General features: G+C 43.6%; 1 protein-coding gene, 1 long non-coding RNA gene and 1 pseudogene across 7 annotated transcripts; 1 reads left to right on the top strand and 2 right to left on the bottom strand.

Annotated features, from left to right (window-relative positions):
- Window positions 1–48,115: 48,115 nt before the first annotated feature.
- PDGFRA (platelet derived growth factor receptor alpha) lies at window positions 48,116–109,773 on the bottom strand. 6 transcript variants are annotated; one of them, XM_012441147.3, is made up of 23 exons: window positions 109,524–109,773; window positions 87,093–87,153; window positions 84,407–84,724; window positions 81,861–82,121; window positions 80,728–80,858; window positions 78,334–78,505; window positions 78,053–78,242; window positions 75,044–75,159; window positions 73,129–73,255; window positions 71,922–72,115; window positions 70,663–70,757; window positions 70,312–70,444; window positions 67,593–67,697; window positions 67,084–67,194; window positions 66,283–66,436; window positions 64,317–64,483; window positions 59,400–59,515; window positions 58,934–59,056; window positions 57,049–57,160; window positions 55,677–55,776; window positions 55,459–55,564; window positions 53,675–53,916; window positions 48,116–51,247 (listed from the first exon to the last, which is right to left on the bottom strand). In XM_012441147.3, exons 2-23 carry the CDS (start codon window positions 87,139–87,141, stop codon window positions 51,100–51,102), a joined length of 3,270 nt encoding a protein of 1,089 aa, XP_012296570.2. In that variant the 5' UTR covers window positions 87,142–87,153; window positions 109,524–109,773; the 3' UTR covers window positions 48,116–51,099. The 6 variants fall into 6 exon arrangements, with proteins under 6 accessions (XP_012296570.2, XP_012296572.2, XP_012296571.2 ...); XM_012441149.2 differs by lacking the exon at window positions 109,524–109,773 and adding an exon at window positions 108,340–108,405; XM_012441148.2 differs by lacking the exon at window positions 109,524–109,773 and adding an exon at window positions 106,779–106,835.
- Window positions 59,027–62,548, top strand: LOC135270833 (uncharacterized). Its single transcript, XR_010338989.1, has 2 exons — window positions 59,027–59,275; window positions 62,005–62,548. It is a non-coding gene; the product is annotated as an uncharacterized LOC135270833 (long non-coding RNA).
- Window positions 109,774–111,091: 1,318 nt separating the features above from the next.
- LOC135269481 (ribosomal protein eL22-like) lies at window positions 111,092–119,146 on the bottom strand (annotated as a pseudogene).
- Window positions 119,147–144,179: the final 25,033 nt, after the last annotated feature.

Here is a 144,179-nt window from a genome sequence, read left to right as displayed (position 1 = left end):
GACTCCATATCTCGATCCCCTTCCATGACCCTGTGAAAGCTGGTTTTCTCTCTATCCATTTCTTTCTCCTTTTTTTTTCTCTCTCTGCCTAAATAAATCACTTTCTGCAAAACTCTTTGGGTCTGTTATCCACTTATAAGTGCACCGTGCCCAGCGGGGTCCTCTTTCCCATTCTTGGGTGAGTGAGGGACCAAGAACCTGGAAGTACACAGCCCACTGGGAAGTGAGCTGAGCCTCCCCCGGTCCTGGAACCTGGTCTCAATAGTATAGTTTGAAATCAGGTAGTGTGATACCCCCAGATTTGTTCTTTTTGCTTAGTTCTTGCTTTGGCTATGCACACTCTTTTTTGGTTCCATATAAGCTTTAGAATTTTTTTTTTCTAATTCTGTGATGAATGATGGAGTTATTCTGATGGGGATTGCATTGAATTTGTAGATTGCTTTCGGCACTATGGTCATTTTCACAATATTAATTATGCCCATCCATGAGCATGGGATGTGTTACACATTTGCTTGTGTCATCTATCATTTATTTCAGCAACATTTTGTAGTTTTCCTTATAGAGGTCTTTCTCCTCCTTGGTTAGGTATATTCTTAAGTGTTTGTTTGTTTGTTTGTTTGTTTGCAGCTATTTTAAAATCTCGATTTGATTCTCTGCTTGGTAGCTGTGGGTGTATAGAAGAGCTACTGATTTGTGTACATTAATCTTGAATCTGGAAACTTTGCTGGATTTTTTTTATCAGTTCTAAGAGCTTTCTGGAGGAGTCCTTAGGGTTTTTAAGCTAGACAATCATATCATCATCAAACAGTGACAGTTTGACTTCTTCTTTACCAATTTTGATGCCCTTTATTTCTTTCTCTTGTCTGATTGCTCTGGCTAGGACTTCCTGTACTATGTTGAAGAGGAGGGGTGAGAGTGGGCATCCTTGTCTTGTTCCAGTTCTCAGAGGGAATGCTTTCAACTTTTCCCCATTCAGAATTATGTTGACTGTGGGTTTGTCACAGATGGCTTTTATTACATTAAGATATGTACCTTTTATGCCAATTTTGCCAAGAGTTTTAACCATAAAGCAATGCTGGATTTTGTAGAATGCCTTTTCTGCATCTATTGAGATGATCATATGATTTTTGTTTTTAACTCTGCTTATGTGGTGTATCACACTTATTGACTTGCATATGTTAGATCATCCCTGCATCCCTGGTATGAAACCTACTTGATTATAGTGGATTATCTTTTTCATATGTTGCTGAATTCAGTTAGCTAGTATTTTGTTAGGGATTTTAGCATCTATGTTCATCAAGGATTTCAGTCCGTAGTTTCCTTTCTTGGACACATCCTTTCCTGGTTTTGGTATTACAGTGATGCTGGCTTCATAGAATGAATTAGAGAGGGTTCCTTCTTTCTTTGTCTTGTGGAATAGTGTCAAGAGGACTGAAACCAATTTTTCTTTGAATGTCTAGTAGAATTCTGCTGTTGAATCCATCTGGTCCTGGACTTTTTTTTGTTGGTAATTTCTTAATTACCAATCCAATCTCACTGCTTGTTATTTGTCTGTTCAGGGTATCCAATACTTCCTGATTTAAGCTGGGAGGGTTGTATTTTTACAAGAAGTTATCTATCTCTTCTAGGTTTTCTCATTTATATATGTAAAGGTGTTCATAATAACCTTGAATTATCTTTTGTATTTCAGTGGTGTCAGTTGCAATCTCCTGTTTCATTTCTTAGTGAGGTTATTTGGATTTTCTCTCTTCTTGGTTAATCTTGCTAATGGTCTATCAATTTTATTTATGTTTTCAAAGAACCACCTTTTTGTTTCATTATCATTTGTATTTTTATTGTTGTTGTTCGTTTCAATTTCACTTAGTTGTGCTCTGATCTTGGTTATTTCCTTTCTTGTGCTGGGTTTAGTTTGGTTTGTTCTTGTTTCTCTAGTTTCTTGAGGTGTGACCTTAGATTGTCTGTTTAGACTCTCAGATTTTTTGATGTAGGCATTTAGGGGTTTGAACTTTCCTCTTAGTACTGCCTTTGCTGTATCCCAGAGATTTTGATAGTTTGTGTCACTATTATCATTCAGTTTGAAGAATTTCTTAATTTCCACCTTGATTTTGTTTTTGACCCAATGCTCATTCAGGAGCAGATTATTTAATTTCCATGTATTTGCATGGTTTTGAAGGCTCCTTTTGGAATTGATTGCCAGTTTTATTCCACTGTGGTCTGAGAAAATGTTTGATATAATTTCAATTCTCTTCAATTTATTGAGGCTCATTTTATGGTCTATCATGGAGAAAGTTCCATATGCTATTTAATAGAATGTGTATTTTGCAGTTGTTAGATGAAATGTTCTTTATGTATCTGTTAGGTCCATTTGTTCCAAGGTATAGTTTAAATTCATTGTTTCTTTGTTGACTTTCTGTCTTGATGACCTGCATAGTGCTGTCAGTGGGGTACTGAAGTCTCCCACTATTATTGTGTTGCTGTCTATCTCATTGATTAGGTCTATTAGTAATTGTTTTATAAATTTGAGATGTCTAGTGTTAGGTGCATATATGTTTAGGATTGTGATATTTTCCTGTTGGACAAGGCCTTTTGCCATTATATAATGTTCCTCTTTGTCTCTTTTTACCATTGTTGCTTTAAAATTTGTTTTTTCTGATATAAGAATAGCTGCCCCACTTGCTTTTTGTGTCCATTTGCCTAAAATGCCTTTTCCCACCCCTTTACTTTAAGTTTACATGAGTCCTTATGTATTAGGTGAGTCTCCTGAAGGCAGCAGATAGTTGGTTGGTGAGTTATTATCTATTCTGTGGTTTTGTATCTTTTAAGTGGAGAATTTAGACCATTTACGTTCAATGTTAGTATTGAAATGTGATGTACTGTTGCATTCATTGTGCTCTTTGTTTCCTGTGTAGTTTGGGTTTTTTTGTGTTTTGCTTTTGCTTTATAACTTGTATTTTTGTTTTATAGGTCCTGTGTGATTTGTGCTTTAAAGATGCTCAGTTTTGATGTGTTTCCAGGAATTGTTTCAAGATTTAGGACTCCTTTCAGCAGTTCTTGTAGTGGTGGTTTGGTAAGGGCAAATTCTCTCAGCATTTGTTTGTCTGAAAACAACTATATCTTTCCTTCATATATGGTGCTTAGTTTCACTGTATACAAAATTCTTGACTGAGAATTGTTTTGTTTGAGGAGGCTGAAAATATGGCCCCAATCCCTTCCAGCTTGTAAGTTTACTGCTGAGAAATCTGCTGTTTATCTGATAGGTTTTCCTTTATAGGTTACCTGTTCCTTCTGTCTCACAGCTCTTAAGATCCTTTCCTTCATTGTAAATTTGGATAACCTTATGACAATGTGCTTAGGTGAGGATCATTTTGCAGTGAATTTCCCAGGTGTTCTTTTTGCTTCTTGTATTTGGCTGTCTAGGTCTCTTGCGAGGTCAGGGAAATTTTCCTCCATTATTTCCCCAAATATGTTTCCAGGCTTTTAGGATTCTCTTCTTTTTCAGGAGCATCAGTTATTCTTAGGTTTGATTGTTTAACATAATACCAGACTTCTTGGAGGCTTTGTTCATATTTTCTTGTTCTTTTTTCTTTGTCTTTCTTGGATTGGGTAAATCTGAGGACCTTGTCTTAGAGCTCTGAATTTCTTTCTTCTACTTGTTCAATTCTATTGCTGAGACTTTCCAGAGCATTTCACATTTCTAAAAATGTGTTCAAAGATTCCTGAATTTCTGATTGTTTTTTCTTTAAGCTATCTATTTCCTTGAATATATCTCCCTTCACTTCTTGTATCATTCTTGGATTTCCTTGCAATGTGTTTTGCCTTTCTCTGGTCCCTCCCTAATTAGCTTAATAACTAATGTCCTGAATTATTTTTCAGGTAAATCAGGGATTTTTCTTGGTTTGGATCTATTGCTGGTGAACTAGTGTCACTTTTGCGGGGGTGTTGGAGAGCCTTGTTTTGTCATATTACCAGGGTTGGTTTTCTGTTTCTTCTCATTTGGGTAGGCTCTGCCAGAAGGAAGGCCTAGGGCTGAAGGCTATTGTTCAGATTCTTTGTCCCACAGTGTGTTTCCTTGATGTAGTACTCTCCCAGTTTTCCGATGAATATGGCTTCCTGTGAGCCGAACCTCAGTGACTGTTGTCTCTCTTCTGAGTCTAGCCACCCAGTGAGTCTACCTGGCTCTGGGCTGGCACTGGGGATTGTCTGCACAGAGTCCAGTGATGTGAACCATTTATGGGTCTCTCAGCTATGGACACCAGCACCTGTTCTGGTGGAGGTGGTGGAGTCTGCAGTGGACTCCGTGAGGGTCCTTAGCTTTGATGGTTTAACACTCTATTTTTGGGCTGGTTAGCCACCTGCCAGGAGGTGGCGCTTTCCAGAAAGCATCAGCTATAGTAGTGTGTAGAGGGACCAGCGGTGAGCTGGGCCTTAGATTCCCAAGATTACATGCTCTGTGTCTTACACTACCAGGGTGGATACGGAAGAACCAGCAGGTTGGGGTGGGGCTAAGTGTGTCTGAGCTCAGACTCTCCTTGGGTGGGTCTTGCTGTGTCTGCTGTCAGGAATGGAGGTGAGATTCCCAGGTCACTGGAGTTGTGTACCTAGGAGAATTATGGCTGCCTCTGCTGAGTCATGCAGGTTGTCAGGGAAATGGGGGAAAGCCAGTAGTCACAGGCCTCATCCAGCTCCCATGCAAACCAAAGGGACCGTCTCACTTCCACCGTGTCCCTGCACCAACATCTTTGAGTCTATTTCCAGGTAGAGCGTGAGTCAGGCTTGAAAACTTGCCTGAGGCCATCCTCCTCCTAGCTGTGGAAAAAAAGGGGAGTGGGGGGTTAGTTCTTCCCCTGCCTGTTAAGTTTGCACTTCAGATTTGCACTCTCTCCCGAGTTCTGACCAGGAAGCTTCCCCGCCCGATCCAATTATTACAAAGTTCAGCTAGAGAATTTCTTCCCCTGTGGAGTTTTACCTCCTGCTTCTCTGGCCGCCCTCCTGATGGATCCCTGTGGTGCCAGGCAGGAATGGGCTGCCTGGGGATCCAGTGAGCTCCCAGGGCCTTTCTGCTGCTTCCTCTATTTCTGTATTTTGCTCAACTCTCTAACTTGACTCAGCTCCAGGTAAAGTTGGAAACTTCTCTCACAAACAGAACTTCAGCTTCTCCAGTGGGGGGCGTGTGTTCAAGAGAGGAGGGTCTACCTTTCCCTCTTCTGCAACTGGGGCACTCACAGTATTTGGGGTGTCTTCCCTGTCCTACAGGAGCAGTCCACGTCCTTCAGAGGGTCTGTGGGTCCTCTCAGGATTGCTGGTTTGTTCTTGCAGTTGATCTGGAGCTAAAATTTTCAGTGCAAGCCTCCACATGCTGCTCTCTCTCGATGCAGTCTAGCCCTGCCTCCCATCCGCCATGATCCTCTAGTTCCAATTTCTATTTAGGTTTATTTTAGAGTCCAGACCTCCTGCTGTTCAATATGTATCCACAGCCCCACAAGGTTACCGAGCACTTGAAATGTGGCCAGTCCAAATTAAGATATGTTATAAATGTAAGATGCACATCAGATTTTCAAGACTTGATGCCAAAAAAAGGAATATAAACTATCTCATTAATAATTTATTATGTCTATTGTATGATAAAGTGATATGTTAACATCTTGGGTTAAATAACATGTTATTAATTACATATAGTACAAAATTAGTTTCACCTGCTTTTTTTTACTTTTTAATTATGCCTACTAAAACAATTTAAATTGTATATGTGCTTTTATTATATTTCTATTGGACTAGTGCTAGTCTAGACTCTTAAGCGAGGACACAGAATTTCCATTAATTATTTGCTACTTTGAGCTAACAAGCCCTTCTTTTAGAAATCAACACAATTCACAGCTCTAGCCTTTCAGATTATAGTCTTAATTTGTTTGATTTGATGCTTCCTTTCAGTTACCTGGAGGAAATAAGATTTTTATATTGGTATATATTAAAAGTGGTTTTCATATTTCATGTGGCTATTCTGATGCTGTTTGATTTCTTTGCATCTCCAATCTACAGTCCTGTGGTCCTTTCCAGACAAGCTGGGTGTTCCCTATATTGATCATTCAGAAAGAGGTAGATAGATGGACAGGAGGATGAAACCTGGAATATGGGCCTTGTGGGCAGATGGGGAGACTTGGCTATTTCTCACTCCCAAAGATACTCTCCTATCAGAGGCTTAACTATGCCCTCTGCCCCTGACCAAGGTCAGAGAAAGAGGCATCTTTTTATGGAGTCACAGCTGAATATGAATAACCTGCAATTCACAGGCCAGTCTGTCTAGTTCTTATTATTCTCTGTGTTTGTCTTTTTCCTTTTCCCTAAACCTATAATATGATCCAGTCAGATGCTAGAGCTGTATCTTAGCTCTACTGCGGGGTAGCAAGGGAAGGGTAAACTAACCAAACCTGAGTAAGATACCGGTTCTTTGTACTTTAAAAATACATCTTCTGCATTTCCCTGTTATTATATATTTTTTCCAAAGAGTGAGTTGTAATGACTGCATAATATTCCATTGTATAAAATACTAGTTTTTTAAATCCCCTACTGGGTTTCCTGCCTTCCTTTTTTCTTTTTTCTTTTCTTTTCTTTTTTTTTAATCTGTAGATAAAACTACAATGGCCATCCTTATCCGGAGTTCAACAACCTTGAACTGGGCTCAAACAATACATTCACTTCACCCTCCCGAGTAGCTGGGACTATAGACACAGACCACTGCACCTGGCTCATTTTTATTTTTTATTTTATTTATTTATTTATTTGTTTTGAGACAGAGTCTCGCTCTGTCGCCAGGTGCCAGGCTGGAGTGCAGTGGTACAATCTCGGCTCACTGCAACCTCTGCCTCCCGGGTTCAAGCAATTCTCCTGCTTCAGCCTCCCGAGTAGCTGGGACTACAGGCACACACCACCACGCCCAGTTAACTTTTGTATTTTTAGTAGAGACAGGGTTTCACCATGTTGGCCAGGATGGTCTCTATCTCTTGACCTCGTGATCCGCCCGCCTCAGCCTCCCAAAGTGCTGGGATTACAGGCGTGAGCCACTGCACCTGGCCTCATGCATGATTTTGATTATCTATTTTCCTTAAGAATTGTAGAATTCTAGGATAAAAAGATTTCTGAGTCTCTTATTACATTCTGGAAAATTGACATTCTGAAATATACCAATTTATTCTGCCACTGGTATCCCTAGTTTCTTATAATTTTAGGATTTGGAAGAACTGGGCCCATATCAAACCCATATCAGCAAATGGAGGAAGTATATGTGGTCCCTATTGGGCCACTGTTTGCTCAGTGCTTAGTGTACCCAAGAGCCCCCAGTGACAGCTTGTTGACATCTCTTGCCTTGACCCTGCATTTTTGCTGCAGTAGGAATTACGTGGGCTTGGGAGTCACTGAGAACTGAAGACGGAATCCTAACACATCCATGTGTGAACTGTGTCACCGTGGGCACGGTATCGAACCACCTGCACCCTTGATCTCGTCTTTTGCATGAGGATGATCCTACATACCTCACAGGACTGTGGTAAGGCTGAGAAGAAATCACACATGTAAAGCATCTGGGAAGAAACTTGTCCTTAACCAGTATTAATATTCCACCCAGCACCCCACCTAATGCCCCTTCTCCATTCCCCCAGTTCCTCCATCTCATCCCTGCCCCCACCTCATAAACAACAGCAGTGGCTTCTCTAACATCGTAGGATTCTGAGTTTGAATAAATTACTAATATTTTTATTTGACTTGATGTTCAAAGCCTTTGACTGAAAGTGAACAATTTAATTATTTTATTTCATTTTATTTTACTTGAGGCAATGTCTCCCTCTGTTGCCCAAGCTGAGCACAGTGGCTCACTGTGAGCACAATTATGGCTCACTGCAGCCTCGACTTCCAGGCTCAAGCAATCCTCCCACCTCAATCTCCCAATTAGCGGGACTACAAGCACCACTGTGCTTGGCTAATTTTTTAAAAAATTGTTTAGAGATAGGGTCTCACTATTTTGCACTATGTGGTCTCACTAAGCTGGTCTTGAACTCCTAGACTCTTAACGATCCTCCCACCTCAGCCTTCCAAAGTGCAGGGATTATAGACACGAGCCACCACACTCAGCCTGAAGGTGAACAGTTTACAAATCAAGGAGAGAAACTGTCCTTTCTGTGATATTGCCAGACTGCCCCTGGCTGGAGGTTACTACATCAGCCCTATGAGTGATAACCAGGCAGTTTGGGCCAGCAGCCTCTCAAATGAAACTTCTCTCTGGTTTGGAAAGAGCCCTTTGGGAGAAATGCCCCCATGAATATGTGGTTTTCTGTACTGAACATGTATCAACAGCAGTGAAATCAAATCAAGAAATTTTTAGCCATTTATAAAGTCGTAACTGAAATTTGCATTACCATGCCTCTCTATTTGCAGTCATTTAACGCATGAGCTCGTGATGAAGTTATGACCAAATACTACTTGAATTAATGATTTGTTTGGACTGGAGAGGGCAGATTTTGCTCAACATTTATTACAGTTTTCATTCAGTGAGATTTTATTTAGCACTTGCTACATGCCAGGTACTGCAGATTAGGGCTGAATAAGGAAGACATGGCTTTAGATTCAGAAGCTTCCAGTCTACAGTAAAAACAGACAAGAAACAAGAGATGGTAAATAAAAATGCCACATCAATTACTGTTTAGTATGAAATTATGATAAGAACCACAAATGAAAAGAGGAATGCCTTGACTGTATTTGTGTTTGGGGTGCCTAATCTAGGGAAATGGGTGAAATTTAAGCCAGACTCTCAGAAACGACTAGTTAAAAAAAGAGTAGCAGATTGTATTTTCCAAAAATAGTCACCACCATATGTCTGCCCCACATGCCCTTCTGGAACCTGCCCCTCCTCCATCAAGTGCCAGAGTCCATGTTCCCTCCTTCTGTCCCTGGACAGGTCTTTGTGACTGCTCTAACCAAAAAAGCATATTTGAAATGATGTCATATAGCTTTGGAGGTAGGTCATAAAAGGTGATGCTGCTTCCGATCAACCTTCTCTTTTAGAAGCTCACCCTTGGAACCCAGCCACATGGAGAGGCCCCTGTGGAGATGAACTGAGACCCCAGTCCTCGGCCGTGGCTGAGTTGACAGCGGGCAGATTTTCAGGCACAAAAAGGCACTGCCTTAAGGGGATGCTGTGATCCTTAGTCAATCCACCCCAGGTGATGCCGCATGGAGCAGACTAGCCTTTCCTCCAATCCCTGCAAATTGCAGCTGCGTGAACAAAATAAATGATTACAGTTGTTTTCCCACACTAAATTTGGGGTGGTCATTTACCCAGCAATAGATAACCAGAAGACAGAGTATACAATGAGAGTGGCAGACTGGAGGCAGGAAGAGCTTCGCCTGTCCAAGGACATGAAAAGAAGCCAGTGTGACTGGAGCACAGTGAGGAAGGAAGGGTGTGGAGTAAAAGGAGACAGAAGGGGCTGGAGGATGCAGGCCAAGACATCCTTGAAGGCAGGGCTACCAGTCAGCTGATATACACTGGGCTGGATGTACACAGTGCAAAAATATCAGTTCCTGTCACTCCCACAGCACAGGGCAGCCCCTCCAGCCTTGGGCTGCTTTTGTCACATCCATCACCAGCCCCACTACGTCCCTACTGAGGTGCCAGCACGAGCAGGCTGGAGTCCCTCCTCTGAGCTGCTACTTTCTGGCCCCATCTCTTCCCTTTTAATTGCTTCAATCCTAGGAATGGTAGCTGCTTCCTGGAGTTACTCATATCCAGGCATCTGTGTAACAAATTTCCTGATTAAATCCACTGTGTTTGAAATACCTAGAGTGATTTTTGTTTCTAAACTGAATGCTGACAACGAATAGGATGACTCTTCCCCATGCCCTGCTGCTGAGACCCTTCTCAGAAGCTCCCTGGATTCCCTGGGATTAAAGAGGTGACACCGCACCACGGCCACCCCCCTCCAAATCTTGTTCAGCACTGAAACTAACCCCAGTTCTAATTGGTTGGTGCTTTTGCTGTCTAGGTGAGTAAATATTTTGAATATCATTCCTCTGTAGAATATGGAAATAATTTTAGACTTGATTCTAAATTCAATGAGAGGCCACTAGAAGATTGTAGACAGTGGCCTGATATAATCAAATGTACATTTTAAAGGATTACCTTAACTACTGTATGCTGAAAATATTGGAAAGAGGGAAAAAATGAATGCTAAGAGGCTAGTGAGGAGGTTATTATACTTGAGAGAAATAATAGTGGCCTAGACTAGGCTGATGATGTGGGCATAAGAATACAGGTTCTGGGCCAGGCACGGTGGCTCACACCTGGCTGAGGCGGGCGGATCACAAGGTCAAGAGATTGAGACTATCTTGGTCAACATGGTGAAACTCCATCTCTACTAAAAATACAAAAATTAGCTAGGCATGGTGGCACACATCTGTAATCCCAGCTACTTAGGAGGCTGAGAAAGGAAAATCGCTTGAACCTGGAAGGCAGAGGTTGCAGTGAATCGAGATTGCGCCACTGCTCTCCAACCTGGGCGACAGAGAAAGACTCTCTCAAAAACAAAAAAAAGAATACAGGTTCTGCTAATCCCATTTAGGTCATCAATAACCTTGCTTTTTCTCTCTGTCTCTCTCCCCTACATGAAATATAAGGATTGATCTACAAAGGCTATAAACTGGTAAAGCGTAAGAAAAAAATATTTAAAGAGAGAGATTGGGTGACTGTCACCTCAAAGGGCCAAGGCCAATTGAAATGGAAACAGGTCTCACAGTTTCCCTAATTTTTATCAACTATTGGCTGGCTTCGCACACCAGAAGCTATTCCAAGGAAGGAGGAGGTACTTCCTTCCCCACTCTTCCCCCTGGGAACCTTGTCCAGCATGTCAGTCACCAGGTCTTGCTCTGCAAGGTGACAACCATCGCTGCCCGGGCCAATGTTAGTAATTCTCCATATTCGCAGTATCTTCGGAGCTCAATTCTCTCCTCCTTCCATGGAATAACTGTTGTTAGAATTACCTAGATGATTCTGTGAGCTCAATGTTCACCTACCTCCTGTCCCATCCTTTTGGAGTTCCTGCACAGCTCTGGCATTTACTTCTGATCCAGAAGTTTCCAAGAACTTACATGTGAACGACTAGGACCTTCTTGAGAACTTGGGACCCTGAGTTCTTTATGGAGGACCTTCAAGGGTAGAGATCAACATGTGTTGAAAAGCACAAGAGGCTTGACTGAATAGCTGTGTGACACTGGGAGACTAACAGACCTCTCTGAGCCTCTGTTTTCTCACCTGAAAATAGAGAAAACCATGCCTACCTGCCTGGGCTTTTAGGCAATTCAGATACCATTAGCAAAGCTGTACCTAGCTCACATTACTTGCCAAACAAATAAGTCATCTCATTAAAAAAAAAAAAGAATGCAGGTTCTGGACAGATTTCTGAGGTAAAGCAGACAGTATCTGGGGACTCACTGAATGTAGAGATGAGAAGGAGGCCGCCATCAAGAAGAACCCTAAGGTTTCCAGTGTGAGAAACTTGGGGAATGGAGTTCATTTGCTGAGAGGAAACTCAAAGAAGCAGGTGGAGGAAAGGGTCATAAATTTCATGTGGGCCATATTTGGGTAAATGACTATGAGTCGTCCAAGGGCAAACGTTGAGTAGATGCTTTGATATATAGATTAGAAGTTTGGAAGACAGAGATCTTTGCAAGAAATAAAAATGTCGCACTTTGGGAGGCTGAGGCGGGTGGATCACGAGGTCAAGAGATTGAGACCATCCTGGTCAACATGGTGAAAACCCGTCTCTACTAATACAAAAAATTAGCTGGGCATGGTGGCGCGTGCCTGTAATCCCAGCTACTCAGGAGGCTGAGGCAGGAGAATTGCCTGAACCCAGGAGGCGGAGGTTGCGGTGAGCCGAGATCATGCCATTGCACTCCAGCCTGGGTAACAAGAGCGAAACTCCGTCCCAAAAAAAAAAAAAAAAAAAAGAAGAAGAAATAAAAATGTCCAAGTTATCAGACTGTAGAGATGGTATGTAGAGCCTTGGAAATGGGTGAAATAATCTAGGAAGAGATTGTGGAGAAGGAGAGAAGAGTCCAGGATTATGCCATGAGGAAGATCCAGGAGCGGGGGAGGAAAGGAGGGAGGGAGGGATGAAGGAAGGAAGGACAGGAAGTGTGGTGTGGAAGAAAGGTATAATTTTTTTTTCCCTTTTTTCTTTATTCTTTTTTTTTTTTTTTAAAGATGGGGTTTTACCATGTTGGCCAGGCTGGTCTCGAACTCCTGACCTCAAGTGATCCACCCACCTCGGCCTCCCAAAGTCCTGGGATTACAGGCGTGAGCCACCACGCCCAGCCTCTTTATTCTTTTTTGTACAGACAGGGTCTCTCTATGTTGCCTAGGCTGGTATTGAACTCCTGGGCTCAACAGAGCCTCCTGCCTCTGTCTTTCAAACTATTGAGACAACAGGCATGGACCACAGTGCCTGGAGAATAGGATTTTCATTGGAAATTTCAGGCAGGCATTGAGATTGCTGCACTATCCTTGGCCCACATTTTCAGTCTCACTCCTGCCTTAGTCTATAATATTCTAAAGGTTGAAATGGAAGAGAAGATGGTGACATGGAAAGAACACTTTTGTTCAGACAGCCCTGACCTGGGAACAAGGCTCAGCTGCTCTCCCGCCGTGTGACCAAGGCAAGCCTTCTGTTTTCCCACTTTCCACCTCTGTTTCCTTTTTTCTCTCTCTTCTTTAAAAAAATAAAAAATTGTTATAGAGATGGGAGTCTCACCATTTTGCCCAGGCTGGTCTCAAACTCCTGGCTTTAGGTAATTCTCCTGCCCGCGCCTCCCAAAGTGCTGGGATTGCAGACATGAGCCACTGTGCCCAATCTATTTTCTTTTCTCTTTATCAACATTAAAAGAGTGTTGTAAAAATATAATAACTTGATGTGTATAGATATATTGATATACATTCAGATATATATCTGAAATATATATAGCTATGTATCTGATATACATAAAACATATATAAATTGCTATGTATAGGTATATCTACATCCACAATTATCTATATACATCTATATATATATATACGTATTTATAGATAGGTGACAATTATATACAAGATATGCATAAAGTCCTCAGCACATGGCAGATACACTACAAATGTTGGCCCATCACACACACACATGCACACACACTCCTGACCACCCTCCTTCTTTCACACTTAAGAAAGTTAAGAACCAGCTGATTAAACAGATAATCCTCCACCAGCGCTCATGCCTGAAGAATTGGTACTTTCAGAGCCTGGGAAGCCTTCTCAGCCGGCCAGAAGACAGAACCCGCAGTGTGCGGCTCCCCAGCGCATGGCTTGCATCATGCAGATGACCACAAACCCTTCATTCAGAGAGAGCTGGGGCCGGGGCTGGGCAGCCACGCAGGCGGGAAAGAGCCAGGTCTTGCATGCACTGAGACCCTAGAGAGAACTTCTGTAGGTGGTGGTGGTGCTGTTTTGTCCTCTGGGAAGCCTGCTTTTGACTTTCTGGCAATAAATAGAGAAATACAGATAGATGATTGATAGACAGATGATAGGTAGGTAGGTAGGTAGGTAGGTAGGTAGGTAGGTAGATAGATAGATAGATAGATAGATAGATAGATAGATAGATAGATAGATTTAGAGCATATATGGTCCCCAGGTTTCCCCAGTGGCTATCCTTATTGGCCTCTTTGCATCTGTAAATTAGAAATGCTGTTACTCGTGAGGCACTGGGCACAGCAGCTAGGAGGCCACATATCTCCACTCCAAATACTCTGGGTCCTGGCAGCCCCGCTATTTCAAACATCCTGTAAGGCTGTGTATCAGGCTCTGTGTCCTGGTTTGGTGCTTTGAAAATATGGTCACCATTTAGAGACACAGGCAAAAGTAAGACATTCTTTTTTCCCTCCAACTTACAAGGAAAGTATTTATTACCAAAACACATCATAACAAGCAACATGACCAGACATTTTATGGAAAGAAAAATTTACCCTTGAACCCTGATATACCAAGAATTTGAAATGTTTTCTTTTTTGGTCGCACCCTTCACCATTCCTAATTCGTGAAATATTTATGATTGAAACATTAAACAAAAACAAAAAAACCAGGCGGTGCCAAAGCTGTGTGAGCTCCCAGGCCTGCACTCTCCCACCGTCTTTTCTGACTCCTCTACACAGATACATAGAAGCAAACCGTGGGAGTCCTTCTCCTGCTACCCAGCCCACCTGCAGATGGCCCAAATGAAACCCCCCAAACCCTCAATCAATCACATTTTCCAAACATTACCTACTGTGTGTTCAGCTCTCTTCCAGACACAGGCAGGGTAGGGAGGAGGGATGTAGGAAAGAAATAGAAGACCTGGTCCTTACTCGCCGGGGCATTGCTATGGCAACGGGAAGGGGGGCACAGAAGGGGTGGAAAAAGGGCACAATTACCAAGAGAGGCCAGGGCCTAACTGGGGTTCTTGCCCCATTTCATGTGTGCAGGATGCAGCTGCCTTCTTTGTTCTTTGTGAATGAAGCCACTGATTGTAGTTTCTGGGGCAGTTTCCCAAAAGTGTGTCATGAGAAAGAGGCAAGACGTTAATGTGCTAAGCAGGAAAGAACAATTCTACTGCCAGATGAGTTGGGGATGTGAGGGTTAAAGAAAAACAAATAGGTTTCTTTCTCCAGATCTCAAAGCATTTACTCTACTCACAGGCAGTGTGAATCTCAATGAGGGCACGGAAGCCGGCTGCATTTCCCAAGCTTGCGTGGACAGAGGGAGGAACACCTTGAGGATCCAGCATCTAAGAAACACACTTTAGAAAATGCAGCTCCAGAATATTCTCTTTTGTGTCTGCTCAAGGACCATATAGCAGATTCTCCCAGATACTTCTAGGCCATAGGAAGCCATTCCCTCCTCTTCCTTCTCAAGCCTGGAAAATGGCAGAATTGAAGGGAAAACCATGGTTACGCTGGAGGGCTCCCTGTACAGAGGCTGGGGTAGGGGTGGGGTTTGGTGCAGGGAAGGGAGAGAAGGCAAAGGATCCAGTGAGAGACACCAGTTATGGAGCACTTTTGCTGCTTCCAGTACTGGGTTCAAGAGGGAGTTTTGAGTAACAGCTGCTGTTGGAACCTAGACAGAGGTCAGCTCCTAAACAGTAGGCTCCACGACTCAGTTTCATGGTCGCCTTCCTGACATGCAGTAGAAATCCCAGGCTTTTCCTATCTCCTTTTCCTTGTGAATCCCTTCTCCACAGTTACTGTGGGAGTCGGGCAGTTGAAGTCACGAAGGCTCTGTGGTTCAGCTGTCTAGGATTACTTAGGCTGTTCCAGGTCCCTCCACTTGCTCCCCAAGCTTCCTCCTCTAATTTCCTTAGGCCACTCCATTCTTCCACCCTCTAGTGCAATGGCTCCCAACCTTGGCTGCACATTAGAATCATCTGGAGGTTTTCTGTGTATGGTTGTTTTAATCCCAATGACCAAACCTGATCTCAAATGAATGAAATCAGAAGTGAGTGAGGAGTGAGACTCAGGCATCAGCATTTTTATGGCTTCCCAGGTGATTCCAATTTGTGACATTAAAAACCACTGACAGTCCAAGGGTAGAATTCTCTCATTTAGCAACATTGCTCTCCCAGGAAGCAGGTTTCTTTTCATCCGAAACACAACTCTTCCTTTATTTAAACCAAAACTCTTCCCTCTAGGGTACCCAAAATCTAATTTACTGGTGTCTCTCATTTATGACCAGATAATTTTCTGGAATCATCATGTTCTGGGCTCTAGGGGATCTAGCTTCACTTCAATTTCTCTGAGTATCTCCACAGTCCAATGGATACATTACTGAGTGTAGTTTATAGGCAGAACACAGTGCCTACTTCCAACAGGCTAACTGCTAATGAGCATTGGCTCTCAATCATTCTTGCCAATCCCCGGGTTCTTTTACTACCCCCAACTTCACCATCTTTGTGCCATTAACCCACATTTCTGCTAGGAGTGACTCTCCCTGCCCACTCCAGACACTCATCTCCTATCATTTCTCTTCTCAGAGAAACCTGAGTCTGAAACATTACTCTCCTGCAAGGCTTCAGTCAGTGCTTAGAAGGCTGCAGCGGGCTTCTCTCCGGAATCCTGGGAGATAAACAAGAAATGTCACCTCGGCTAAAATTGAAACTAGCGGAATCAATATAAAACAGATGAGGTAGCCCTTCTGCTCTCTTCTAAATAGCCTACCTTAAAAGATGGGCTTCTAAGGCTGGTACAAATGAAAGTAAATCCAACCAAAAGAGCTTATGGTTAAAATGTAACTGTAGACCTGAGATGGGCTTAATGCAAGAACAACAACAAAATCCAAAAGAGGGATCCTTAAATGGGGAGGACAAGACAATTCATTTATTTATTTACTTATTTATTTATTTATATAATTCATCTTGAGTTGACTTTTGAAAAAAATATTTATAGAAATAAACTTTCATCTAATATATAAATTAATATACAAATTAATTTTAGTGCATATATATAATTTATAAATAAATATATATGGGATTAACATTCCCTAAAATGTTTTTGGATATTACTGTTCTAAATAATGGTGTCATAAATTTTCAGCATATATAAAAGGCTAGTGCTCAAGTTAGAATGAGAAGGAGATGGTGAAAATGGCAAGAGCTGCTTAGTGTTTATCCAGTACTATTGAGAAGCAGCGTCATGACCAGATGAAAGCTTATCAGGCACATATGGAAGCATGTCCAACTGTTATGGCTTAAATGTCAATTCTTTAAAGTTATCCAGTCCCCTATGCCTTACTGCAAGGCAATCATCTGATGGTAACTGACTTCTCCTGTACTCTTTCCTACAGGAAGGTCATATGTAAATCAGCCAACTCTGGCCTCCAGGTCTATTTGGAAACATTGTAAAATCATAAATTAGCTTCCTGGTTTACAAGGTGGTTTGGCTTTAGGTTGGGGTTTCAGGTGAGTTTGGTGAGTCAGACCTCCTGAGCCTGATCACCTCTGAGGGAATGTTAGACTCTGGACCTCTCAGGTTCTGCCTGGATCACCATTGTTATAAACCACTACGAGGTACTCACCAAGCTTCTCTCTTTGGCATCATCTCAGGTATCACTCAACACATATATAATTTGATTTGTTTGAATTCTAAAGGGAACAGGGCTTCTTAGTCCACCTATGTTTTCAGAAAAGGGAAGTAGGTCTTTATTGTTAGACATTTAGTAGTAAAATCTTCGACACTAGGGAGCACACAAAATGTAGTACAGGAGGAAACAATCCAAATGTTTATATTTGATAAATGGATAAACAAAATGTGGCATATTCATACAATGGAATATTATTTATTCATAAAAAGAAATAAAGTTCTGATGGATGCTACAACATGGATGGATATTGAAATATTACGCTAAGTGAAAGAGGCCAATCACAAAAGGCCATGTACTATAGGATTCCTAAATATAAAATGTCTATAGAGACAGAAAGTAAGCCCAGGCACAATGGCTCATGCCTATAATCCCAGTGCTTTGGGATGCCAAGGTGAAAGGATTGCTTGAGCCAAGGAGCCTGAGGCTAACCTGGGCAATATAGCAAGACCCCATCTCTACAATATTTTTTAAAATAAGCTGGGCATGGTGGCATGGGCTGGAGCTCTAGCTGCTCAGGAGGCCGAGGCAGGAGGATCACTTGAGTTCAGGAATTTGAAGGTACAGTGAGCTATGATTGCACCACTGCACTCCAGCCTGGGCAACAGAGCAAGACTCTGTTTCTAAATTTAAAAGTTAATTAAATAAATTTAATTTAATTTAAGTAAATGAAGTAGATTAGTAGTTGCCTAGGGTTGGGGGAAGTGGGTCAGTGAGAAGAGAAAAATTATAGCTACAGCATCATGGGGCTCCCTCTGGGTGTTATGAAAATGTTCTGAAGTTGACTATTGTGATGGCTGCACATCTATGAATATACTAAAAACCACTGAATTGTACCCTTTGGGTGAATTGAATAGTATGTGAATTATACTGCAATAAAACCCTTTTAAAAAATGAAATGTAAGATGAGGCAATAATCAGCAGTTCATATGGGTCTCCCCTTTGGGATTGTCTTTCCTTTCACCAAGAAGGAAACCCAAAGGCACTCATGCTGTCAGAGTTCTCACAGTAGTTCACAGAGTTTATCTGCAGAAGCTGACAACCCACCCTCAGCCCACAATAGAAAAAGGGGTTGTGAGCTGAGGAATGCTGATCCCTACCTCACACCTCTCTGCAGTGCTTATAACTCCAATGTGGCAAACACTTCACAATCAGAAGAAACTCAAAAATTTTTCAATAAAACCAGTAATCCAGATTTCCAAAATATGCATCCAATCTGCATAGGAAGATTTATCATCATAGAATTCCAGGGCTGAAAGATCACACAAAATTTTAAATGTTAATTTAATTCTCCTACTGCATAGGCACAGGGTGTTTGATGAGCTCCCTCCCCACTGAGTTTCAATCAGGATATGGTGCAGAAATTTCCTCTGTCTTCTCACCCCCAAACCTGCCTAGGGAGTGTCTACTGCCCACCTTCTCCCAGGGTCATTTGCCTTTTCTTGCTCTCTCCTCTCCTTTCCCCACAAACTCCTCTTCTCACTTCAGAAAGTTTAAAATTGCCTTTCTGTGTGGCAGGAAATTGAATTTATCATATCCTACATTCTTTTAGCTTTTTGGTTTATAGTAATAAATTTATGCTTGGTCCTCCAAGCTCTGTTACTAAATATTTAAAGAAAAGCTTTGGGAATTTGGAAAATATGTTATTTTTCTCTCAAGTGTCTGGCTCTTGCAATTCAATGTGTGGCTTTCCCAACTACTATTCCTGAAATGGGCATTGAGAATGAATTCTGGTTGTCAAAATCTTAACATTGACTCCTTAATTCTCATTGTATCCCAAGTATAAAAATCTCAATCCTCCTCGAGGTACTTCACCACTGGTTGAATATCTGGAAATAATGTACAAATAAAAACATAGTACCGTTTACACATCTAAAAATTGACCAACTAAAACTTTCTACTTCAAATGTGCCATGATTCTATTACTTTAATCCAACCAGCCTTGGGTCTTCGGTGTGCCTACCAGGGGAGTAGGCCCCTACCACCACCAGTATTTTCCATTCTTCTCAGAAACCGTGATACCTCTTCCTCCTTTCTCCCTTCATTATCCATTTTCTCCAAGTGGTATAGCACTGGTCTTCCACTCTCCCAATGGATTGCCAATGATAGAAGAGAATGGTCACATGTCCCCTGAGTCCTGTGGCACAGGCTAAATCAAGCCTATAAATTCTCTGAAAACACTTGCTTTTGTCTCAAAAATTCATGTGTGGTTCCATTCACCTCCACAGCTGGTCACTGTTCCTTTTAAATATTACAAATAAGCTTTAAATTACAAATCAGGCCAGGAGTGGTGGCTCACAACTGTAATCCCAGCACTTTAGGAGGCAGAGGTAGAGAATCGCTTGAGCCCAGGAATGCAAGACCAGCCTGAGCGACATGGGAGACCCTGTTTCTACAAAAAATTCTAAAAAAATTAGCCAGGTGTGGTGGTGCACCTGTGATCCCAGCTATTCAAGAGGCTGATGTGAGATGATTGCTTGAGCCTGGGAGGTCGAGGCTGCAGTGAGCTGTGATTATGCCACTGTACTGTAGCCTGGGGAACACAGTGAGATCCCATCTCAAAAAATAAAAATAAAATAAATTACAAATCAAATGTACTTAGCTTTTTCTAACAATCTTCAAATAAAACTGACTCTCCAGTATAAAGTGTTACTTTGATTCTGTGACTTCTAACTGGCCCTAACACATAGCCTAGTAGCCCCTAGTAATGGACACACATTTCACATATAAGTAGATGATTTGCCAATACTAAGTCTATGTTGACAACAAGTAACAGAAAGTTGAGACAATATTTGTGAAATAAATTGATTTGGAATAGTAGGTTTGAACACCCACTCAGAAAATGTCAAGGAGTAAAATGTTTTTTCTCCTTGTTCAGATCACCGGCTTTGCAGCATTTGCTGTAATCATATATAACATTTGCATCTTCATAACGTGTAAGAGGGATAGTATTTGGGGTATGGAAAACCACCATATTAATTTTCAGTTGTCTTCAATTCCAAATCACGTTAGAGTATTCAGAACACAGTTATTTCATGCCTGGAGGTCTCAAATCATGTATGTACATCCTTGGAATTGTTGAGAAACGACTCCTTCCCACATGGCAGTAAGGCCACAGGTTTGGCCGTACTGGGCAAGGAAAAGTCTGCCTGTCCAATTGGAAGGATTGTAGGGAAGAGAAGGGAGAAAGGAGTTGGGGAGAAAGGAAAATGTAAAGGTGCTTCCCCTTCCCATCTACCCAAAGGAGGGGCAATGTATTTGTTTTCTATATCATGTAACAAATTATCATAAACTTAGTGGCTTAACACAATGCATGTTTATCTCTCACAGTTTCCATGGGTCAGGAGACTGCATATTTTAGTTGAGTCCTCAGCCAAGGGAAGAGGACAGAAGAAGGTGACAACTGGCTATATTTCTATCTGGTAGACCAATGAGGGAAATGTTCACTTGCAAGTACATTCCAACTGTTAGCAGAATTCCGAAATTCCTTTCCTGGCAGTCGTGGGACCGATGTCTTGCTAGCTTTTGCACACAGATGGTTCTCGACTGCTAGAGGCTGCCCTCAGCTCCTTGCCATGTGGCCTCTCCCTCTGGCTGTTTCACACTTCCAATCTCTCTGACTTATCTATTCCTGACCTCTAAACATGTATTTAAAGGGCGCATGTGACTGGGTCTGTCGTACCTGGGTAATCTCCCTCTTTTAGGATCAACTGAGTTGGGATTTTAATCATATCTGCAAAAGCCCTTCACCACACACAGCACCTAGCTGAGCACTGGAATACCGGGAGAAGTTGTGTGCAACAAGGGCCTGGAATCCTGGGGGTCATATTTAAATTCTTCCCAGCACAAGCCATCACTGGTACCCAGTGATGTGTGAGGAAGGCTGGAGACATCTTGATAGTGCTCGCGACCCAGGGCATTCTGGGAGGTCGCAAGCCTGCGGGAAAAGCCTTGTCTGTTGCAGCAGCCTGTAACCGGACAAGAGCAGTGATGGGTGTTGCTGTGGAGGTGGATAATCAGATGAGCCAAAGGCAGCACTTCCAGCTGCCCAAGGCCTTCCCATGGTGAGCAGATGACTCAGAAGTGCACAAGCAGAGGCAGTGGCCCTGGTGGGCATAAGGGCTGCTGGCCTGGTCAGAGGGCAGAGTTAAGGGGATGGAGTCGGTAGAGACTCTGAGATCAAAGACTCCCCAGTCTTCCACACAGACTCCCCAGTGTGGAAGCCCATGAAGTCCGCAAAGCTAACCAGTCCTGCCACCCTCAAGAGAGGCAGGAAGGGTTCAGAGTATTGCACAGGTACCCAAAAGTTTGGGTTCTTCTTTCCTGCTGAGAATCCAGGGAGCCACGCCCTTCCACCATTACACCCATACCTTTTTGGAGAAGAAATGAAGTTGGGGAGGAGAACAGACAGCCTGAGGAGACTTGAGTTGAGTCTTGCTTTTCCTGGGACTAAGGGAGATTCCAGGGCCCAGGACTTTGTGTTCGAAAACTAGAAAAGTCCTAGCAAACAGGAAGGTTGGCACCCTAGCCTGAAAAGGCTGTTTCAATGATTTAGTTGAGCTAAGATTTAAACTAAGTTATGCCAGGCTGAGTCAAACACACACACACACATACGCACCCCACCTCAGGAAGGTCATGACCACCTACAGGAATGATCAGCTGCATTTTCTTTGCTCGCCTGAGTTGTAGTGCTTGTACATTTGCAATCCCACATCACCAGTTTCACATTCTCTTGCTTCATCCTCACAGCAGCACTGTGATAAAGACACAAAGGGGAGCACTACTGTGTGCCCGATAAGGTCAAAAATGGCCTGAAAATACCATCAGTGACTGCATCGCAGGGTCCATGTTGGAACCAGATTGTCCTATTCCCAGTTTTCAGCATATGATGAATCTTCAGATCTAAGAATTTTGCCACCTACACTTATCTTTTCCAGTGCACTGCTTAATTTCATTAATACATCCTGAATATTCATAACATGTCAATTACTATTCGTCAAGTGTTCATTGGCTTCATGGCCACCTTCAAGACCCCAGGTGGGCATGGTCTCAGCTGAACCACAGCCCTCTGCAGTGAGTCCTCCTCACCTGCCTTCCCCGCCCAGATAACAACAGGAAAGCCAGAGCAAAGACCAGGTCGGCCGGAGCATTATCTTTGTGTGATGCTTCCCCCTTGTGGCCAACTTGTCGCTTTGGACAGGAAGTAAAGAATTCTCCAAAAGTCTTCCCTGTTCAGGGATTACCACCCAGACAGGTAAGATACCTGGGCCCGCGGTCTGGGCCTGGGTGGATTCTCCCATGCCCCAGGCTCAGAGATTTCAAGTGAAGAATCGGCTTCTTCATCCAGTCTCCACTCCTTTATGGGCAAGGCAGGTGGAGGACAGATTGGCCCACAAGAAATCAGGGTGTTCAAAGATTAGGGCCCCCAAAATAGGCTCTGACATCCAAATTCCAGTGAAGAAATTTATCATTGTTCACAGGCTGCTGCTCTAAGAAACATCAGTGCTTGACTGTCAACGACGTTCAGTGTGTCTTGACGGGGTTTAATAGACTGAAAACAATGACCAATTGTTCAGGATGACTGGGGAAGAGAGGGGTGGTGATTATCCATCCCATAATCTTCACCAAAGCTGTCCTCAAGCCTTCCTTGGTGTTCCTATTCTTTCCTTATGTATGTATAAATACAATTTATAAATTTCATATATATATATTTCAGCATATATATATACTGGAATATATAAATGAGTATTTCAGTATATACACACTGGAGTATATAGATATATATACATATATATGTAGATATACTGAATAGTAATATATTTTTACATTCTGAAACTACATTGACCCAGTTTGAGAGCCTAAGCGGTGATGAAGCAGGGCAGATTTAGCTTGGCACATGGAGTCCTGTTCTACACTGGCTCCAAGACAAGCAGAGCCAGCCTGCGATGGCAGAGGGTGCCTGAGAGTGGAAAAATCATCAGAAAAATGGTGGCAGGCAGGGTAGAGGAATTAGTGGCAGAAAGTTCCTGGATTATTTTTCCGAAGTCAGAAGCTCCAAGGAGGTAGCACTAATGGCAATTAATTGGGTAAAAAATATATTTCAACGGGAACTTGTCTCACACTGAGTTTATGTGACTTGGTCTAGTGTAAAGTTCAGGTGAGAATGGAGATGAGGATTAGAGTTGAGATGGCAAAAAAATCTTCCTATTCATGTTCTTGATAGAAAAACCACCTTCCGTTCTCGTGCCTCCTAGGTCCTGTTTACATTGTTCAGAATGCCTTCTCTTTCTACTTGCAGCCCTGATTTTAACTCTAACAAAGAAGCTATTTGGGTAATTATTTTACTAAGTCTTTCTTCACTACTGAATCAGAAATGGGGACAGAGATGACAACAAATGTCTTTGAGTGAATGAGTGAATGAATGAAGGGCTGTGTCACTGAATGGATAGGTGTTCAGTGCTCTGTCAGGCACAGGGGATCCAGAGAAAAATAGAGGAGGCCTGGTCTCAAGGATCTTACAGTGGAGCAAGCAATCTGAAGGCTGAGGAACGCTGCAAAGCACAAGGGCAGTGAGTTATGAGAGTCTCCAGCAACCTGGCATGGTTTGGGAGTACATGGATTTAATGCCTCAAAAAATGCTTTGTTTAATGCACTAAACAAAGAGGCGGGGATCTGAGGAAAATGCGTGCCAGGCAGACAGAACGGTGCATGCTAGGACCCGAGGCAGGGGAGAGCTTAGCTCATTAGCAAGAGGGAAAGAAAATCGCTGTGGCTGGGTCAGAGTGAAGGGGAGAAGGGCACAAAGTGAGGGGGCCAGGGGCCAGATCGCACAGGGCCTTTAGTCCTTACTGAGCTGGGCTTTTCACTAAGGGTAGTAAGAAGCCATTGATGAGTAGTAAGCCACGCAGTGACATAATTAGGTCTGTTCTTTTTTAAAAAAATAATAATAATAATTTTTCTGGCTGCTGTGTGGAGAATGGATTGGCAAGAGGGAAGAAAAAGAAGGCGAGACCCATCAAGAGGCTGCGGCGGCAGTCCAGGTGAGAGGTTATACGGGCTTGATCCTGGTGGCAGTCCTGGAAATGAGGAGGATGGAGAGGATCCGGGAGTAATTTAGGAAGAACTTGCAGAGTGGACTTGGAGTCAGAAGGAGTCAGGGATAACACCAGCTTTGCGATTTGGGCAGCTGATATGCGGACACTCAGAAAAGGGGCCAGTCCCTGGGCTCATTTGGGAGCATCTTGGATTTGAGGGTCCTGTGAAGAGCCATATGGCCAGTAATTGCTATGCGAGTCTGGAGCCTGAGAGACGGCAGTGCTGGAAATAGAGCGCTTGTGAATGGTAAATAAACGGGGCAGGTCCAGGTGGGAGGAGCCTGAGGGAGTCTAGGCCGCCATGATTATCCAGGGCAACCCAGCAACTCTGTGTGGTAACTCCTCCTGTGGTTTTTTTTTTTCTAGTCTGCATTTTCATGGGCATCAGATAATTCAATTCTCATATGTGGTAGAGGCTATGGTTGTTTACCTCATGCCTATTCTCTCCTCTCCGCCTTAACAGACCCCACTATTGTCAAAGGCCTGTGTGCCCAGCTAGAAAACTATGCCTCCCAGAATACTTTGCAGATAGGTATGGCTAATGGGGTATAAATGGAAATTGTTGAACAAGACTTTTAAAAACATCCGAAGGGGGCAGACTCAGCTAGGAGGCATATAACCTTTTTGTCTTCTATTTTTCTTTATTTCCTCCCTGGAACTTGGGCCTGATAGCTGGGGCTCCATTGGCCCTCTTGGGATCACGAGGTAAACTTGAAGATAGAAGCTGCATACCAAGGGTGGGGGAATGGGCAGAAAGATAGTTTCTGGGTCTCTGATGACTGTGAAGATACCATACCAGTCTGGATGACTTCCAGGTTTCATTGATATGAAATTAAAAATAAGCTTCTGCATTGTATAAGCCACTGATATTTGGATTTTGTGATTTATGCAGTCAAACTTAATCTAACTGATAGAACATTCTTAAGATAATCAAACATGACAGTTAATTCAAGAGACTACATAGGAATGCACAAGAAGGGATGAAGCAGGTTAGGTTGGTGCAAGAAGAAAGAAAATGTTCTGTATTATATCATCAGGGAAATTTTCCACATTTCTTTCAATGTCTTGAACTGGGAATGCAACAAGCAAAGCAGAACATCCCAAGTACCTCCCTTGGGAGTCTCTTAGCAACTGAACATCTTTGAAATCACAAGCATGTCAATTCCATATACTGAAAGCAAATATGAAAATTGTGCTCAATGTGATTAAGACCTAACAACTATAATTGAATTATTGCAAAGTTTATTTCAGACAATTTAGAAAGTGTGGGTATCTTGGCAAGCACGGTGGCTCACACCTGTAATCCCAGCACTTCAGGAGGCCAAGGTGGGCAGATCACCGAGATCGGGAGTTCGAGACCAGCCTGACCAACATGGAGAAACCCCATCTCTACTAAAAATACAAAATTAGCCTGGCATGGTGGCTCATGTCTGCAATCCCAGCTACTTGGGAGGCTGAGGCAGGAGAATCACTTGAACCCGGGAGGCAGAGGTTGTGGTGAGCCAAGATCACACCATTGCACTCCAGCCTGGGCAATAAGAGTGAAACTCTGTCTAAAAAAAAGAAAGAAAGAAAAGAAAATTTATTGTATCTCAACTGCTTGGGATGCATACTCATTCTGTACAAAGTTTGCTTGCAAAATTTCCAGAAAATAATTTATATATATATAATGTTATTCTCAGTTCCTGTTAGTCCACTGATTCTTCTAGAAGTTGGTCTCCAGGTTGCTTCATGAAGAAAGTTAGTGAAGACCAAAATCCAACCTGGTCTTTCTACTGAAAGACTACCCAGAGTTCGGGCCAGTTTGGCCTGGAGGCAGCAGCACTTTTTACAACTTGTCCCAAAAGGCATCCTTCAGCAGTTGACACTGAGATGCTACTGTGCTAGCCAGTCCCCTGGTAGATTCATGGACTCATGATGCTCCTTTAAATGGCATTCAAGAAGCTGAGGCATGGGAAGGCATATCAGGAGTCCCTCCAAATAGCAGAGAAAGCAAATGAACACTTTGAGGGATTGGTATACAGAAATTTATTTAACAGGCAGACAAGTATGGGTAAACTGTGACAGAGCTGTAGCCACTAATGTAACTCCAAAAGGAGGAAAGCATTTTGCTTCCTACCAAAACTAAAGAAATGAGGATGTGGCCAAAAGGGGAAATTTTAAAGAAATTTCTTTGAAGCTTCTCTTGCTCTCTAGCAGCCCCTTGTGATGCTTGAAACAATCTGCAGCCCAGTGCCTCTTCCAGAGCCCGCTCTTAGCTGCAAGAGGTTTGAACTCTAAGAAACTGATACCTCAAATGCATTACAGTCCTTCTTGTAGGAACAAGAATCTCATAGACCTTTCAAGAAAAAGTTCACAGTAGCCAAAAGGAAACCATCATTGCATCCATTTTCTGCACACCAGTGAAGCTCATTCTTTAAGAGAACCAATTAGGTTAAGAATCTCTCTCTCTCTGTCTTCCCCATTCTCCAAACATTTAATAAAATTCATGCTCAGGTAAATCAATGGACACAATATCACGGTTTTGTAGGATAGACAGCCAGGAGGTAGGCAAGGGTTGACTCATGAAGGACGCTTTGTGTTCTGCTGAGAAATTTTAAGGCAATAAGGAAGCATTTGGATGTAAATAAGGAGGTGACACGATCAAACCTATCATTTACCAAAGATCATCGTGGAAACAGGGTGCAGCTTGGTTGGGCTGGGGAAGAATGATGGATTAGGACACTGTGACATCAAGACAGTCTGACCCAAGGTAAAGGTGGAGGCATAAAGAAAGAAAAGAAGAGCTTGAAGAGACATGTGTGGGTAGAACTGAAGGGCTTAGCAAATGGTCAGATTTCCAAATAAAGCAAGTCAGTGGCTGGGAGTGTCAAGAACTGATACTGAAAACAGGAGGTGTGGAGTAAGGTAAGGTGTAGGGAGATGGGAAGAGGAGAACTGGAAGAGTTTAGATGGTTTCATGGAAAGAGCTTGGCCTCTGGAATCAGGCACCTGCCCTGATGCTGCTACCTTGTTCTGTTTTCTATTTGGCATCCATGTCTATTTGGCATCCATTAATCAGAAGGCCAAACCAATGGCCAAAGTTGCTAACATCTCCCCAGAAGTCTGGCTTTCACAGGTGCATGAAAATCATATACAAACCTTCCAACCAGTCCTCAGTCCATACCCCCAATCACCTTCCCTATCAAACTCACAACCAAGGGCCAGGCACCACATAACTAGGGATGGTCCCAATGCCCCAGAGCCTGCTAGAAGGACTCCTACGCCATTTACCCTGCCTGACTTGCCTTTCCTGCAGAAATCCCAGTCCAGGCTGTGGCCTATGCTCTCCCCTTCTGCCTCTTGACCTCTAATGCTTCCCCATGTGACCCTGTATGACATGACATGCCTTCTCCTCTTGGGAAATGTAATAAAGATCTTTCAGTGGCATTAACTTCTGTGTGATGTCACTCGATTTTTTAAATTTATCTTGTTTTTGTAGGCAAGGTCTCACCAATTGGGTTAAGCCTGTCACCCATGCTGAAATGCAGTGATGCTATCACAGTTCACTGCAGCCTCAACCTCCCGGGCTCAAGCGCTCCCCTTGCCTCAACCTCCTAAGTAGCTGTGACTACAGGCATGCACCACCAACACCAAGCCCAGCTTATTTTTTTTTTTTTTTTAGAGTCAGGGGTCTCACCAGCTCAGGGTGGTCTGGAACTCCTGACCTCAAGTGATCCTCCTACCTCAGCTTCCCAAAGCATTAGGATTACAGGCTTGAGCAATCATGCCTGGCCTCAATTCACTTTAAAAATTAAGACCTGAGGCGGGTGGATCACGAGGTCGAGAGATCGAGACCATCCTGGTCAACATTGTGAAACCCCGTCTCTATTAATACAAAAAAATTAGCTGGGCACGGTGGCGCGTGCCTGTAATCCCAGCTACTCAGGAGGCTGAGGCAGGAGAATTGCCTGAACCCAGGAGGCGGAGGTTGCGGTGAGCCGAGATCGCGCCATTGCACTCCAGCCTGGGTAACAAGAGCGAGACTCCGTCTCAAAAAAAAAAAAAAAATTAAGACCTGAGCACAAATCACACCTTTTCCTTTGTAATTCTAATTCTCTTTTGTTCACCTAAAATATAGGAATAATAAAAAGAATTACTTTATGTGATTGTCATGAGGCTTATTTAAAATATATGATAACAGGATGAGTGTGGTGGTTCATGCCTGTAATCTCAGCACTTTGGTAGGCTGAAATGAAAGGATCACTTAAGATCAGGAGTTTGAGACCAGTCTGCTCAACATAGAGAGAACCCCATCTCTTGAAAAGAAGTGATAACAGCCTTTGCACATTTTAAGCATGTTCATTATTATCACTAGCTCTCAAGGATGTGATCTGCGAGTGCCTTTTTCCCAGCAAACTCAGCTTCTTACAGGCACAATATAGTCAATGAATCCATGTCCATGAAGCACCAACCCTGTCCAGGTGCAGGGTCTCCTATAACCCTGGTAAATTCACTATGATCTGACCAAAGCAACAGATATAGACGTATGAGCAACTGGATTGGTTTGTCTTACCTAATGCATACAAAACTCTGCACTCGAAGAAGAAAAATTAGTCAAAAGGACTCCCCTAGTGTATTTTTTAAAAGGTTATATTTATGATCATTCTAGTTAGAACTTTTCAGGAGTCAACTATTCAGAACTTGACTATTGAGCCTTTGTTTAAACCCAATTGTTAGTTTACCAAAACTTCCCACTAGACTCTCAATTATTGTTGTTCTAAACACAATGATTTGAAAACAAAAAATGAAACAAAAGATGGTTCTAGAAAGAAAAGAAAGGCAGAACATGGGGAAAAAAGCAAACGGAAGGAAAATGGCCTTTTCTAGCAGCAAATTGCTGTTACTGTTATTCCAAAACATAACAGTAATTCCACAGAGAGCCTCTCACAGTTTCAAGACTAACAAAGAAAGGCTTGTCCAAGACCAGTCAGAGAGTATCAGAACCAAGATGGTGACTCTCTTTAAAGGACCTCAGCATGAGGAAATTTCTAGATTTCCCGTAGCATTTAATGCTAACTCCATGTGGTTCCAAGTGAGAAGAGATTACAGCAGGATCACAACCAGGGTGAGGCATATGAGACGCCCGGGGTGCAAAATTTAAGAAGGCACATGGACTCCCAATTCTGTTGAGTGTCCCTGGTCCCCACCCTATGGTACAGCTACAAGGATAAAGAATTTCCATTCTAATGCCATTAACATAGAGGAGCTCTATCAAGTGGCCAGGCCTCAGCTGTAGCATAATCTAAATGCAGACTATTGTGCACGGTACTCCATGCTGAAGCGGGCTTCTATGGATGGACTGGGTCCTTTGCCAAGTAGCTTTCATAGAAATCTAACAAGAGTCCTGAATTTGAAGAGGAACTGAAACTGAACAACGTTTGCTTATTCAGACCAGAAGTGGAACCAATTCTCAGTCTCAGGAAGGTACAAGTCAGTGTTTCTGAGAAATTCACAAGTTCTACAAATACACATCTACAAAAGTAGCCACCACCCAGGTACTTACTTCCAGTAGTGCTTGGGATCAAAAACTTCCCTAAATCTAGTTCTTCTTCCTTTAGCCTCACTCACTCTAGGCTTGGACAGGTTGCCAGTAAAACTCTGGGTTTTGTTTAAAATCTGGAGTATAATTATTTGTCTAATCACAAATGAGTGCATTCTATGGAGAGTTTGATTTTTCTAGATTCAAGAGAAGCTCTATTTAACTGCAAGGGGTGCTTTTCAGCTGTGTCCCTGCTACAAGTTTCCCATACAGTCACTCTCATGACTGTTGTTCTTTCTTCGCTAGAGGCGATCACAATCATTATGTCGCCAGCATTTGATGCGCATGGGAAGGGACTTAGAGGTCAACATTTCATTTGGCTTTAGGAGTTGACAGAGTTGAGTGTTGGTTTCTCAGTTCGTCTGCTGCCCTGAAGCTCCCCCATAAATTATTCTGTGAATGGGTAATCTACTCAATCCTGCAACAAATATTTACTGAGCACTTACTCTGAACCAGCACTGTTCCAGCACCAGGGACCTATCAGTGAACAAAACGTGAACATTGTGTCATCACATAGCTTACATTCTAGCAGAGGAGACAGAAAGTAGCCAACAGCATGTCAAGAAACTCTGCAGTAAGTTAGAAGATTATAACTTGTGGGAGAAGAAAGTTGATCAGGGTTGGGGGATGGGATGTGCTGGGGACAGGGCAGCATAGAGGTGGACGTGGTGACATGGTGCCAATGGCAAGGTCAAATAGGGCAGTCAAAGTCGGCCTCTTGGAAAAGATTAAATTAAGGAGACATTTTAAGGAAGCGAGAGAATTATCCAAAGACAGCTAGGGAGAGAGCATTCCATACAAAGGGAACAGCCAGTTCAAAGGCTGTAACAGGGACATATTCTCGTGCTCTAGAAACTGCAATGAGGCCAGTGAGGTTGGAAGGAAGTGAACAAAGAGAACAGAGTAGAATTGAAGAGGTGATGGAGGCCAGATCGTGACAGGCCTTAACAACTAATTTAAAGACTTTAATCTTACACTGGGTAAAATGGAAAGTCTTTGCAGGGTTTTGAGCAGAAGAGTGACCAGGACTTCATTTTAAAAGGATTCCTCTAGCTGCTTCTTTGAAAATAGTCCATTGTGGGAGGGAAAAGCGCAAAGTGAGGATACTTTGGAGGAGGCTACTGTAGTCACGCAGGTGAAAGGTGATGGTGGCACAGCCCAGGGTGGCAGCAATAGAGAGAGTGAGAAGCAGTCAGATTCTGAATACGTTTCAGGTATGCTTTTAAGGTAGAACCAGAATCTTGACAGATTAGTTACAGAATGTGAGAAAGAGAATTGCCAAGGATGACTCCAAGATTTGGGGCATGAGCAATTGGAAGATTAGAGTTGCCATCAACTGACGGCCAGCATGAGGTGACGGACACTGACAGCGGATCCAGCTTGAGGGAAGGAGGAAGTTTATTTTGTTGTTGTTTTTGAGATGGCTGTCACCCAGGCTGGACAGGCTGGAGTGCAATGGCCCGATCTCAGCTCACTGCAACCTCCGCCTCCCAGGTTCAAGTGATTCTCCTGCCTCAGCCTCCTGAGTAGCTGGGATTACAGGTGCATGCCACCACACCAGGCTAATTTCTGTATTTTTAGTAGAGACAGGGTTTCCCCATGTTGGTCAGGCTGGTCTCAAACTCCTGACCTCGTGATCAGCCCTCCTTAGTCTCCCAAAGTGCTGGGATTACAGGCGTGAGCCACCATGCCCAGCCTGGAAGTTAAGTTTTTTGTTTGTTTTGATTTGTCTTGAGACAGAGTCTTACTCTAGTTGCCCAGACTGGAGTGCAGTGATGCAATCACAGCTCACTGCATCCTCCACTTCCTGGGCTCAGGTGATTCTCCCACCTCAGCCCTCCTAGTAGGTGGGACTACAGGCATGGGCTACTATGCCTGGCTAATTTTTTGCATTTTTAGTAGAGACAGGGTTCTGCCACATTGCCTAGGCTGGTTTCAAACTCCTGGGTTCAAGTGATGGAAATTGTTTTGAAGATAAGAGGTCAACTATTTTGTATCCCGGCATGTCTGCAGTCCCAGCTACTGGGAAAGCTGAGGTAGGACAATCTCTTGAGCACAGGATCTCTTTGAGTCCAGCCTGAGCAATGTAATGAGAGCCCATCTCTAAGATAGATAGATAGATAGATAGATAGATAGATAGATAGATAGATAGATCAACTATTTGACATCCAAATGAAGATGTTGAGGCAGTTGAACACAAAACTGTCTCTCTCTCTCTCTCTCTCTCTCTCTCTCTCTCTCTCACTGTTACTCTGAACCAGCACTGTTACAGTCACCAGGGACATAATCAATCATCGTATAGCTTACATTCTAGCAGAGGAGACAGAAAATAACCAAAAGCATGTCAATAAACTATACAGTAAGTTAGAAGATTGTAAGTCATAGGGGAAGAAAGAGAAAGTTATCAGGGTAGTGGGGATGGGATGTGCTGTGGACAGGGGCAGCATAGAGGTAGACGTGGTGTGATGATGCCAATGGCAAAGTTAAATAGGGCAGTCAAAGTCGGCCTCTTGGAGGGTGGGGGAGAAAGAGAGAGAGAGAGGTCTGGGTTACAAATATACGTTTAGGATCTGCCAGCATATAGATAGTCTTTGAAGCCCTGAAGTTAGATGGGACCAAACAAACAAAGAGTCTCAAAGACTGTCAGAGAGTCTGGGGCACCTAACCTAGAGACCTGGGCACTCTAACCTGAATAGAGGCCAGGAGAAAAAGGGTCAGCAAAGCAACTGAGAAAAAAACAACCCGTAATACCAAGAGAGTTTGATGTCTCGGAAGCCCCGTGAAGAAAGCATACATTAAAGATTAAAATGACAGACATCCCCAAACAACTTTTTAGTTTGTTGCAAAAAGGTTGTATCGCTTACGCTTATGAATATATTTGTTACAAAGAATGAAAAACTGAAAATAGTCACCTAAAGATGTACTTTTCTTATGCAGAAAAGAATCTGGAGGTAGATAGGTCAGAGCTAATGCACCTATGCAAGAATGTCATTAAAAAGCCTGTCTTCTGTCTCCTGGACTTCACTTTTAGAGTGTAATTTTTAACTTCATGGTCAAAAGATGACTGCTGCAACTCCAGACAGTGAGTCTAAGTTCCAGGCAGAAAGAAATGGGAAGAGCAAAATGAGAAAGACAGAAACTTTTCCTCAAGCCTTTACTTTTTCAATGCATTAAGGAAGTCCTCCCAAGAAATTGCACCTACATCTTACTGGCCAGAATAAAACTCCATCTGCAAGGGAATTTGAGTATGTTGCTTTCCAACACTTGCATTAGAAAAAAGTAATAAAAATAATACTTAGAAAAGATGTTCAGTGAGCCAATCTACTCAATCACATATACAGGATCTGCAGCAGAGGGTAAGAAATGATACAATGAGAATCTTATCACTGTAGAAATAAATAGAAAGCTGGAATGTCCAAGGTAATATCTCTCTTAAAAAAAAAAAGTATCTAAATGACGTTGTACCTGTACCTGAGGGTTATAACTAGACCACTACCCTGCTTCCATTTGAACCTCATTTTGTTTTTATCCTGATCAATACCCAAGAATTTCAGATGTGACAGTTTTTGTTTTAACTCTATATTGGACCAATACAATTCTCATGTAAAATGAGATCGGCTCAAGAGGATGACTTCAAGGGCCAAACAACCTTTCAGCTCCATTCACTTTTGGTTTATGGGAATGATGGACTCTATGCCTGCCTTTCAAAGAGATATTCTATCTGCAGATTATAGTTATTAAGTATTCATGAGCCCACTTTATAAGAGAAATATCAATTAATGAATTACAGCTTATTGTTCTTTTGGCTTAAAATACTCTTACCTTCTTCTCTGACTGGAAAAAAAAATCCTTTAAAACTCAACTCAAATGCTTCTCTTCAACTTCTGCTAGCCTGACTAAAAGCTCTTTTCTTGGTACTCTGATAATACTTTGAATTATCTATCATACTGCATTTAATCAAAATGCGTAGGAGGCAGCTAAAATAATTCTTAGAGGGAAACATAGCATTAAATCCTTATATTAGAAAGAATTTGCCAGGTGTGGTGCCTCCCTCTTGTAATCCCCGCACTTTGGGAGGCTGAGGCGGGCAGATCACCTGAGGTCAAGAGTTTGAGACCAGCTTGGCTAACATGGTGAAACCGGGTCTCTACTAGAAATACAAAATTTAGCCAGGTGTGGTAGCACACATCTGTAATCCCAGCTACTCAAGAGACTGAGCCAGGAGAATCACTTGAACTTGGCTGGAGGTTGCAGTGAGCTGAGATCACTCACTGCACTCCAACCTGGGTGACAGTGTGAAACTCTGTCTCAAAAAAAAAAAAAAAGGAAAAATTATGGTTTCAAATAAATTACATAAGCTGCAACCATAGGAAAGTAAGGGAAAAAATAACAAACCTAAGTAGGCAGAAGGAAAGAAGTAATAACTAGTAGAGATCAATGAAATAAAATGGGACAAATAATAGGGAATAGGCAAACAATGACACCAAAAGCTGATTCCTTAAAATTACTGCTAAAATTAATAAACCTCTGGGCAAAATCATCGAAAGAAAAAGAGAGACCACACAAATTATCAGTATCATGAATGAATGAAGGGACACTTCAGACCCCACAGTATTAAAGAGTAATAAAATAATGTTATCAACAACTTCATGCTAATAAATTCAATAACATGAAATCAACAAATTCCTTGAAAATCACAAACTATCCAATCCTTACTCACGAGTAAGTAAATATCCTGGCTGGGCATGATGGCTTATGCCTGTAATCTCAGCACTTTGGGAGGCCAAGGTGGGAGGATTGCTTGAGGCCAGGAGTTTGAGACCAGCCCTGGCAACATAGCGGACCCTATCTCTCCAAAAAATTAAAAACTTGCTGACCATGGTGACACATGCCTGTAGTCCCAGGTACTGAGGAAAGGCTAAGGCAGGAGGATCGCTTGAACCCAGGAGGTGGAGGCAGCAGGGAGCTATGATCCTGCCGCTGCACTCCAACCTGGGTGAGAGAGGGAGATCCCCCATCTCTAAAAATAAATAAATTAATTAATTAATTATCCTGAGTAGCCTTATGTCTATTAAGGAAATTGAATTAGTAATTTATAAACTTTCAGCGAAAAAATTACCAGGTCCAGGTGGATCCAATGGTAAATTATATCAAATATTTAAGGAAGAAATATCAATTCTACAATAACTGTTCCAGAAAATAGAAAAGGAGGAAACGTCCCAACTCATTCTATGATGGCATTATTACTTAGATACCAATGAGGGCAAAAACGTGACAAGAATAAAAAACTACAGGTCAATATCAATCATGAACATAGAGTTAAAACTCTTTAACAAAACATTAGCAAGTTGAATCTAGCAATATGTAAACATATCATAACTAAGAGAGTGTGAACTGGAGAATGTAAAATTGCTTTAACGTTTGGAAACCAGTCAATACAATTTACCACATGGTCATCCTTCAGTATCTGTGAAGGATTGGTTCTAGGACCTCTCTGCAGGTATCAAAATCTGAGGATGTTCAAGTCCCTTATATAAAATGGTGTGGTGTTGCATAAAACCTGTGTATACCCTCCTACATACCTTAAAAATCTCTACATTATTTATACTACCTAATACAATGTAAATGCCATGCAAATAATTGTTATACTAGTTTTTTATTTATATTATTTGTATTGCTGTATTATTATTTTTTATTGGTTTCTTAAAAATATTTTTCATACACAGTTTGTTGAATCCAGAGATGTGAAACCTGCAGATTTAAAGGCTGACTGTATTAACAAATGAAAAAAAGAAAACTATGTGATAACCTTAATAGATGCAGAAAACGCTTCCCACAGATCCCAACATCCGTTCCAGATAAAAAGCTCTCACCAAACTAGGAAGAGAAAGAAACGTCTTTAAACTGATGAACAATGTCCATAAAAAGCCGATAGCTAACATCATATTTAATGGTGAAAAACCGAATACTTTTCCCCTAATATCAGGAATCAAGCAAGGATGTGGCTTTTGCCATTTCCATTCCCCTTTGTGCTGGAGTTCCTAGCCTCCATGCAATACGGTAAGCAGAAGAAATAAAAGACATCCATGTTGGGAAGGAAGAAGCAAAATTGTCTTTACTTGCAGGTAACATCATTGTCTACATCTAAAATTCTAAGGAATATACAAGGTTGCAGAAGATAAGGTCAATTGCCTTTCTATAAACTAGCAAGAAATAGAAATTTTAAAAATACCATTTACAATAGCATCAGCTAAAAACTTACTGATAAATAAGTTAATTATATATATATAAGTGCACTAAAAACTACAAAATTCAGGAAACCCCAATCTTTTATAATAAGCTACAAGCAAACCTGACAAACCTTTGTCCTAGAGGGAGACATTGCCTTTATTATATGGCACATCAAGCAAATCTGCCCTCTGCTCGCTCCATAGAGGGACTCTCTCTTTCTTCCATGATTGAGAGGAATCTTGTCTGTTGTATTAATTACCAAACCTCAGGACCTAAAACAGTGCCAAACTCAATAACACTGAAGAATAGTTGGGGAGGAAGGATGTAAAGGTGGCCATGAAAATGCCTGGGATTAAAGCAAAGACGGGAACTGTGGAAGTAAGGCTACCGGGTCTGGTTACCCCAGCCTTACTTAGTTCCCTGTTCTCAAATGCTGCAACCACACTTTGTGTTCTCTGGTTGCAGGAAAGCTTCAGTTTTATCAGAAGGCTCCAGTAAGCTTTATTCTTTATCCTACTCCATCGGCTTTCTTTTTTTCACTCCAAGGAAGGACTGTGGCCTCCACCTACCACAATTTTCTTCTCTATGATGTAATGTTTCCTTGAGGTAATTAGGTGGTTGAAATCAACTGTGCCAGCTGCCTCATTTAGGCATTTTGGAGATCAACTAAACAAAGAAGAGGCTGTTCTCTAATAAATATTTGTTAAAGGAATTAATAAAAACTGACTTTCTGTGGCTGGATTATTACAGCATGTTCTCGTGCATTTTCTCCTTTTAAGAAACCAAACCCTAGTCTTTCTAGGAAGAAAGAAAGGATGACTAATAATCTCAGGCTAATGAAAGATGCATCTACTCTGGAATTGCCTTCACATATACCTGATATTACATGCCACCCTGTGGCAGAGCAAGCTGAGCAAAATGAGAAGTCTGACGGAAGACTCAGAACAGAGACAAAAAAAGGTTTTCTCTATTTCAAAGTTACTTAATTCTTAATCAAGTCTAAAACTTTGACCAACCACACAATCTGCAGCTCAAACACCACACAGAAAATACTGGATCTGATTCTGTTCAAGCAGTCAGCATGAAATGTAATGAAATTCAAAATAGACAGGATACACATGCTTCAGAGGGAAGTCATTAATACCCATGAATAATGATAAAGCAAAATACCATCTGCCAGCATAATGTGGCAAATCTTTTTAAAATTCCAATTAGCCTATAAACCAGAAACAGGGAGCAAATATGCTCCCTCTGCCATGTGAGACAATGTGTCCTTGATGTCTCCATCACTTTATATGTAAACGAAAGTGTGGGTGATGGAAACATGACCCACAGATGAATATATTGTGGAGAATACATTCATTATTCTTTAGGACACAGGTGCTATGTATCTAACTGTGTGGAACCAAATGTTATAATCTGCTAATTAAGGCCACATATGTATTTTCACATACATCTTAATGGGAGGGGGTGAAAAATTGTGCCTGTTATAAACACAGTATATTAATTTTGCTATAACAATGTAGTTGGATTTAATCCTTACATGTATTTAGAATGAGAGATAGTGAAGCATTTGTATCGGTGTTATCCTAGGGAAAATTGCCTAGTTTATGATGGATTCAGATATTCTCAGCCATTTTCCTGAACTGCATTTTATGAAGCACATAGCTATTAAAATCATAATACCCATTATTAGAACTGGTGTATTATACCCTGAAAAGAAATTGTTCTGATTATAAACATGTAGAATAGTTCCACAGGCTGACTAGCTCATCACTTGTCTTTTGCAATATCTCAAGAAGCAAGCAACCTACTTCTGAGCACAGATATTTTTCAGTTCCTCTTACTTTTCCCACAGTTTGTTGTGGTGTAAATGACACTGCCATCGGTATATTTGCAGTTTCTAATCCTAGTGCTGTCATTATTCAGTTACACGATTTTTAAAAAGTCATTTGTCTCCTGCTATCTTGGTTTCTTCATTTATAAAATGTCTTCCCTTCTTTTGTAAAAATCAAAAAAAAGGCTATTGTAAAAATCAGAGAAGTAAATGTGAAGGAATCTTTGAACAAGTTTTAAAATATTCTAAGAGTAGAAGTCATTTTTATTTTATCATGACTAGAGAAAGTATAAGGTAGGTGGAGTTGTCTGCATTGTCTTAAGAGCTAGAATTGTACATTTTAAAAGGAGAAAATGATCCAAGCAAGCTTGGAGTATCCATTGTTTCTGCTGTATTAGGCGGCTATTGTTTAATCAGCAGGGTTCTTGTTCCCACTGATCTGTGTCCTTCCTGGGGCTGGAACTGAGGTACAGCCGATATCCCACCTACAGCCAGCTCTTTGGAGGCTTTTATTTTACTTTATTTTAATTTTTAATTTAATTTAATTTTTATTTTATTTTTCCATAAGTTATTGGGGTAAGGTGGTATTTAGTTACCTGAGTAAATTCTTTAGTAGTGATTTGTGAGATTTGGGTGAACCCATCACCCCAGCAGTATACACTGGACCATATATGTAGTCTTTTATCCCTCACCCCACTTCCACGCTTCCCCTCAAGTCCCCAAAGTCCATAGTGTCATTCTTATGTCTTGGAGTCCTTATAGCTTAGCTCCCACATTTCAGAGAGAACATACGGTGTTTGGTTTTCCATTCTTGAGTTACATCACTTAGAATAATAGTCTACAATCTCATCCCAGTCACTGCAAATGCTGTTAATTCATTCCTATTTATGGCTGCGTAGTATTCCATCAACTGTGTGTGTGTGTGTGTGTGTGTGTGTAAGATATATATATATATATAAATATATATATATATATATATATATATATATATATATATATAAAGAGAGAGAGAGAGAGAGATCCCAGTTTATCCACTCATTGATTGATGGGCATTTGGGTTGGTTCCACGATTTTGCAATTGTGAATTGTACTTGTAAACAAGTAACTTTTTCAAACAATGACTTCTTTTCCGCTGGGTAGATATCCAGTAGTGGGATTGCAGGATCAAATGGTATTTCTACTTTTAGTTTTTTAAAGAATCTTAGCTGAGCACAATGGCTCATGCCTGTAATCCCAGCACTTTGGGAGGCAGAGGCAGGTGGATCACTTGCGGTCAAAAGTTTGAGACCAGCCTGGTCAACGTGGTGAAACCCATCTCTACTAAAAATGAAAAAATTAGCCAAGCATGATGGCAAAAATTAGCTGTGATCTCAGCTACTCAGGAGGCTGAGGCAGGAGAATCTCTTGAACCCAGGAGGCAGAGGTTGCAGTAAGCCGTGATCGCACCACCACACTCCAGCCTGGGTGACAGAGCAAGACTTCATCTCAAAAAGACAAAAAAAAAAAAAAAAAAGAATCTCCACACTGTTTTCCATGGTGGCTGTACTAGTTTGCATTCCCGCCAGCAGTGCTGAAGTGTTCCCTGTTCACTGCATTCATGCCAACGTCTACTATATTTTTGTTTTTTTATTATGGCCGTTCTTGCAGGAGTAAGGTGGTATCACATTGTTGTTTTGATTCGCATTTCCCTGACCATTAGTGATGTTGAGCTTTTTTTCATATGTTTGTTGGCCATTTGTGTATCTTCTTTTGAGAACTGTTTATTCATATCCTTAGACCACTAGTTGATGGGATTGTTTGTTTTTTCTTACTGATTTGTTTGAGTTTGTTGTAGATTCTGGATATTAGTCCTTTGTCAGATGAATAAATTGTGAAGATTTTCTCCCAGTCTGTGGGTTGTCTGTTTACTCTGTTGACTGTTCCTTTTGCTGTGCAAAAGCTCTTTAGTTTAATTAAGTCCCAGCTATTTACCTTTGTTTTCATTGCATTTGCTCTTGGGTTCTTGGTCATGAAATCCTTGCCTAAGACAATGTCTAGAAGGGATTTTCCAATGTTATTGTCTAGAAGGGATTTTCCAGTGTTATCTTCTAGAATTTTTATAGTTTCAGGTCTTAGGTTTAAGTCCTTAGTCCATGTTGAGTTGATTTTTGTATAAGGTGAGAGATGAGGATCCAGTTTCATTCTCCCATATGTGGCTAGCCAATTATCCCAGCACCATTTGTTGAAAAGGGTGTCCTTTTCCCACTTAATATTTTTGTTTGCTTTGTCAAAGATCAGTTAACTGTAAGTATTTGGGTTTATCTCTGGGTTCTCTATTCTGTTCCATTGGTCTATGTGCTTATTTTTATACCAGTACCACACTGTTTTGGTGACTATGACCTTATAGTATAGTTTGAAATCAGGTAGTGTGATGCCTCCAGATTTGTTCTTTTTGCTTAGTCTTGCTTTGGCTATGTGGGCTCTTTTTAGGTTCCATATGAATTTTAGAATTGTTTTTTTCTAATTCTGTCAAGAATGATGGTAGTATTCTGATGGGGATTGTGTTGAATTTGTAGATTAGTTTTGGTGATATGGTCATTTCACAATATTGATTCTGCCCATCCATTAGCATGGGATGTGTTTCCGTTTGTTTGTGTTGTCTGATTTCTTTCAGTTGTGTTTTGTAGTTTTCCTTGTAGAGGACTTTCAACTCCTTTGTTAGGTATATTCCTAAGTTCTTTTTTTTTTTTTTTTTTTTTTTGGCAGCTATTGTAAAAGGGCTTGAGTTCTTGATGTGATTCTCCACTTGGTAGCTGTTTGTGTATAGAAGAGCTACTGACGGCGGCGCAAAGGAGAAAAAATATAAAATAAATAAAAGAAAAAAGAAAAATAAAAGCTACTGATTTGTGTACATTAATCTTGTATCTGGAAACTTCTTTGCTGCATTCTTTTATCAGTTTTAGGAGCTTTTTGAAGGAGTCCTTAGGGTTTTCAAGGTAAATGATTGTATCATCAGCAAAGTGACTGTCTGACTTCCTCCTTACTGATTTGGATGCCCTTTTTTTCCTCTCTCGTCTGATTGCTCTGGCTAACACGTCCAGTACTGTGTTGAAGAGGAGTGGTGAGAGTGAGCATCCTTCTTTTTCCAGTACTCAGCAGGAGTCCTTTCAACTTTTCCCCATTCAGTATTATGTTGGCTGTGGGTTTGTCATAGATGGCTTTTATTACATTAAGGAATGTCCCTTGTATGCCGGTTTTGCTGAGAGTTTTAATCATAAAGCGATGCTGGACTTTGTCAAATGCTTTTTCTGCATCTATTGAGATGATCATGTGATTTTTGTTTTTAATTCTGTTTATGTGCTGTATCACATTTATTGACTTGCGTATGTTAAGCCATCCCTGCATCCCTGGTATGAAACCCACTTGATCATGGTGGATTATCTTTTTGATAATGTTACTGGATTCAGTTAACTAGTATTTTGTTAAGGACTTTAGCATCTATGTTCATCAAGCATTTCAGTCTGTAGTTTTCTTTTTTGGTTGCATCCTTTGGTATTAGGGTGATCTTGGCTTCAAAGAATGAATTAGGGAGGATTCCTTCTTTCTCTATCTTGTGGAATAGTGTCAAAAGGATTGGTGCCAATTCTTCTTTGAATGTCTGGTAAAATTCTTCTGTGAATCCATCTGGTCCTGGATTTTTTGGTCGGTAATTTCTTAATTACCATTTCAATATCTCTACTTGTTACTGGTCTGTTCAGGGTATCTAATTCTTCCTGATTTAAGCTAGGAGGCTTGTATTTTTCCAGGAATTTATCCATCTTTCCTAGGTTTTCTAGTTTATGTGTGTAAAGGTGCTCATAGTAGCACTGACTGATCTTTTGTATTTCAGTAGTGTCAATTGTGATACCTGCTGCTTCGTTTCTTAGTGAGGGTATTTGGATTTTCTCTCTTATTTTCTTTGTTAATCTCACTAAGGGTCTATTTTATTTATCTTTTCAAAGAATCAGCTTTTTTTTCCCTTTCCCTTTTGCCTTTTTTTCTTATAATTTCATTTAATTCTGCTCTGATCTTGGTTATCTGCTTTCTTGCTCTGGGTTTAGGTTTGGTTTGTTCTTGTTTCTCTAGTTCCTTGTGGTGCAACTTTAGATGTTCTGTTCGTGCTCTTTCAGACTTTTTGATGTAGGTGTTTAGGGCTATGAACTTTTCTCTTAGCACCTCCTTTGCTGTATCCCAGAGATTTTGATAGATTGTGTGATTATTATCATTGGGTTTGAATAATTTTTTAATTTCCATCTTGATTTTTTTCCCAATGCTCATTCAGAAGCAGGTTATTTAATTTCCACGTATTTGCATGGTTTTGAAGGTTCCCTCTGGAGTTGATTTCTAGTTTTATTCCACTGTGGTCTGAGAGAGTACTTGATATAATTTCAATTTTATTAAATTTATTGAGGCTTATTTTATGGTCTATTGTATGGTCTATCTTGGAGAAGGTTTCATGCACTATTGAATAGCATGTGTGCTCTGCAGTTGTCAGATGAAATGTTCTTTATACATCTGTTAGGTCTATTTGTTCCAAGGCATAGTTTAAATCCATTGTTTCTTTGTTGACTTTCTGTCTTGACCTGTCTAGTGCTGTCAGTGGAATACTGAAGTCCCTCACTATTATTGTGTTGCTGTCTACCTCATTTCTTAGGCCTATTAGTAATTGTTTTATACATTTGGGATCTCCAGTGTTAGGTCTATATATGTTTAGGATTGTGATATTTTCCTGTTGCACAAGGCTTTTTACCATTATATTATATCCCTCTTTGTCTCTTTTAACTGCTGTTGCTTTAAAGTTTGTCTCTTAGGATATAAGAATAGCTACCTTGCTCACTTTTGGTGTCCTTTTGCATAAAATGCCTTTTCCCACCCCTTTACTTTAAGTTTATGTGATTCCTTATGTGTTAGGTGAGTCTCCTGATGGCAGCCAATGGTTGGTGAGTTGTTATCCATTCTGTGGTTCTGTATCTTTTAAGTGGCACATTTAGGTCACTTACATTTAATGTTAGTATTGAAGTGTGCGGTACATTTACTTTCATTGTTCTCTTTGTTGCCTTTGTGCTTTGGCTTTTTGTTTTTGCTTTTTAGGTCCTGTGTGATTTATGCTTTAAAGAGGTTCTGTTTTGATGTGTTTCCAGGATTTGTTTCAAGATTTAGGGCTCATTTTAGCAGGTCTTGTAGTGGTAATTTGGTAACAGCAAATTCTCTCTGCATTTGTTTGTCTGAAAACAACTATAGCTTTCCTTCATATATGATGCTTAGCTTCACTGGATACAAAATTCTTAGCTGATAAAATGTTTTGTTTGAAGAGGCTGAAGATAGACCCCCAATCCCTTCTAGCTTGTAGGGTTTCTGCTGAGAAATCTGCTGTTAATCTGATAGGTTTTCCTTTACAGGTTACCTGGTGCTTCTGTCTCACAGCTCTTAAGATTCTTTCCTTGGTCTTAACTTTGGATAAACTGATGACAATGTGCCTAGGGGAAGATCTTTTTGTGGTGAATTTCCCAGCTGTTCTTTGTGCTTCTTGTATTTGGCTGTCTAGTATCTCACAAGCCTGGGGATGTTTTCTTCAATTATTCCCCCAAATATGTTTTCCAAGCTTTTAGAATTGTCTTCATCCTCAGGAACATCAATTTTTCTTAGGTTTGATTGTTTAAAATAATCCCATATTTCTTGGAGGTTTTGTTCTTATTTTCTTATTTGTTTTTCTTTGTCTTCGTTGGATTGGGTAAATCTGAAGACCTTGTCTTTGAGCTCTGAAGTTCTTTCTTCTATTTGTTTGAGTCTATTGCTGAGATTCTCCAGAGCATTTCACATTTCTAAAAGTGTGTCCAAAGTTTCCTCAAATTTTTATTGTTTTTTCTTTAAGCTGTCTATTTCCATGCTCTCTTCACTTCTTACATCATTTTTTTATTTTCTTGCATTGGGTTTCAACTTCTTCTGGTCCCTTCCTGATAAGCTTAATAACTAACTTGCTGAATTATTTTCCAAGTAAATCAGGGATTTCTTCTTAGTTTGGATCCATTGCTGGTGAACTAGTGTGATTTTTGGAGGGGTGTTGAAGAGCCTTGTTTTGTCATATTAACCAGGGTTGGTTTTCTGGTTCCTTCTCATTTGAGTAGTCTGTGTCAGAGGGAAGATCTAGGGCTGAAGTCTGTTGTTCAGATTCTTTTGTCCCACAGGGTGTTTCTTTGATGTAGTACTCTCCCCCTTTTCTTATAGATGTGGTCTTTGATGTAGTACTCTCCCCCTTTTCCTATAGATGTGGCTTCCTACGAGCTGAACTATAGTGATTGTTTTCTCCCTCCTGGGTCTAACCACTGAGCTAGTCTACCCAGCTCCAGGCTGGCACTGGGGGGTGTCTGCACAGAGTTCTGTGATGTGAACTGTCTATAGGTCTCTCAGCCATGGATACCAGTGCTTGTTCCAGTGGAGGTGGTGGACAGTGCAATGGACTCCATGAAGTTCCTTAGTTTTGGTGGTTTAATGCTTTATTTTTGTGCTAGTTGGCCTCCTGCCAGGTGGTGGCATCTTCCAGAAAGCATCAGCAGTAGTAGTGTATGGAGGAACCAGTGGCAGGTAGGGCCCTAGAACTCCCAAGATTATATGTCCTTTGTCTTATGCTACCAAGGTGGATAGGGAAGGCCCATCAGGTGGGGATGGGACTAGGCATATCTGAGCTCAGACTCTCCTTGGGCAGATCTTGCTGAGGCTGTTGTGGGGGATGGGGGCGAGCTTCCCAGGTCACTGGAGTTGTATACCTAAAAGGATTATGGCTGTCTCTGCTGAGTCATGCAGGTTGTCAGGGAAGTGGGGGAAAACCAGAAGTCACAAGCCTCACCCAGCTCCCATGCAAACTGAAGGACCTGTCTCACTCCCACCATGTCCCTCCCCCAATAGCCCTGAGTCTGTTTCCAGGCGGAGGGCAAGATGGGCTTGAAAACTTGCCGGAGGCTATCCTCCTCCCAGCGGCAAGAGAAAAGGGCTTTAGTTCTTCCCCTGTCTGTTGTTAGATATAATGAACCCCAAATTTCTCTTCAAAGAATCAGTATGTCAATATGTTCAGCTCTCTTATTCTTTAATTCTCCATTTTAAAGTTTAACTTCCTTGGAGTTTTAGTAAACAACATTTTCCACCAGTTCTAATCAGTAGTTCACATCTGTTCCCCCAGTCCTCTGCCCCATCCTGACTCATCCTGGTCACCTGCTCTGGTCACCTACTTTGATCCCTGGTTACCTGCTCTGACCTGCCCATAATGGTCCTTCCTGCCAAACTACCCACCCCGCCACTGCCATTCCAGCTCATACCCCTACTCCCTTTAAAATAGCCAATTGGAATTAGACTAGACTGTGCAGTCTAACCCTAGCCAATAGGGGGAAAACACAGCAGTAGGGGCCATCAGGCATAAATACCCCTTCCCCTCCCTTGTCCAGGTGTGTACTCACCATTGTTCCATCTGTGAGCTGCACCCTTCTATAGAAGTAAATTGCCTTGCTGAGGAAATTTGTATTCAAGTGCTACTTCTTTTGCAGTACTGAAAATTTATATATAATACCATGAAGTCTGCATGCCCAATTTGCGCCCTCCCCTGAGTTCTGGCCAGGAGGCTTCTCACTCCATTCAAATTGTTATACAAAGGTCAGCTAGAGAATTCCTTCCTCCTGTGGAGTTTTATCCCCTGCTTCTCTGGCCACCCTCCCGATGGATCCCTGTGGTGCCAGGCAGGAATGGGCTGTTTGGGGATTCAGCGAGCTCCCAGGGCCTTTCTGCTGCCTCCTCTGCCCCTGTATTTTGCTCGGCTCTCTAACTTGACTCAGCTCCAGGTAGAATCAGAAACTTCTTCTGCAAACACACCTTCGGCTTCTCCAGTGGGGCTGTGCATTCAGGATAGGAAGGTCTCCCTTTCCCACTTCCACAGTTGGGTCACTCACTATATTTGGGGTGCCTTCCCTGTCCTGCAGGAGCAGTCTGCTTCCTTCAGAGGGTCTGTGGGTCTTCTCAGGGCTGCTGGTTTGTTCTTGAAGTTGATCTGGAGCTAAAATTGACAATGCAAACCTCTGCGTGCTGCTCTGTTTCACACTGCAATCTAGTCCTGCCCGTTATATGCCATGATCCTCTGAATCCCTCCTTAGAGGTTTAACTCCAAAGAAGTATTCTTCCAGCTGCAGGCTATTTGAATTTGGATTAAGGAGTTATGTTGGAATAGGGTACTATATTCTGATTATTAACAACATAATCAATTTTCATTATCCGTGAGTTCAAAATAAGGTGAGTTGGACCATTTTTTAAAATTCCTAAAGTCACTTGCTTCAGCATGCTTCAGAACACAAAACCCACATTCTGTCACACTTACTACACTGTATTTCTTCAATCCTATTTTGAAGACCATGATTCTTGGGCAATGTGAGGTAAAGGAAACTGGAAAACTGCATGTAATCTGTAAAGCCAGTGATTCACATTCAAATGCTCAAGAACTTACGTAGCAATCTTATCTGATGACTTGAGCTCAACATCAATTTATTTTTGCACACCCTTTGGCATATCAATTTCATCTGTAGAAATCCATTCTACAAAATGCTACTTATGTGTGCAAATATGTATGTTGCAAAGATGTTCATGAAGTCATTTTAATAGCAAAGAACTGGAAACTATTAATCCATTGTACAGGAACATGAATGCATAAATTATGGTACATTTACATAATGGGATCCTATGAAGCTAATAAAAAATGAGAGCAGACTGAGCACAGTGGCTTACATCTGTAATCCCAGCACTTTGGGAGGCCAAGGCAGGCAGATCACAAGGTCAGAAGTTTGAGACCAGCCTGCCCAACATGGCAAAACTCTGTCTCTACTAAAAATACAAAAAATTAGCCAGGTGTGGTGGCAGGCACCTATAATCCCAGCTACTCAGGAGGCTGAGGCAGGAGAATCGCTTGAACCCAGGATGGGGAGGTTGCAGTGAGCCGGGATTGTGCCACTGCACTCTAGCCTGAGCGACAGAGAGAGATTCTGTCTCAAAAAAAAAAAAAAAAAAAAAGAGGGCAGTCTGTCTCTATATGCTTTTCACAGAGATCTCTAAAACATAGCATTAAAAGAACTGTGTTCTGTGCTATGGGTGATGATGCAGCCTGTGGACTGTGCAATGGGTGATGATGTGGCAATGTAGGTTCATCAGGTGTAGCAAATGTGGAGAATGTTAGTGATGGGGAGGCTATGTGGGTGTGGGGGCAGGGGACACATGGGAAATCTCAGTACCTTCTATTCAATTTTGCTGCAAACCTGCTTTTATAAAACTGCTTTAGTAGTCTATTTTAAAAAGAAAAAAGGCACATTACAAAGGATTATTTTAGATCCCATTTAGGTAAGCTATGAAGCAAAAGTAGAGGTGTGTATATGGGAGTATATATATGCAGATGCATAGAAAGGGAACTGGAAGGTTGAAAGAATACACACCAAGTGATGCAGCTGTGCCTCTTGGAAAGAGGACAGGAACAGAGAAGAAGACAGGGTGAAAAAAAGACTTTAACATTTTACTTCCTACACATTTATGACAGTTGAATGCTGTATGGAGTAAATGCAGCCCTGTATTCCTTATGCAGGGGAAGAAAACACCACAGAATAATGATGAACAATCAAAAAAATGATGAGACCAAAGATGAGCCAAGTGCCAATCATCCTTAAGTTAAATACTGTGTCATAGAACCATCTAGCCCAAACAATGTCTTAGATATTCTATTCTTATTCTATTGGTTCATCAAAAGCCTACTATAGGCCAGATGTGGTGGCTCACGCCTGTAATCCCAGCACTTTGGGAGGCTGAGGCAGGCAGACCACCCGAGGTCAGGAGTTTGAGACCAGCCTGGCCAACATGATGAAACCCCATCTCTACTTAAAATTAAAAAAATTAGCCAGGCATGGTGGCAGGCGCCTGTAATCCCAGCTACTCGGGAGGCTGAGGCAGGAGAATTGCTTGAACCTGGGAGGTGGAAGTTGCAGTCAGCTGAGATTGCACCATTACACTCCAGCCTGGGTGACAAGAGCAAAATTCTGTCTCAAAAAAAAATTTTTAAAGCCTAATATAGAGTCCTACAAATGTTGCTAAGAAAGTAAATTGAACAGGATTGCTTTAATTCTTATGATTAAACTCAAAACAAAAATGCTGGAACCTTAGTATAACTTTAAATTATATATCATTTATTGAAATATAAAGATCTTCATTTACACGTTTTAAAACAAAAACATGAACAGGGGCATTTGTAATACATTTTGTATTGGTAGACCCTATCAAGTTAGTTCTTCTCACACATTCACCACATTGCTGTTTTGGGAACATTTTAAGTATTTTTCTCTTTATTATTTCTAAAATATAAATTTTGGACATTCAAAAGTGCAACAGTTAATGTGCCTGTGGGGATTATCACAGTTAAAAAAATATAAACAAAGGCAGTGATACAGCTTGTCATAAATGTTTTGGCAGTATTCTCCAAGTCTATATAGAAATACATATATACACATTGATGTATAACATCATTTTATCGTACGTCCCTCTTCACAAAAATAGGACCATTTTGTACAGATTGGCAGACCACATTTTAAGGACATCATTGATCATTTAAAAAGTCACAAATTGTGTTTCTCAGGCCAGCTTTGATTGTCATCATAAAATTAGAAAGTAGGAAAGTTTGGCAAATTTTCTTCTGGAGACTTTGCAGGAGGCCAAAAAGGAAACAAATCTGTAATTTGCTGAAAACACACACGCACACACAAAATGCAGTCATATACAAATTCAGGTGGGAGCATTTGTTAGGACTGGAAACTGCTGGTCTGAGAAGTTTCATCCCGCCTCATGATGTCATGCAAGCTCATGGCCATATCAAAATGCAAAGCACCAACAAAATAAGGCTACGCAAGGGAGAGTGAGCGATAAACAGAATGCTTGAGCTGTGATTCTAGAAACACAAATGTATTTCAAGTCTAATTGGCTCTACAGAACCTAGTCAGGTTTTCCTTTTTAATTGGCCAATCTGGCTCAGTCTTCGCACTTACTATGAAAAAGGTGGATAAGAAAGTTGGGGCTTGCATTGAGATTACACCAGTAGGTAGTCAAGTGCTTTGTTATTGCTTCTGCATCTTCCAAAGCATCACCTGCTGATAGCACATACAGTGATTGCAGTAATCACAGCCCATGTTTCATTCATATGGTATCAGCAATTAAGCAGTATTGCAAAGAATGCCAATGAAGCCACACCAACCTGTTTGACAGTGTGGGTAAGACGTGACAATTCCTCCTCCCATCTAAACCCAAATTATCAGTAAAACTTATTTTCTTTTTTTCACCAAAACACTGAGCTGGTTACACAGAGACTTGGAACACTGAATTGCATAATTTTTGTACATGCCTTTCCTTGGCGGGGAACGGAGGAGGAGGTGGGAGATGGGAGATGGGGCAAGTTCAGCTCCCCCATACAGTGGGAAGTAGCGTCTTTACTTTTGGAAAACCTGCCAAAACCAAACTTTAGCTTTCTCAGCCTCAGCTAAGACTGGAAAGTTAAATTAAGGGTCGCAATTGCTAGCTAGATGGCATTAAATGTCACTGACCTGAAGCCAAGTATTTAAAAAGTAGGCTTCCTGTGTGGTTGAATTCCAACCCTGTTCTAAAGTTCAAATTATTTGTTTCCCATGGCAACTTCCTGAAACTTAAGTCAGTGTTTCTGAAAACTGGCTGATCAGAACAGCCAGGGAGTTTAGAAACAGAGAGATTCCGGTTTTGCCCAGACTTCATACTTCAGAATCTCAGGGATGGAAACCCAGCATCTAGAGATTCTGGCTGCCACTCACATTTGAGAACTGAGGATCTGGGCTAATGTACATGCAGCCTCTGCTAAACAATACCTTTATGGTCCCAAGTTTCAAACTCTTTCTTTTTTGGATAAAGGGTGGAAGAAGGAGGCTGATGTCTGGGCATCCTTCTGACCCTTTTCAGGTTCACAGATTCAAAAAATATACAGACTGGGATTCGCTGAAGCTTTCACGAGGCATGAAGAAGAAGAAGAAAAAAACCTCTGCAAATCCAGTCTTTTTGCTGATCATTATATTTTCCATTGGGTAATATACATGAGAAGTCATGTTCAGCACAGGTTTATGGCTCTACATGGAGAACTTTTAGGACTTAAGAGTTCTGTTTGTTTCTAATCCCATTATTTCAGAGGGCAGTTAATTGTTTTTAATACGATGGATTGGGGAACCTATTCAGTACAGTTAAAAACTCTGACTTCCTGGACAACACTACTTTTACTTTGTTCTCTATGCTCAACTAAATTTAATTCACTAAAGCTATTACCATACTTTATAGAGAAACGTGTTATTTAATATAAATGTCAAAAACTGTCAAACTTGTCACCTACTTAGTAAGGATTTTTTAAAATTGTGCTTTCTCTGGAGGGAAATCATGTTACATATTACACATTTAGCATTACTGATAACAGTAGTATTATTATAAATGTAGATTACAATACGAAAATGAGTTGTCAGCCTTCTAAATGACCCAAATCTATTAAACAAGGTTGGTTAATTATTATTCTTGATCTCTTTAACACTAAAAAGAAAAAAATAGTAAAATGTATAGTACCAGTACCTTTTAGGGTTCAAAAGTGGTTTTTCATGCACTTCACAAAAAAGTTCAACAGCAGCTGATATCAGGTTTCAAGAGGGAAGTACATGGATGGATTGAGTGGTCTCTTCAGAAGTCCAAAGAAGATAGTTAATACACTCTACTAACACAGCGTTGGTTAGAGTTATTTACATAATTACAATGCTGAAGTTTTGTCGCAGTATAAATTGTGTCCATTGGATTCTCACCAATGCCCTTGAAACACAAAGTTCACCTTCTGTGGCCTATTATTCCTTTGTTCATCTATCTCCAAATTTCACACACCGCTGAGATGCTACTGAGGCATTACAAGAGGCAACGCTGAAAAAGTTCATTGCAAAATATCCCATTTATTTATATGTAGAAGGCTCCCTGAGGCCCTTGGCTGGGAACTTCTCTTTAAACATCAACCAAGTCCTCCTCTCAACCTCTGCATTGCAATAAAGTGGTTTTCTGAATGGGATCCAGAGGTGGCCCCAGAAGTGAAAGGAACCCCTCGAACCATCAGTTACAGGAAGCTGTCTTCCACCAGGTCTGAAGAGTCTATGCCGATGTCGTCCATCATGTCGATGTCTTCAATGGTCTCGTCCTCTCTCTTGATGAAGGTGGAACTGCTGGAACCCGTCTCAATGGCACTCTCTTCAGAGGTCTGCGAGCTGGAGGAGGGAGAGAAGAGCAAAGGTTACGAAGCTTCTCCTGCACGGAACTAGAATTAGAGTGTGGCCCCCCAGAGACAAAGGAAAGCCTTCGACATTCAAAATCGGGCTGCAGAGTATGGCAAGATTCTGCCCTGGCCTGACAGGCTGTGCTAGGCCACATGGAAAACCAAGGTCCACCTGTCATTTTTACACTTCAGCTTTCCTGCTTCTCTGCCTGGTCTTTCATCAAAGTTGCTGACCAGCTGCAACAATGTCTATTTTCCCTACTCAGTCCTAGTGGAAGAGAAAATAAGCAATGCCTGATCCAAAGGCCTGGGAAGGCAGAGCAAAGGGGTGAAGTCAGCTGCAAGCTGCAGCCAGGCCTGTCAGGTGCTCTCCCGGAAGCCTCCTGAGATCCAAACTGTGTTCTTAGGATCTCCTGCCACTCGCCTGGAATGGCCTCTTCCCCTCTCTCTTGACAGCCAATGCCCCCCACATCTTGAAGGCCTCCTTATGTACCACAGCAGTGGTTGAAAGGGGAGTTCTGGAGTCAAAAAATCTTAGGTCAGGAATGGTCCCATCACTTACTGGCTATGTGATGTCACTTACTTAATTTCAACTTCAACTGAGAAAGTTCAATTCCTGATGTATCAAATTCTGCAGCTCAGCCTGCTGTCACCCTAGGAAACTTCTGGGCACCTGTCTCATGTTATTTATTTCAATGTGACTTTCTAACTTTACTTAGAAGCAGAACCCTTTTACAACTGAAATAGTGCTGCAGTGAACATACACATGCATGTATCTTTATAATAGAATGATTTATATTCCTTTGGATATATACCCGGTAATGGGATTGAAGGGTCAAACAGCATTTCTGCCTCTAGGTCTTTGTGGAATTGCCACACTGTCTTCCACAATAGTTGAACTAATTTATACTCCAACCAACACTGTAAAAGCGTTTCTTTTTCTCCACAACCTTACCAGCATCTGCTATTTTTTGACTTTTAAATAACAGCCATTCTGACAGGTGGGAGATGGTATCTCAGATCTTGTCCTTCTTTATTGATGCATAGCATTCCATGGTGTATATGTATCACATTTTCTTTATCCAGTCTACTGTTAGTGGGCGTTTAGGTTGATGCCATGTCTTTGTTATTGTGAATAGTGCTGCACTGAGCATATGTATGCATGTTTTTATGGTAGAACAATTTGTATTCCTTTGGTTATACAGTCAATAATGGGATTGCTGGGTGGAATGGTAATTCTGCTTTAAGTTCTTTGAGAAATCACCACACTGCTTTCCACAGTAGCTGAACTAACTTGCACTCCAATGAGCAGTGCATAACCGTTCCCTTTTCTCCACAACCTCATCAGCACCTGTTATTTTTTGACTTTTTAATAATAACCATTCTGACTGGTGTGAGATGGTATCTCATCATGGTTCTGATTTGATCTAATGATCAATGGTGTTGACCATTTTTTCATACGTTTGTTGGCTGCACGTATGTCTTCTCTTGAAAAGTGTCTGCTCATGTCCTCTGCCCACTTTTTAATGGAGTATGATAATTGTGAGATAATTTGAATTTTAACTGGCTATCTGATGCCTTAACAATTTATTGTCCCTGTTTTGGGTGAGATAATGGCATTGTAGTTATTTTTAATAACTTTTTAATAACTTGTTATTCTTTAAAATGGAGCCCTCATCTTTAAGAGACACACACTGGAATACTTATGGGCAAAATGATACGGTGCCTAGGATTTGCCTCCAAACAATCCAGAGGAGGCTGAGGAGAGACAGACTGGCCATGCATGCATCCAGGCTGGCAGACTGCATAGTTATTGAATCTGGGTGACGGATACCAAACAGCTCACTATACTATGTGAATTGTGCATGTTAGAAACTTTCCATAATACAAAATTTAAAAGAAAGAAGAAACAAATCAGCCAGGGAGCAGTTGGCCACCACCCCCAGAGATTCCAATTTGTTGTTTTGCATGACGCTTGTATATCAGCAGTTTTTAAATCTCTGCAGGTGATTCCAATTCACAGGTAGGGCACAGCATCAAAGGACCCAGTCCTGCCTCTCTCCACTTTTTCTCTAGTTCAATGACTATTTAAGACAGGAGAGGCTCATAGGATCTCAATAATCACAGCTCTGTATCAATTTGATCGATTACCTAAGAACTTAGCTCAAAGATTTTCCACCAGGGAAGCATGTCCCCCTCCCCACAACTCACACACCCCTCCCCCAGCCCCAGAGGAACATATCAGAATTATCTGGGAAGCATTTTCAAAACCACGCAGATGTCCTGGGGATTCTGCAACTTGCTCCTGAGTACAGATTCACCACCGAGGAGTGCATCATTATCTGGTGCAATGGGTCCTCTCCTTTAGGGCCTGTGGGGGAGGGGAAAGGTGAGACACCGAGGCTGCCCCCACTGCTACCTGTGTCTGTTCCTCTTGCCCAGGTCCTCCTCCTCGGGGACAGGGTCGATGTCAGGCAGAGGAATGATGTAGCCACTGTCAGCACTCAGCCTCTGCTCATCCAGGCCACCCTCCCAGTCCTTCAGCTTGTCTTCCTCGTTTTTGTAGGTGACACCAACGTACGCATTGTCTGAGTCCACACGCATGCGTGCCACAGCAGGATGGTCACTCTTCAGGAAGTCCAGGTGAATTTTTTCATAACTCTATAAGCAGTCATTGAACATATTGAATCAAGTGTTAATGACCAAACCTCAAAAATGAATAGAGACACTCAGAACTTACTATTACTTAACGCTGCATGTTTCCAAACTACCTGGAAGATGTGGGACTTAGTTGAAGGAGAGTCATGTCAGAGAAATAGGACATGAAGAAGGGGCGACCAATGGTAAAGAGCTTCTGCCAGTAGGTCCTAGGACACCAACAGCCCCATTGGCTGGGCGCGGTGGCTCACACCTGCAATCCCAGCACTTTGGGAGGCCGAGGCGGGTGGATCATGAGGTCAGGAGTTCAACACCAGCCTGACCAACATGATGAAACCTGCCTCTACTAAAAAAAAAAAAAATACAAAAAAATTAGCCAGGCGTGGTGGTGCATGCCTGTAATCCCAGCTACTCAGGAGGCTGAGGCAGAGAATTGCTTGAACCCAGGAGGTGGAGGTTGCAGTGAGCCAAGATCCCATCACTGCACTTCAGCCTGGGGGACAGAGTGAGACTCTGTCTCAAAAAGAAAAAAAAAAGATACCAACAGCCCCTTTTCCAAATCAGTAGCTACAAACCATGTCCCCTCCCCATTCCCACCCAGGACCAGCAAGAACCCTTCTGGTCTCCATCACATCACCTCTACAGAGCTTGGATGCGTCCCAGAGAGGCAGTGAGGACTTCCATTGGGTCAATAATACCCAAAGCCTTCATGATCCGTAAACATTGAAGAGATCTAACATTGGATGTGAAAAGACCCTATTTTCAACAATAGTTTCGATCTCTTCCCACCAACACATTTCCACCAATCAGAGCATCTTTGACCAACCAATGGTTAATTTCCTCACTGCCTCACCTGTGAAAGTTGCAGTGAGTGGGCAGTGAGATAATTAATAGACAGAAGTATTTAACTTCCAATTCAGCACACAATCTCCTAATGCTGTTCCTCCTTGAGAAGAAGGAAGAGACATGATAAGTATAAAACGTCTACACAGGGACTAATCTGAGTCTCAGAAACTGAGGTTATGTCTGAGTTTTCCTCTCAATGCCTCAGCAGAAAGTTGTTCCGTTCATTTACATATCCTGCTTGGTTCCATGAAATTACATTTGTTCCTTTGAACAATGCTTCCTATTCCACAGAAAACCAGCTGTAGCCACAGATAACAGTTGAGGTTGTTGCTTCCAGTCAGCTGGTAAAAGCTAATTTCGCATGGATTTTAGCGTATTCAAATTAGCGATTTAATGGCCTTGGATGCCCTGAGACTCCTAACTGCACACTAGCTTCTGATACTCAAACATCTGGAGAATACAGTGCTTACAGGTGCTGCACATTTAAGATGCAAGGAGAGCCCAGGGTAAGGGGAGGGTTTCATTCATCATTGCTACTAGGGTCCTGTGGAGCACCGCCACGAAGCCCAGCCACGGGATCACACAATCTTTTGCCTCTTTTGAAAATATTCCTCTAGAACCGACAAACAGCACTGCCTACTGGCATAACTTCCAGCTTTATCCAGACCTTTCAACCCACCGTAATAGATCCAGACACACCTTTTTATATTGTCCAGGCAGCAGATTCTCTACAATCTCACTCAGGTGGTAAAAGGAAGGTCTCTTCTCTGGCTCGCTGTTCCAGCATTTCACCATGATCTCGTAGCTGGAGGAGCACAGAACTCAAGAGTGGGCACAGGGGGATGTCCCAGGGCACCTCCCTCCCCCTAGCCCCACAGAGGGTAAACACAGGCCCCTGGGATGGGAAGAGAGCTCACACTTCACTGGTAGCATGGTCAGGCTTGGCCATCCGGTACCCACTCTTGATCTTATTGTAGAAAGTAGAATCCACCATCATGCCGGGGTAAGGGGTGCCACCTAAAAGCCAGACAATAAAACACCAGGACTAATAAATGCTCAGTGCATTTATTTATTTATCACTTGGCATGATAGAGCACTGTTAGAAAACCTTTCACATCCTAAAGCCTTGAAGCACTGATTTTTTCAAGAAAATTCAGTGTCATCATTTCCTTGACTTCACAGACAGCTCAAATCTTAAATTTAACTAGGACTCCATGTTGGTCAAGTCCAAGCACAATCACAAAAATTCCACATCTTTAGAAACAAGCATTCAAGGGTTTTTCAATGTGTTTGACTATTGGATCAACACAGACAAAATAAACTAGAAAAGCAAGGAGAAATTCTGAATCATTAAAACCCAGAGAGACTTTTTCATCAGGTATGCTCAAATAGCTAAAGCAAAAGTCAAAGCGAGGGCCTGAAACATCTATATAATTCTCTGATTTTAAGGGAACACGAGACTCCATTAAGCCACTCTGGGGTGGTGCATTGTGATCATGCACAGAGGGAGAACTAGGATGAAAAAGGAGACGGGGCAGGAAGACACTCTTTACCGTCACATCCTGATCACAGATAAATTCATGAAACATTTCACACTTTCAAAGCCAAGGCCAGGTCAAGTTCGGTTCCCTCTCTGAAGCCTTCCCACACTATTCCGGGACTCCTTTCTCTTTACTCAAGACTCGAATTACAATTTTAAATCAGCACCACACTGTTTATCCCTAAGTGCATAAGTCTTATCTCCCCAGATGAACCATTCAGGTCAGGGTTGCGGCTCATCCTTCTCTTAGGGGCCTCGCCTGGGCAGCCCAGGGCACCTGGATTGTTCAGCACCTGGGGACTGACCAATGACTGGCCAATGACAACCAAGAATGGGAGCCCTGTCCTCCACATACTCCTTTTCACCTGAGCATCAATCACCAGCAGGTGAGGGAGGGCCCACTCTCCACAGGTGAACCCATGTGACCCAAAGCCCAAAATGAGAAAGCAGCTGGGACATGAATGTCACTGGGTCCACTTCCAGTGGGAGGAAGTCACTCTGGCATAGCCCGGGGGAGAGGAGGCAGAGGCCAGGAGTCAGACACAACCCCCATCAAAGACCCCATCTCCATCTGCATGGGCCCATCTCAGACACAATAAGGCACAACGTGTGGTGTGAGATGGCTGTAGCGTCCTGGGCTCACATCTGGTTATCTTAACACCGTCTATATCCTGAAGCTTGAAAGAACACACTTCCCTTCCAGGGGTGTTTCAGAACAGTCCAAACAAACAGAGATGTCAGGCCCATACCAAGGGAAAAGATCTCCCAGAGCAGAATGCCGTAAGACCAGACGTCACTCAGTGTGGTGTAGAGGTTGTCAAAGATGCTCTCAGGAGCCATCCACTTCACGGGCAGAAAGGTCTGCAAAGAGGGAGGAAGAGAGTTAAACCCACATCTACTCACTGATGATCTACAGCAGTGGAAAATGGAAAAGAGCTCCCCCTGGACTCTTAGTAACTTGTGCTAATTATCCTGTCCCGTGGGAGTGTCTCTTATATGTGTTTTGTTCATTGCTGAACTCTCGGTGCCTGGCACGTAGTAGGTGCTCAACGAATATTGGATAAATTATGAATGGTCAATATTGCCTTTTATGCCTTCCAAAGGAATAATATCCAAAAACATTAATCCTGAATTTTCACTCAAAAGGTGTAAGCCCTGAATGGACCTGTTTCCTATTTTTAGGTATTCCTGCGAACAAAATTAAGAACAGATCCAGTGATGTATGAGCTGGTTACAGCTTTTGAGCTCTAATAAAGAAATAGTAATTTTCCACCACCACAGAGAGCCGGACGTTCAGTTGACATTTGTAGGCTTTTTTGTGAAGCTGGTCCAACCTTCAGTGTAAATACTTCACAAAAGAAGTATTTACAAAAGAGCCTTCACAAAAGCTTCACAAAAGAGCCTACAAATGGCTACTTTATAAACTGAAACAGATATATATAGTAGCCACATACTGTCCTTCAATCCTCTATGATTTCTGGGGAAATAAGAAATTCATACAAGTGGGAAATTAGCTCCACCAAAGTCTAGTGATTTGTTCCAAGTGTTTAAAGTTGTGTAGGAAGAGCCCCCAGCTACGAGTCACAGCCACATGAGTGCATGAATCACAGCCAGCATGGACACAGGCCCATGTCTTTCCGTGGGTGGAAGCAGCAGTTGCGGTGAGCTATCTCACATCCAGTGCAGTGAGGTGATTCGGAATTGTACCTACAGGCAGCAGATGTATCCCAAGCTGTGTCATCTGCTGAGAAGCGGAAGGCACGGGGAGAATGGCTCAAGTAAACAACAAAATGACTATCTTTAAGGAAACTCTGCCTCCAAGATATATAAACCCAAAGGGTTTTAACATTTTAGGGATCACAGATGCCTTTTGAAAATGTGATAAAAGCTTAAAATCTAGAGATACCGTCCTTGGGAATGCATGCTCGTCCATGCATACATGCAATTGACATATTAATAGCTAACACTTGCCAGGCACAGTGGCTCACACCTATTATCCCAGTATTTTGGGAGGCTGAGGTGAGTGGGTCACTTGAGGCCAGGAGTTCGAGACCAGCCTGAGCAACATGGCAAAACCCTGTCTCTACTAAAAATACAAAAATTAGCTGAGTATGGTGGTGCATGCCTGTAATCCCAGCTACTCGGGAGGCTGAGGCAGGAAAATCGCTTCAACCTGGGAGGTGGAAGTTTGCAGTGAGCCAAGATTGCACCACTGCACTCCAGCCTGGGTGAGAGTGAGGCTGTCTCTAAAACAACAGAAAATAAATAAATAAATAAAATATCTAACAGTTATTGAGTGCTGTTTCTATATGCCAGGCACTGTCGTAAGCACTTCACATGAATTCACTGATGTAATCCCCACAGCAACTCAACAAATAGCTACTATTATCACTTCCTACTACAGTCAAGGAGACCGAGGGGCAGAACAGTCGAGAATCTAGCTCCGAATCCAAATCAAGTGGGGATGGAGCTGGCACTCACACCCGGGCAATCTGCTGCCACGGCTGTGTACTGACCCCTTGTAGTCTACTGATGTTTTAAAAAACAGGCACTGAATGTCTAGAAGCAACACCTGACTTCAGAGATTACAGTGAAGGAGGGTGCGCGTGCCCAGTGAGGGAAGAGAGGACGTACACTGCCTTTTGACACGTAGTTCGAGTCATGCATGATGTCTCTGGCCAGGCCAAAGTCACAGATCTTCACGATTTTTCCTTGTGCCAGAAGGACGTTGCGAGCAGCCAGATCCCGGTGGACACACTGCATGGAAAAGGAGGAAATGACTCAGGGTCAAGCCATCTGTGTCTGGACAGCATCACCCCTGCATGGTGGCAGTTGGAGCTGCCTGCCTGGACATAAAGGACTGGCCTTCCCCCACGTTCTCACTCCACCTACTGCCAACAGAGAGAAAGCTCTAGAGAAGAGTAGATGCCTGATGATGTTGGACTCTCTGCCCTGCGTAGGGGATGAAGGAGACAGGTAAGTGAGAGGCCCCTGTATTTAATGGCCTTTCCGAGATCTATCTTCTAGCATCTCCTTCCACACTCCGCTCACTCTGAACTCTGTGGCTGGGTCTAAAAATGTCTCTGTTCCTTGAACTTACATTTTTTGAAGCCAAAAACTCCATTCCTCGGGCAACTTGATAGGTGAAGCTCAACAAATCCAACAAAGTAAGGCCTTCTGAGTTATCATCTGAAAGGAGGTTTTTGACTTCTGAGTCTGCAAAAAGGAAATTAAATGTATTGGTACTGGCAGGCAGCAAGAAATCACCAGGTTGCAGAGGCTTGCCCTAAGAACACATCCAAAAGTATTTTCTTAATTTTCTTGTAGAACGTTTAGACCTCACAGGTATCACTATGCAAAAGTTCTATCTTAGAAAAGAGATATATAGGCCAGGCATGGTGGCTCATCCCTGTAATCCCAGCACTTTGGGAGGCCGAGGCAGGCAGGTTGCCTGAGGTCAGGAGTTCAAGACCAGTCTGGCCAACATGGTGAAACCTTGTCTCTACTAAAAATACAAAAAAGTTAGATGAGCGTGGTGGCTTGCACCTGTAATCCCAGCTACTTCAGAAGCTGAGGCAGGGGAATTGCTTGAACCAGGGAGGTGGAGGTTGCAGTAAGCCGAGATCACATCATGGCACTACAACCTGGGTGACAGAGCAAGACTCCGTCTCAAAAAGAAAAGAAAAGAAAGAGATATATCTGGTTAAAAAATTATATGCACAAACACACACACACACACACACACACATGATATAGTTTGGATACATGTCTCCACCCAAATATTATGTTGAATTGTAATCCCCAGTTTTGGAGGTGGGGCCTGGTGGGAGGTGACTGGATCATGGGGTTGAATTTCTCCTGAATGATTTAGCACCATCTACTTGGTGCTATCCTTGCAAAATCTGTCTGTTTAAAACTGTGTGGCACCTGTCGCTCTCTCTCTCACTTGCTCCTGCTCTGGCCATATGATGTGCCTGCTCCCCTTTTATCTTCCACCATGATTGGAAGCTTCTTGAGGCCTCCCCAGAAGCAGATGCCTGCAGGGCCTGATAGCTTGCAGAACTGTGAACCAATGAACATTCTTTTCTTTAAAAATTACCCAGTCTCAGGTATTTATAGCAATGCAAAAACAGCCTAATAGAGAAAATTTGCATCAAGAAATGGGACATTGCTATAAAGATAATTGGGTAACAGGCAGAGCTCAGAAGAGTTTGGAGGGCTCAGAAGAAGATAGAAAGATGAAGGAAAGTTTGGAACTTCTTAGAGACTGGATAAATGGTTGTGACCAAAATGCTGATAGTTATATGGACAATGAAATCCAGGCTGCCAAGGTCTCAGATGAAAATGAAGAACTTACTGGGAACTGGAGTAAGGGTCACCCTTGTTAAGCCTCAGCAAAGAACCTGGCTGCACTATGTCCATGTCCTAGGAATATGTGGAAGTTTGAACTTGAGAGTGATGACATAGGGTATCTGGTGGAAGAAATTTCTAAGCAGCTAAGCGTTCAAGATATGGCCTGGCTGCTTCCAATAGCCTACACTCAGATGCAGAAGCAAAGAAATGACTTGAAGTTGAAATTTATATTTAAAAGAGAAGCAGAGGCTGGGTGCAGTGGCTCACACATGTAATCCCAGCACTTTGGGAAGCTGAGGTGGGAGGACTGCTTGAGTCAGGAGTTTGAACTAGCCTGGACAACATAGCGAGACCCCATCTCTTAAAAAAATAGTAAAAGGAAACAGAGGATAAAAGTTGGAAAATTTGCAGCTTGGCCATGTGACAGAGAAAGAAAAAGCTTTCGGGGGAGAGAATTAAAGAGGACTGCTGAGCAACCACTTGCTAGAGAAATCTGTATAATTAAAAAGGAAGCAAAGGTTGATTGCCAAGACAATGGGGAAAAGGCCTTGAAGCCATTTCGGAGACCTTCATGGCAGCCCCTCCCATCACAGGTCCAGAGGCCTTGGAGGGAAGAATGGTTTCATGGGCCAGGCCGAGGGCCCACTGCCCTGTGCAGCCTCAAGACACTGCTCCCTGCATCCCTGTGACTCCAGCTCTAGCCGTGGTTCAAAGGAGCCCAGGTGCAGCTTGGGCTGCTGCTTCAGTCAGCGACAGCCTTGGCAGCTTCCACATGGTGTTGAGCCTGTGGGTGCACAGAATGGAAGAGTTGAGGCTTGAGAGCCTCTGCCTAGATTTCAGATGATGTATATAAAAACCAGGGTGTCCAGGCAGAAGCATGCTGCAGGAGTGGAGCCCTCACAGAGAACCTCTAGTAAGGCAGTGCAGAGGGGAAATGTGGGGTTAGAGGTCCCACACAAAGTCTCCACTGGGGCACTGCCTAGTGGAGCTATGAGGGAAGGGCCACCATCCTCCATGAATGATAGATCCACCATCAGCTTGCCCTCTGCACCCGGAAAAACCATAGGCACTCAACACCAGCCCCTGAGAGCAGCTGCAGGGGCTAAACCCTGCAAAGCCACAGGGAATTCCACCCCTCCCAAGAGTTCCACCCCTTGCACTGGATATGGGATATGGAGTCAATGGAGATTATTCAGAGCTTTAAGCCCTGCTGGGTTCTGGGTTCTGAACTTGTGTGGGGCTTGTAGCCCCTTTCTTTTGGCCAATTTATCCCTTTGGGTATAGGAGTGTTGACCCAATGCCTATAACCCCATTGTATCTTGGAAGTAAATAACTTGTTTTTTATTTTACAGGCTCACAGGTGGAAGGGACTTGCCTAGTGTCAGATAAGACTTCAGACTTTGAGTTCATGCCGGAATGAGTTAAGATTTGAGGGTACTGTTGTGGAGGGATGATTGTATTTTGAAATGTGAGAAGAGTATGAGCTGTGGGAGGGTCCAGGGTCAATGTAATATAGTTTGAATATGTGTCTTTGCCCAAATCTCATGTTGAATTGTAATCTCCAGTATTGGAGGTGGGGACTGGTGGGAGGTGACTGGATCGTGGGGACAGATTTCTTATGAATGATTTAGCACCATCCTTTTGGTGCTGTCCTCGCAATAGTAAGTGACTTCTTGAAAGATCTGGCTGTTTAAAAGTGTGTGACACCTCTCTCTTTTTCTCTCTCTCTCGCTTGCTCTTACTCTGGTCATGTGATGTGCTCGTACCCCTTTGCCTTCTGCCATGATTGGAAGCTTCATGAAGCCTCCCCAGAAGCTGAGCAGATCTACCAGCACCATGGTTCCTGTAAAGCCTGCAGAACCATGAGCTAATTAAACCTCTTTCCTTTATAAATTACTCAGTCTCAAGTGTTTCTTTATAACAATGCAAGAACAGCCTAAACTACACACACACATACACACACACATAAAACACACACACAGATAGCCACAAAGACCAATCTCGCACATAATTTTTTTGTTTGCCTCCTAAATTTTTTTTTCAACCATAGTTAGCAAATCTTCTCAGCCACCTTTAAAATACACGTACACATACATACACACATTAAAATCTTCCATGATGAACATATATGGAGCACACATACAAGCTACATGAAAAAGTATTTTCTGGGAATTGCTTTATTTTCCTTTAAAAGCCACCTTCTTAGTACTTTGCTTATAGTCTGTTAATAAAATCAACTGCCAATCACATGTGATAGCGTCTTAGAGATCAGTGCCAATGACTTTGCTTTGAGTTTCTTTGTTGGTAACTTGTCCACTTTCCCCAGTTAATCCCATCTGGAAGGGTCCCAGCGTTTTCGAGGAAGAAGGCAATTTAATCCAGAAGTTCTCAATTCTTTTTGAAAAATGTTCAGGCAAGTCAAGAGTAGCTCCAGCCATTCACATGTTTTTCAGCTAGCCACAGAAAGCCAGAAAGCAGTGGTCTGCCTGCCAACAGGGCTTGGGCCTGAGGATGACTCAGGGTTCCTCTGACATCTCATGCCAAGTCCACCAGCCCAGACTGGGAAGCAATGTAAACTATTTTTAACAATATGGGAGGGGAGAGGAAGCACTGGTTCCGATAACTCTCACTGGCTAATCTTTTAAAAGCGCTTGGAAGTTCACCCATTTGGCAATGAAAGGTGAATGGAACTTGGAACTGCAGAAATGGAAAATATTATTGTGTACTAAGCTTTGCAAAACAAGCACATTCTGTTTTAAATGGATTGTACCTTTCACTTAAGAACCCTGAAAACATTCAGAGCACAACAATAATTTCCAAAACTACGTCCACCGCAGCTCAACACTTTTTTGCATTGACTAATGGGAGAGCTCACACCCAAAAAGACAAGCTCACAGGACAAGCCAATGTCAGACTTCCAACTCCAAGTCTGTGACAAGTCCAGGGCTCTGGAGGGGCCACCCTGAGCAGCTGTGAAGTGGTCCATCTGGTCTAGGCATCAGCTAGACTCCCTGGAGTTTATAAATCAATTTCACCCTGCCACATACTCATGTGCTTAAAAAACAGTTAGACCTACCTTCAGAGAACATTCAACAGAAACACTTGTCCAGAAAATACAACTGCAAATTATCTACTCTCCATTTCCATCACAAATTGAATGTTAGGAAAAGAAAAAGCAAGGGTTACTGAACTCATAGACAGAGACTTCTAAAACTTTTAAGGGAAAAAACCAGCATGAGGAACCAACATAAAATTGCCAACTTGTAATTCTGCCAAGTAAGGGCACTGAAAAAACAAATCAAGCACCATATTTTTGTTAAAAAAGAAAAAGACATGTTAGCAACAAAAAAGGAAATTCATTATATCAGAATAAATAATTCTTTTTTAAAAAATGTTTACAGCAGGAAGATACCAGGAAAATTCTTTAAACCTATTACACTTTAAGTTTACAAAATTTATTACATTATCCGCTTTTATTCTTTTCAATTTACAGGCCACAAACCTGGAAACGTGTCACAGAACTGGTTGTGCAGACCTGCATTTAGAGACCACGTGGGCTGCCAGGTTCACTTATCATCCCTCTACACTTCCCCCTGAATACTTTAAGCATCACATTAAACCACTGGACAGTACCAACACCCAGAGGGAGTATAGACACTTTTACCTAACATAGATTTCTTCTTATATGAGGCTGGACGATCATAGAGTGATCTCTGGATGTCGGAATATTTAGAAACTTCTTTCCTTTCCAGCATGGGGACATACTGTGTAGTATCAGCTTGCTTCATGTCCATGTAGTCACCATTGTTTTCAAAAGACAAAATAACATAGCTGTAAACACAGAAAGAGAAATCTTACCCAGGGTGCCCTTCTGAAGTGATCATTCCACTTGCAGTAGATAATGATTTGGGGGGACCTACAATGTGCCGGGTACTGAGGTAGGTGGGGGAGCTAACTGGGTAAAAGCGAAACCAATTCACACCCTTCACATGAGGTGATCTAGTCAAGGAGATGACCATTAATCAAATAATCACACAAATATATAGATCACAGCAATCCCACTACTGGGTATCTACCCAGAGGAAAGGAAGTCATTATATGAAAGATACTTGCACACATGTGTTGGTAGCAGCACAATTCACAATTGCAAAAATATGGAACCAATCCCAAATGCCCATCAATCAAGGAATGGACAAAGAAACAATGGGGTATATAATATATATATGATGGAATACTACTCAGTCAAAAAAAGTTATGAATTAATAGCATTCACAGCAACCTGGATGGGATTGGAGACTATTATTCTAAGTGAAGTAACTCAGGAATGGAAAACCAAACATCGTATATTTTCACTCCTAAGTGGGAGCTAAGCTACGAGGATGCAAAGGCATAAGAATGACACAATGGACTTGGGGACTCAGGGGGAAAAGGTCGAGGGGGTAGGGAGAAAAGACTACAAATAGGGTGAAATGTATACTACTCAAGTGATGGGTGCACCAAAGTCTCACAAATCACCACTAAAGAATTTACTCATGTGATCAAATACCACCTATTCCCCAAAAACCTATGGATATAAAAAAATTTTTTAAATAGAGAAAAAAAAGAAATGTAAAAAAACAAAACCAAACAAATACACAGATCAACTCAAACTCAGATATGCTGTGAAGGAAGAAAGGTTTCAATAGTCTGTAAGGAAAATGACGCGATCTGGGGATCAAGGAAGCACTTTTCAGAAGATGTAGAATGAATCCCATTGACAAAGATGGGAAAGACGAGGGGAATATTTGTCATGGCACCTGGCACATACAAAGGACTCCACAAATGTCAGCTGCCATGATAAGTATCACTCACTTGTTTTCAGAGCCAGTTCCCTGCGCATCTTCAGCAGGAGCACGCACATCCTGAAGAGCTACACCTAAGACAGTGGGGCTGCACTCCCATGGACCTGTAAGTCCATTACACTTCTAGTTTGAAGAATTCACTACATTGAGTCTGTCATTATTCTTTCTCAGTTTTTCAACTCACAAGGCTTGGAACCTGGGCCATGTGGCCACGTGGCTTGGGCATACAATTCCTTCTACTCAATCAATTTAGCATCCATTTGGTGTCCCTCAAGTTATTTATTATGAAGTGAGTTCACTGTACTTTCTGATCTTGTAGAACTTCCTATCCACAGAGCTCTTTACAGCCACTTTTAAGTTTCTACATTGGGGATCACTGTCATTGGCGTAATTTATAGGTTCAGGTTCAGCAAGGACCTCGAGCTTGGAGATCCACAGAGTTCTCACAAGGTTCCAGATCTCAAGCGTCCCTGGCCAGAGCTCATTTTATAGGTCCTAAGCAGATCACATGTAAAGAGCAGAAGAGCTCCCAGAGTGATTCCATCCAACTCTCACTCCCATTCAAATCTATTAACAAGGCCTTCCCATGTGATATTCCAGTCCCAAACACCTGTCGACATCATGTATCTCTCTGCATGATCATGGAATGACTGGGTAGGGTAGTCTGACTCTAAATCTTGCTACCTTGTGCACTGAACCTGCAGACATGGAATCTATCAGGATATGGGTCTTTCCATTTTTGATGCCTGTAAGGTAATGATAGACAACAGCATCTCTGTTTGCACCCACCTCCGTGTGCTTTCATCAGCAGGGTTCAATCCAAAGATATCTAGCTCTTTCTTTGGCTTCTCAGGGTGGTGGCTCAGGAAGCTATCCCGATTCTTATGCAAATAGTTTACCAAATCTCCGTAGAAGCAGTACTCTGTGATGATGTAGATGGGGCCTATGGGGACCAAAACCGTTAGGAGACGGGTATGAAAATGAAGAACAGAAAAGCCAGGAATCATCCTGCAGATAATATGGGGCAGAAAAAAACAAGACACCAAAAAAGTTTTTTTTTTTTAAAGCCATGGGCCGGGCACGGTAGCTTACACCTGTAATCCCAGCACTTTGGGAGGCCAAGGCGGGCAGATCACGAGGTCAGGAGATCAAGAGCATCCTGGCTAACACAGTGAAGCTCCTTCTCTAGTCTCTACTAAAAATACAAAAAATTAGCCAGGCGCCTGTAGTGGCATGCGCCTGTAGTCCCAGCTACTTGGGAGGCCGAGGCAGAAGAATCGCTGGAATCGGGAGGTGGAGGTTGCAGTGAGCCGAGATCGTGGCACTACACTCCAGCCTGGGTGACAGAGTGAGATTCTGACTCAAAAAAAAAAAAAAAAAAGCCATGAATGGCTATGACTAGACTGGCAACAGATGTTGATCAAAAACAATGAGCTTCTATCAATTCAAGGGAACTAGTCAGCTCCATTCAAGGGACTTCTATTTCCTGGCATGTGCGGGGATGGAGAGTGGAGGATTTAAGCCTGATTGAACAGTTTTCGAAACCACACGTGTCCAGTGAAAGCCCCCACTCCAGGTCAGCGAGCCCACCTGACTTGGTGCAGGCTCCCAGCAAGTTTACAATGTTCAAATGTGGCCCCAGGTGAGTCATTATCTTCAGTTCGGACATAAGAGCTTGTTTTTCACTGGATCTGGCCGTGGCTGTTGAAGGAATAAATCACATATCAGTCCAGCTGGGCTACCAATTTCCCGTTCTCAGACTAAAAAAAAAGAACATGACTAATCCTGCGATTAGATATCTTTCTATTAATCAAAAGTCTAAAAGAAGCAGATAGCTACTTGGCCTCAATGCTAATAACTAATTCCTAGTCTTTCTGGTAAAAAGAAGTCACTGGAAACAACAACTCTTAATTTTCCAACATATGGGCAACAAGAGCAATCTAAATAAATCTAATTGACAACATGGTCTAAATACACATAAAACCTAGAGTCAGAAGAACCGGGACCTAGTCCTAAATGTCTTATTTACTAGCTGTATGATTTTGAGCAATTCCCTTAATATCACCGTGCTCATAAAATCCCGAGGAAGGAGCACTTACGCTTTAACATCTTCACGGCAACCTTCATGACAGGCTGGGATCGGCTTAATCCATAGGCTGTTCCTTCAACCACCTTCCCAAACGCTCCAGACCCCAACACCCGACCTGTGGGCAGGCAGAATCATTAATGCCCAAGAACTCGAGAAGCCTCTTCAGTGTTCTGCACGGAAGCCAGCTCTGCGGGTGGACAGCTGGGCGGGCATCTTTCCAGTTTGGAGTAAGCATAATGACTCCTCTAAGTCACGGTGTCAAAAACAGAATTGAGCCCACAGGGAAGGAAATTAGCATAATTGCTTTTGTCAAATAACATTTGCAAAGGAAAGAAAACACCCCGGTGTGAGCGCGCTGTCTACCAGCTCCCCTGCGTGCAGGGCCAGCCCCTGGGATCCTCCGCCTTCAGGGGCTCTCACCCAGACTCCCTGGTTCTCTCTCCTTCTGTTTTCCACATGCAAACAGGGGCATCTTTTGTCTTAGTAAATTCTTAGTCACTGGAAATACTTCAGTATTCAAAATATAACTGATTACAAGGAGTGACTAAGTAAAAACTTCAGGCTGGGCTCAAGTTTCCCGGTTTGTTAGGAAGGCTACTCCACCAGGAGCTAAATGGCCTGAGAGCACAATGAAGCTGCTGTCCCCATCCTGAAAGGGCCCGCAGTCTGCGAGAACTGTTTCCCAAGGTGTCAGTCTCACCATGGATAGCCAAGCCAGGGAAAGACTCGGCTCATCAAAGACACCAACAGCCAACACTGCCTCTTACTGCATGCCTGTGTTACTGGAAATTGTACCTGGAAAGGTATTGCTTCGCCAGCAATGTCTCTTGGTATAATGGGAATAGTGTCCTTCTCTCCACATTTTACTACCTTTTTTTTTTTTTTGAGAAGGAGTTTTGCTCTTGTTGCCCAGGCTGGAGTGCAATGGTACAATCTCGGCTCACTGCAACCTCCGCCTCCCAGGTTCAAGCTATTCTCCTGCTGCAGCCTCCGGAGTAGCTGGGGTTAGAGGCATGCGCCACCATGCCAGTCTAATTTTGTATGTTTTAGTAGAGACGGGGTTTCTCCATGTTGGTTAGGCTGGTCTCAAACTCCCAACCTCAGGCGATCCTCCCACTTTGGCCTCCCAAAGTGCTGGGATTACAGGCAGGAGTCACCGTGCCTGGCCTATTTTACTACTTTTTAACTCCCTAAGCTCCTAATCCCTTTTTGAGAAGTAGGCAAGAAAATAAAAAATGCTTAAATATAAGTATTTGAAATTGGGAGCAGTTCTTATAACCACGCATGGGTTCTCCTTGCCCACTGCCTAGACAGAGCAGATTTATCAAGAGAGGAGAACTGCAATAGAAAAAGAGTTCAATTCACACAAAGCCAGCTGTACAGGAGACAGGAATTTTATTATTACTCAAATCAGTGTCTCTGAAAACTGAGGGAATGGGGTTTTTAAGGATGATTTGGTGGGTAGGGAGTGAAATGGGAGTGCTGATTGGTTGGGTCAAAGATGAAATCATAGGTAGCTGACCCTGGCCTCTTGCACTGAGTCAGTTCCTAGGTAGAGGCCACAAGATCAGATGAGACCTGGGTGATGTCAGCTGGTGCATCGAAATACAGGGTCTCTAAAATATCTCAAGCACTGACCTCAGGTTTTACAACAGTGATTCCTAAACCGTCCTTTCTAATCTTGTAGTTAATTTGTTAGTCTCGCAAAGGCAGTCTAGTTCCCAGGCAAGAAGAGGGTTTGTTTGGGCAAAGGGCTGTTCTTGTCTTCTTATTAAAGTCAAACTATAAACTAAGTTCCTATCAAAATCAGTTCGGCCTATGCCCAGGAAGGAACGAGGACAGCTTGGAAGCTAAAGCAAGATGGAGTTGGTTGGATCATATCTCATTCACTGTCATAATTTCCTCAGTTACAATTTTTGCAAAGGTGATTTCACTCTGGTGTCTTGCTTGATTTCAGCTTAAGTAACTCTCTAAGAAGACTTAAACTCTTCTGTATTTTGGAATGAGAGGTGGATAATTAAAACCTGCATTTGGCATTTGTTAACATATATACTGTTAGATCATTCATCTAACACAACCTCTACCTCTACTTTCATTTGCCTGTGTCTTGTTTTCATTCATTCGGAATGTGATTTAAAAAAGAAATATTCCCTTGGACTAAAGCTTCACATACTTGGTCTCAGCCCAGGACTGAAATATTTGAAATGCTTGTGATAAGTTGGCTTGCTTATTTTTACACATTTTGCCTTAAAATGTACCTATATTTTTATATTCCATATTCCAAATATATAAAAAGGAATATCTAATGCATCTTCAGAATGTACAGAATCAAAATACATTTTTGCGGTTGTCCTCATTCATTTCTCAACTACTCATTTTTAGTCAGAGAAATTCATCTCATTTTCCGTTTGTGTCATTTCTAAAGCAAAGCAATTTTGGTGGGTATCTTTGCCAGCCCTCTTCATATTCTCTTCTCCCTTTGTAAAATTTTCTTTAACCGTAATTTGTTATGGAATGAGATTTTTAAAAAATCATTGCAATGATCCAATTAACTCATAGTCAAGACAGAAATCTATTTTCTGAAATCAAATCTATTTCCGAAATCAAATTTCTATTGCTTAGTTCTTACTAAGCACAAGCTCAGATCTCTATTCTGCCAAGGCCTCTAAATTGTAAAGCTGTGTGCAAGGGAAAAGGGAGTGTTGGGAGGTCACCCCCATGGAACTTACCAAGCACTAGTCCATCTCTTGGAAACTCCCATCTTGAGTCATAAGGCAGCTGCATCGGGTCCACATAAATATATTCATGTCCATCAGGGCTGATTGATTCAATGACCCTCCAGCGAATTTCATACCTCGGTTTCTATAAATGACCAGGACAGGTAACTGGTGAGTTACCAAAGTTCCAGTGCACCAGAGCTTCACTGAAACAGCACAGTGACTGGACAAAGTAGAGTCCAACAACGATCACTCCACATATAAATACTGAGCTCCTTCTCTGTGCCAAGCACTGAACTAGGTTGCTATTCTTCTTGTTACCATTGGCTTCAAAGATATTTAGTTTTATGAGAAAATATCTACCTGTTTCCAAATGACGACCAGAACAATGAGTGAGATGATCACAATCACCAACAGCACCAGGACCGCAGCAGCCACTGTGAGTTCAGAACGCAGGGCTAGGTGACAAGAGAGAGAGGCACAATGGAGAGTTTCCTCGAGGACACGCAGGGCGGCAGCAAGGTAGTGTGTCTGTCTGAGCCAGGAATCTCTCATGCTGGTGGGGAAGTGTGAGGGCTGCCTGGTTCATTTTAGGGATATGCAGTACCATCTCTCAAACATCTACACCCAGGAAACTACATCAGCTCTTTCCTTTATACAAGAAGGGGACAAAATTCAATGAGGAAAACTCAGTATTTTTTCTCCAAAGTTGCTCCAACAGTAACCTTGTGGACAGAATTAGAATAGGAATCATATCCATCCATAAAGATGGATAAATGCAGGCTGGGCACAGTGGCCCACACCTGTAATCTCAGCACTTTGGGAGGCTGAGGTGGGTGGATCACAGGTCAGGAGTTAGAGGCCAGCCTGGCCAAAATAGTGAAATCCTGTCTCTACTAAAAATGCAAAAAAAAAAAATTAGCCAGGTGGGGTGTTATGCACCTGTAATCCCAGCTACTCGGAAGGCTGAGGCAGGAGAATCACTTGAACCTGGGAGGCGAAGGTTGCAGTGAGCCAAGCCCATGCCATTGCACTCCAGCCTGGGTGACAGAGTGAAACTCCATAAAAAAAATAAATAAATAAAATGACGGATAAATGCAACTGACAGCTACTATATGGGCAGAAAATTCTACTTCATATGCTTTATTATAAAGCTTATTTTTAAGTTGAATTTTGCTTATATTGCTTTTGTCTTCATCCACAATGAGACAGAAGATCCTTCTTTCCCACACTCCATCCACATACACAGACATTCAAAGTAGAGACTGCAAATTATTAGACAAGCAAAATTATTAGACAAATTTATTAGATAAAATTATTAGACAAGCAAAATGTTGAGGGGCCTTTGCAAGATATGGTTTTGGATCTGAATCTAAAACAAAGTCCCAGGTAGAGGTTGCAGTAAGCCAAGATCAAGCCACTGCACTCCAGCCTGGGCGACAGAGCAAGACTCTGTCTCAAAAAATAAAACAAAGTCCCAGATGCCTTTAATGGCATTCATAACTGAATTTCTGCCTTGGGATCTTCATTCCTACATGACCCTATCTGAGATTCAAGGTTCCATGGGATGGTGGGGAGACGGGGCTCAGCTGATGACTCGTCCTGACTGTTGAGCAACTCACTGGGAGCTACGAGCTTCAGCTCTCGGTTCTCAGCACCAAGGAGATTCTTAGCCAGGCATCGCACCGCAATGGTCTCCTCCACTTTGGCAAAAGTCACACGGCCCTCCACGGTACTCCTGTCTCGGGGATGGACCTCCGTGATGATGTTTGAGACATTGTTGGCCAAAATTGTCCAGGAAGTTTCGTTATTACATCTAGAGAGAAAAAGAGCCTAAGTATAGGGCCAATTCCTGAGAGTCATGGCAATAAGTGGAGCCATGGGAACCCGCTAAGATGGCAAGAGGTTGGGTGGGACCTGGTCTATATTTCGGGGCACTACACGCTGACTTATTTCACGTGCAAATGAACATTAAAACTTGTTTGCATATGCTCGAGAGGGAATAACTCACACATGAACAACTGAAAGCTAACTGTTTACAGAGCAGGTAGGGATAAACAAGTTTAATAAAATATGATGACCATTCCCCATTCTTGAACCTATGAGCAAACTGAACAGTTCAATTTCAACCATATTTAATGATCTCAATCTCTCACCCCTTCAAAATGGCCTGGAGCCCTCCCTTCTCACCACTCACACTGAAAAGAGCCCCTAAGGTATCACTACAGTTGTGGCAATCCTCAGATTGAGTTATAAGACTTAGATTCCCACTCCATGCTGGAATCTTCTAGAAAATCCAGTCAACATCCAAGTCCATCCTTAGCCCTAGGTTAAGACGAGGAGTCTCCGTCTAGAGGAAGAAGCAACTGAGGCTTCTGAACACATCCAGTTACCATGGATGAAGTGTAAACACAGCACTTATGTGCCCATTTAAGAAGGCTGAGGACTGGGGGAGGGAGGAAGGACTGGCGAATTAACCCACCAAACAGAAGGTGGGCAGATGAGGGACTAAGCAGTCACATTTATGTTTACATGCAGTCCAGCCACCAAAAAAAGGTCATCAAATGAGAAATGTGAGCCAGGGTAGTAGAAATCTCCTTAGGACAGTGGTTCTTAAAATTTATCTTTTTTTCAAATTGGAGACACTTTCAAGGTCTAATGAAAGCCATGGACCTTCTCTTTACAGCTATTCGTGACAAAACATACACACTCTAAAGCTATCGCACCCAAAACCCTATCTTACAGTCAATAAGTAAAATGTATTTGACATCATTCGCATCAAGGGAGAAAGATTCTGACCACAAAAGAAGACACATCTGTTTTCCATACTTCTTAATATCCTTGCAAATCATCCACTCAATATCAGGAAGCGGCGTGCCTTCAGCCATGCACCTCACTGTCTGTCCTCCAGTTGAGCCATGGTGATCATCAACCAAGTCCAGAATGGATGAAGGAACTGCAAGAGGCAGAAAGAAGTCAGAATGGAAGAGTTCGTGTCCCAGTACATGTGGGACGACAAGGTGGAATATGAGTTCACAACTCATCCACGTGCCATTCAAACTACTCCAGCGGGGCTGAAACCAGTTGTACAAGTAACACTCCAGTGTAGACAGACCTACTTGGTTAGCAGCATTTTCACAGTTTTAGTGTTTTGAGATTTATGCCTGTGATGTTTTAAACCTGGAGTGAAGAAAGCAAAAAGTCCGTGGGCATAATGGCTCACACCTGTAGCCCCAGCTGAGGTGAAGAGACTCATTTGAACCTAGGAGTTTGAGGCAAGCATGGGCAACATGGTGAGAAGAAAGAAAGAAGGGAAAGAAAAGAGAAGAAAAAAGAGAGGAGAGGGAAAAGAAAGAAAGAAAGAAAAGAAGGAAAGGAAAGGAAGAAAAAGAAAGAACAAAGAAAGAAGAGAGAAAGAGAACAAAAGGCAGGCAGGCAGGCAGGAAGAGAGGGAGGGAGGGAAGGAAGGAAAAGAAAAGGAGGGAGGGAAGGAAGGAGGGAAGGAAGGAAAAAAGGAAAGAAAGAAGGAAGGAAGCAGAGAGGTAGGGAGATAGGCAGGGAGGGAGATAGGCAGGGAGGGAGATAGGTGAGGAAGGAGATAGGCAGGGAGGGAGGGAAAGTCCCTGGCTATTTGGCTTGAAAGGCAAGGAGGTTCTTAACATTATATTATAGCTTAGGATTAAATTAATGGATTCAGCTAAAGTATAATCTAAAGCAGCATTTACCAAAATGCATCTGTGGTATGTTATTATGTTTTTGGGTTTTTTTGTTTGCTTGTTTTTTGAGACAAAGTCTCACTCTGTCGCCCAGGCTGGAGTGCAGGGCTACGATCTCAGCTCACTGCAACCTCCACCTCCCAGGTTCAAGTGATTCTCCTGCCTCAGCCTCCGAATAGCTGAAACTACAGGCACCTTTCACCACGTCCAACTAATTTTTGTATTTTTAGTAGAGACGGGGTTTCACCATGTTGGCCAGCGTGGTCTCAATCTCCTGACCTCGTGATCCACCTATCTCAGCCTCCCAAAGTGCTGAGATTACAGGTGTGAGCCACCACGCCCAGCCTGTTATTAGGTTTTAACGATTCTTTTCTAAATCTGTGGTGAAATAAATTAGAGATACGATGATGCTTGTAACACAGGTTTTACTGTGAGGATCACATGAGCACACCTCAAACAGCACCTGGCACATGGCTGGGACTCAGGATAGTTGCTGAGCCTGATTGTAAACAGACTTGGGCCCTCCATTCTGGTAGGGACCACTGTACAATGTCTACAAGGAAAGCAAAACTCTCCAGAACAATCTAAGGTCATCTGGACCAAAAAGTATCACTTCTCTCTTCTCAGATCTGGAGGTGCCATATTGAGAAGCGGGTGCTAAGCAAGTTGGTGGAGGCCGGATGCAGTGGCTCACACCAGTAATCCCAGCACTTTGAGAGGCCAAAGTGGGAGGATAGCTTGAACCCAGGAGACTGGCCTGGGCAACATGGCAAGACCCCATCTCTACATAAATAAAGAAAGCTAGCGGAGCCTAGGGATTCCCCGCCTATTCTGGAGTAACCCAGAACCTCCCAGAAATACCTGAATTCATGAGTCCAGCAGACGTATCCCTGATAAGTGACATCTACAGACACTGCTTCTCTCCTAAGTGTTGCTTTTCTTCCACGACTTGGGAGAAAAGTGCCAGACTTTCCTTGGAAGACACTCATCTATACAGCTAGCATTATCTTTATACTCCCTTTACATACCTTGAGTTAACAGTTCAAAAGTATAGCTCTTCACATCATCTTCATTTTGAACTACAATAGTATAATGGCCACTGTCTTCCTCCTTAGCACGGATCAGCTTTAATTGGCTTCGATACCTTTTAAGAAAAGGATTTTGTTTCAACAAGCAGTAGCTACGTAAGTTCCAATCATTTAAGCAATTGTACTCTTCAATTTAAGTTTTATTTTTACTTTAAAAAGTAAAGTCATCTTTTTTTTTCTTGTCCATATCATCTCTTTTCTGGAATTCTCAATATACAGTGCACACACTGAATGTCTGGAACATACACACAATTCTTACAAGAGAAAACCAGACCTTCAGAGATGAGCAATGGCCTTCTCCAAGAGCTATCAGTTCAGCCAGGGCCTGACTTCTGAATGAACAAGCACAGCTTACCAGCTTTTCTTTAAAAACAAAAAACCTTTTATTTTTACCTTTTAAAAAAAAGATACTTGCTTCCCCTATATATCCATCATTTAGGTGGTTCAGCCAAACAATGGAATACCACTGGAAGATAGAATGAGGATATTTTCTACCTATCGGTATGGAGAAGTCACAGGATATAACATTCCTACTTGCTTGTATTTTGCTTAAAGAAACTCTGGAAGGCTTCATAAGAACATAATAAAACTAATAAAGGTGTATCACTGTGGGGAGGAGGGAAGAACTGGGCAGTTGGGAACAGGGGTACAGTGAGGCTTCTTACAATGCACTCTCTTTATGCTTGATTGTTTTTCAAGAATGGGATTCTATCACCTATTTAAAAAAATTATAGGCTGGGTTCAATGACTCATGCCTGTAATCCCAGCACTTTGGGAGGTCGACGCAGGCGGATTACTTGAGGTCAGGAGTTCGAGATCAGCCGGACCAACATGGTGAAACTCCCATCTCTACTAAAAATAAAAAAAAAATAAAAAAAATTAGCCAGGCGTGGTGGTGCATGCCTGTAATCCCAGCTACTCGGGAGGCTGAGGCTGAAGAATGGTTTGAATTCAGGAGGCAGAGGTTGCAGCAGGCCAAGATCTCGCCACTGCACTCCAGCCTGGGCAACAGAGCGAGACTCTGTCTCAAAAAAAAAAAAAAATTTAGAAAAAATATGCCTCTTCGTACTTTATTAAAGAGAAGCTTCCCCAAAAATATTTTACTTGGACTATGAATGACATCAGGTTGTATGTGTGTGTGCATGTGTGTGTGTAAACATAGTATGTGTCCATTTGATTGTCCTTTCATCACAGTGTGGAAAAGCAGCTGGAACAGAGAAGAAAAGCACTGGTCATGGAGTAAGAAGGTATCAGGTATTATCACAATTCTCCATGCCTCAGTTTCCTTGTGTGTAAAACATGGTAACTGTACACATAGCACAGAGTCATTGTGAGAGTTAATGAAAGGAGATCGTATGTGTGAAAACATTTCATCGACTCCAAAACACTTTGCAAATGCTGGGGCGCTCAGACCTGTGAAGAGAGCAGGCTGGGCCATACTGGGTGTGCTTCAGGACTGGATTTCCTTAGAGAGTCCCTGAGGGCACCCTGGGATGCTGATTACCAGATTATTCTCTGCTGCTTGTTGTCTACACTTCTTTGGCCAAGAAAACCAGTGAGTTCACTAGTTTTAAGCTCCAGGAAGCCAGATCCCCCATCTACCATGTTCATCTTTGTATTCACTGGCTTGTAATAGGAACTAAAAAATACATGTTGAAGAATCCTTGGATCATTAAAAAGGAAAGGCATCTTTCCAGAACCATGCAGTTGGTGAGTCTATCCTGCCACTGCTATCGATTATGGCTTGCAGATAGTGCTCACATGTGGAAATTCACTCAGGGTGGTGACCCCGACAGTGGTGCCCAACTGGGGCGATCCCAACACTCACACACGTGTTGGAGGTGTCAGCTGTACCAGGGTCACACTATTCCTCTCTGGCTCCACAGCCTTGTGGAAGTTCCTTGTGGAAAGCTGCCCTCCTCGTTGGGCACCTTCATTTTGTGTCATCAGGAACCCATCCAGATTCAGCATCCCACTTCATTTTTCCTTTACTGTTCTATAGAGGTTGTAAAATTCCATTTTCTCAGACACTGCTTCTCAATTACACGTGGAATTTAGTTCAGAAAGAAGAAAGCAAATCCTGAGGTGAACTTAACTGATGAGAAAGGCTCTGTTCTTCCTCCTGCTGAAGGCTTGAAATACAGGACTGACTTTGTCTTTCTGAGATAATTTCTGACAAAAGTATAGGGCTGATTAGCTGGGTGCTGCATGATGTACCTTCTGACTCCTGGATTCTAATCACAGCTTAAAACCTCAAGAGACCTCAAGATATTATCTGATCCAATTCTTTGCCTCGAAGGACATAAGGTATTGTTTATCCTGCATTGCAGATGAGGAAACTGAGGATGCGGGGTGACTCACTCAAAACTCTACCACCAGTTAAGAGCTAAGAGCAATCTACCATTCTGATTAAAAGGCAGGGATCTAAGCAACTCACTCACTGCACATCTCTCTCCTGACTAAATTTAGCCAGGCTCTACTCTTCTTTCCTGTAAAGTCCTCAATTAGGGCAAATGCATTCCATATTAAGTCTATGACGTTTACTTTCATGTAAGGTGGTGTGATAACTGCCTCATGGGTGTAATCACCATACATGTCTACCTGCAATATGGATCATGAACATCAGGGAATATATTCAATCTATTTAATCCTGGTGAGTCCAGTTTTCCTTCCTTTCTTCTACTCTAGCTGAATCCAGTGACCTGTCTTTCCCTGGGGGCCAGAGCTTTTAGTTCTTTTTTCTCATCTTCTCTTTAAATACGTACCAGCATACTGATACCATATTGCAATGTTATCATTAAAGGGATGTGATTTTGAGCATCTCTTAACCAGATTGCTACATCTTCTAGAGTGACTTTGTGTCTGCGTTGTAAGACATACACAAACTTCAGTCCATCTCTGATGCACACTAAAAAAAAACAGGGATACTTGGGCAGAGTGTTTCTTTACCTCGTTTCCTGAATCTTTTCCACATCAGTGGTGATCTCGGTGAGATTTTCGATCAGAGTCAGGTTGTTTTTCAGCCAGGATATCCTGGGAGTTGGGTAGGCCTGCACCTCTACGACAAAATTTTTGACTTCATGCAGGTTGACAGCTTCCAACTGGCTGAAGTTGGGTTTGATCTCAATGAAGCCTTTCTCTGTACAGGGAAGAGTTTCCATTAAATAATGATTACCATAGATGGATCCCGAGCAGCATGGACGACTGACATTTTAGAAAGCGGAATGTACCATGGACAGAAATAGTGACTTTCTTCATTTCTTTGACCTCCCTGGTAGCCTGGCGGGCAGCACATTCGTAATCTCCACTGTCTTTCACCGTGGCCTCGGGGACCGTCAAAGTGTACACCAATTTGATGGATGGGACTTTGATTTCTTCAAGCATTGTGATGCCTTTGCCTTTCTACAGCAAAAGGGGAAGAAAACCGACTTTTAAAAAGCTCGCTCCTAGGAGTGAACTCTAAGGTAAACTATGGACTCCGGGTGATACTGATGTGTCAATGGAGGTTCATCAGTTACAACTAATGGAAGGTGGGGATATTGATAAGGGGATAGGCTATGCCTGTTTGGGAGCAGGGGACACATGGGAAATCTCTGTAATTTTGCTGTAAACCTAAAACTGATCTAAAAGCTAAAACCTAAAGTAAAAAAGCTAGCTGCTTAGAAAATCATGAGGTTTTTTATTTTGTTTTTGATTTCAATATTTTTAGAGACAGAATCTCGCTCTGCTGCCCAGGCTGGAATGCAGTGGCACAATCATGGCTCACTGCAGCCTCAACCTCCTGGGCTCAAGTGATCCTCCTACCTCAGTCTCCCAAGTAGCTTGGATTACCGGCTCATGCCACCACAACTGACTAATTTTTAAAAATTTTTTGTAGAGATGGAGTCTCGATACATTTCCCAGGCTGATCTCAAACTCCTGGCCTCAAATGACTCTCCTGCCTCAGTCTCCCATAGAATTGGGATTACAGGCATGAGCTACCACATCCGGCCCATGTTTTAAAAGGATAGTTAATGACACATATAAGGTGTTTGTGCTATACTGCTGAAGGATAAAGAACATAACAAACTATTGTTTAAAGAATAACATCTATTAATTATTCAATGTTTATCTATGAATAAGAAATATTTAAAAACTTTATCTCAGTCAAGTTCATAGGCTCACATGTGTAATCCCAGCACTTTGGAAGGCCAAGGTGGGAGGATCACTTAAGCCCAGGAGTTTGAGACCAGCCTGGGCAATGTAGTGAAGATCCCCATTTCTACAAAGAAAAAGAAATAGATAGAAATATAAAAAAAAGCTTTATCTCCCTAAAGTATAAACAGTGGTGCTCTGGGAAGTGGCCTTTCCTTTGTCTCTCCATATTTTACAAAGTTTCTGCAATAAACCTGCATTACTTTTATCATCAGAAAAGACATATTGTATAAAACAATACTTTGATTATATATTTGTGAGCCAAATAGCATGTACTTTGATTTGGAAAAAAAGTTTCTGTCTTCCATAAATAAAAAGCAGTGTTGATGTGTTAAAAATTAAAGGCAGTCAAGTATGAACAAAAGAACCAAATCACTTCCTGTTTCAGGTAAGATGCACATTTGTTGGACTATAAATGTCCCTTCACGGTGTGAAGTTTGTAAGGCAATAGTGAAAATGTCCAACTTCCAATCAGGGCGTTTTCAGGGAGGAATGAAGAGCAGCGGCAAATGCATGGGGGAGAGAAACGAATAAAAGGAGGGAGATCAATAAATAGAAGGACAGAAAGATGTCAAGTGCCTAAAAGAACAGGAAGCAGAAATTTACAAGTCAGGAGTGGAGGGAAGAAATATATATATCTGGTTTTTGTTCTCCACAAGGACGTTAGTCTTTCCTGCATTGGGCATTCATGGCCTCTTACACATGGCTGTCTTACACACTTAACGACAATGCATTAGAGTGATTGAGACCCTGTGTGTAAATCTCTAGTGACCAACAGGCAGCATGGTGGCTCCCCTACACCACTTCCATCTCCCCTCCTCCCTTCTTCCCACAATACTGGACCAGCTTCTGGTACAGTGCTTGGGACTGAACAAACATCATTTAATCTTTGCTGAATGATTACATGATGCCTGTTCACTGAAGGTGACCCATGAAAAAGGTCAGGCATATAGGAGGCAGAACAGGAAGACACAGTGTCCTGGGTGCCAGCAAAGCAGAAGAGGAAGGGGTGTGGGCAATCAACACTATTAGATGAATCAACCCTCAGGGGCACAGGAGCCAAGTCAGTGAGAATCAATGATTGCCTCCACAATGGTAAAAACCAGTGGTTTTTTTGCTCTTCTAATTTTTTGGTTGATATCTTGTAGCCAGAGAACCTTCCTGTTTCTGTCTGACTTCTGAAAAAGAAGGCTTAGTGCACACTCTTTATGTATTCTGAAGGCCCGGGTCCAGCAATTATCATTTCAAACTCTCCCATTGATCAAGGAGCCCAAAAGGCCATCTAATCAAATGTGTTCATCACAGAGGTGTGAAGATAAGGTCTAGAGAAACTCGTTGATGTCCCCATTAGTGACAGACAGAGCTTGAATGCAGGTCTTCTGAGCCCTGCTGCTCTGCTCCAAGCCACTACATGTCCTGAGGGTACCTACCACTTCTCCAGGGTAAGTCCACTGAAGGTCAACCACCTCATTATTAAAAACAGCACAGGTGACTACAATCGTTTCCCCTGACTTATACACGGTTTTAAGAGCTTCCATTTCTAGATCCAGCTTTGATGTTGCTATAAAAAAGAACAAAAGTAACGGGCTAAAAATCCATAGGATGGTCAGGATCTTATAAAGTTTGAAGGTTTTTTTTTTTTTTTTTTTTACAAAAACCTTGAAAAATAATTTGCCAACAAGTTTGATCTAAATAAAATTTGGAAAATCTCACACAGCTTGATTTTGAGATGGTGTACAACAATTAGGCATATAGTTATAATACAGAATTATAAAACAATAACAATAAAAAAATTCCAATCAAACAGAACACCATATTCCTCAGCAGTGGGTTAGTTATGGTTATACTCTGCTGCAATCACCTTGACTTTATTCATTTAGGCCACCAACCTTTGCTGATCCACACTGCTCTAGATACTTTGTTTCTATCCAACTGTTTCTTCTCTTCTTCTCTTCCACTCTTCTCCTCAGTACTTTCCCAGAACCTGGCACCGTGCCTGGCCCAAAATTAGCTGTGCTCTGATTTTAAAACAGTGTACTCTTGCTGCTACCCATTCTTCCACGTAGAATAAGTATTCAGGAAATATCTGTTGATCTCAGCAGGTATTACACTTCCCCAAGCATACTAACTGCGGACATCAAAGGGTGTAGATGTCTACAACTACAATCTTTCTTCAAAATTGAAATCACTTTTCTTGAGTTACTAAAATTAATCTAGGCATCTAACCCCCTGGGTGTATGTTTGTTTTTAGGGCCACTGTAGTCAGGAATGTGAATAAAAGTTAAGAGGCTTATGTAAGAAAAGAATTCTTTACATTATTTTGAAGTCAACTGATGAAACATGAAATCTTGCATGGGTAATCAAGCTTTAGCCTTTAGTAATTTTAAGTTTATTCTTAATGACACAGAGGTCAGCCTGACATTGTATTAGCTGGGGTCCTAAATCCCCAAATCGGAATTTAGGATTACCAGTGATGATGATTAAAAAAAAAAAAAAAAAAAATCCTACATGCATCTGATAATTTTGCCTGTTATCTAAAGAAAGAAAGAGATAATATAAGTACCTTTTAAAGCATAAACATTAAATGGGATGGTCTGGAACTTTTTTCCTTTGATGGTGGCCTCACAGGTATAGGGTCCGACAGTGAAGGTCCCATTAAAGCCCTGTCTGCTGTCATAGGAGGCAGGTACCACCCCCTCACTGTTGCGTAAGGTTACAGGAGTCTCGGGATCAGTGGTGCGACAAGGTATGATGGCAGAATCATCGTCCTCCACAATGACTAAATAATCCGTCATTCCTAGAGGTACAAAGGCAACATCTGGATCTGCAATTTAAAAAAGAATGAAGACTCTATTAGACATTAATTTCACCTTTACACATAAATCCAGAAAAACTATCCCACTGGCAGTACTGATATTAGGTATGAAGTTCACCTTTACATACATATCTAGAAGAATTACCCCACTGGCATTAGTTATCATGACAGCTACAAAGTGATTTTAAAGTATGAATAATACCAAATTGCCTGTATCCTAATGGATAATACTGACAATAAATGTAAGTACTGGACAGAAGCCGTGGCTTATGCCTGTAATCCTAGCACTTTGGGAGGCCAAGGTGGGAGAGTTGCTTGTGCTCAGGAGTTTGAGACTAGCCTGGGCAACATAGTGAGACCCTGTCTCTATAAATAAATAAATAAATAAATACTGACTAGGAATCTAAAACAAAATTTAAACAACTACAAACACAAATGAACAATAAAATAATAGAGTCCACCTCTGTTCAAAACAGGAAAAAAATATTTCTAGTTTTACTATGAAATGCTTTTAAAAATGCTTATCTACTATAGTCAGTAACATTGAAAAGTAGCACAGAAATCTGTTTATTAAAAAGTAATCCTCTGAGAAATACATAAAATGTATAATTCCATAGCCTGAGAATTTCCTTTCCAAAAGAAAACCAGCTACCTAAGCTACTGTGGTAAGAAGTTCTAAGAGTCTCAAACATCAGCTGTAGAAAAGGCCCCCAAATCTCCATTATTGGCAATAAAAATATCTCGGTCAGACAGCGATACAGGGGATACTTGATGGTGTCTGTGCTGGAGGAAGGTAAGGAAAAAGAATTTTTGGACAATCTCGTAGATTAAAACTTTAGAGACTGGTGTACCTTTAACACATTCCTGTTCCTGCAGTTCTCTTCACAGCAGGGGAAAATCCCTCCACACTCAGAGGATTTTCCTGAAGGAATCTAAATGTGAATGAAGTTGGGGTGACACTCGAAATACCTTCCCTTTTCAAAACAAAGGTTTTTTTTAATTGTTAAGAAGGAAGGTTCATATGAATAAGAGTATCATGAAAGAAGTAAAGAGGGTCTAGATCCCCGGGGGACACCTGCAGTTATAGAGGGTAGGACGAGGTGCCCTTTAAAACCCGAAAACGAAAAGACAGAAAGGTAGGAAGACAGACCTCTGTGAGAAACCCCTTCCTTGACCTACGCCAAAACAGAAAGGATGGCAAGAATTGTAAACAGTTGATGTTTTGTTCTAAAACCAAGTATTCTAGCCATAGTCCTTTTTAATTTACCCAACTGCATACTGAAATTGCCATCACTTGTGCTCGGCCGTTCTGTCCTTTTAATTAAAACATAGGAGTAGGCCAGGCCGGGTAGCTCATGCCTGTAACTTCAGAACTTTGGAGGCTGAGGTGGGTGTGGATTACTTGAGCCCAGGAATTTGAGACCAGCCTGGACAACATAGTAAAACCCTATCTCTACAAAAAATATAAAACCTCAGGTGTGATGGCTCATGCCTGTAATACCAGCACTTTGGGAGACCCAGGTGGACAGATCACTTGAGGTCAGGAGTTCAAGACCAGCCTGGCCAATATGCTGAAACCCCTGTCTCGACTAAAAATACAAAAAAAAAAACAAGTTTTTTTAAATATATATAAAAATTAGCCAGGTGTGGTGGTGCATGCCTGTAATCCCAGCTGCTCGGAAGGCTGAAGTGGAAGGATCGTTTGAACCAGGGAGGTTGAGGCTGCAGTAAGCTGTGATCATGCCACTGCATTCCAGCCTGGGCAAGAGAGTGAGACCCTATCTCAAAAATAAATAAAAATAAAATTTTTAAAAATGAAAAAGAAAATTCCTTCCAACTCTCTGAGAATAAATGTATGTTGATAGTGAATCTGAAAAACGAAGTGTTTATTTGGAAGATATTATAATGAACTATCAGCAGCTCCAAGACAGGGCCTACCTATTAATCTTTGTGTCCTCAGCACTTAGCCCAGTGCCAGACGCACTGTGAGTATGTGTGCAACTTGATGGAACTGAATAGAGATGAGTATATTTCAGATTGTTTATTCAGTATCAATACAGGACATGTCATAACAAAGATGCCTTTCAAAACTTAATACAGCTCTGAAATGCTAACAATAAATATTTCTTGATAATATTACAAATGATCTTTATTTAATTGTGCGTGTTAGCTTACATCTTTCAAACTTCCTGCAGTAAATATTAATTATTTATATGTATGTTCAAAACCTTAGTACATTTAACAGGAGAGACAGGACAAGAAGAAGTTTGGTCCTGGGGACCCACCCAACTCACCTGGCACATAGATGTAAATGTGCCTGCCTTCAAGCTCGTTCTCTTCTGTCTGAGTGTGGTTGTAATAGCAAGTGTACAGCCCTGTGTGGGTTGCCGAGGCATTGCTCACTTCTAAGACCGTCACAAAAAGGCCACTGTTGTTTTCCTCATTTCTGATTTCCACATTGGGGTTCTCTTCTTCAGACATGGGGTACTGCCAGCTCACTTCACTCTCCCCAAAGCATCTCAGAGAAAAGGATGAATTCAGCTGCACAACCTTTTCATTTTCATTTGGAAGGATAGAGGGTAATGAAAGCTGGCAGAGGATTAGGCTCAGCCCTGCAAAAGGAAACACACTCTGAATAGGATGCAGCCAGAAAGGATGGTCTCACCCCGAGAACTGAGAGAAGCAACAGTAGCAGCTTAGATGAACAATGACCATTTCTACACAAAAATCCGTTAGACTGGACGCTCATGAAAGGCCCCCCATTATAACAGGCCACTGCATCTGCTGAGAACAGCAAATGTTCCAAATAGCTCCACCAAGCCCTGCTAGATTCACCCCTCCAAACACTCAAATGATCAGAGGACATCTGATTCCAATTCCATATTTCAGACTCTTACGTGTAACCATAAAATATCCCAAGTGGCACGGGCTCAAGCACATATGGGTTCTTTATGGTTCACAGTCACTCCAGAGGTTTCCCTTAGTTAAAAATGAGATGAGGAGCCGGGCACGGTGGCTCACGCCTGTAATCCCAGCACTTTGGGAGGCCGAGGTGGGTGGATCACAAGGTCAGGAGTTCAAGACCAGCCTGGCCAACAGGGTGAAACCCTGTCTCTAGTAAAAATACAAAGAGACATGAGGCTGGGTGCAGCGGCTCATGTCTGTGATCCCAGCACTTTGGGAGGTGGAAGTGGGAGGATCACTTGAGCTCAGGAGTTCGAGACCAGCCTGGGCATTGTAGTGAGACCTGGTCTCCACAAAAAATAAGAAATAAAAAAATTAGCTGGAGGCTGACGTGTGAGAATCACTGGAGCCCAGGAGATTGAGGCTGCAGCGAGCCTCTACACTCCAGCCTGGGCAATAGAGCACAAGACCCTGTCTAAAAAAAAAAACAAAAAACATGGAAGGAGAAAAGAGGCAAGGATATGGACTGAACAAAACACGAAGCACATCTGTGCTCAAAAATTCCACATCTTCCATTTCCTATAGCCCTTGGGCATACCATCTCTCCCACATGACTTCCAGGGCCAAAATGGGATGATGTGGATTTTCTTTTCTTTCTCTTTTTTTTTTGAGATGGAGTCTTGCTCTGTCACCCAGGCTGGAGTGCAGTGGCACTAGATAATGTACATTTTAATTCACAATTTGTAACTCAAACCCAAGAGTGAAACTCTAAGTTCATCTTTGAACCTCAAGTTTCAGTCTTGCTTATTTAGACTGAAATGGCACCTATTCTTTTGAAATGGAATAAGTGCAATACAGCAAAAGAACTGAAGGTTTGTGGCCATTCTGGGTAACGTCCTGTAGTTTTCTATTTATTTTCACTCTTTTGGACTGTGTAAGGAGAGGACAGATAATAAACCCACGGAGCACAGAACTTAGAAAACAAGACACCAAGCCTGATAGAAGAGATATGACTTAACTATTAATTAATGATCTGTAATCTTCCTTGGAGCCTGATGTGAGACTCCCACTCAACTTCAATATGTGACCACTATAATTCCTGAAGCTTGTTAAGATAGGATTTGTAAGTACATCGGGATCACCTATTACTCTGTGGCTGGGGTATACTTAATGGAGCTTAGAGCTGTTGAATCTCTTATCTTGCTCAGTTCCACCATATCCAAATGGGTAAGACAAAGACACTAACAGGCTGAGCTAACTCCTTCAGAATAGAAGAGCGCTGGTTTCATGGCGAACATCTGCTACGTGTATATATCTGCAGGAAAACTAAGGAAGTCCAAAAATACTTCAACAAATAACCCCAGTAGCATCCTTTTGGTGGGAAAGAGTTTTTAAGATTTTTAGAGAGCCAAACATTCATCTATCAATTTGATTCCTAGAGAAGATAAAGGTGACTCTGAGACTTGGAATAAATGGAAGCATCTTTCATCAGGACAGGTATGATTTAAGACTGGTATGATTTCTTGGGCAAGAATTTTCTATTATTTATTTCCTTTGAACATTTTTTTTTTTATTTTTAGAAATGAGGTCTTGCTATGTTGCCCAGGCTGGAGTGTGGTGGCTATTCACAAGCATAATGATATTGCACTGCAGCCTTGAACTCTTGGCTTTAAGGGATCCTCCCACCTCAGCGCTAAAGGAGCTGGGACTACAGATACGCCACCTCTCCCAGCTGACCAGTCTTGAATTTATCTAATCCAGCTCTATTAGAAGCCTTGTCCTAGGAAAAGGAAGAGGGTAGCAAGTAAATTTAGATATTATTATTAACATTTCAATGCCAACATTATCTGTGTACTAAAACCGCCACTGGAGAGCATTCCTTTTGAGATGGAATAAGTGCAATACAGCAAAGAGAACTGAAGGTTTGTGGTCATTCTGGATAACGCCCAATAGTTTTCTATTTCTTTTCACTCTTTAGGACTGTGTATGCAGAGTACAGGTAATAAATCCATGGAGCACAAAACCTAGAAAATGAGACACCCAAACAAGGAACTCAGAGGGGACTGGGCTCCGTACCTGTAAGAAGACAGCCTAAGACCAGGAACGCCGGATGGGAAGTCCCCATAGCTCTGGAAAACTAGAAAAGTCAAAAGTCGATAGAAACAGCATTAGCATATAGAAACAACCCTGGAGCCTACTTCTCTTTGTGTTTTGCACAATAGAAAATATTAACAGCATCGTTTTAGTCAAACATGTCCCAGATTAAAATTCAAGGTTCAAACAGTAAGACGCCTGAAAGATGAAAGAATCAATGGGGCTCCAAGATCACGGCAGGAGCTGCCTGAAGCCGAAACCTTCTGTGATTGCATGCAGTTTTCAACGGTCCTTTAAACCATTTTTATGAAGAATTCGAACAACAGAGAAATAAATACTTACGTATATTTTCCCAGCTTCCAAACTAGAGCTGATTTTCATGTTTTGATTTGTAAAGAGGTCACACTCTCTACAACTTTTAGAAAAGTTGCTTGGATCAGAGTGAATACCTTAATATTTAAGTGCCATTAATATTTCTGAAGCTTCCTAATTAACTTTTGAAACTTCCTACTTAATTAACTATTAAGTACCATCAATATTTCTGAAACTACCTAGAATTTCTGAAACTTCCAACAATGGATGTCATTTACAGGAGGGTTTTGTGATACTGAGGCACATACCAGGCTCAGACCGAGGCACCCAGCCTGGGTACTCACAGGAACCCTCGGAGAACTGCTGGATCCCAAGCCAGGCTAAACAAGGCATGGAAAACCAGGCACAGGCATGAAAGGAGGAGCGATACAGAAAGTGAAGGAAGTGGGAGAGATAAGTGTGACTAAATTTCTGTGCGGTGGGTAGAGGGGGATGCAGTAGACTCTAGGATAAAATCAGAACAAGGCTGATAATTCATTTTCATGTTAAGGTAAAAGCATCTGTAGAAACCAAGTTCAAGAACTTTCTGATTTCCTACAGCAAAATCTGGGAATGAAGAAGTAGAGAAAGAGATGGAAGCTGAGTATCCATAAGACACAAATAAGGTCGCCGGGCGCGGTGGCTCAAGCCTGTAATCCCAGCACTTTGGGAGGCCGAGGCGGGTGGATCACGAGGTCAAGAGATCGAGACCATCCTGGTCAACATGGTGAAACCCTGTCTCTACTAATACAAAAAATTAGCTGGGCACGGTGGCGCGTGCCTGTAATCCCAGCTACTCAGGCGGCTGAGGCAGGAGAATTGCCTGAACCCAGGAGGCGGAGGTTGCGGTGAGCCGAGATCGCGCCATTGCACTCCAGCCTGGGTATCAAGAGCGAAACTCCGTCTCAAAAAAAAAAAAAAAAAAAAAAAAAAAAAAAAAAAAGACACAAATAAGGCAAGAAGTGGCCAAAAAGAAAGGAGGAAAGGGAAAAGAAAATTAAAGGAGACAAATAAATGAAAAGAGGGCCCCTGTTGCCCTGGAGTAAAACCACTGAAGGGTCTATTCTGGCAAAGTGTAAAAAGACCCTTCTTTATCTCTTCCCCATTCACTTTATTTTATTTCCCCACTCATTTCTCCCTTGAAGTCACTGATAGTGGTCACTGGTGAAGTCAGTGAGAAGGAACTGTCAATGAACTTGTAGGTGCTGGGGTCAGTAAGTACCCAGGTCTTGACCGAAGAAGCCACGCTCAGGGGCCTGGGAAGAGCCCCCAGTTTTAAGATAACCCCTGAAAAATCACGTTAGCCTTGGCCTGGGATGCACTGGATCCCTAAGTTGCTCCTAATGTCACAGGTGGATCCCAAAATTGGAGATCACTGTGGGAGGCCACATGGGTTCTTGGCTTCACCCAGGAAGGAACTCAAAAAAATTTATTAAGAAAGTAAAGGAATAAAACAGGGTGGCTACTCCATAGGCAGAGCAGCCATGCGAGCTGCTAAACTGAATATACTTACTGTTATTTCTTAATTATATGCTAAGTAAAGGGTAGATTATTCATGAGTTTTCCCAGAAACAGGGAGGAAATTCCCAGAACTGAAGGATCCTTCCTTTTTCCACCATATAGGGTAACTTCCAGTCATTGATAATGACATTTGCAAACTATCATCGTGCTGGTAGGAGTATCTTTTAGCATGCTAATGTATTATAATTATCATATAATGGGCAGTGAGGAGGACCAGAGATCACTTTCATCACCATCTTGGTTTTGGTGGGTTTGGGCTTCCTTCTTCATTACATCCTGGGTTTGGGGTTTTTTAAATTTATTTATGAGACAGGGTCTTGCTCTGTTGCCCAGGTTGGAGTGCAGTGGCACAAGCATAGCTCACTGTATCCTCCAACTCCTGGGCTCAAGCAATCCTCCCACCTGAGCTGGCGCGCATGCCCAGCCTAAGATCTGGGACCACAGGCCTGCACCAACCACACCCAGCTCATTTTTTAAAAAATTATTTGTAGAGATGAGGTCTCACTATGTTGCCCAGGCTGGTCATGAACTCCTAGGCTTAAGCAATCCTCCTGCCTTGGCCTCCCAAAGTACTGGGATTACAGGCATGAGCCAACACACCTGGACCGGATCCTGGGGTCTTTATGACCTGTATCTTGTGAAGCCATCCCTACCCAACTCCTATCTTATCCTGTGACTATGAATGCCTAACCTTCTGGGAATGCAGCCCAGCAGGCCTCATCCTCTTCTTACCTACCCCACATTCAAGATGAAGTCACTCTGGTTTGACCGCCTCTGATGCTAACTCATGCAGTGGAGTGAGCCTAATGGGACTAGAATCTAAATTTGTTCCATCACTGACTTTGGAAGCTAAAATATGTATACATAATTACAGAATAACCTGTTTCCTTAAAACAAAAAAAAAAGGACAGGGGAGAAATTCAATGTATTCACATATTCCTGTATTTAGCCTGACTAGGGTTTGGTTAGACAGGATCCAGTAGATAACAGCCTAATTTGGTGGTGTCTGATCATGTATTTTGCTCTAAGGTGGCCCACTTTTCAGGAATCAGATTTCTGCTTTATTGAATGCCACCAGGAAAATGGGAGAGGAAGAAAAGACAGAGAGAAAGGTAGTAAGCTTCTAATGGGAATGGGGGTGGGGTAGATCGAAAAATAAGAAACCATTATTTACTAAGCCGAAGTTTGCATGTGCATGCTGTGTTTGTGAATAATAACCTGGTGATCACTTAGAGTTGATTTTAAGAAGTGGCAGTTGAGGCTCAGAGACGTTTTGCAAATGACCAAAGTCACATAGTTGTTGTCAGAGCCAGGATTCTAACACAAGGCCTGTGTGATGCAAAAGTGATGCCCTCTCCACGTCACCATATGGTCTCTCTCAAGGGAAGGTCCGTGTTTTAGCTATGTCCCACCCCCATGCACTTTCCTTCCCCACAATTTCCTAGGGCAAATTACACACCCCTCCCTGACGTTTTCCTTCTCGCTCCTCATAGCAGGAGAAGCACAATCTCAGTCCTGTGAACCCAAATGCAATTCACACAGTGCTGGCTGGCTGATGGCCTCTGAGGATGCTGGCATGTGCCTGGGATGCAGGGCTTCCACACTGCTGTGGTGGGAGGCACAGCAGGCCCCAGAGCCAGGCTGACCAGCCTGATTTACCACAATTAACAGTAACACTTGTGTGTTTGTACATATAAATATCAGCCTCCCACTCACAATCCACTCAGCAAACTTCAAAGGAGACCTCCAGAGCCAGCTTGGTGTCTTGGGTTTTATCACATTTAGATCCTGTATTTCTTTGGCAAGGCTTGCCAATGATGCATCTTTAAAGCATTCTCAAGCTTGAAAGAAGGGCTCACTGCTTTTCCTGCACAAGCTCTGAGGAGTGTTTTGCCCTGGCCAGACCCCACCAGATTTCCTTGTGTGCATCCAGACATGGTGGACCCGCTGCCAGGAAAAATTATTTACTGACACATCAAGTGGGCAATGAAAACAGGCCCTCTGAGCAGCCATCAGGAGGCAGATACTGAGAATCAACATGTGTTTGTTGCTTAAGATTTCAAACTCCCTACTCTGATAACAGTGGTTCCCTGGGTAGAAATCTAGGTCTGTTTGCGAAGTTTCATGTCATTACTTATCTATAGCTCAGACAATTTACTAATGAATAATGGCAGTACTTGCCCCACAGGAAGGTTATGAAGAAAAATGGGAAAGATGGGGACTTTCCTCACCTATGAAACCCGTAGTGAGACTCTCTGGGAGTGGGTCTTGATGTTCCTGCCTTTTTCTACTCTAAATGCTCATCCTTAGTTAGTAACTGCTATCTTGGAGCTCATCTAAAAGTCAGATGTGCAAATATATGTAACTGAAGCTACAAATTCTGAGAAACATAGCACTACAAGAATCAGTGACAACAGGCTGGGGGTGATGAAATTACTCCTGTAATTTCAGCACTTTGGGAGGCCAAAGTGGGTAAATCACTTGAGGTCAGGAGTTCAAGACCAGCCTGACCAACATGGTGAAACCCCAATCTCTACTAAAAATACAAAAATTAGCCAGGTGTGGTGGCACTCTCCTATAGTCCCACCTACTGGAAAGGCTGAGGCATGAGAATCACTCGAACCCAGGAGGCAGAGGTTGCAGTAAGCCAAGATCGCACCACTGTACTCCAGCCTGGGCGACAGAGCAAGACTCTATCTTAAAAAAAAAAAAAAAGAATCAGGAATAACAACCCCCTTTGCATAAAAAAATGGATTTCAACCAAATCTTTTCTTCAATCATGATTACTTCTCTCATGCCAACTACATGTTGAACTTCAGCCCCCATCCTCAGTAATTACAACTCAAAAAACATTTGCCATAGTTTAGAGAAACAAACTGAGAAAGAGACCTCTTCACTCTCAGGCAGGTGCCTTGTGCTTTTCCCCCATCCTTTTGACCTTCTTATGCTTCCTTTCAGAAGAAAGGATGGAAATCATATTGGACTAGCCACTGATTCAAAATCTGACACTCTGTCCAACTCTCTGAACCTCAGTCTCTTCTTCTAGGAAGCATGAATAGTAAGACCTGACTGGTTGCTTGCCCTGTGGCATTACTGTAAGGACTAAATTATGGAGTTTAATTGAAAGTGCTTTGGTTTTCATGACTTTTTCTGCAGACTCCCATGATATTTCAGAATGACTACTTCAACTTCTTCTTAACTAAGAAAGTGAGGGATGTCCCAGGAGACACACGACTTGCCCTGTACCTCCTACCTCCTTGAGACATGAATCTGAACTCCGATTCAGCCCATACCAGCAGTCCACTCCCATGACCCTGTTACCTCCAGCCTGGTGTGGCTATAAAGACCGTTCAAAGATGAGCCAATATATACAGTTACAGAAACACAGAAACAAATGCTTTTGCAACTACTATCCTTTCTCTTTAACAGGGTGCCATTTCCTGCCCTGCAAACAGAAGTAAAGAGCCTTTGGGCATGACTCTATAACCAAAGGCAATGTGTGAAGCTAGCGTAAACAGAACAGACATCAAGCAATGCAAGGCTCTATTTACAGAAGGACTAACAGCAAGGCATTCTTCTCCTAAAGCCATAGAGCTTGCTTCTCGATCACCAATTGACAGTGCATCCCATTGCAGAACCACTGAATATTGAATTTCACCCCACCCTCACATGATTAAAGACCACAGGAGACGCTCTCATAGCCCCAAAAGCCACTGGTGACTTCAAGGCTCAGATTTCCAAGGCTCAGTTAATTTCAGCTTTCCTAAGTTAATTCTAACTGTCAAAATTGCACATCTTTTTTCTCTGCAGCAAATGTTCTACTCAGTCCCCTAACTTCAGCCCAGGCAACCTAAGTGCAGGTCTAAACTGATGGAAACTTCTCCCTGTTTTCTAGCAGAGGGTGTGTTTACCAGGACCTCTGCACCCTACCAGAGCCAGTTGTCAGTACAGTGAGGATCAGTCATAACTCTGAGTCCTGACAAAATGTGAAATCTGGAAAATTAATAAGTGTTCAATTTTAGAAAATGTTAAGTAAGCTTATCCTGCATTCCCACACAAAGAGGACAAGAGCAATATATTCCACAATAGTAAAGCAAAATCAGCAAAATTATACCAAGTAAACTAAATAAGAAGGCTTTCCATGAACTGGGTAATTATTAAAACTACACCGATACAGGATCTCTAGCCAATTCCAATACATGCCCAGAATTAGAATACTGATCCAGATCTTTATTTTAGCCATCACTCTTATTTCTTGTGAGCAACACCATACATCACTGGTTGATTCTCAGGAATAAGCAGGGTCTGTCTAAATTTCAGAAAGAAAACTTAAAAACAACAGACAAGACTAGAATCTAATAACTGGTGTATCACAGTTTTTTAAACAACTTCTTTCTCTAGCTTCCCGTTTTTACCAAAGACAAATCATAGTGGGACCAATTTGTTTGCCATAAAGTATTAATCATATTATATTTGTCGTGATTACTTGCATAAAGTGAAGCAAGAATAATTATTTGCCACATAGGCTGTTTCTTAAATTGGCTTTGATGGAACTTTAATTCATAAAGAATCTCAAATTAGACTTCTTAAAGCCTTGAGGCAGCCACAGATTTATCTGTGCCTGCAAATAACTATTAAGTTGGGTGCATTCCTCTCCTCTTGAGGTCCCAAGATAACTTGGGGCTCCTGGGCCTGTAAGAAAGTTACATCCTTCCCTTACCACAGGTCAGGAACCCTGTACAGAGTTCCTTGCATAGACAAGGAATAAGGTCAGTTTTCCCAAGTGGCTTTTATTGGCTCTATAAGTCAACTTTGATCCCTTAAAGCAATCTGTTTGTATCTGAAACACCATTCTGGTGAAAGGCTTAATAAATAAGCAGTTGCTTTAATTGTGCCCTGTTACAAAAGAAAAGATTCTTACTGCACTTGTGCAAAGAAATATATTGCCATTAGTTAAGAATACTCACAAATAGTTTTCAAATTCTGGAAAAATCAGGTAAAAAGAAAGACACATGCTCCAAATTTTATCTACAGTAGCATACTTTACTCAATTGTTAAAAGCAGTAAATACTTTTCAAAGGAAAAGTTTTCTTGACTCTGAAAAGCAAAACAGAAAGGATCAGCAATGTTTTAAGCAAAAAGTCATAAAAAGATTGTTTTGGTCTTTTATTAGTTTAGTCCGTGCTATTAATTCTTGTTTTGCCTGATATTGAGCCACATTATTTATGAATATATTAAGTTTCTATGAGAATCTTGGAAATTTATTTGTGTTTTCTATTTCAATGGTACAGTTTTTTCTTTTTTTTTCTTTCTTTTTTTTCTTTTTTGAGACAGAGTTTTGCTCTTTTTGCCTAGGCTGGAGTGCAATGGTGCAATCTCAGCTCATTGCAACCTCTGCCTCCCAGATTCAAGTGATTCTCCTGCCTCAGCTTCCCGAGTAACTGGGATTACAGGTGCATGTCTCCATGCCCAGCTAATTTTTGTATATTTAGTAGAGACAGCATTTCACCATGCTGGCCAGGCTGGTCTCAAACTCCTGGCCTCTGGTAATCTGCCCACCTTGGCCTCCCAAAGTGCTGGGATTATAGCTGTGAGCCACCATGAGCAGCCAATGGCGCAATTTTCAAAGTTATCAGAGACTTGCATTTTAGAGTACCCATCAGAGTCCTAGAACTGATTATAAACCATCTTTTGAAAAGGGTTAAAACAACAAAACAATTGTCTGTGGGTGACAAAAGTCTTTGAACAGCCAAGTAAAGATGTAATTGACAAATTTGGTTACTTCTGTGGCATACAATAATGTAACATAAGAACTATAATTATTACTGATAATGTACACTAAGTCATATCAGAATTATAGTATACTATATATAAGTATACTATATAAGTATAGCCCAAAGAAAACCAAATAGTATTTTATATTTGACAATGCTTCCTATATGATTTTAATATACCAAATAAACCAAATATGTCACTTTTAGACTTTAGGGGACCTAATATCTAGAAGGACTAATCAGGTCAGAAAATATTTAATTTGGAATTTCATTTTGGAACATTTGTCAAATATAAAAGGTTTACACAGTTGACATTACAAAGTAGAATCCCAGGTCACCTTACCACAAAGCATTTATTTAGCCAAAATGATAACTCCAAGATTTCAAAAAGGCAAGAACTTTCACTCATTGACATAGGGGAGACTTAGCTTTCAAAATAACTGTCACTTTTATTTCCCTTATTTTTTCTATAGTTTATTTAAAAAGCAAACAAAAATATTTCGTTATCTTGTAATATTACATGAAAATCTTATTCAAAAGAGAAAGTCACATTTCACCTTTGTATTAGTGTACTATTAATGTCAAACTCAATTTTTTTTTTTTTTTTGAGATGGAGTTTCACTCTTGTTGCCCAGGCTGGAGTGCAATGGCACAATCTTGGCTCACTGCAACCTCTGCCTCCCAGGTTCAAGCGATTCTCCTGCCTCGGCCTCCCAAGTAACTGGGATTACAGGCATGTGCCACCACGCCCGGCTAATTTTTGTATTTTTAATAGAGACAGAGTTTCACCAAGTTGACCAGGCTGGTCTCAAACTCCTGACCTCGGTGATCCACCCGCCTCAGCCTCCCAAAGTGGTGGGAATACAGGCGAGAGCCACTGCGCCTGGCCAAATCAAACTCAATTCTTAATAAAACTTTATAGACAAATCTTCCCAATCTTAATCAGTTTGACCATAAGGTAAGACCCATAAACCTTTCATAACCCTTTACATTTTTCTGTTAAAGAGTAGATCAGTGCTCTAGAAAACTCTGTTGTGCTTTTTAATCCTAATGTTTAATTTACAAAAATAATAATAGTAATAATATCTCTTTAACGTTAGCCAGTGTTTACACACAGAATTTTTTTACAATGTTCATCTTTCACAAACCTTCCACAACTTGCTCATGCCTTCAGCACCTTGGATTCTGAGAGGTACCTGTCTGCTTACAGTTCTTGGGGTTCCATGAGGAAAACAGAAGTTTCTCTCAAAACAAGGTCTGTGGCACCTTCTGTTCCCTCCCAAGGAGTCCTAGGCTGTCAGAAATTATCTTAGGTCCTCTCATGTGGCCATTAAAAGTGGCAAAAAGACAGAATGGAGAAATAATTCAATCCACTGAGAAGAAAAACAACAAACACACAAAAAATGTTCTCTCAAAACAATAAGATCCAAGAAGAAAAAAAGCATAAAGGTCTTTTAAATGTGTGTGTGTGTGTGTGTGTGTGTGTGTGTGTGTGTGTGTATCTTGAATATCCATTTTTAATTAAGTTGACATTAAGTTGACTTTTAACTATAGAGGTCCTTTTAAAAAATCCTTTTAAATCCCTTAATACTAGACTCTAGCCAGGAGAAACAGCCAACATCTCTGGCTTTTAAGCCTTTTTTTTTTAAGGTATTTTCTCAAATGAAACCAACAGGCTTTAACCAAGGTTATGACTTAATCATGGGCACAAGAGGTGTCTCCAAAGAGATGGCAAACAATTTTTACAAGATCTAGCATTACCCATAAGGTAGCTCACAGAAAAAAAAAAAAATTCAAGTCAGAAAATCAGAAGCTGTCACTGGAAAGAAAAAGAATAAATAAATGACAAAAGTCCCAGAAGTAGCAAACTGGAAACCTTTCATTCCCTAAGCCAGGAACCAAACCCAGGCCACCACCATGAAAGAACAAAGGCTTATCTCCTTTGTTCAATATATTGAGCCACAACCTGAAACAAGCACTGTATTGCTTTTCCCAAAAGGAGTCTAGAGCAGTCAGCTTTGAACTTGCTAAGGATATACCTTGTCAATGGAAAAGAAACAGATAGAAATCTGAGAGGCCTTCAAAGGATACAGATTCCAGAATTAAAAGTTAACATTTTGGGACTGGCACGGTGGCTCATGCCTGTAATCCCAGCACTTTGGGAGGCCAAGATGGGAGGATCACCTGAGGTCAGGAGTTTAAGACCAAACTGACCAACATGGGGAAACCCCACCTCTACTAAAAATACAAAATTAGCCAGGTGTGATGGTGCATGTCTGTCATCCCAGCTACTCAGAAGGCTGAGACGGGAGAATCTCTTGAACCTGGGAGGAGGAGGTTGCAGTGAGCCAAGATCATGTCATTGCACTCCAGCCTGGACAACAAGGGCAAAACTCCTTCTCAAAAAAATAAATAAATAAATTTTCTTTCAGTTATGGCTAATTATATATAAATTTTAATAAATACTCTTATAAACCTTGTCATGATTTACATAGATCATGCTTGGACTTTCTGACTTGTCCTATATTTCCTTCTTTTCTAAACAATCAGTCATTCTCCTTTGGACAAGAATTTATCATAGAAGATCCTTTCTCATAAAAATCTTTATAACCTTTCTGACCAAAAATACATCTTCATATTAATAACTCTCCTCACATCTCTCTCCACTACTTATTGTTTTTTCTCTTTCTACTTGTCTTTTTTTTCTTTCTACTTGTCTTTTTTTTCTTTCTAAATTCATATTTTAAACCCTACACATAAATGACATCTGAACAGGCCAAAAAGAATTTATTTTCACTAAGAGTATATCTTCTTTGGCACATTTATACAGCCTTACATATGAATTTTTAGTAACTCTAAATTTTAGTGAACTTAAGTCACATGAGCTCGAGAAATGCTTGGACTGACTTTTTTATGAGCACTCTTTATTTATAAGCCAGTTTGGTACCATGTAGATATGACATATAACATAATAAATGTACATACACATAAACACATCTAGACGTGTATACACATACATAAACAAAGATCCAATAGCTTTTATCTTTGAGCTTTAGCCATAATGTAGTAATGTAAACTATTTTATAGAAGATAGCTGGACCCATGTTATTTCTCTGACAAAATTGGGACGTATTCAAATGGCTAAACTTTGTTTGCTAATTTGAATTCACTCTAATTACCTAAAAGGCTCCCTAGTGACGAGTCCTTTGGAACTCACCGCTGTCCCTTTGTCTAACAAGGATCTCTATTAGACACAGAAGTTTTTCTAAGTATAGAGAGGGCCAAATTATTTTCCTCTGCAAATTCCCACCTCCTGGAGCAAAGCATTAAACAAAGTGACAATAAGAAAAGAAAATGCTTTTACAGAAAATGGTATCTTTAGGGTAGAAAACAAGAAAAGGCAAGGCCAAGATTTCCCTTGGGTGGGACTCTAAGCCACCATGCTAGAGGGAACGCCAGTGCCAAACACCCTGGAGCATCCAAATGCCAAAAAAACAGGAGAATCAGCTAACGAGGGTCTCCACACCAAATGCCAAAAACCCCAGAGCATCTAGCGGGTGGCCAACAGTGAACCCTGAAAGCATGAGACCCAACATAATTGGAGCTACAGAACAATGACTCTGGTGTCCCAGGGTCAACACAATGCGAGACCCCTCACAACCAAGTGCCCTGCCTTAAACAACTGCCAAATAGCCAAGGCAAAGACTACAAACACGAAAGCATAAGCATGCATTTCAGCCCTAAGAGCAGAGAAGTCAAACAGACTTTAGTCATTAGAAACTGAAGAGATGCCAGGTGCGGTGGCTCACTCCTATAATCCCAGTTCTTTGGGAGGTTGAGGCAGGCAGATCATTTGAGCCCAGGAGTTCAAGACCAGTATGGGCAGCATGGCAAAACCGTGTCTCTACAAAAACAAAACAAAACAAAAAAAAAACAGCCAGGCGTGGTGGTGCATGCCTGTAATCCCAGCTACTCAGGAGGCTGAGGAAGAAGGACCACTTGAACCTGTGAGGTCCAGTCTGCTGTGAGCCATGATCATGCCACTGAACTCCAGCATGGCCAACAGAGCAAGATGCTGTCTCTAAAACTAAATAAATAATAAACTTAAAAAAATTTTAAAGAAAAAAGGTCCCAGAGAAGGAATGACAAGGTAGGTTACAAAGGATGTGGTCAGCCAGGCATGCTCCCATCTGGGACACGCAGACAATAGGGGGCTGCTGTCAGGCTGTTAAGCCAGAGGCCTCACGGACACTTTCCCATCAGTCCAAAATAAAGAACATTAGAAACGACAAAGGAGCCAAAATTGAAGGGAAAAAAAAATATTAGCAAGTTGAATCTGGACAAGGAGAAACTCAGCCAGAAGCGAAACCCAAATAGTGCCATCGGTCTTAATGTAAAGTCGGCAGGAGGTCACCATTGTCCCTTCATTGGTCAACAGAAAAGATGTCACAAGGTGGACCTCAAAATTGGGGTTTAGTGTGGGAGGTCACATAAGTTCTTGGCTTCATGCAGGAAGGAATTCAAGAGCAAGCCACAGAGTAAAATGACAGCAAATATATTAAGAAAGTAAAGGAATAAAAAAGTGGCTACTCCATGAGCACAGCAGCTGCATGGCTGCTTGACTGTGTAGACTTAGAGTTATTTTTTGATTATATGCTCAAAAAAGGGTAGATTATTCATGATTTTTCCCAGAAAGGGGCAGGTGATTCCCAGGACTGAGGGTTCCTCCCCTTTTTAGACCATATAGAGTACCTCTGGTCACAGCTATGGCATTTGTAAACTGTCCTGGCACTGGTGGGAGTGTCTTTTAGCATGCTAATGTATTACAATTAGCATACAATGGGCAGTAGGATGACCAGAGGTCACTTTCATCACCATCTTCATTTGTGAGGGTTTTGGCCAGTTTCTTCACTGCATCCTGAATCTGCTGGCTTATTTATTTATTTATTTATTTATTTTCAAGACAGGGTCTCACTCCATCACCCAGGCTGGAGTACAGTGGCCTGATCTCAGCTCACTGCGGCCTCGATCCTCTCACCGCAGCCTGCCCCCCAGTCACCCCAGACCAGTAGCTGGGACTATAAGCTGGCGCCATCATGCCCAGCTCATTTTTTAAAAACTGTTGTTTGTAGACACAAGGTCTCACTATGTTGCCCAGGCTGGTCTTGAAATCCTGGGCTCAAGCCATCCTCCTGCCTTGGCCTCCCAAAGTGCTGGGATTACAGGAATGAGCCACCACGCCTGGCCTGCATCCTGTTTTATCACTGGGGTCTTTATGAGTGTATCTATCAACTCTTATCCCAACTCTTCTCTCTCCTGTAACTACCAATGCCCAACCTTCTGGCAATGCAGCCCAGCAGGCCTCATCCTCTTCTTACCTGCTTTCCTCACATCTCTCTCCACTACTTATTGTTTTTTCTTTCTTTCTACTTGTTATTTTCCTATGCAATATGAAATCACTCTGGTATGAACTCCTCTGACACTAACTCACACAATGGAGTGAGCCTAATGGGACTCATTTTGTTTCATTATTGACTTTAGAAGCTAAAATATGTGTGTATGTGATTTCTGAGTAAACTGGTTTAAAAAGAGAAAGAGAGAGAGAAATTCCATGTGTTCATGTAGTCCTGTGTTTAGCCCTGATTGGGTATGGTTTGGTTGGAGGGCATCCAGTAGATAATAGCCTACAGTTTTTGGTGGTGCCTAATCATGCATTTCTACTGTAAGGTGGCCTACTTTGCAGAAATCAGATTTCTGCTTTAATGAGTGCCAGCAGAAAAATGGGAGAGGAAGAAAACACAGAGTAAAAGGTGGAAGGCTCCTAACAGGAAGGGGAGTGGGGTGCGTAGAAAACAAAATAAGAGAACGAGAAGCCATTATTCATTAAGCCAAAGTTTGTATGTACATGCTGTGGTTGTGAAGAATAACCCTTTGATTACTTAGAGCTGATTTTCAGAAATGGCAGTTGAGGCTCAGAGAGGTTTTGCAGATGACCCAAAGTCACACAGCTAGTGACAGAGCCAGGATTCTAACACAAGGTCCATGTGATGCAAAAGCTATGCCCCCTCCACTTCACCATATGGTCTCTGTCAAGGGAAGGTCAGTGTTTTAGGCAACCCTGTGTGCCGCCTGCCCCACTACTTCCTAGGGCAAGTTACATTGCCTCCTTCCATTTTCCTTCTTTTGCTCACCACAGCAAGAGAAGCACAATTACAGTGCTGTGAACCCAAATGCAATTCACACAGTGCTGGCTGGCTGATGGCCTCTGAGGATGCTGGCATGTGCCTGGGACACAGGGCTTCCACACTGCTGTGGTGGGAGGCACAGCAGGCCCCAGAGCCAGACTGGCCAGGTTGATTTACCACAATTAGCAGTAACGCTTGTGTGTTTGTACATATAAATATCAGCTTCCCACTGACAATCCACTCAGCAAACTTCAAAGGAGGGCTCCAGAGCCAGCTTGATGCCTTCGGTTTTATCACATTTAGATCCCATATTTCTCTGGCAAGGCTTGCCAATGATGCATCTTTAAAGCATTTTCTAGCTTAAAAGAAGGGCTCACTGCTTTTCCTGTGCAAGCTCTAAAGAGTGTTTTGTGGGCCAGGCATAGCCAGGCTCATGCCTGTAATCCTAGTACTTTGGGAGGCCAAGGCAGGTGGATCACCTGAGATTGGGAGTTCAAGACCAGCCTGACCCAACATAGTGAAACTCCATCTATACTAAAAATACAAAAATTAGCTGGGCATAGTGGTGAGTGCCTGTAATCCCAGCTACTCAGGAGGCTGAGGCAGGAGAATCTCTTGAGCTCAGGAGGCGGAGATTGCAGTGAGCCGAAATTGTGCCACTGCACTCCAGCCTGGGTGACAGAGTGAGACACCATCTCAAAAAAAAAAAAGAGTGTTTTGCTCTAGCCAGGCACCCCTAGATTTCCTTCTGTGGATCCAGACACAGTGGACCCTATGCCAGGGAAGACCCTCTGAGCAGCCATCAGGAGCCAAATACTGAGAATCAACACATGTTTGTGGCTTAAGATTCCAAACTCCCTTCTCTGGTAACAGTGGTTTTCTGGGTAGAAATCTAGGCCTGTTTGTTTGTTTGTTTGTTTGCTTTCTGAGATGGAGTCTTGCACTGTCGCCCAGGCTGCAGTGCAGTGGTGTGATCTCGACTCACTGCAACCTCCCCCTCCCCTCCCGCCCCCATTCAAGCAATTCTCCTGCCTCAGCCTCACTAGTAGCTGGGATTATAGGCACCCGCCACTACACCCAGCTAAATTTTTGTATTTTTAGTAGAGATGGGGTTTCACCATGCCAGGCTGGTTTTGAACTCCTGACCTCATGATTCGCCCACCTCGGCCTCCCAAAGTGCTGGGATTACAAGCGTGAGCCACCATGCCTGGCCTGTTTGTGAAGTTTCATGTCATTACTCATCTGAAATTCAGACAGTTTACTCATGAATAATGGCAGTGCTTGCCCCAACAGGAGGTAATGAAGAAAAATGGGAAAGAGGGGGACTTTCCTCACCTCTTGGACCTGTAGTGAGACTCTCTGGGAGTGAGTCTTGCTGTTCCTGCCTTTTTCTACTCTAAATGCTCATCCTTAATTAGTAACTGCTATCCTGGAGCTCATCTAAAAGTCAGGTGTGCAAATATAAGTAACTGAAGCTACAAATTCTGAGAAACATGGCACTATAAGAATCTGTGAGAACAACCCCATTTGCATAAAAGAACAATGGATTTCATCCAAATCTTTTCTTCGATCATAATTACTTCTGTCATGCCAATTACATGTTGAACTTCAGCCACTGTCCTCAATAATCACAGCTCAAAGAGCATTTGCCATAGCTTAGAGAAACAAACTGAGAAAGAGACCCTGTCCTCTTCACTTTCAGCCAGCTGATTTGTGCTTTTCCCCCATCCTCTTGACTCTCTTATGCTTCCTCTCAGAAGAAAAGATGGAAATCACATTGGACTAGCCACTGATCCCAAATCTGACACTTGGTCCAGTTCTCTGAACCTCGGTCTCTTCTAAAAAGCACAACTAGTAAGGCCTGACTGGTTGCTTGCCCTGTGGCATTACTGTAAGGACTAAATTATAGAGTTTAATTGAAAGTGCTTTGATTTTTATGACTTTTTATTTATTTGAGAAGAAGTCTCACTCTTGTCCCACAGGCTGGAGTGCAATGGTGCGGTCTCGTCTCACTGCAACCTCCACTGCCTGAGTTCAAGCGATTCTCCTGCCTCAGCATCCCCAGTAGCTGGGATTACAGGCGCCTGCCATCACACCTGGCTAATTTTGTATTTTTAGCAGAGATGGAGTTTCACCATCTTGGTCAGGCTAGTGAACTCCTGACCTCAGGTGATCCGCCCACTCTGGCCTCCCAAAGTGCTGGGACTACAGGTGTGAGCCACCGCTCCCAGCCAATTTTCATGACTTTTTCTGCAGAATTTCAAGATATTTTAGATCAGCTCCTTCAACTTCTCCTTAACTAAGAAAGTGAGGGATGCCCCAGAAGCCATATGACTTGCCCTGAACCTCCTGCCTCGTGAAGACAGGGATCTGAACTCTGATTCAGCCCATGCCAGCAGTCCACTCCCATGCCCCTGTTACCTCCAGCCTGGTGTGGCTATAAAGACCATTCAAAGATGAGCCAATATATACAGTCACAGAAACACAGAAACAAATGCTTTTGCAGCTACTATCCTTTCTCTTCAACAGGGTGCCACCTCCTACCCTGCAAATAGAAGTAAAGAGCCTTTGGGCACGGTTATATATAACCAAAGGCAATGTGCAAAGCTAGCGTAAACAGCAAGCAATGCAAGGGCCCTATTTCCAGAAGGACTAACAGCAAGGCATTCTTCTCCTAAAGCCAGAGAGCTTGCTTCTCGATCACCAATTGCACAGTGCATCCAGTTGCCGAACCATTGAATACTGAACTTCACCCCACCCTCACATGATTAAAGACCACAGGCGATGCTCTCACAGCCCCAAAAGCCACTGGTGACTTCAAGATTCAGATTTCCGAGGCTCAGTTAATTTCAGCTCTCCTAAGTTAATTCTAACTGTGAAAATTACAAATCTTCCTTTTTCTACTCAGTCTCCTAACTTCAGCCCAGGCAACCCAAGTGCAGGTCTACACTGGTGGAAACTTCTCCCTGTTTCCCAGCAGAGGGTGTGTTTACCAGGACCTCTGCACCCTACTGGAGCCTGTTTTGTTGTTTTGATCTCCCAGAGCTCCATCACACATTCCAGTGATGGGAGGGGGCTGGAGTGTTTTTACACAGGAGCGTTTTATGGGACAATCTGGCCTCATAAACATACTTTCCTTTCACCAGATATTTAACCACGGGAGAATAAAATGACATATCCTTTTGAATGTCACCAAATGGGTGTGACTCCTAATGGCACAAGTTTAGGAGCAGCAGTTTGTGGTAAACTTCAGCATTCGGCTTGATGTCATCAAGCCCCGACATAGGTCTCCTTACTCAGAAACGGGACACTAATACCCCCGCCACCTTCCTCACAGACTTGCTCTGATGATCAGATGTTCACTATGTAAATGCAAAGCATTAACAACCAAGGCGAAACACAACACAAATTTCCACAAAATGAAAATGTTATCTTCCAGCAATAGTTGCACCCTCACAGGAAGAGAAAATCAGTCACCTATTACGGTCTTATCGGGCCAAAAAAAAAAAAAAATGCATCTTCCTAACGCCAGTGCTAGCTCGGAAATCTCCGCGAAGCCCGTTCTCACTGCGGGTCGCGGTAGTTCTCGCGAGTGGCCAGCAGATGGCAGTGTTGGTCCAAGGACGTGCGTCTGGGGGTTGCCCCACAGACGCCGCTTCGAGGAATTCTGAGCTCCACTATCCCAAATCTTAACTTCAGTCTCTTCCTTTCTTAGGTTATACTTTAGCTTTCGCGGTGACCTCCGTTGAAAGCCCGCGGGGTTTAAACAGAAATAGGAAAACTGCTGTTGAAAATGGCTAAATCTCCTCGGGACCCCAGGAGAATTCGTGGAAGGCAGACATCTCCCCGTCATCTCCATCATCCCCGTCACCGGGAGCGGGTGCGCCGGGGCAGCGGAGCGTCGGGAACCGGGAAGACAACGCTGCCAAGCCAGGCCGCAGAGGCTCAGCCGGACTCGCCACTCGGGTTCTGTGCAGCCCACGCTTTCGCCACCTCAGCGCTTTCGCCACCTCAGCGTTTCCGCCCCCTCCGGGCAGGGGGACCGCCTGGGCCGCGACGCCGTTCTCGGGCCGCGCTGTCCTATCTGTCCGCGCGTCACCGCCGCCCCTCATGAACCCGCCCGGCGAGGGCCGCGACGGCCGCGCAGCCTGGGGACCGCGGGTGGATTGGAAACGACTGTTCCCGTTGCACAATAACGCAGGGTCGTAAAACAAACAAACAGCAACAGGCCGCCCGCGGGGCAAGGGAGCTGGCGAGGGGCTGGAACGCAGACAAGAACGCACGGGACCCCTCCTCCTCCACCGTACCCTGCTTCTCCCACATTGAATTACAAGGACGCCCCACTCTCAATCCCGGGGACATCGGCCCCCTCTCGTCCATCCGGCCCCTCCCGGGCCCACACAGCGCCTGCGACGCGTCCACCGGCGGACCGGAGGTGGAGTGACCCAGGTTAGCCTCCGCTCTGGGGCCCCGGGGTTCCAGCGCCGCGCTCCACCGAGACTGCGGCGCCGACCGCCCGGGGCTGGGGAAGCGGGACGCGCCCACGGAGCCCGCTAGAGGGCGCGACAGCCCCGCGAATCTTACCCCACTCGCCCGCTCGTTCGCCCGCAGCCGCGGCTCCGGGTCCCCGACAGCGCAGCGGGAGTGCAGCGCGCTGACTTGGCCCGGGAAGCTCTGCACCCGCTCGGTCCAGCCCCCTCCACCGTCCGGTTTACAACCCCGCCACACCCACAGAAATCCTGCGCCGTCCGCTCTCCCTCCCGCCTCCTCCACGCCCTCGGCGTCGGTTGTCTAGGGCTTGGTGGCGATGCCCAGCCACTCCGGGGACCTGCGCCCCTGCGCGCCGCGCTCTGGACCTCACAGCCGCAGAGGCCGCCGCGCCCCAGGCACGATGCTCGGCGTTTGCATTGTTTTCAACTGAGACCCGAGACGGGGCCTAACGGGGTGGGGGAGGGAGGGAGAGGGGCCAGGCGGGTGGGAGGAAAGGGGCCGAGGGGTTTAGGGTTACAGGCGCTCGCCAGCGCCTCCTATAGGCAGGAGAGCCGCACGGCCGTGGGTAGCAGCTCACCGGGAATGCTGAGGAGAGCTAGCCTGCGCCCTCTTGGCTTTTAAGAACCTTGCCTGGCCGGGCGCGATGGCTCAAGCCTGTAATCCCAGCACTTTGGGAAGCCGAGGTAGGGGGAGGATCACCTGAGGTCAGGAGTTCGAGACCAGCCTGGCCAACATGGTGACATCCTGTCTCTACTAAAAATACAATTTCCCGGGCGTGGTGGAGGGCACCTGTAATCTCAGTTACTCGGGAGGCTGAGGCAGGATAATCGCTTGAATCCGGGAGGCGGAGGTTGCAGTGAGCCGAGATCGCGCCACTGCACTCCAGCCTGGACAACAGAGCGAGACTGTCTCCAAAAAGAAACAAAAAAGAATCGTGCCTTCTGGTGCCCACCTTCCCCGACATGCGCCTTAGCCGCCTCTGCCCCCTAACGTCCGCGCCCGCCCGCACCTCTCATTCCCCTTTCGCGGGGGCCGGGGAACTTCAGTAGGAGGCAGGGAAGAAGGCGCCCCAAGTCGGGGTTCCCATTATTTCCTCCTGAATTCTACCTCACCAGCCCATCCCGGGTTCGATCATTAATCGGTTTAAAACAAAAGGAAATACGGCCAAGCCACTTCAGCAAACGACAAGCTCCGCAGGACCCTAACTAGGGCGCAGTCGGGAAAAGCAATTTGACCCGACCCTGCATCTTGCGCCCCGGGCGAGACCGAAAGATTCTCTGCTGCCCCAAGGCTGATGCTGAGGGTGGACCCGGCGAGTTAGACCCCGGGGACCCTGAGAGCCGCACCTTTCGGTCATCGATCCCGCTTTTAGCTCTTTTCCTAAAATTGCCACTTTTCCACCAGCAACGTATAACTTGGTCGCAGCTCTCCGCGGGGTCTACAGGAAGGCGCTGGCCACCACGTCCCCAAAACGCGTCCCGCCGCGGCGCGCCGCCCACGGTCCGTCCCCAGGGGGCACAAAATGGGCCCGCCTCGGCGCCAGACGTGTTTGCAGCTGGAAAGCCCAGCCCAATGCCCCTCCCCCTGTATCCCTCCACAGTCCGCGTCCCGAGAGGAAACTGGCCCAGGGGCGGAGAGCTGAGAGCCAGGGCTCTCCGAGTCCCTCTCGAACTAAGGATTTAAGCAAAAGCAAGGGCACCGGGGACCAAAGACGGGTTCATTCTTGGCTTCCCCCCAACTCTCGTTCCTCCTCGCTCTTGTAAGGGAGGTCCAGCTGCACTTGGGTCAACCCAAAACCATGCAAGCTCCGAAGCAGGGCCTGACCGCGGCCTCAAAGCTAGGCTGCTCAGCCCCGCGCCTGTAGGGGAGTCGAGGCAGGGCTTCCCCCTCGTAAGGGTTGTGGAAAGGAGGAGGCCGAGGAGAGAGGGGGAGGAGATGCAATTCAGCAGAGCCGAGGTTCAGGTTAACCAGATTAGGGATCGGGGGTGGGACCTCGCGGCGTTTGGTGAGGTTGCACCCGCCCGGGGAGCCCCTTCCTCCCCTCCTGTGGCTCCGGGGATGTTTGTCCCGTGGGGTGCACGGCAGAGGACCGTCGTGCCTCGTTTGCCCTGGATGCCTCTCCCTTCTGCAAAAATCTGGTTAGGAGCGACCGCGGGGAAGCGAGTCGGTCCAAAACATTGAGCAATTCGGCCTCGGAGCCAAAAAGCCATTTCCCACACCGCCCAGCCCGGGGCTTTTCGGACGCGGAGCGGTCGGGACCTGATAGGGGCCATCCCTGCTTGCCTCCCACCCAGGGAGATGCAGTGAGTGGCAAGTTCTTCCAGGCACGCTTTCCGCACACCCTGAGGTCTTAGCAGAACTAGGGGAGCGAACAGCGGGACCGGCAATCTGGCTGCGGGAGGGATGCACACCGGACAGCAGGCCGGGCCAGCAAGTCCTTCCGGACCGAGACGCGAGACCTGGCCACACCGGCAGCTCCCGCACGCCTGGCCCATCCCAGGTTCCTGGCTCCCTCCGGCAGCCGTACTTAGGTCGGACCACACTCCTCGTCACTCCGATCTGGCCGACACCCTCTCGGAACAGAACCACTGATCCCACATATTATATTCAGAGCCAAATGGACACCGCCTGCTCCCCTGGCGCAGCCGGGCGCAGTTAATTTCGTGTGTAAAACCTGATTTCCATGGGGGTAGACAGCAGAGGAAGGAGAAGTTCGCACAGACGGCTCCCAAGCGGACAGGGAGAGGAATGGAGAAAAGGACAACTAGAGAGGACTGAGGAGCGCAGGGCGAGCGCAGACCGCGAGTGCCACACACCCCCGCGCGGAGAGGAGCGCTGCGTAGGGGGTTCCCAGGGCTCGGGTGCCCAGAAGGAGAGTGTGATTTACCTCCCACCTTTCTGTCTTACCTGCAAACAAGTTTCCCCAGTTCCAAGTCGTCCCTAAATTCCTCACGAGAAGTTCGGCACTGCCCTGGAGAACTTCCCTCTCTTCCTGCCTGCGGCCAGTACTGAGCGGCAACAGAGCCCCGGGCTATGCAGAGTCGATTCCACCGAGGAGGGGGCGCGGGGACACCGGCGGTGGCGGGGGCCACGGCGCACAATGAGGGCCCCTGAGTGTGCGGTTCGAAATTCCTCAAATCCCAGTTGCTGGAATGCGAGGCGACGACGACTTCTTCACTCGGGGCCAAATGTGTTTGTCATTATTCCAGACCGCCCGCCTGCGCCGCCGCTGTCGCCCCCGCTCTAGGGCGTGCAACCCGAGCGCGCTGCCGGGCAGGCACCCGCTCTCCCTAGCACCTCACTGACCCGACAAACCGCTCCAGAGCGCCCCACACCCTTGCTCTCGCTTGCGCCCCTCTGCTTGTCCCGCAGCCGCCTCCCCCTCGCGCCAAACCTGCCCCGGCTCCCACCCAGAGCAGCGCCGTCCAGTAATTACGCGCATTCCGCCCGCTCCACGTTCTGCAGGCCAGCATCGACGTCCGGTCTCCAGCCGAGCCCTGCCCTCCTCCGGAGCCCTGCAACCCCTTCCCGCGCCCCACACGGCGCTCTCCTCTCCCCACCTCCCCTGGTCCCCCAGCTGCGCTCCACACCACGGGCTGCAGCGCTGTCCCGCCAAACCGCAGGCGAGGAATGAAAACACTCATTTAAAACCTGTCGCCTTCCAGAACCCATTGCCAAGAAGAGGGCCAACACCTCTGCCTCCACCCCCAGTTCCTTGGTGTTCGGCCCAGTATTCACGAATACCACCCCACTCCCAAAAGAAACCTCAAAAATGTAAGCCTAAACAGTTTCTTTGGGAGGCCATAGGGTTGTTAGAAAAACATTGTTTTTAAAAAATAGGTCTGGAAAATATGCGTTTTAAAAAAAAAGAATCCCTAGACTTTCTAACTCTATGGTTATCTCCTGCCCATCCAGAAGTGAAGTTTATTCCGGAAAAAAAAACTACTCTCTGGACACACAACTGGAATTCAGCTCCATTTTTTTTTCTTGTCCCAAAAGTTTTGAAGTTACTTCTCTTTCTCCAGCCCCAGAGACTGATCAGGGACTTCCCTTATAAACAAAAATCAAAATCATTTTTTCTTCTTCCTTACCTTCTCCTCCTATGTTATTTCACAATGAATGTCCCACACATGGAATAAAGAGTGTGTCCACGGCCTCCAATGCTCGCTTGTAATCTCCTCCTCTGTTTCTCTCCTTGTAGCTCCAACAGTAATAGGCTCAAAAATCGCGTTTTGTAATTGATTCAACGTTATAGTCCATCCTTCTAAAACTAATCATTTGCTCTAAGTAAATAGCTGTCAGGAAATAAGCCCCCCCCCCCAACCTTGGTCTCTTCAAAATAAAAGTGCGCTGGAACTCCCTGCGCGCCGAATGTCCCAGTCTCCAGATTGCGCCTTCGCTTTTCGCTCTTACGCAATCGGGGGTCCAGTCCCAACCCCCAGACTTCGACAACAACTGGGGGGCGGGGAGAAGCAGACCAGATGGGATGGGGAGGTGGAAGGGGGAGGTGTTGGTGCTCTGCCGGGAAAGTGGTTTTATGAAACTACAAACAGCCCATCATTTCCAGAATGAGTTTGCCTCCCCATTTTAGGGTTATTTTCTTACACTGCTATAGTTTTGTATTCTCTTTGAAAAGAAGAAAAGGAACATGTAAAATTGAGTTTAATATCCAGAGAGAATATAAATCTAGAATCAAGAAATGTCCCTTCTACAAACTCTGCCCAACTGGAAATAGGGCCCTCGGGAAAAGTCTTACAAGCGGTTGCGCGGTTTTGAACTAGGGGTCTTTTCGGGAAAGGGCTATATAACTGCTAGTTCTTTAATGGGATTAGGCAAACTGTTGAGTCCAATATGATAATGATGGATTTTTGTTGTGTGTGTTTTGTGTGGTGTGTGTTTGCGTGCGTGTGTGTGTATGTGTGTGTGTGTGAAAGGCTGGGTGGAGTCTGAAATAGGGTACTAAGAAAAGAGGGTCTGTGTAGGTGTGGAACGTTCTCCGATAGAACGACCTTTATTCCCTTGAAGCCACTTATCTGGTCGTGCCTTTGTTTTCGGGGTTATCTGGGCGAGGTTGCCCTGGCTTCTATCTCGCATACAAAAAAGCTCGAGCTTGGGCGTTTGGGGAATCGTCCCTCCGCCTCCGCGTCTTGGGGGAGGGTGCCTTTTGACTCTCCCTCTGTTCCCTCCCGCCGCGTGGGTCGAACCCTACGAATGCCTTGGAGTTGACAGCTGAACCCCAAACCCTGCGCCCAAGGCGCGAGGCCAGAGTGTCCGGAGGAAACGATCCTACCGGCGAGGGAAAGGGGGCGCTGATACTCCAGGAACCAGACCTGGGCAGAGTGGGGCTTCCCAGCGACAGTGGGGGAGGGGAGCGCGTTCACCTTCCTCGCGGTCTCTGATTTTTGAATTCTCTTGTTGGGGGTGGGGGTCATCCTTCATCCTTCTCCCTCAACCCCCGCCACCACACACGCACTCTGAAAATGGCCAAGGTGGCCAGGCTGGGCCTGGCACGTCGAACAGCCGTCTCCTCCTTCACTAGGAGTTGGAGAAATACTCCAAGGTGCGCGATGCTGTGCTTAACTAGGACAGGATCTTGGGGTGTCAGACTCGAAAAGAGGGCGCCTGGGGCTGCGCTGGGGGCCCCATTGCTCCAGCTCTTCTACGCGCCCCGCTCTCGTGCATCTTCAGCTCGGGTGACTGCACTGCTCGCTATTACTTCCACATGTTCCTTCAGGAAATCATTGAAGGCAAATATATGAACAGCCCCTTGTTCGGAATGCTAACAGGATACCGTAATGTTTGTAGACAATGAACGAGAATAAACGGTCCCCCCCAAAATCAGAGTGCGGAATAAAAGGGAAAAGCGGGTGCTGGGCTTCCTGCTGTTAAGTTGAGAGCTGGATTTCTACGCCAGTTGTCCCAGAGGTTAGGAGGCGAGACGGAGAGCCTACCCACAGGGCCTGCTTTGCTCCGGCGACACTGCTAGCCGGGTCAAGCCAGTATCTCCCGTCCGCAGGGCCCCAGCGCTCTCCGCCCACAAATGGTAACTTCACAGTTCATTTCAGAGCCGTTTAATAGAGCCCGAAAAGCAGGCCGGGCGGGGGTGTCTAGGCAGCGACTCCTCGGGAGTTTAAAGCAGAAAGCAATGGATGAGCCGGCGAGCACCCAGTTGTCTGTCCTTCTGGTAGTAATTACCTGCCTAATTTGAATGATGCCTTTGTTATGATCATTAACAAACATTTGCTAAAGGTTTCCATGTGTGTCATTCTCGAAGGTTTAAAGGCCTGAGGAGCTGACTCCGGGGACAGAGCCCCAGTGGGGGGTGGCGCAAGAAAGCAAATGGTTGGGGGAAGATTTCGCAGAGAGACCGTGCAAAGAAGAGAGGTCAACATTTGCGTCCTCTGCAAAAGCAAGATAAACCCAGTGGTCAAAACAAAATAACAACAACAACAACAACAACAAAACCGCAGTAGTCAGGAACAACCTCCCTCCGGACAGGAGGCCCTCGAACCGAGGCGGTTGGTTCCTTAAACCGAGTCCTGCCCCCACAGCCCCCGCCCCTGCCCCTACCACTGCTCATAGGTGGGTTTGAATCCTGTTTTCCGCCTCCTCTGGCTGGTCCGAGGCTGGATCGGGAGAAGTCGGGTCTGCGCCCATCAGTCAGCCCTGGGCGTCGGGAGAAGGTGGGGCGAGTTCGTGCCGCGCTGTCCCAGTGTTGTTCTAAGATTCTTCTAGATTGGTCCCTCGACGCCCCGGGTCCTGGGTGGTCCCGGAGCCGCAGCAGGCGAGAAACCTTGCCCTCCTGAGGCCAGCTGCTGGTCTTTTCTCCGCTTCCTGTGCTTCTGTCTGGGCACCGTGCGCGGGAGGGGGGGAGTGGAGACCAGGCCACCACGTGTACCCGGGGGAGAGGAGCGACCCGCACCGGCCTGGGCAGGTCTGCGCAGATCTCAACCCGCGCCCGGATTCTAATTTTCACCTTCTTGGGAGTTTTTGTTTTGTTTTTCTTCTTTGAGGGATTATCAAGGGGTTAAGAATGTGAGTTTTCTCTCCAAACTGGGAGTCCAGGAGGCTGCGAGTGGAGAGGAGAGAAACCCAACTCCCGAACTGAGCCGGGCGGGGAAGTTGGGAGAAGACGGTAGGGACTCTGACAGTTCTGTCGCTGGCCTTGCGCATCTAGGCCTGCAGGCGACACGAAATTGGGGGCAAGGGTATAAAAAGGTGCAGTCGATGAGCTGACATTTAAAAAGAAGACCTTTTAAACTTTTTACAACCAAATCAAAATGGTCACTGGAAACAAATAACAAAATCTCGCCGTGCCCAGGACCGGCCGGTTCTCCCGGCCCCTACTCCCGGGCGAGGAGAGGAGGGCTGCCGCAGCGCCTAGCGCCACACCTTTGGCTTTGAGCGCGCTTCCCGCTGCGTTGGCTTTTTGTGTCTTCTCCTCCTCTGCTCCCCAGCTCCACCCCCAATTCGACTTTCCTCGAAGAATTCAGGTCCGTTTGCTCTAGAAGCCTTGCGAATGTAACAGATATCAAAGCCGTTAGTTGTGAAAATCACATTTAAACTTGTGAATTATTTTTTTCAAATGGGGATGGGCGGGGAAAGAGAACGGGGATGTTTCTGGCTTCACATTTTGAAAATGAAGGGCCCGTTTGGTGGTTTGCAAAAAACAAAAACAAAAAAAACAAAGAAAAAACGATGCTAACTTCCCCTTCTCCCACCCCCTTTAATTCTTGGCTGCCTCTGAAACAGTCGCCTCCCTGGGTCCCGCGAGGGGGGATCCTTTGCCAGGAGGTGGTGGAGGTGACGCACAGATGTGGGGGGTCCCCGCGGAGAAAGGGACGCCCTAGCCCCGGTCGGCCCCAGCTGAGGCTCGGAAGGAGCTCTAAGGAGTCTATTGGCATGCTCAGAATTCAGAATGGCACAAGTCCAGGAAAAGGAATTCTCCAAAAAGATCGAGATGGGTCTGTGTAGCTGGAGGTGAAAGCTACCCACCCCCTAGGACTCCGCACCCACCTCCTCTTCTCTGTAGTTGCTGGCTGGATCTCAAGGTGCAGCCTTTCTTCTCGGTTGAGGGGGCTCTTTCTTCAGGGAGAGGTAGAAGCAGAGGGTTCCTAACATCACAGCCTGTTTAGGGACCTAATTGACGACCAGAGCTTGTTTCGTGGTCCACCCCCCGCCTGGTGGGCCATACTCTCCTTAGAGCTTGAGACAGGCTGATAGGACTGGAACCCCCTGGATCTGGCTTTTGGATACCCCTTCCCTCCCGAGAGAGCCCCTTCCTCAAGTCTAAGGATGCTGTTGTGCCTCCTCCCTCTCCTGCTCTTAGGTTTTAGTGGCTTTTAATTTGAAAAACCATGTGAAGGGAGGAGGAGGGAGCCAGGAGATTGGGAGGTCTGCTCTTTATTAGGGGCCCAGGCCTCCAGCTTTCCAGCACACAGCTGTGGCCGGGAGGGAAGGAGCGCTGGCTCTGTAGGTCAGCCTCACTGAAGAGAGGGCCTTGTCCTCTGGAAGTCCCCGGAGGCCAGCACAGCCCTGCGGGGTTTTGTTTTTGTTTTTTGCCTTCAGCTGAGACACTGCAATGGAAAACCAGTGGAACCTCGACTCTTTGTTCATCCATTAAAAGTGGGATAATCGCTGGGCGCGGTGGCTCACGCCTATAATCCCAGCACTTTGGGAGGCCGAGGCGGGTGGATCACGAGGTCAAGAGATCGAGACCATCCTGGTCAACAAGGTGAAACCCCATCTCTACTAAAAATACAAAAATTAGCTGGGCATGGTGGTGCGTGCCTGTAGTCCCAGCAACTCAGGAGGCTGAGGCAGGAGAATTGCCTGAACCCAGGAGGCGGAGGTTGTGATGAGCCGAGATCGCGCCATTGCACTCCAGCCTGGGTAAAAAGAGCGAAACTCTGTTACAAAAAAAAAAAAAAAAATAGTGGGATAATCAGCCAGTCTTGGTGGTTCGCGCCTGTAATCCTAACACTTTAGAAAGCCAAGGTGGGGGATCACCTGAGCCCAGGAGTTTAAGACCGGCCTAGGCATCATAGTGAACCCCCATCTCTATTTAAAATAGCAGCAATGACAACAATGGAATAATCACGCCCAACCCACAGGGTTGTCTTGGGGATTAAATAAGATAATATCCCAGGTAAATAAAGCGGTTCATATGCAGATTTAAGATGCACAAGGCCCTGTGTCAAGGGCTAAGGATACAGCCCTTTTCTGGTAGGTTTTATGGACCGGTTGAGCAATCAATTCGACATATAAGTTGCAACTTAGCACTCTAAGCAATGTTGGAGGGAGAGAATGAAGTCAGCACAGGGGAGGAGCCTAACCCAATCTGGGGGGTAGGAGAGGGCTTCTTTCTGGGAAGGCCTGTCTGGGAATCTACAGGGAATAAGAATCTAGTTAGGGAGGAACCTCACTGCATTGGCTTGGGGATCAGAGAGAACCTGAGATCATCAGAAGTGAAAAGAGTTTGAAATGGCTGCAAGTTGTGAAGGTCCGGAGGGAAGGAAGCAAGAAGGAGGTGAGATGGAACTCATGGAGGCCTTCTAGGCCATGTTAAGGGTCTAGGCTGGCAGAGATGAGAGGATTGATGGAAGCCAGGAGTTCAAAACCAGCCTGGACAACTTAGTGAGACCCCATCTCTACAAAAAATTTAAAAATTGGCCAGGTGTGGTGGTGCATGCCTGTATTCCCAGCTACTCAGGAGGCTGAGGCAGGAGGATTGCATGAGCCCAGGAGTTCGAGGTTGAGGTAGGCTATGATTGCACCACTGTGCTTCAGCCTGGGTGACAGAGCAAGATGCCATCTCTAAAAACTTAATAAGACCGGGCACAGGGGCTCACAACTGTAATCCCAACACTTTGGGAGGCCAAGGTGGTGGATTACGAGGTCCAGAGTTTGAGAACAGCCTGGCCAACATAGTGAAACCCAGTCTCTACTAAAAATACAAAAATTAGCCTGGCATGGTGGCGGGCGACTGTAGTCCCAACTACTTGGGAGGCTGAGACAGGAGAATCGCTTGAACCTGGGAGGCGGAGGTTGTGGCAAGCCAAGATCATGCCACTACATTCCAGCCTGAGACTCCATCTCAAAAAATTAATTAATTAATTAATTAAAAGGAAAAAAAACTGACAAAAGAACCTGGCTTACTTCTTTGGAAGTATTTGGTTTAAAGAGGGCAAGACAGGAATAGAGTTGAATATTTAGCAGTATCAGCCTGGATGATCTGAGGAGGTAGGGAGACTCCTGCTGTAATCTAGCAAGAGAGGATGCTTCCCTGTTCTTAGGGGATGGCAGGAGTTTGGTGAAAGCAAAAAGTGAATTAGAGAGAAGGAAGTAGAAAGCCCAGCACTCACTAAATGTGAGCTGTGAGGGAGAGTAGGGTGCATGGCTGGGACCATGGCTGGTGCAGTCTACTCAGTTGGGGGACAACCAGGAACAGGGTTAGAAAAAAAAGATGAGTCCACTTTTAAATATGACACATTTAAAAAAGCTCAAGGAAGATTAAAATGCAGGCCAGGTGCGGTGGCTCACGCCTGTAATCCCAGCACTTTGGGAGGCTGAGGTGGGTGGATCACCTGAGGTCAGGAGTTCAAGACCAGCCTGGCCATCATGGTGAAACTCCATCTTAAAAAAGAAGGAAGGAAGGAAAGAAAGAAAAAAAGAAAGAAAGAAAGAAAGAAAGAAATGCAAGAGAGCGAGAAAAAACGATAGAATTTGGGGTAACTCCAGCATTTTCCCATAAGTGAAGAAGACAGTAAGAAGGAACAGATAAGAATCTTTATCTTCTGGATATTCAGCTGTTGTCTCTAAATCCATAGGATGAGAGTTGGTTGAATTTAAAGACCTGTCTACACTTACCATCTAAATTCAACGGGAGGAGGCTTAAGCGCAGGAGTTCGAGGCTGCAGTGAGCTATGATCACACCACTGCACTCCAGCCTGGGTGACAGAGTGAGACTCTATTGAGAGAGAGAGAGAGAGAGAGAGAGAGAGATGGAAGGAAGGAAGGAAGGAAGGAAGGAAGGAAGGAAGGAAGGAAGGACTGACATTATACAACATGTCTGATGACTTTTTACAAAAATGTAAGAGCTTTAGTGATAATATAATTGGCAAAACTAGATTATTTTTTCCTCATTTGTACTCTTAAATAGACTTTTGTGGCAGGTGCGGTGGCTCATGCCTGTAATCCCAGCACTCTGGGAGGCTGAGGCAGGTCGATTGCTTGAGTCTAGGAGTTTGAGACCAGCCTGGATGAGACAGTGAACCTCCATCTCTACTAAAAATACAAAAAATTAGCTGGCATGGTGGTGGGCACCTGTAGTCCCAGCTACTCAGGGAGGCTGAGGTGGGAGATTCACCTGAGCCCAGGAGGTTGAAGCTGCAGTGAGCCAAGATAGTGCCACTGCACTCCAGCCTGGGTGACAGAGTAAGACCCTATCTCAAAAACAAACAAAAAAATGGACATTTGTATCCACATTTGGATTTCAGATCACCCAATGACCCAAAGTGGGATTAAAGCCAATCCTTGTCCTAAGGACACTAGGTTTCTTTCTTTCTTTCTTTTTTTCTTTTCTTTCTTTCTTTCTTTTTTTTATTGAGTTGGAGTCTCATTCTGTCACCAGGCTGGGGTGCAGTGGTGCAATCTCGGCTCACTGCAACCTCCGCCTCCTGGGTTCCAGTGATTCTCCTGCTTCAGCCTCCCAAGTAGCTGGGATTACAAGTGTGTGCCATCACACCTAGCTAATTTTTGTATTTTTAGTAGAGACGGGGTTTCACCATGTTAGCCAGGATAATCTCGATCTCCTGACCTTGTGATCCGCCCGCCTCAGACTCCCAAAGTGCTGGGATTATAGGCGTGAGCCACCATGCCTGGCCCAGGACACTAGCTTTCCACCAGCTACCATGCCACCCCTCACCATGCCCTGGAGAGACTGAGGCAAGACTCACTTTCGGGAACAAAAAAACATATGTTCAATTCCAGTGACAAAGATTCCATATTGCATATTGTCCTCCAGTCATCATTTTCCTTTTCTTCTCAGTATTAGAGTCCTTGATTTTTAATTTTAGGGATTTTCGCCCCAGTACAAAAATCTTCCTTTTACCAACTGTTTTCGCAGATCGATGTGGTCATGAAGAAAAGTTATGTCCAACAGGACATAAGCAGGAGTTGTGGGTGCAACTGCTAAAAAGTGCTTTTTAAAACAAAGGATGCGCCGGGCGCGGTGGAAGGCTGAGGTGGGAGGATCGCTTGAGCCCAGGAGTTCTGGGCTGTAGTGCGCTATGCCGATAGGTGTCCGCACTAAGTTTGGCATCAATATTGTGACCTCCCGGGAGCAGGGGACCACCAGGTTGCCTAAGGAGGGGTGAACGGGCCCAGGTCAGAAACCGAGCAGGTCAAAACTCCTGTGCTGATCAGTAGTGGGATCGCGCCTGTGAATAGCCACTGCACTCCAGCCTGGGCAACATAGCGAGACCCCATCTCTGAAAAAAACAAAAAATAAAAATAAAGGATGCATCCTTCTCAGTCTGGTCTTTTTGCTGAGTAGAAAGCAGGTGCGTGACTGGGGCGTCAGCAGCCATCTTAGACTATGAGGCCACCTTGAAAAGGCAAACTGCGCACTGTGGTGTGATCAAGTAGAAGATCCCTCACTCTTGAGCCCCACATGAACCCGGATAAGCTATCTCCTAACTGTCTTCTTGAAAATGTACCAGAAATAAAATTGTCTCGGCCGGGCACGGTGGCTCACGCTTGTAATCCTAGCACTTTGGGAGGCCGAGGCGGGCGGATCACAAGGTCAGGAGTTGTTTGAGATCAGCTTGGCCAACACGGTGAAACCCCATCTCTACTAAAAATAAAAAAATTAGCAGGGCATGGTGGTGCGCGCCTGTCATCCCAGCGACTCGGGAGGATGAGGCAGGAGAACTGCTTGAACCTGTAAGGTGGAGGTTGCAGTGAGCCGAGATTGTGCCGTTGCATTCCAGCCTGGGCAACAGAGCTAGACTCCATCCAAAAAAAAAAAATTAAAAATTGTCCATCTTTTTTTTTAAGAGTACAATGTTTTTTTATTCACTGATAAACTAAAAGCCAATTTCTTGGTATTTCTCATGTATACATAATTTATTTTATTAATAAGCAAAGCCCTTTGCTATAAGGGAAGCCTTTGCCTAGTCCTCCAACTGATTCATCTTCAAATTGACTCATCTGGAAGTAACAAAGTTCGTAAGTCTCCTTGTCAGTTGCAGCCACTCAAAGCCAATCACAAAGATTGTTCTTCTTTTTTTGTATTTTATTTATTTATTTGTTTATTTATTTATTTTTAAAGACGGGGTTTCACCATGTTGCTCAGGCTGGTCTTGAACTCCCGACCTCAGGTGATCCGCCCACCTTGGCCTCCAAAATGCTTGGATTACAGGTGTGAGCCACTACACCCGGCCAGATTGTTCTTCTTAAGGTATTTCTTGGTAAAGTATTTCAAATACCTTTTAGAGAACTGTTTCTCAGAAACAACTGTGATTTTATTCTTGAAGCATTCAATGTGAACAATGTTCCCAAGCTTTCCAGTTTTGCCATTGACTTGAACCTTCTGCCACTGAAATTTTTCAAAATGTCCAGAATCAAAAATTCCATCTTCTCCTGGATGAGTAAGGTCCAAATTAAACTTCCAGGTTGACCTCTTGGGCTTCTTGTCTTTCTGTGGTACCATCTTGCAAGTCAGTCACACAAGCAGAGAGAAAATTGTCTCCTTTTTTGAGACTGGGTTTCACTCTGTTGCCCAGGCTGGAGGGCCTTGGTGAAATCATGGCTTACTCTAGCCTCGACCTCCTGGGCCCAAGTGATCCTCCTGCATGGGCCTTCCAAAGTGCTTGGATTACAGGCGTGAGCCACAAATTTAGGCCAGTGCCTGGCCTAAAATTCCATTTTATTAAGCCACTTATTTTAATTTTTTTTCTATTGCTTACAGCCAACCTTAATAATCCTAACTAAAAAAGTCAAAAAGGGTTTACTCATTCTAACTCCAAATACAATCACCCTCACTCAAAAATGAAAATTGGGGCCAGGTGCAGTGGCTCACGCCTGTAATCCCAGCACTTTGGCAGACCAAGGTGGTGGATCACGAGGTCCAGAGATCAAGACCATCCTGGCCAACATAGTGAAACCCGTCTCTACTAAAAATGTAAATATTAGTTGGGCATGGTGGCACGTGCCTGTAGTCCCAGCTACTCAGGAGGTTGAGGCAGGAGAGTGCTTGAACCCAGGAGGTGGAGGTTGCAGTGAGCCAAGGTCACGCCACTGCACTCCAGCTTGGTGACAGAGTGAGACTCCGTCTCAAAAAAAGAAAAAAGAAAAAAAGAAACTTGATATGCAGGGATGAAAACACACACCCAGCTTCATGACATCCCAGGGCACCTACCAAGGCTGGGTGCCTCCCTGCTGACCTGCTCACATTTATAATATTCCTGTGGGATTTTAAACGTGTGTGTGTCTTTCACAGCATTCAATTCATACATGCTGCCTGTTTAACTAAATTTCTCTTCGGATAGTCAGTGATTCTGAAGGAAAGCTAAAGTACGCACAAGAAGGTACACATCAGTTCTCTTTTCCCTATCTTTCTCCTACCTGCATATTTTCACTCCTCTTTGTAGTCTTACCCTTACTCTTTATTCTATTCTTTTTTTTTTTTTTTTTTTTGACGGAGTCTTGTTCTGTTGTCCAGGCTGGAATGCAGTGGCTCAATCTCAGCTCACTGCAACCTCTGCCTCCCAGGTTCAAGCGATTCTCCTGCCTCAGCCTCCCGAGTAGCTGGGATTACAGGTGCCCACCACTGCAGCCGGCTAATTTTTGTATTTTTAGTGAGATGGGGTTTCACCATCTTGGCCAGGCTGTTCTCAAACTCCTGACCTCATGATCCACCCACCTCAGCCTCCTAAAGTGCTGGGATTACAGGCCTGAGCCACCACGCCCGGCCACTATTCTATTCTTATAGTCTACACACATTTGGCCTTCTCTCTTTGCTGCCTCCGGAGCCTCCAGGTATTTGTATTATTGTTTAATTTTTAGTGATTTAAAAATACGCCTTTTGAGGCTAGGCACTGTGGCTCACACCTGTAATCCCAGCACTTTGTGAGGCCAAGGAGGGAGAATCACCTGAGGTCAGGAATTTGAGACCAGCCTGGCCAACATGGTGAAATCCCGTTTCACCTACAAGTACAAAAATTAGCCAGGTATGGTAGCATGCACCCATGGTCCCTGCTGCTCAGGAGGCTGAGGCAGGAGGATCTCTTGAGTCCAGGAGGCTGAGGTTGTAGTGACCTGAGATTGTGTCACTGCACTCCAGCCTGAGATGCTGTTTCAAAAAAAAAAAAAAAAAAAGGAAAGGTAAACATCCCACACATTTTGAGGTAATAAAACGGTCCTGCTGGTAAACCATCCCCCAGAGCTTAGGCCAGCTTCCATCAGGCCCTTGGCAAAGAAATGTAGCTCCATGAGCCAGGAGATGATGATTCCTGCTTGATTTGGGGATTGAATGAGAGAATTCTGGGTTTCTCTACCCTTGCTGCACTAATGTGATTACAGATGTGCATCGACCATCCGAGCGCTAATCTCAGCCCTTCACCTCACTACCCCTGAATCTTTAATCAGATATTTTTTTCTGCTCATAATTTGAATGAAAGGTTCCCTCACAGCCTTAAGATAAGAATCAGGCCAGGCACAGTGGCTCACACCTGTAATCCTAGCACTTTGGGAGGTTGAGGCAGGTGGATCACCTAAAGTCAGGAGTTCGAGACCAGCCTGGCCAACATGGTGAAACCCGTCTCTACTAAAAATACAAAAATTAGCCAGGCATGGTGGTAGGCGCCTGTAACCCCAGCTACTTGGGAGGCTGAGGCAAGAGAATCACTTGAACCTGAGAAGTGAAGGTTGCTATGAGCTGAGATGGCGCCACTACACACCAGCCTGGGTGACAGAGTGAGACTCTGTCTCAAAAAAAAAAAAAAAAAAAAATCACCACCAGCTCTCCTCTGCAGTCTGTCTCCTCAGCATTTACCCCACTAGATTGTATCAGTTGACAAATGTTTATTCAGAACCTCCTATACCAGGCACTGTGCTAGACTCCAGGATGCTGTCACGGACAAACAAACATCCGTGGAGCTCAGCTTTAGGCAGAGGAGACAGACGGAAAACAAACCAGGCCCGGATTAAATGGCAGGCGTGACTAGAGCTCTGTGGTCACCCAGTGCTGTGGGAGGCCATTGGCATTGTGGGAACCCCAAGCTGGTCTGGTGTCTCAGGAAATCTTCCCTGAGGAGGTGATATTTACTTATTTATTATTGAGACGGTGTCTAGCTATGTTGCCCAGGCTGGTTTCAAACTCTAGAATCAAGCCTAGTACACTACAGTCTCGCCAGTGCTGGGATTGTGGGCATGCGCTACCGCACACCACAGTAGGTGATATTTAAAACTTTGTTCAATTCTGAGGAAAGACACCATATTCAGCTGTTATTCTGAAGTCATTCAGAAAATGTAGATCACATAAGAAGTGTATGTTTAGGGCAGGTACAAACAGCAGAGCACACTCCTCTCTGTCTCTGGAAACGATAGTTTTTGTGTCCCAAAGGAACTGTAATGATCTCATATTGAATCACAAAATGACAGCTTAGTCAACTAAGGAATTGTCTTTGTTCAAAAGAAACAATTCAGTTACCCTAGGATAGGCTATCATGAAATTTGAATGTAACTGAGACTCCAGACTCGTGACATCTCCAAATCTGATGCTTTTCTGTCATCCTAGTGGAGTTATCTTGGGACGATAAGAGAACTGTGTGCTGTCATCCTGCTTCATGAGCTAATGTTTCACAGGCTGACAATGACAGGGTGATTGCCTTTGATTAAGACATATTTTCTTCTCCTCCTCCTCTTCCTCCCCCCTCCTCCCCCCACCCTTCTGTTTGAGACAGAGTCTTGCTCTGTAGCCCAGGCGGGAGTGCAGTGGAATGATCTTGGCTCACTGCAACCTCCGCCTCCTGGGTCCCAGTTCAAGCAATTCTCCTGCCTCAGCCTCCTGAGTAGCTGGTATTGCAGGCATGCACCACCATGCCCAGCTAATTTTTGTTTTTTTAGTGGAGACGGGGTTTCACCATGTTGGCCAAGCTGGTCTTGAGCTCCTGACCTGGGATCACAGGTGTAAGCCACCGCGCCTGGCTGATTAAGGCATATTTTCAATGATCCCTTTGGTACTTACAGCCTGTTAGGTTTCCTTTATAAAATAAAGAGCCGGAAGGAGGCTAGAGGGGAAAAAAAGAAAAAGATAAAGTGAAGAGTCCAAGGTCCTGCAAGGATCCCACAAGATGGTTCAAAGTCCTTATTGTGTGTGCATTATTGGATTGCTCAGAAATGTATTCATAAAGTGACTTCACTGCGCAGTAAATGTCTTAAATGCTAGGTTCCTCCTTGGAGAAAAACCGGACCCATCTTTGACCCTTCTGCAGGACTGTGATTTTTTAAACCACTAGAGGGCGCAAGAGGCCACCTCAGAACTAAGTCCACCCTGGGCGAGTCTGCATTTGATGCTTGAAAGCCAAGTGTTCCCAAATGTTCTGGAAAGGAACCAAGTCAGGGCGTCTCCCATCTGTAAGCCTCCCCAGGCACCCCTAAAATCTGGTGCAGTTCCAGGCCACTCCTCAACAAGCCTGAGGTTCCACTTGAAGGTCCAACGCTGTTTGGAGTCATCCTCAGGACACGGGCTCCTGCGTCAGAGCTGGGGGAGGGGAGGAGGGAGTGATTTGATTCCAGCTGCAGCCACGTGCGTTCCACCGCAGGCCAGGCCATGTATAGGCGCACGCGCTATTTCAGCCGGAATAGGGACAAAGATAAAGCCATGACCACACGGAATCGGGGCCTTTTAACCAAATTAAGGAGATGGGGGGTGGGGGGCTTTTTGGGCTGCTGCCTTAGCTGTCTTTAAGAGTAAGAAGAACCCGGCCAGGCGCAGGGGCTCACGCCTGTAATCCCAGCACTTTGGAAGGTCAAGGCAGGTGGATCACAAGGTCAGGAGATTGAGACCATCCTGGCCAACATGGTGAAATCCAGTGTCTACTAAAAATACAAAAAATAGCTGAGTGTGGTGGCGGGCGCCTGTAGTCCCAGCTACTCTGGAGGTTGAGGCAGGAGAATCCTTTGAACCAGAAAGTCGGAGGTTGCAGTGAGTAGACGTGGCGTCATTGCACTCCAGCCTGGAGACAGAGCAAGTCTCCAGCAGAAAGAGAGAGAGAGAGAGAGAAGCAATAGGTGGTTTTGCATTTATTACCACAAAAACAGTATTTTGACAGACTAGCCCTCATTGTGGAATTAAAAGATTTAACTTTCTGAGGCTCTTCCAGAAAAACAACATTCTAAAACAAGCATGCATGATAGGAAATATTTATTATCCAATAATGTCCTATGGCAGCCCTGTGAAAAACCCGATATTCTTATTATTGTGGGAAGCCGTATTTTGTTCACTTGGGAAAATAAAGGTTGGTTGAACCAAAGTGATTTATCCAACTAAAAGATTCACGTCTTTGTGGTTGAGTTATGTTGCTACAGACACCAGTACCACCCGCCCCACACACACACACGATATTGATAATTCAGATTTAATGACTATTTCTATTCTGGTCTAACTCAGGCATGATCGTGATGACATCCAAGCTTTGTGTTTAATTCTCTAACCCTAACACATATTGTGTTAAGTTAGACATGTGCAATGGCATATTTTTGTCAAAGATTCCTGTGGGTGATTTGAATTTGCCAGTGACAGAATCTGGATTAGATTAGACAGTTCTGGCATATGTAACTTGCAGGCCAAAAATCCCTTGAATGTCAGTGATTCATTTGGTTTAACCTAATACCGAGTCCATTAACCTAGTTCATTGCCATAGAAGTTCACATCAAATCTTTATTCTGCACGTTTAATAAACAAGTTGTCTATAGCTGTGTGTGATAGATTTAAGTTTTGCCCTTAGCATCCAAATGAGATTGAATGTATTTCCAAATAAAAAGCAATTTAAAACTGTAGGCTCACACTTCAGATAGTGGTTATCTTATCTGCCTGCCTGAGTACTGTTTGCTTTCACTAAAGCTGCCAATAGAACCTGAGAAAGTGGGATTGGAGACTCAAGAGTTCCCTCTCTGTCTCACCTCAAGAACAAGGGAAGACCTTTTCTGAGAGGCGCTGCTTAGAACTCTGTCTTGGAGCAGAGGTTAAAACTCACAGCCCTCTCCGTGACCTTTTCAACTTTCATTCTAAAGCTGCATGACAAACAGCTCATCCTTGTGTCACACGTGCCATCACACACACCACCCAGAGGATAAACACTAGCTGGGTCCACATTTTACCTGAAGGTTGAATGACAAATAAATATTTCAATTACTCTGATGCTTCCAAAATCCAGACAGACCAATAGAAGTATACAGGTCACTTCCTTTCAGTTGCGTTTTGCTATTCCATTTTATGTGCCTGGTATTTCTAATGCCATTTTACTCCTTTTAAAGCATATCTGAATATTTGAGCTTATTTGATGCTCCTCACAGCCATGGAAAAAAAAAAAAGGGCAGCAATTTATCACCATTTGTACACAGAAACTGAGTAGAAGGCCAGGCATGCTGGCTCATGCCTGTGACCCCAGCACTTTGGGAGGCTGAGGTGGGCAGATCACTTGAAGTCAGGAGTTTAAGATCAGCCTGGCCAACATGGTGAAACCCTGTCTCTATTAAAAAATAAAAAATAAAATAAAAGGCTAGATGTGGTGGCTTACATCTGTAATCCCAGCACTTTGGGAGGCCAAGGCAGGTGGATCACAAGATCAGGAGTTCAAGACCAGCCTGGCCAAAATGGTGAAACCCTGTTTCTACTAAAAATACAAAAATTAGCCAGGTTCGGTGGTGGGCACCTGTAGTCTCAGCTACTCAGGAGGCTGAGGCAGGAGAATTGCTTGAACCTGGGAGGTGGAGGCTGCAATGAGCTGAGATCATGCCACTGCACTCCAGCCAGCCTGGGCAACAGAGAGAGACTTCTTCTCAAAAAAAAAAAAAAAAAAAAAAAAAAAAAAAACAACTAACCAGGCGTGGTGGAGCGTACCTGTAATCCCAGCTACTTGAGAGGCTGAGACATGAGAATTGCTTGAACCTGGGAGGTTGCAGTGAACCCAGATGGTGCTACCACTGTGCTCCAGCCTGGTGATGAAGCAAGAGTCTGTCTCCAAAAAAAAAGAGAAAGGAAAGAAAAAGAAAGAAGGAAAGAAAGAAAGAAAGAAAGAAAGGGAGAGAGAAAGAAAAGAAAGAGAGAAAGAAAAAGAAAGAAAAAAGAAAGAAGAAAGAAAAAGAAAGAAGAAAGAAAAAGAAAAAGAAAGAGAAAGAAATTGAGTAGGTGAGGTCACTGATTTACTCAAGCTACTGTCATACTAAGATAAGGAAAAAGCAGGGGCCCTCCTGGCTCCCAGCAATGATATCTCAAACATCACTGTGCTCTTCCCCATCTGAAATAATTTATGTGCACATAATGGGGACAGAGTTGCTAACCAAAGAACTCAAAATAAAACAATCTTTTTCTCCTCTCATCTAAATGGGGTGGGCTTTAGTGTTCATCTTTTTTTTTTTTTTTTTTTTTTTTTTTGAGACAAGGTCTTGCTCTGTTACCCAGGCTGGAGTGCAGTGGCTCAATCACAGTTTACTGCAGCCTCATCCCCCAGGCTCAAGCGATCCTCTAACCTCAGTCTTTTGGGTAGCTGGGACCACAGGCATGCATCACTATGCCTGGCTAATTTTTGTATATTTTGCAGACATGGGGTCTGGTCATGTTGACCAGGCTTGGTCTCTAGCTCCAGAGCTCAAGCAATCCGCCCGCCTCCACTTCCCAAAGTGCTGGAGTTACAGGTGTGAGCCACCATGGCTGGCCCCCTGTACCTTTCTTCTAGCATTATGGTTTACACTGTATAAATGCCACTAAGCTCAAAAGGCAATTTGGATACAGTACCTTCTATGTGCAAGGCTGAGTACTTGGTGACCAGGAAGAAGCAGCAAAGAGATAAGATATCGAAAACAATTTCCCAGAAGTTTATGAACAAATTAGCATATGAACAAATGCATGGAACCAGTGATTCAGTGTCTGGGTGGGGCATCCATTGACCAGAACAATAAGGACTTTTCCAGAAAGCAGGATTTAGGCTCTCACCAGATCATAGGAGTCAACAAATCCTATTCAAGCTCATCCCGTAAACCTCCTTCCTGTCCTGTATTATCTCAGTTGTTGATGTCACAGTTCCAAGGGTCCCTTCAGCCTGGACATTGTCCTTGAGTAGCCCATCCCCCTCCCCATCAGAATTTGCCCAGTTCCCCAAACTGGGAAATCTCTGGATTGACCTCCCAAGTCATTCTTGGCACCAGGTCTTCCTTTCATTCCTTCTTGCCTCGAAGGCCTTAGTTCAAGTCCTTGTCTTCTCTTGCACAGACTATGGTCACAGCCTCCTAACTGCTTCTCCCCACTGCAATCTTCACCTCTTCTCCACACCCCCTACCCCACTCACAATGCTACCATAAGGATCCTTCTGAAATGCAAACCCCACTGTGCTATTCAAAGCTGTTCGATGACTATGAGCTAGAGTGCCGGAATCCTCTGCAGAGCCTACATGCCATCATATAATATAGGATTCCTGACGCCCCCTCCAAACTTGCCATAGACACCTCTGCCTGCACACTGCAGCTCTTTCTTTCTTTCTTTCTTTTTTATAAATACGGGTTTCACTGTGTTGGTCAGCCTGGTCTTGAACCCCCGACCTCAGGTGATCTGCCCACCTTGGCCTCCAAAGTGCTTGGATTACAGGCGTGAGCCACCACGCCCGGTCAACACTGCAGCTCTTTCAACATCGCGCTGTTTGGATCCGAACCTAGGTGGCTCAGAAAACACTCTTCGTTTTCCTTCCACTTTGTGTTCTCTGGTTGGCGTGTTTGTTTCCTTTCCTTCTTATGCTAGGAAACCCTTTTCTGCAATTGCAACACTCCCTGACCTAAAAAGAAGACTTGGGAATTTTCCACTTTCTGGCAAGAGAGAGGAATGCAAGGATATTCTCACCCCTTTTTCTGGTGGCGGGAGTCTGCTTGTCAGACCCAGAGCTAAGGGAGTGGAGAGGAGTTGGAGGAGAGACTGAAATTCTGGGAAAAAAATTCTTTTGTGTATGAATGTTCCCTCTTTTTGTCCAGAGAGTCCCTGTCAAAGCTGGCAAAACTGTAGGTGTTCTGAGTCATTTTGATTTTCTCCATTTCCTCTAAAATCGGCCTGTAGACGTGGTGGGAAGCCTTGAGTCCTGAACTCTAGATTTTCACATAAGCTGGATTCTCCCCTAGACTTTTCCATCTCAGACAATGACACTACCGTCCACTCAGTTGCCCAGGCCCCAGATCTAGTAGTTTACTTTGTTCTTCCTTTCTCTTAACTCCCATTCAGGCCAGTAGCAAGTTTTAATATTTTTTTATTTACTTTTTTTGTGTGTGAGATGGAGTCTTACTGTGTCTCCCGGGCTGGAGTCCAATGGCATGATCTCAGCTCACCGTAACCTTCACCTCCGGGCTTAAAGCGATTCTCCTGCCTCAGCCTCCCAAGTAGCTGGGATTACAGGCATGCACCACCATACCTGGCTAATTTTTGTATTTTTAGTAGAGGCGGGATTTCACCACGTTGGTCAGGCTGGTTTCAAACTCCTGACATCAAACAATCCACCCACCTCAGCCTCCAGAAATGCTGGGACTACAGGCATGAGCCACCGCGCCCAGCAAATAGCAAGTTTTATTGACTTTACCTTCCAAGAGTATCTCAAGTCTATCCACTCCTCCATTGCTCCACAGCATCCACCTAATCTCAAGAGATTCCTCTCACCAGGAATCACCTTCTGATTGCTTACCTACATCGATTCCTGCCTTTGTCAATTCATTCCCCACACAGCAATTAGGGTACCCTTATTAAAACATAAAGTCTTATTTTTGGCTGGGTGTGGCAAGCCTGTAATCCCAGACTTTAGGAGGTCGAGGCAGATGAATCACTTGAGATCAGAAGTTCAAGACCAGCCTGGCCAACATGGTGAAACCCCGTCTCTACTAAAAATACAAAAATTAACTAGGCATGGTGGTGTGAGCCTGTAGTCCCAGCTACTCGGGAGGCTGAAGCAGGAGAATCACTTGAACCCGGGAGGGGGAGGTTGCAGTGAGCTAAGATCATGCCATTACAGTCCAGCCTGGGCAACAAGAGCGAAACTCCATCTCAAAAAAAAAGTCTTATTTTTTATGCAAGTTATATGTATGTTATTGAAATATACATACAAAGAAACACAAACCACATTGTTTAACACAGTGGTTTTACATAAAAGAGCATACTCATGTGACCAGCACCAGATCAATACGTAAGACATGACCAGCATCCCAGACATCCAGTTACGCCTCTTCCACACTACCTCCTTCCAAGAGAACCACTATCTTAACTTCCAACACCGTATGATTGGTCTTTCCTGCTTTAAAACTTCGTGTAAGTGGAATCATCCCATGCATCCGATTCTGTACCTGGCATCTTTTCTTCAACATGTTGTTGATGAAATTCATTCATGTTGTTGTAGATTGTTTATTCTTATTCCTTGGAAGTATTTTATTGTATGAATTTTCTATGATTTATTTACCCATTATACTGTTGATGGATACTTGAGTAGTTTTCAGCTTTTGACTATTATGAATAATATTGCTATGAACATTCTTATGCTTGTCTTCTGGTGAGTGTATGTATGCATTTCTATTGAAATATGCCTAGGAATGAAATTGTTGGGCACCGGGCATACATACTTAAGTAGATATTGCCAGTTTCCCAGATAGTTAGACCAATTTATACTCTTACTGGCAAGATATGAATGTTCCATTTGCTCTGTATATTTGCCAGGTCTTGGTGTCTTTTTAATCTTAGCCATTCTCATGGGCAGTATGCTGTTTCGTAAATCTGATTAATGTCACTTTCTACTTAGTGGCCTTCAATGACTTCTCATTGAATTTAAAACAAAACCCAGACACTTAAATGTGGCTCTGCCGACCTTCTTCAAGGTCATCTCATACCACTCCTTTTCCTTTCTACAGTGGTCTTTTCCTTCTTAAAATCTATCAAAGGGCTGGGCATGATGGCTCATGCCTATAATCCCAGCACTTTGGGAGGCCGAGGCAGGCAGATCACCAGGTCAGGAGTTCAAGACCAGCCTGGCTAACACCATGAAACCCCATCTCTACTAAAATTACAAAAAAATTAGCCAGGCGTGGTGGTGGGTGCTTGTAATCCCAGCTACTTGAGAGGCTGAGGCAAGAGAATCACTTGAACTTGGGAGGCAGAGGTTGCAGTGAGCTGAGATCGTGCCACTGCACTCCAGCATGGGCAACAGAGTGAGACTCCGTCTCAAATAATAATAATAATCAAATCAAATCAAATCCCTCGAGCTCTTTCCCACCTCTGGATCTGCACACTGCTTTCTTCTGCCTGGAAAAACTTCCTCCATCCACTTTCTCTCCCACCTCTTCACTAGCCTTCTCTGCTACCCTTCTATCTCAGATATAATGTCTGTCCTTAGGAAGGAAGTCCCTGACCCCTCTTTCCTGCTCTTATTCCCATCATAAGACTGCCACGTGGGCACTGACCACAGTTTAGAGGTACATATTGATCTGCTTCCTTTTTTTGTTTGTTCCTTCCTTTAGAATATAAAGTTCATGAAAACAGGGAGCCTCACCACTTCATAAGCCACTCTAGTGCCTGTGCCTGGCAGACAGTGCTTGCCATCTAATGGGCATTCATCAAATGCTTTTTAAAAGAACGAATGAATGAATCCAGTCTACTTCAGACAATGTGTAAAATATATATATATATTTTTTGAGACATGGTCTTGCTCTGTCTCCCAAGCTGGAGGGCAGTGCTGTGATCATGGCTTGCTGCAGCCTTGACCTCCTGGGCTCCAGCGAACCTCTTGCTTTAACTTTCCTAGTAGTTGGGACTACAGGCATGAACCATCATGCCCAAACAATTTTTACTTTTTTTTGTGTAGAGACAGGAGTCTCACTGTGTTGTCAAGGCTGATGTCAAATTCCTGACCTCAAGCGATCCTCCCTCCTTCGCTTCCTAAAGTGCTGGGATTACAGGTGTGAGCCACCATGTCCAACCAAATTAATGTCAAATATCACCTTTGAGTATGGAGTTTTGACACTCACTGAAGATGCATGAAAAACATGGCCAAAAGTGGACATGGAGAGAGCCTGAGTGGCGAGCCAAGCAATGCATGGACAAGCAGCTCAGAGCTATCTGTGAGCCAGGAGCCTCCAGAAGAAAAGCACCAGAGGTAATCCAAAGAGGGTTTCTGAAGAAGGAGAGCATGGCCTAAGTCCTGGGGGAGGGTTTGGGTCTTCGGGAAATAGTTTTTTTGTTTTGTTTTGTTTTTAGAGTCTCATGCTGTCGCAGGCGCTGGAGCGCAGTGACGGGATCTCGGCTCATTGCAACCTCCACCTCCCAGGTTCAAGGGATTCTCCCACCTCAGCCTCCCAAGTAGCTGAGATTACAGACATGTACCACCACACTCGGCTAATTTTTGGATTTTTTAGTAGACACAGGGTTTTACGATGTTACTCATGCTAGTCTCGAACTCCTGACCTCAGATGATCCACTCGCCTCCCCATCCCAAAGTGCTGAGATTCCAGGTATGAGCCACCTCACCCGGCCGAGGGAATGAATTTTTAAAAATAATCAAATAAGCCTCCATGTCTCCAAAAAGCATCCTAATGTTTTCCAGGAAATAGTGTCCTTAGAAATCAGCTGGCTCAGATCCTGAAGCCAGTAACTTCGGTGTGAGAAAGAATATGCTTCTAATAGTCTAACATTTCAATAACAATGGAGACAGAATTGGATAACGTGAAAAAAGCAGTGTTCCTGGGAAGGAATTTGAGAATACATTAATTATCATAAATTGTTAATTTTGTGCATTTCTGAAATATGTTTGTCCTCTCTCGTGTGAACCTGGTTTCCCTCTATTGTCTACTCCATTAAATAGCACCCATCTGACAACCACGGCTATGTATTTGCTGCTGGACTGGGAAGGCTGAACATACTCTATGTGCAAATAGAATAGAAAAGTACAGAGCATTCAAATGACAGCAGGAGCAGGATTTATTATTATTTTCATTTAAAATGCCATATTAACTTTCCAGATGATCGAGAAAGATTCATCCTCCATGATGTATGCATTTAAAAAGTTTACCTTGGTTCCAATAATCCTACTGATTTTTAGCCATGAAACTGTTTCAAATCTTAAGCTGCATGCTCAACAAATCTTAGCACTATTTAAATGAGCATTTCTGCAAGGCATCTGGTCTTTTAAATTAAATGTATTCATTTTACTGTGTAAAATATCTAATTTCAGGGAAAAATGGTGACAGGTCATATCAGTAAACTTTTGTTTAGAGACAGGGTCTCATGCTGCCATTTAGGCTGGAGTGCAGTGGCATGATCCTATCTCACTGCAGCCTCAAGCTTCTGGGCTTGAGGTCCTCCTGCCTGGGCCTCCCAAAGTGCTGGGATTACAGGTGCAAGCCACTCTGCCCAGCCCTCAGTGAACTCTCGAGGATCTCCTGGATGCTCAGGATACAAATATGTTCAAGCAGGTCAAAGAGCTTATATATTTAATGGCCAAAGAGACAGATAAGCTGGCAGTTACAGTAAAATGTACTTAGAGCTCCAATAGGGGCAATTATAGTTGATGTGGGATCCCGTAGGAGTGGTTTACCCCAGACTTGGTGGAAATGGGGAGTGTCAGTCAAAACATCTAGGCAGCGGTTCTTTCTTACTCCATGCCACTCCTTGGAGAAGTAGTCCCAATCTCTTGGGTGTAATGTTCCCACGGTAGTTCTCTTACCCCTCTCTGCGAATTATATTTATATCACTGCTATTTGCACACCAAAGGTTTAAGGTGCAAAGGGGAAAACATAACGCAGCAGTCGGGAGTGTAGATTCTGATCAGACAGACTGAATTGGAATCTTACCTCTTGCTTAGCTGTAACACCCTATTTAACTCTCTATGCCTCTGTTTCCTCATCTGCATAAAGATTAGATGATTGCGGTGGCTCACGCCTGTAATCCTAGCACTTTGGGAGGCCGAGGCGGGTGGATCACGAGGTCAAGAGATCGAGACCATCCTGGTCAACATGGTGAAACCCCGTCTCTACTAAAAATACAAAAAATTAGCTGGGCATGGTGGCACATGCCTGTAATCCCAGCTACTTGGGAGGCTGAGGCAGGAGAATTGCCTGAACCCAGGAGGCGGAGGTTGCGGTGAGCCGAGATCGCGCCATTGCACTCCAGCCTGGGTAACAAGAGCGAAACTCCGTCTCAAAAAAAAAAAAAAAAAAACATAGAACACTGCCTGGTACGTAGAAAGTGCTCAGTGAGAGTTTTATTATTCCACGACTGTCTTGTCTCTTTCACTCCATTGTCAGTTTCACGACAGCAGTTACTACCATATTCATCTTTGTGACCTACCCATGGATTCCATGGGCCTAAACCATTCTTCAACCCCTCCAGTGTCAACATGGTCCCCTGTGCACTACAAGTGGGATAAAAAGAAGTTCAATGAATTGATGAGGGTCTACAGGTGGCATGTGGACCAAATCCGAGTTCCTTGGGATTATTTTTAAAATGCAGTGACACCATCATTTATATCAAATGCTTAGATATACTATGGCCAAATGATATCCATTTTTTTATCCTTGTCAGTTAAGTTCAGATAATACTTATTGAGCACTTACTACATGCCAGACACTTACCTAAGCTTGTTACACAAATCATATTGCTTAAGTCTCACTTAAAATCTATAATTCACTTCCATACTCTTATAGGAAGCCTGAAACATTGTTATATACCCATTTTTCCTGGCACCAAAAATAAAACATTGTTAATCAAATTAAATTTTATACTATCTATGTACAATGCAGTTAGATTATATATTATTTCAAAGCCATTTTGTTCTGAAAACTGACGATAATTACGGTGGTATTGTACTTCTCCACGTTATAATTGTAAAATTACCATGTGCATAGAGGGGAGATTCCTTTGTAGCCTCATAATACGAGTCTTCTCCAAGACTCTTAAGAGAGCACATACACACATGCACAGTCAGCTACGTTGGCTAGAATATGTTGAACAGGTCAAACTATAATTAAAGTAATTATTATTTATATAGCACTGTATACGTATCCACTGTTTGAGTCATAATCACAGAAGAGATAGAAAACAGCAATTATAGAATCCAGTCAACCCCAACAAACACATGTCAGCCAAGATCCCAGCAGAGAAGATCTCAGAATTAATTTTAAGCAAAAAATAACAGGCATATGGAATCACACTCTATTCCTGGGTTTCTATTCTCTTCATTTTTGTGTGGTTTTCACTCATTTACTCATTCATTCATTCATTCATTCACTCATTCAACCTAGTTCCTATGTTGCTTACCATGTGCCTGCCCTTTGCTAAGAACATGTATCTGTAAGAATAAGAAACAGGTTGGTGCAATGGCTCACACCTGTAATCTCAGCACTTTGGGAGGTTGAGGCGGGTAGATCACTTGAGGTCAGGTGTTCAAAACCAGTCTGGCCAACATGATGAAACCCCGTTTCTACTAAAAATACAAAAATGAGATGAGCACGGTTGCGAGCGACTGTTATCCCAGCTACTCAGGAGGCTGAGGCATGAGAATCAGTTGAACCCGGGAGGTGGAGGTTTCAGTGAGCCGAGATGGCGTCACTACACTCCAACCTGGGTGTCAGAAGGAGCCTCTGTCTCAAAAAAAAAAATAAAGAGTAAGAAATGGTCCCTGCATCCTGGGAGTTCTCAGTTCCAGAAGAAGAAAGACAAAGAGTACACTCAGAGCCTACCCCCAGGAGACTTAAAATCAAATAGGACTGACTGGCATACATGCAGATAACCCTAACATAGCTGTCATGTGAAACAATAACAAGCGAACTCTTACTACATGTGAGTCACTGGGCTAGATTTTTATATATGTTATTTTATTATTTATTTATTTATTTTGTGACAGGGTCTTCATCACTCAGGCTGGATTGCAGTGGTGTGATCACAGCTCACTGCAGCCTGGATCTCCTGGGCTGAAGTGGTCCTCAGCCTCTCAAGTAGCTGAGACCACAGATGTGTGCTATGATGCCCAGCTAATTTTTCTTTTAATTTTTTTTAGAGATGGGGATTTCTTTATGTTGCCCAGGCTGGTCTCAAACTTCTGGCCTCAAGCAATCCTCCCATCTTCACCTCTCAAAGTGCTGGGATTATAGGTATGAGCCACATGCCCAGCAGAGGGAAATTTATTTAGAGAGAAAAGAGGACATTCACTTGGGCGTCCTTCAACAACTCACCCAGATGACCAAAACCCTTGTCCAGAAGCTCCTAACATATCCTACAACAGCAGGAAAAGAAAAATGTTTATACAATGCCCTGTTTCTTTCTTTCTTAAAAAAAGAGACGGAGTTTCACTATGTTGGCCAGGATGGTCTCAGGATCTCCTGACCTTGTGATCCACCCGCCTTGACCTCCCAAAGTGCTGGGATTACAGGCGTGAGCGACCGCGCCCGGCCATGCCCTGTTTCAAACAATAAGCCTCTAATACAGAATTAATGTCAAATGAAGTACAAAATATTTCATCATTATCCTTTTCTGCCATGTTCTCTCTCAATTTACATAACATCCTGATCCTCAACTTACCAAAATCTCAGCTGACACAAAGAGCCTGTGAAGTAGCAGGGCAGGTAAAATTATCTTCATGTCATGGATGGGAAAACTGAGGCTTACAGAAGTTAAATGATCTATCCCCGTCACAGCACCAGTGACTATATTAGGCTAAAACATAGTTCTCTAACTCCCCAAAGACTGGCCCCTCCCACCAGGCCTGGTGATTCCTGACCCCTGAAATCTGAGATCCAGTGGGGGCCCTTCTCTGCTTGTGTATAAATGGTTTACTCAAGCATTGGCCCCCTAATGGGCCATCAAAGGTATGGCTAACGTCAAACACTATGACTTCACAGTTAACCAAATATAAATGAAGTAGAAATCTGCTACCAAGTGTCCTAAAAAACAAACACATACCCAATAACTTTTGAGCTCTATTTTTTTTTTTTAAGACGGAGTTTTGCTCTTGTTGCCCAGGCTAGAGTGCAATGGCACAATCTCAGCTCACCGCTTCCCAGGTTCAAGCTATTCTCCTGCCTCAGTCTACAGGGTAGCTGGGATTACAGGTGTGCACCACCACGCCCAGCTAATTTTGTATTTTTAGTGGAGACAGGGTTTCTCCATGTTGATCAGGCTAGTCTTGAACTCCCAACCTCATGTGATCCACCTGCCTCAACCTTCCAAAGTGCTGGGATTATAGGTGTGAGCCACTGCATCCGGCCAAGTTCTATTTTTATTAAAAATTGGACTTGACTTTGTTCACTCATTGAGTGTTCTCCCAACAGTGAATCAATCCAGAAGTATTTATCAACCACTCCTAGGGTCTGAGTATGTCCCCCAAAATCCATATGTCAAAACCTAATTGCCAGTGTGATAGTATTAAGAGCTAGAGACTTTAGGAGGTGAGGAGGCCATGAGGATGGAGCCCTCATGAATTCATGTGATTAACACCCTTATAGAAAAGGCTTCAGAGAGCTCCCTGGTCTTTTGCCCTCCTTCCACCATGTGAGGATGCAGCAACAGGTACCATCTTGGAAGCAGACAGCAGCCCTCACCAGACAGGGATCTTGCCAGCGCCTTGATCTTGGCCTTCTCAGCCTCTAGAACTGTGAAAAATAAATTTCTGTTGCTGATAAATTACCCAGTCTAAGGTATTTTGTTACAGCAACCCGAACAGACTAAGACAACCATTCACCATGCAAGTAGAGAGCCAATTATAAGACCTGAAGTCTCCGACCTCAAGGAGTTTGAGTCTAACTGGTGGAAATGATGAACACAGAAAAAAGAATCAGTAAGTAATGTCGACTGTGATAGTGTCTGATGGAAAAACTAGGCCCAGGATGTAGATAAACAAGCCACGTGCCTGACATGTGTCCGTTAGAGCTGTGTTGAGTGAGCCCTCCAGAGGACAGAGGTGAGCCCTCCAGAGGACAGAGGTCAGCCCTCTGTACAATACTCTGTAGTCTTCGTGCCTCAATATCCTAATAGACTGAAATTTCCTTAAATGAGGAGGTATGGGTCTTTATTCTCACAGCTTTATTTTAGTGAATTGTCAAAGAATGTGGCCTCTGGAACTAGACTCTCTGGGTTTGAATCCTGGCTCTATAACTCACAGATTTTGTAACTTTGGACAAGTTATATCAACTTTTTTTTTTCTTTGAGACGGAGTCTTGCTCTGTCAACCAGGCTAGAGTGGCAGTGGCGTGATCTCGGCTTACTGCAACCTCTGCCTCTCAGGCTCAAGTGAGTCTCATGCCTCAGCTTCCCAAGTAGCTTCCCAAGTAGAATACAACCATGTGCCACCACGCCTGGCTAACTTTTTTTTCTTTAGTAGCGATGGGGTTTCACCATGTTGGCCAGACTGGTCTCGAACTCCTGACCTCAAGTAATCCACCTGCCTCAGCCTCCCAAAGTGCTGCGATTACAGGTGTGAGCCATCGCACCCGGCCTATTTAAACTCTTTATGGACAAGTTTCCTCATCCGTAAAATGAGTACCATTTCATGGGGTTCTTATGAGGAGTAAATGAATTATTAAGTACTACATGTCAAGGTTCTACACCTAATTTTTGTAGAGATGATGTTTTACTATTGTGGCTGATACACATTGAATGTTCCATATGTAATAACTATTAATACAGTGATCTGTGCTTGGTCAAGGTCTGTCTGTTCAAACAGTATAAAGAGATAAGAACAAAAGTGTTGTTGCTGTTGCTGTTTGAGACAGGATCTTACTTTGTCACCCAGGCTGAGTACAGCTGTGTGATCACAGCTCACTGCAGCCTCGACCTCTCAGGCACAAGCGATCCTCCCACCTCAGTCTCTCAAGTAGCTGGGACTACAGGTGCATGCCACACTTGGCTAACTTTTGTATTTTTTGTAGAGAGGAGGTTTCGCCATGTTGGCCAGGCTGGTCTCAGACTCCTAACCTCAAGTGACTTGCCCACCTCAGCTTCCCAAAGTGTTAGGATTACAACCATGAGCCGCTGCTCCTGGCCAAGAGTAGGTTTTAATTGCTAAGCATTTTGAATATACTGATTTAGCAGTCTTTATTGAGCACCTATGTGCCATTGGGGATACAATGGTGAACAAGCTAGACCAGGGGGCCCTTGAGGAACTAGCAAAGATACGAGATATAGTAAAAAGATAGAGTTTCCCTTCATCATGAAAACTGACCATTGTGAGTCTCTCTTTTAAAAAAATTATTAGACTTTTTTTTTTTGAGATGGAGTTTCACTTTGTCACCCAGGCTGGAGTGCAGTCAGTAGCATAATCTCGGCTCACTGCAATCTCCACCTCCGGGGTTCAAGCAATTCTCCTGCCTCAGCCTCCTGAGTAGCTGGGATTACAGGCACGTGGCACCACTCTCGGCTAATTTTTGTATTTTCAGTAGAGACAGGGTTTCACCATGTTGGTCAGACTGGTCTCGAACTCCTGACCTTGTGATCTGATCGCCTTGGTCTCCCAAAGTGCTAGGTTTACAGGTGTAAGCCACCACACCTGGCCTAGACTTAACTTTTTAGAGCAGTTTTAGGTTTACATAAAAATTGAGCAGATAGTACAAAGAGTTTCCATGTATTCCCATCTCCCCCAGTTTTCTCTATTATTAACAATCTGAATTAATGTGGTACATTTCTTACAATTAATGAACCAATATGAATATATTGTTATGAACAAAGCCCATGTTTTTTTGTTGTTTTTTGAGATGGAGTCTCTTTCTGTCACCCAAGCTAGAGTGCAGTGGGGTGATCTCGGCTCACTGTAACCTCCGTCTCCAGGCTCAGGCAATTCTCCTGCCTCAGCCTCCTGAGTAGCTGGGATTACAGGTGTGTGCCACCATGCCTAACCGATTTTTGTATTTTTTGTAGAGATGAGTTTCACCATGTTGGCCAGGCTGGTGTCAAACTCCTGACCTCAAGTAATCCTCCTGCCTCAACCTCCCAAAATGCTGGGATTACAGGCACAAGCCACCACACCCAGCCAAGGACACAGTTTGTATTAAGATTCACTCCTTGTGTTATACAGTTCTATGGGTTTTGACAAATGCATACTATCGTGTATTCACCATTGTAGTATCACACACAATAGTGATGCTTCACCCACATCCATTCCTCCCTCCCTCCTCCCCAACCCCTAGTAACCACTGATCTTTGTACTGCCTCTAAGTATTTCCTTTTCCAGAATGTCGTATATTTGGAATCATAAAGTGTGTAGCCTTTACAGACTAGCAACTTTTAGAAATATGCATTTGAGTTTCCTCCAGGTCTTTTCATGAGTTGATAGCTCATTTCATTTGTATCACCGAATAACATTCCATTTTATGGATGTACCACCATTAACTCTTTCACCTCTCAAAGGACATCTTGATTGTTTCGTTTTCAGCAATTATTAATAAAGCTGCTATAAACATCAATGTGCAGCTTTTTAAGTAGACATAAGTTTGTAATTCATTTGGGTAAAAACCCAGGAGCACGATTGCTGGATCATGTAGTAAGACTATGTTTAGCTTTGTCAGAAACTGCCAGACTCTCCTCCAAAGTGGTTGTAACATTTTGCATCCACAGCAAGGAATGAATGAGAGTTCCTGGTGCTCCACATCCTCACCCAGCATTCGGTGCTGTCAGTGTTTTGTATTTTTACCATTCTAATAGGCGTGTAGTGATATCTCATGGTTATTTTAATTTGCAATTCCTTAATGGCATATAATGTAGTGCATCATTTCATATGTTTGTTCCATCTGCCTATCCTTTTTGGTGAGGTGTCTGTTCAGCTCTTTTGCCCATTTTAAGTTAAATTTTTAAATTGCTGAGTTTTAAGTGTTCTTGGTATATTTCGGATACAAATTCTTTATCAGATATATGTGTTACAAAGAATTTCTCCCAGTCTTGTCTTTTCATTCCCTTAAGAGTCAGACTCTGGCCAGTCACAATGGCTCATGCCTGTAGTCCCAGCAATTTGGGAGGCCAGGTGTTTAAGATGAGTCTGGCAAAACCCTGTCTCCACCAAAAAAAAAAAAAAGACAAAAACAAAACACAAAAATTCACCGGGCATGGTGGCACACACCCATCATCCCAACTACTCGGGAGGCTGAGGTGGGAGAATTCTTGAGCCCTGGAGATCTAGGCTGCAGTGAGCCATGATCACGCCATTGCACTCCAAACTGGGTAAGAGTGAGACGCTTTCTCAAATTATTTATTTATTTTTTTAAAGATGAGTGATAATTGTTTTGAATGAAGGTTAATATTCCTTAATCCCTGAAGCTGGTGTCGCCCAGTGGCATAGCTTTAGTACTACCTTCTTTCACAAAATGATGAGAAAGGAAAAAGCAGAGTGGCTTACTCCTGTATCTCAGCACTTTGGGATGCCGAGGCAGGTGGATCACTAAAGATCAGGAGTTTAAGACCAGCCTGGCCACAATAGTAAAACATCGTCTCTACTAAAAATACAAAAATTAGCCAGGTGTGGCAGCAAGTATCTGTAGTCTCAGCTACTTGGGAGGCTGAAGCAGGAGAATCCCTTGGACCGGAGAGGTGGAGATTTCAGTGAGCTGAGATCATGCCATCGTGCTCCAACCTGGTTGACAGAGTGAGACTTCATCTCAAAAAAAACCAAAAAAAAGGCCTGGTGTAGTAGCTCATGCTTGTAATCCCAGCACTTTGGGAGGCTGAGGCAGGCAGATCACGAGATCAGGAGTTCGAGACCAGCCTGGCCAACATGGTGAAACCCCATCTCTACTAAAAATACAAAAATTAGCCAGCATGGCTAATCTCAACTACTTGGGAGACTGAGGCAGGAGAATCACTTGAACCCATGAGGCAGAGGCTGCAGTGAGCCCAGATCGTGCCACTGCACCTCAGCCTGGGTGAGAGTGAGATTCTGTCTCAAAAAAAAAAAAGAGAAAGGAAAAAACAGAAAAAAATATCCTGAAGACCTCAGAACAGTCTCAAGTGCTTACTTGGGGATGTTCATAGCCATGCTGATGACAAATGTGAAAGAATCACACCAAATTTTTTTTTTAATTAAAAATTATAATAAATAATATAAGGTAATGTATATGCTAATTAGCTCCATTCGGCCATTTCAAATTACAAAACATTACATTTCATTCCATAAATAGATACAATTTTTGTTAATCAAAACATAGAAGATAAAATAAAATAATTAGGATAAATATGCTCAAAAACATTTAAGAAATTACACTTAAATGGGGCTTCATTAAAAAATATTCCATTCTAATGTGGTGGCTCACACCTGTAACCCCAGCACTTTGGGAGGCCAAGGCAGGCAGATCACAAGGTAAGAGGTCAAGATCACTCTGGCCAACATGATGAAACTCCATCTCTACTAAAAATATTTTTAAAAGGCCAGGCATGATGGCTCATGCCTGTAAGTTCAGCACTTTGGGAGGCCAAGGTGGCTAGATCACAAGGTCAAGAGATTGAGACCATCCTGGCCAATGTGGTGAAACCCGTTTCTACTAAAAATACAAAAATTAGCTGGGCGTAGTGGCGTGCCTCTATAGTCCCAGCTACTCGGGAGGCCGAGGCAGGAGAATCAGTTGAACTCAGGAGGCAGAGGTTGCAATGAGCTGCATCACTGTAGTCCAGCTAGGCAACAGAGTGAAACTTTGTCTCAAAAAAAAAAAAAAAAAATTAGCCCAACGTGGTGGCAGATGCCTGTAATCCCAGCTACTCAGGAGGCTGAAGCAGGAGAATTGCTTGAACCCAGAGGCAGAGGTTGCAGTGAGCTAGAATCGCGCCACTGCACTCCAGCCTGGGTGGCAGAGTGAGACTCCATCTCAAAAAAGAAAGAAAGAAAGAAAAAAATTCCATACTAAGTAAATGTTTGGGAATAAAGTCTCAATTTGTTTTCCCCTCTGCTTTTATGTCTATTGGGTTTCTTCACTTGAGAATGAGCCCCTGTATTTAATAAGATTCTCTGGGATCATATCCACAAAAGGATATTAAATCCTTGAAGGGTTGTTATAAATTTTATTTCTTGGCCACACTAACAGAAATCCAGCCTAGGAACACTCCCCGCCACTCCTGAACCCCATCCCTAAGAAATTCTACAATGTCAGTTAGTCATCCACATCAATAACTTTGCCCTTCACCTACAGGCAGCCTGTCTGTGGCACTCATTCTGCCTAAGAAATAACTCCAAGGGGCAACCTGGGCAGGGAGGAATATGGGAAATTATACGAAGGACCTAGGCATGGTCATGGACCAGCTGAAAGTTTTCCAGGAACATTTGAAACACTCTTTTTACACTTGTGACAAGTGACATGGATTTTCTTAATGAGCATATGCAGCCAAAATCCCAGTTCATACGCTGGAAGGAAAAGTTTCATAGAACAAGCAGCAGAGCTCTGAGGAATGGATTCAGAAACGATTCCAGACCCAGAATGTGAAAAGTTAGCTTTAAATACCCTGCTCTCAGACCACCCAGAAATGGTATTCAGAACTCATCCTGGCCTCTAGAGAATTCCCAGGGCCACCTGTCAAAGAGGCTTGTCAAGCATGGATAAAAACGCCATCAGGGGAAGGCAAATGCATCCTAAAGTCTTCTAGCAGAGGAAATACGAGGAATAATATTCTCCACACGACTGTGCTAAAGAGTTCGTTTAAAGAAAACACCATTTGTAACTATTAGGGAAAATTCCAGGTTAACTGTACTTAAAAAAAGAAACAAAAAACTAGTCAATATTTTGCTGGGAAATTCCCACTTAAGAAATGGTCTTTCTCGCCCCTGGGGAGAGGGCGTTAAGCTGACACATTTTTCAAATCAAAATGGCTGCTCTAAAAACAAAATGCTTCAAAATGAACACCACAGAGAGCCCCTCTCTGCCTGTGCCGAGCATGCTCACTACCCACTCGGAGCGCCCTGTGCCAAGGCGAAGTTGAACCCCGTAGAAACCTGATCCCCACTGTGGAGAAAACTGTGCAGCACCCTTATTTTCCATTGTGCTTTGTTTTGTATTTCTGATTGTGCTGGTCACATCTGTTCCTTATCTCCCCTCTTCCACTGTGATGTTGTTTATAGGATCCCAGAACAACAGGGACTGCAGAATCTCCACACAGATGACAGGAGACAGGGCTCTAATGGGGTAGTCACTGTGTGCAAAACGCGGAGCCAAAGTCTGGTTTTCAGAGTAGCTGCCAACACTCATCCAAGTTACTCAGGCTCGGGGACCAGGAATGACTGACTGGAAAGGAGACTGCCTTGCCTGGGGAAGATCCGGAAACACAGATGCAGTTTTTGAAAGTAATCTCTCTCCCTCTTTTTTTTTTTTTGTTGAGATGGAGTCTTGCTCTGTTGCCCAGGCTGGAGTGCAGTGGCACAATCTCGGCTCACTGCAACCTCTCTGCCTCCCAGGTTCAAGCGATTCTCCTAGCTCAGCCTCCCGAGTAGCTGGGATTGATTACAGACATCCACCACCATACTCAGCTAATTTTTGTATTTTTAGTAGAGACGGGTTTTCACCATGTTGGCCAGGCTGGTCTCGAACTCCTGACCTCATGATCTACCCACCTCGGCTTCCCAAAGTGCTGGTTTACAGGCCTGAGCCACCATACCCGGCTGAAAGTAATCTCTTTACAAGGGCCTGCCCACCTCCTTTCTGCTCGGAAGTTTTTGTGTTCTGTAAGGAACCTCCTAATGGGCTTCTGTCTGCCTGGCTTCTGTCCCTTTGATTCTCCCCGTCTGCTCTCTTTCTCTCTTTCCCTCCTTTCATCCTTGGATTCCAGGGAGTCAGGATCAGAGCAGCTTCTGAGTCCCTAAACACCATTATTTTGGCAAGATGCTTCAGCAGCGGAATGAATGCCGGCAGAAAGCCTCACCTAGTCACCCACAAATCCATGAACACAGCTGCGACTTTTCAAAGTAGAAGCCAGGCTCTTAGTCTTTGTTTTTTATCTTATTTTTAAAAGTCATATGTCAAGCATGAAAAAAATCTAGACTACAGTATTACTCAAACTGGGCTGTGAACGCACAGTGCTCCCCACAGCTCTTACTGTCGGTCAACGGAGAAACGAAGAAATTGAGAGAGTGCATTCAGAAACTTTCATAGCACTTTCACAGAATAACCTTAGGTCTGTTGAATCTAAAAATAAAACTTGGGGAGCCTATATTTTACATGTCTTTGGTTTTCTATTTCATTTTTCTAGTTATTTAGTAATATTTACAAGGATATCAGTTCACAATGGATTGGAAATAATTCAAGAAGAAAGAAACCTCGTCCCACATAGTATAAAAAGCAAACCACAGAGGATACTTAAAAAAAAAAAATCAAACACTCATTTAGCCATTACCCAGGCTTTGTCAAAACTTAACATTTTGCCATATTTGCCTTTGCCTTTTTAATTTGAATTGATTGGTTGACTGATTGAGACAGGGTCTCACTTTACCACCCAGGCTAGAATGCAGTGGCCTACATGGCTCAGTGGAGCCTCAGCCTCCCGAGCTCAAGGGATC

Source organism: Aotus nancymaae, unplaced genomic scaffold, assembly GCF_030222135.1.
Source record: "Aotus nancymaae isolate 86718 unplaced genomic scaffold, 86718_ANA_hifiasm-v0.15.2.pri h1tg000006l, whole genome shotgun sequence".
Classification (NCBI taxonomy): Eukaryota; Metazoa; Chordata; class Mammalia; order Primates; family Aotidae; genus Aotus; species Aotus nancymaae.
The sequence above is the reverse complement of the archived record's forward strand: the minus strand, read 5'-3'. Positions and strand labels throughout refer to the sequence as shown.

Coding starts and splice junctions, on each gene's coding strand:
- PDGFRA (XM_012441147.3), bottom strand. CDS start 87,141: ATGGGGACTTCCCATCCGGCGTTCCTGGTCTTAGGCTGTCTTCTTACA. Junction 67,195..67,592: donor TGCCGTGAAGATGTTAAAGC/GTAAGTGCTCCT, acceptor TTCCTTCAACAG/CCACGGCCAGATCCAGTGAA. Junction 51,248..53,674: donor GGCAAGAGGAACAGACACAG/GTAGCAGTGGGG, acceptor TCCCTCCTCCAG/CTCGCAGACCTCTGAAGAGA.